Genomic DNA, 144,179 nt, shown 5'->3' on the forward strand with positions numbered 1-144,179 from the left:
AAAGGAAAAGAAATAGTGTTGATGAAATAAAATATAATCCCCATACCATTCAAAGACAACCATGTTAACATTTTAATTTATTTCCTTCAAGTTTTATCTCTAAATATATATGTTTATACATTTTTTATTTTAACTTTTTTTTTTAAGATGGGGTTTCACCATGATGGTCAGGCTGGTCTTGAATTCCTGAGCTCAGGTGATCCACCCACCTCAGCATCCCAAAGTGCTAAGATTACAGGCATGAGCCACTGTGCCTGGCTCTATTTATACATTTTTAGTATTTTACAAAAATTTTTTTTTTGAGACAGAGTCTTGCTCTGTCTCCCAGTCTGGAGTGCAGTGGAATAATCTTGGTTTACCACAACCTCTTCTTCCCGGGTTCAAGTGACTCTCCTGCCTCAGCATCCCAAGTAGCTGGGACTATAGACATGTGCCACCATGCCTGGCTAATTTTATATTTTTAGTAGAGATGGGTTTTGACCATGTTGGTCAGGCTGGTCTTGAATTCCTGACCTCAAGTGATCCATATGCCTCGGCCTCCCAAAGTCCTGAGATTACAGGCGTGAGCCACATGGTGCCTGGCAATATTTTAGAATTTTTTTTTTTAAGATGGGGTTTCACCATTATGGCCATGCTGATCTTGAATTCCTGACCTCAGGTGATCCACCCACCTCGGCCTCCCAAAGTGCTAGGATTATGGGCATGAGCCACCACGCCTGGCCTACAATCACTGTCAAATTATTTCTCCAAAGTGTTACACTTCTGGCCAGGTGTGGTGGCTCACGCCTGTAATCCCAGCACTTTGGGAGGCCAAGGTGGACAGACTGCTTAAGCCTAGGAGTTCAAGACCAGTCTGGCCAACATAATGAAACCCTGTTTCTACAAAAAATACAAGCATTAGCTGGGCACAGTAGAGCACACCTGTAGTCCCAGCTACTCGGGAGACTGAGGCAGGAAAATCACTTGAACCTGGGAGTTGGAGGTTGCAGTGAGCCAAGATTGTGGCACTGCACTCCAACCTGGGTGACAGAGAGACTCCATCTAAAAAAAAAAGTGTTAATCCTTCTTTACATCTCCATGCACAGTGCATGAGACATCCTGTACATTTCATTAAGTATGAAGGGCACAGGCATTCTGGAGGGTGAGAAAAGATGGGAAAGGAAGGAGTTCTGCTTGGCAAAATTGGATGGGAACACCTAGAATCTAAGTTTCTACCTTTAGGGCTGGGTCGCAACTGTAATCCCAGCACTTTGGGAGGCCAAGGCAGATGGAACGCTTGAGGCCAGGAATTCAAGACCAGCCTGGGCAATAGAGCAAGACCCTCATTTGTACAACAGATTTTAAAATTAGCCAGGCATGGTGGTGTGCACCTGTAGTCCCAGCTGCTGAGGAGGCTGATACTCGAGGATCACTTGAACCCTGGTATTCGAGGCCACAGTGAACTATGATGATACCACTGCATTCCAGCCTGTGAAATAGGGTGATAACTTGTCTCAAGTAAGCACAGAAACAAACATCTCTGCCTATTTTGCTGCTAGCTCTCCATTTTCCTTCCTTTTTTTTGAGACAGAGTTTCACTCTGTTGCCCAGGCTGGAGTGCAGTGGCAGGATCTCGGCTCACTGCAGTCTCCATTTGCCAGGTTCAAGCAATTCTCTTGCCTCAGCCTTCAAAGTAGCTGGGATTACAGGTGCACACCACAATGCTGGGCTAAATTTTTGTGTTTATGTCTCAGCAGTAGAGCTACTGGGCTAAAGGAGATACCCATTTTCCAGGGTCTTAAAAACTGCTCTAAACTGAGTGTGGTGCTCACGCTTGTAATCCCACCATTTTGCCTAATTCTTGTATTTTTAGTAGAGACAGGGTTTCACCATGCCAGCCAGGCTGGTCTCGAACTCCTGACCTCGTGATCCACCTGCCTCAGCCTCCCAAAGTGCTGAGATTACAGGCGTGAGCTACCGTGCCTGGCCAAAGTTGTAAGTGTCTTTTCCAAGGTTATTTAACTGGTCAGTGGTACAGCTGAGCTTAGAACCAGGCAATCCAATTCCCTTTGCCCGATTTTGCATGATCAAACTCTCCTTTACAGGTAGAAAAATTAAGGCCTGGAAAAGTGATATGACTTGCCCAAAGTCAGGGAAAGAGCCCAGCCCAGATCACTGGATTCTTTGCACCATGTTCCATTACCTGGTTGCAGGATGCTGATCTAGGGAATTGACACCTTAGGAGCTTCAAAACACAGTCACAGAAAATCTTCCTGTAGTCCTTTTGGGTTACAGCAAGATTCAGAACCTCTCAGAACCATGGCCTCAGCAGTGCATCTCCCCTCCATACCTGAGTGCGGCCTGTCCATCTTCCTGCCCCCCCCATCTGTCTTAAAGGAAATAGCCGTTAAGCACTCACATGCCCAGACAGGGAGGAAGTCAAGCAACCCCAGTGCATGTGCAGCCATGGCCAGTCCACGGTGAAGACCAGAAGCATTGAGAGCAACAGAAAGGATGTGAGAGAAGGGAAGGAAAGTACCTGAAGAAGGAGAGAATACTGGAAAAGGCCGCAAAAAAAAGCTGTGGAGAGGGAGACGATGCCCCGAAAAAGGGAACTGGGAATTGCCTGGTCTCCAAAGGTGAAAGAGCACCAAATGCCCTGGGCTGAGCTCCCACTTTAGTTTTCTTTCTTTATTTATTTTTTGAGATGCAGTCTCGCCCTGTTGCCCAGGTTGGAAGTGAGTGGCATGATCTCGGCTCATTGTAACCTCTGTCTCCTGAGTTCAAGGGATTCTCTTGCCCCAGCCTTCCGAGTAGCTGGGATTACAGGCATGCACCACCATGCCTGGCTAATTTTTGTATTTTAAGCAGAGATGGATTTTCACCATGTTGGCCAGGCTGGTCTCCAACTCCTGACCCCACCTGCCTTGGCCTCCCATAGTGCTGGGATTACAGGCATGAGCCACTGGGCCCGGCTGCTACTTAAAAGCATTGTAGGGTGTCTGGACTAGAAGTTCTAGCTAGTGCATTTTACATATGAGGTCTCTGAGGCACAGCAAGGAAGGCTCTTCTCAGGCCACAGAGCTGGCAAGCCTGGGATTCTGCCATTGCCAGTGAGGTCTCATTCAGTTACGTTGGCCCATCATCTTTTGGCTGAAGGGCTGAGCTCCAGGAGGTGAGGATCTCGATCTGTTCTTTTTACTAGGAGGGCTGAGATGTGCTCCTTGCTGATGTGGACCCAGATGCTGCTATGCCAAGAATGGAGAGGAAATTCATAGGATGGATAATTCCAGGAAGGCCAGATAATAGGTATTCATTTATCTGTCCATTCATCCATCCATCCATCAATCCATTCATCCATCCATTCATTCCAGGAAGGCCAGGATAGTAGGTATCCATCCATCCATCTGTTCATCCATCCATTCATTCCAAGAAGGCCAGGACAGTAGGTATCCTTCCATCCATCCATCCATTCATCCATCCATCCATCCATCCATCCATCCATCCATTCATCCATCCATCCATCTGTCCATCCATCTGTACATTCATCTGACTCATGGATATCCATCATCCATGTTAACACTCACCACTGATCACAGGGGCAAGCTGGTTAAGACTGTGAGTTCTGAAACCAACTCTGAGTTAGAACACTGGCTTCACCACATACAACCCATGTGACTTTAAGTAAATTACCTAGCCTCTCTGTGACTTAGTTTCCTCATCTGAAAGTGCAGATAACAATATTGTATTTATCTCATAGAGTTCTTGTAAGCATTAAATGAGTTAATCCATGTAAAGTACTTAGAACAGGCTGGGCCCAGTGGCTCTCGACTGTAATCCCAGCACTTTGGGAGGCTGAGGCTGGTGGATCACTTGAGGTCATGTGTTCAAGACCAGCTTGGCCAACAGGGTGAAACCCTGTCTCTACTAAAAAAAAATACAAAAATTAGCTGCACCTGGTGACATACGCCTATAATCTTAGCTATTTGGGAAGTTGAGATAGGAGAATAACTTGAACCCAGGAAGTGGAGGTTGTAGTGAGCTGAGACCATCACATCATTGCACTGAGATTGCGCTACTGCACTCCAGCCTAGACAACAGAGTGAGAGTTCATCTCAAATTATAAATAAATAAATAACGTACATACTACTGGTTTATTTTTCAATTTAATTTAATTTAATTTTCTATGAGACAGAGTCTCACTCTGTTGCCCAAGCTGGAGTGCAGTGACAAAATCTCAGCTCACTGCAGCCTCCACCTCCTGGGTTCAAGTGATTTTTGTGCCTCAGCCTCCTGAGTAGCTAGGATTACAGATGCCTGCCACCATGCCCGGCTAATTTTTGTATATTTAGTAGAGGGTTTTGCCATATTGGCCAAGCTGATCTGTAATTCCTAACCTCAGATGATCTACCCAGCTTAGCCTCCCAAAGTGCTTGGATTACAGGCATGAGCCACCACGTTTGGCCATAAAGTGCTTAGATTTGGTTTATATATCACTTTTTTTTTTTAACAGGGTCTCACTCTGTAGCTCAGGCTGGAGTGCAGCGGCACGATCTCAGTTCATGGCAACCTCCACCTCCTGGGCTCAAGCAATCCCCCCTTCAGCCTCCTGAATAATTGAGACTATTGGCGTACTCCACCATGCCTGGCCAATTTTTGTATTTTTTAGTAGAGAGGGGGTTTTACCATGTTACCCAAGCTGGTCTCCAAATCCTGACCTCAAGAAATCCACCTGCCTTGGCCTCCCAAACTGTTGAGATTACAAGTATGAGCCACTGCACCCAGCCACGTCACTTATTATTATTATTCAAAGAATGTGCTACATGAAATAGTGAGGTTTGAATAAGGTACCCTGGAATACAGAAGCAAGTGCAAACAGCTTGGTGTGAGGCCCAAGTCAGGGAAAGTTCAGGTCCTTGTTCCTTGATTGGCTGTTTTCAGGGGTCTTTGGAGTCCAGACATGAGAGAAGAAAAAATGCTCCCACCACCCACCAGCTATATAACATAAGGGATCCAGCCTGATGTCCCTTTAGAATCCATGCATTTCTCTAGCTGCTGGAGATGTTGGTTGCTGACAGCTCACAGCTGAGTCCCTCTGTGGTTTGGCCACATTGAAGGGAGTCATCACTCCAAGGTCATGGCCCCTTCCCAGTGCAGCACATATGCTTGGACTGGTCAGCACAGATGTAAATACTCAGCCTCCTCATCTCAACACAGAACCACTCTGATGGGTCATCTCAGCTTCAGAACTCCCGACGGGGCTGGCTGAGGCCTCTGCTGAGACTGGATTACAGCACCACCCTTCCCTCTGCCCAATCCAGCTTCCTTCCTTTTCTTTAGTGGGTGTTGCTGCCACAAGCACCTCCTGAGGATATAGCATCACTTCAAGGCTGTTTATTGTGTGTGCGTGTGAGGGACCTCATATGTAAACCATACCAGCTAGAATTTCTAGTACAGACACCTTATAATTTTTTAAACTCCCAACAAACCAAAAGAACAGATGCAGGCCGGGCGCGGTGGCTCAAGCCTGTAATTCCAGCACTTTGGGAGGCCGAGGCGGGTGGATCACGAGGTCAAGATATCAAGACCATTCTGGTCAACATGGTGAAACCCCGTCTCTACTAAAGATACAAAAAATTAGCTGGCATGGTGGCACGTGCCTGTAATCCCAGCTACTCAGGAGGCTGAGGCAGGAGAATTGCCTGAACCCAGGAGGCAGAGGTTGCAGTGAGTCAAGATCGCGCCATTGCACTCCAGCCTGGGTAACAAGAGCGAAACTCCGTCTCACAAAAAAAAAAAAAAAGAACAGATGCTATTATTACTCTCATTTGCAGATTGAAAGATGAGAGGATTTGCCCAAAGACTTGGCTGGTATTTGGCAGAATGAGGATTCAAACCCAATAGTCAAGAGCAGAGTCCATACACTTGACCTAGCTATTCTGCCTAATGAGGTTCTTTTCTTTTGAGACAGAGTCTCGCTCCGTCACACAGGTGGGAGTGCAGTGGCATGATCTTGGCTCACTGAAAATTCCACCTCCTGAGTTCAAATGATCCTTCTGCCTTAGCCTCCTGAGTAGCTGGGATTACAGGCATGCGTCGCCATGCCTGGCTAATTTTTGTATTTTTAGTGGGAGAGGTTCACCATGTTAGCCAGGCTGGTCTCAAACTCCTACCTCAAGTGATCCAGCTGCCTCAGTCTCCCAAAGTGCTGGAATTACCAGGCATGAGCCACCGCACCTGGCCCTAATGGGGTTCTGACAAAATCCAGGAATTCAATGCAGGGTGGTGGACCTGTGAGTGTGTGAGTGAGGGAGGTGTGTACTTGTGGAGCCACACATATGCACACATGTACTCATGTGTTCACTGTGAGTCTGACAGCATGGGTTCATGCATGTGTTAACCAGTGCTCTGGTGACATAATGATTGCTGAGCATGGATGGATGGATGTTCCCATGGAGTCCCCTCTCCAGGCCCCCATAGGACGCATCTCCTTGGTTTCTCCACCTTTCCCTTGTTACACAGGAGGCACGAGTGACCAGGAGGGGCCAGGATTTGAATTCCAAAGCCCAGCTGCCACTTCCTTATTCCCACCATGTCTCCCAAGAGTAGTTAGGGTCTGGACTTTTTTTTTTTTTTTTTTGAGACAGAGTCTTGCTCTGTAGCCCTGGCTGGAGTGCAGTGGTGTGATCTCAGCTCACTGCAACCTCTGCCTTTTGGGTTCAAGTGATTCTCCTGCCTCAGCCTCCTGAGTGTCTGGGATTACAGACATGCACCACCATGCCCAGCTAATTTTTTTTTTTTGTATTTTTAGTAGAGATGGGGTTTCACCATGTTACTCAGGCTTGTGTCAAACTCCTGACCTCGTGATCCCCCCTTCTTGGCCTCCCAAAATGCTGGGATTACAGGTGTGAGCCACCAGGCCCTGCCCAGGGTCTGGACTCTTAAAACAGCAAGCTGGGCCAGGCGCGGTGGCCCATGCCTGTAATCCCAGCACTTTGGCAGGCAAAGGTTGGCAGACCCCTTAAGGTCAGGAGTCCTCTGCTCCCCTCCTCTCTCCTGTTTCTCTTTCTTTCTTTCTTTTTCTTTCTGTCTTTCCTTCCTTCCTTCCTTCTTTCCTTCTTTTTTTTTTTTTACAGAGTTTTGTTCTTGTCACCCACACTGGAGTGCAGTGGCACAATCTCGGCTCACTGCAACCTCTGTCTCCCAGGTTCAAGTAATTCTCCTGCCTCAGCCTCCCAGGTAGCTTGGATTACAGGTGCCTGCCACCATGCCCAGTTAATTTTTGTTTTGAAGGTTCACTCTTGTTTCCCAGCCTGGAGTGCAATGGCACAATCTTGGCTCACTGCAACCTCCACCTCCCAGGTTGAAGCAATTCTCCTGTGAGCTCTGTTCTGGGCAGATACTTGCCACTTACATGTCTTTTATTTTATTAAAACAAAGCTAATAATTAGAAATTACTCTTCAGTATATACTGTTATTTTAATCAAGTAGCTGGGACTACAGGCGCATGCCACCATGCCCAGCTAATTTTTGTATTTTTAGTAGACATGGGGTTTCACTATGTACTATGTTGGCCAACCTGGTCTTGAACTACTGACCTTGTGATCTGCCCACCTCAGCCTCCCAAAGTGCTGGGATTACAGGTGTGAGCCACCACATCAGCAAATTTTTGTATATTTAATAGAGATGGATTTTCACCATGTTGGCCAGGCTGGTCTCAAACTCCTGGGCACAAGTGATCCTCCTGCCTCAGCCTCCCAAAGTTCTGGAATTACAGGTGTACACCACTGCACCATTTGTGGTGGTGTACACCAGTCTGTGCCCATTTTATAGACAGGAAGACTGAGCTCAGCAGTATGAAGCAACTTGTCCCAGGTCACAGAGGAAGTAAGTAACAAAACCGGATTTCAAATGCTGGTCTGCCTCCATTTCCAGTGCTCCCTCTGCTACCCCCAGCTGCCTTGCTGTTTGGCCTGGAAGCTTTAGGGTTGTGACAACTTGTCCTGTGAGCTCTGTTCTGTGCAGATATTTGCTGCCTACATGTCTTTCTCTCTGTTACCTGCTCACAAGAGAATGTGTAGGGATTTGCATGTGGTCAGATTTTGTAGAAAAAAAATAGATATTTCCGCATAGAAAGAAACACCGGTGAGACAGTTGAGACAGTTGAGCAGGGAGTTCTTGGAGAAAAATAGGAGGTTCAAAAGGAAATTAATGCTTCTGTCTGAAACTGTAAACAGATAGTTACTGGCTCTGACACCACCAGCACGTAGACAAAAGGCAGACAGAAACAGAGCACCACAAGGAAGCTGGGCACAGACCATGCCCAGGGTGGAAATTAAATGTTTTCCTGAAAGCAGAAAGGAGAACCATAGTTACAGCCAAGCCATGACACTAAGTCTGTGACTCCATGACTGTGTAAGTTCAGTGAGGAGAGGCCCTTAATTTGTACCTAGGCATTGTTGTGAATCTTAAGGCCTTCCTCGACATTCTCTCTTGACCTAAGTCTGTAAAAACAAAAGCAATAATTAGAAATGACTCTTCATCATATACTGTTATTTTAACCAAAGAGAGATAGACACACACACACACACACACACACACACACACACACACACACACACTACAGATACATCTATCTATCTCTAGATATCAGACTATATATATATATATGGACAGAGAGAGAGAGATGTATGGCTGGGCACAGTGGCTCACATCTGTACTTTGGGAGGCCAAGGTGGGAGGATCACTTGAAGCCAGGTGTTGAAGATCAGCCTGGGCAAGGCTGATAGCAAGACCCCTTCTCTACAAAGCACAACAAATACACACACACACACATATATATATTTTGGACAGAGTCTCACTCTGTCACCCAGGCTGGAGTGCAGTGGCATGATTTCGGCTCATTGCAGCCTCTGCCTCCCAGGATCAAGTGATGCCTCCTGAATAGCTGGGACTAAATATGCCACTGTGCCCAGCTAATTTTTGTATTCTTAGAGGAGACAGGGTTTCACCATGTTGGCCAAGCTGGTCTCAAACTGCTGACCTTATGATCTCCTTGCCTAGGCCTCCCAAAGTGCTGAGATTATAGGCGTGAGTCATTGTACCTGGCATACACACACACACACACACACATATATATATATATATATATATATAGAGAGAGAGAGAGAGAGAAGGCTGGGCATGGTGGTTCATGCCTGTAATCCCAGCACACTGGGAGAGCAAGGCAGGTAAATCACCTGAGGTCAGGAGTTTGAGACCAGCCTGACCAGTATGGTGAAACCCTGTCTCTATTAAAAATACAAAAATTGCCGGGCGCGGTGGCTCACGCCTGTAATCCCAGCACTTTGGGAGGTCAAGGCAGGTGGATCACGAGGTCAAGAGTTCGAGACTATCCTGGTCAACATGGTGAAACCCCATCTCCACTAAAAATACAAAAAATTAGCTGGGCATGGTGGTGCGTGCCTGTAGTCCCAGCTGCCTCAGGAGGCTGAGGCAGGAGAATTGCCTGAACCCAGAAGGCGGAGGTTGTGGTGATCCAAGATTGCACCATTGCACTCCAGCCTGGGTAACAAGAGCGAAACTCTGTCTCAAAAAAAAAATACAAAAATTAGCCAGGCATGGTGTTGTGCACCTGTAGCCTCAGCTACTCAGGAGGCTGAGGCAGGAGAAATGCTTGAACCAAGGAGGTGGAAGCTGCAGTGAGCCAAGATTGAGCCACTGCACTCTGGCCTGGGTGACAGAACGAGACTCCTTCTCAAAAAATAAAATAATGTAAAATAAATAAATATATATATGGAGAGAGAGAGAGAGAGAGGGCACACATTGGCACACTGGCACATTGTTGACAAGTTTCCTCAGCATTCTTGGTTGTAAATGACAGAAAACTCAACTCACTGATGCAAACAAAGCAAATAATCATAATAATTATTATTTACTGACTTACAACTGAATCAAGGAGGTCAAAGATTCCATTTCATGTCTTTACCATGTCTTGGCTCTGCTTTCTTCTGTGGCTTCAATCTCAGACAGACACTCTCCTCCCCAGGGTGACAAGAAGGCTCTCAGAAGCTCCACCCATGCTTTTTCTTATTGGTTAAAAAAGACTGCCTCTCTCCAGCAAAAATCTTAAGTCTCCCACTGATTGGCTCTCATTGGATCACATGCCTGTTCTTCCACTAATCCTTGTGGCCAGGCTAGATCCCAGGCCCAACCCTGGAGCCAAAGGTGGGTGGAGTAAGCTGCATCCCAGATACAGGAACTGACACTGGGGGAGGGGGAGTTCCCCAGCCAAAACTGGGGTGCTGTTTCAAGAAGACACATGTTCACCATCTGGTAGTTGCTGCCTCTCTGTTAAGCAAGCTTAATGAGAGGCTGTCATCAGGAATAATAATAACCAATAACGGTAATGACGGCAACACTTACTGAGCACTCGCTATGTGCCAAGCATTGCTCTATGCCTTATATATGCTATCATATTCATTCCACACAACAACCCATGTTTCTTTTTCTTTTCTGAGATGGAGTTTTTGCTCTTGCTGCCCAGGGTGGAGTGTAGTGGCATGATCTCAGCTCACCACAAACTCCGCCTTCTGGGTTCAAGTGATTCTCCTCCTTTAGCCTCCTGAGTAGCAGGGACTACAGGCACATGTCACCACGCCCAGCTAATTTTTGTATTTTTAGTAGAGACAGGGTTTCACTATGTTGGCCAGGCTTGTCTCAAACTTTTGATCTCGTGATCCACCTGCCTCAAACTCCTGAGCTCAGGCAACTGCCCACCTCGGCCTCCCAAAGTGCTGGGATTAAAGGTGTGCAACTCTGCCTGGCCATGTTTATTTCTTATCCTCATCTCACTTCATCAATGGACAAATTGACAGAGACATTAAGGAACTGGCCCAAGTTTACACAGAAAATAAGGAGTGGAGTCAGGACATTCTTTCCAGATTCCGTGCTTTAGTTTTTCCAGGAACTACACTTAGAGCTGATCTATTTCTCAGAATTGCTGGCTTTGTGCCAATGAGGAAGCCCTGAGCCTTCTAAAGGACCACCTTTCGAGGTTAACCAGTGTGGGATGACAGATATCATCTGGACACTCATGAGGGTTTGTCCTGAAGCAGCACCTGGACACTGAGAGGTGTGATAACAAGGCAAGTCTGATCCAAGGATCATTGTGGACTCTGGAGCTGAGGTTCCTCGGTAGCCCTGCTTGCCTCCCCACAGGAATGGAGGAGAAAGAGTGCAATGCAGAGAGAAGTGCCAGAACTGAGCCCCACCTGCTGCTAACCAGTTGTTATCTGTCTTGAAAAAACTCCTTTAAAATATTTGTTGCTGGGCGTGGCTCACGCCTGTAATCCCAGCAGTTTGGGAGGCTGAGGTGGGCCGATTGCCTGAGGTTGGGAATTCGAGACCAGCCTGACCAACATGGAGAAACCCTATCTCTACTAAAAATACAAAATAATTCTTGCTTGTCACCCAGCTGGTGCTCCTGAGGTTAGTTCTCTCCTTTCCATATTGTCCTCCTTCTCCATCCCCCAGCCTTAGCAGGAGTAGGGCAAGAAAGAAAGGAAAGCACCTTTTATTTTTTCCTAGAGGGCCTGATGGGATATCCTCCCCTCCTCCTCCTCCTCTGCCCAGCATCTATAATAGCACAAAAGGAGCATCAAACCTCTCATCGTGTTCCTGGGTTTGAGTCCCAGATCAGCCATCCTCTTCCTAGGCTTGTGACCTTGGATAAGTCCCTGTCACCCTCCGCAGCTAAAGAACATACCTCCCTCCCTGAGTCTGATGAAAACACCCTCAGTAAACATGCGTGGCACATGGTTTGTTTATTTTCTGGATCTGAAATGGTGAAACGGACAGAGCTGGGTAGTTCATGCTGCCTTGGGCAGGGCTTTGGTCAGCAGAGGGGCTGGCTTCACTCCACTTCCCATCTCCTGAATAATTCATGACAAACAAAATGACTGGGCCAGACCTGGGTCCTCCCTCCTCCTGTGTGAAGGCAGAAAAATTTCTAATTACAGATCAGCTGGCCAGGCTCCCCAGGGCCCCTGGGCGCTGCACACAGGGGGCATTTATGGGAAGAGATCATGGAGGGGAGGGGTTCCATTCCAGCCACTTTCCAGAAAAAACTCAACTCCTTTTGAAATTGTAGCCTTGGCCTGCTAAGGCCCAGGGAGGGACTGGGGAAAGAAGCTTAGAAGAGGAAGAGAAAACCCTGCCAAGGGGTCAGAGAGAAGTGCCCAGAAAAAACTGTCAGGTCAAGGAGGAGCTCTGGGGAAGTCCTGATGAGAGGAATACACAGGCCATCAGGGAAGAGGTTTGCTCAAGTCCCGTGGAAAGCACGACAAAGCTAGGCTTCAAAAGGAAGATGTCCTATGAAAATACTGACAGAAGGGATAAGATCTAAAGTTCTACAGTACAGTAGAGAGACTAGAGTTAATTATTTGTTTTAGAGTTCAAAACTGCTTGGCCAGGTGCGCTGGCTCACGCCTGTAATCCCAGCACTTTGGGAGGCTGAGGTGGGCAGATCACCTGAGGTCAGGAGTTTGAAAACAGCCTGGCCAACATGGTGAAAATCCCCATCTCTACTAAAAAAACAATACAAAAATTAGCCAAGTGTGGCGGCATGCGCCTGTAATCCCAGCTACCTGGGAGTCTGAGGCAGGAGAATCGAATGAACCCAGGAGGTGGAAGTTGCAGTGAGCTGAGATCACGCCACTGCACTCCGGCCTGGGCCACAGAGCGAGATTCTATCTCAAAGAATAAGAAGTAGAAGAAGAACAAGAACAAGAGGAGGAAGAAGAAAAAAGAGGAGGAGGAGAGGATGAAGAAGAGAAAGAGGAAGAAGAGGAGGTGGAAGAAGAAATGATTGCTGGAGGAAACTGGGATGCCCCCACATGAAGGAGGGGTGAAGGTCTGGGTTGATGGATGCCCCAGTTATCCTGATTTGATCATTACACATTGCATGTATGTATCAAAATACCACATGTGCCCCCAAAATATGTACAATCATCATGTATCACTTTAAAAAAGAAAAGGAAGATGTCTTGACTCAAAAACCAGTCACTCAGTTACACTACAATTTCCTCATTTATCTATAAAATGGAGAGATGCCCAACACCTACCTTACAGCATTACTGTGGAGTTATATGAGTTAATATATGTACAGTGCTTAGAATACTGCCTCATACATAAACTAAAAAATACATTAGTAGTTGTAGAGTTTTTTTTTATATTATGCTCCCTCCATAGAGGGATCAGTAAAGGGTGAAGGTGACAAGAAGAGAAGATTCAGGGAGGTTGTTAGAGAGGGGAATATTGATTGTGAGGTAGTTTAGTGTAGTGATTATGGTAAGGAGCCCATACATAATACCATGATAAATAAGAAAAGAGGCCAGGTTGGCCAGCGTGGTAGCTCACGCCTGTAATCCCAGCACTTTGGGAGGCTTACGCAGGTGGATCATGAGGTCAAGAGATGGAGACCATCCTGGCCAATATGGTGAAACCCCGTATCTACTAAAATACAAAAATTAACTGGGCATGGTGGCAGGCACCTGTAATCCCAGCTACTTGGGAGATTGAGGCCAGAGAATCGCTTGAATCTGGGAGGCAGAGGTTGCAGTTAGCTGAGATTGAGATTTACATTCAAAAGAAAAAAATAAAGAGGACAGGTGTGTCTTCTCACTTCTCAGAGAGCTCCTGGCCCATCAGAGCTGAGAAGCCCATGAGGGATCACTAATGCATGCTGGGGAAACTGAGGCTGGGAGAGGAGGGACTTTCTCTACGTCACCTTGCAGGTGAGTAGCTGAAGCAGAATGTGAACTCGGGTGTTTGGGCTCCTGGATTCTGCTCTTTCACTGGTGCTTGCACCTGCTTAGCCTCAAATGTGGCTTTGAGACCCAATTTCCAGGTGGGGTCATGATGCCAAGGTCACCTTTTTTTCTGCCCCTGAGCACCAGGCCATCTGATTATTTTTAAAAATAGTTTCATAAAATAAATGATTCACACTGTTTGTGAAACAATCAATTCATACCAAAATACAAAGAAACAGCCTGTAATGGACATGCTGAAGCAATGCCACTAGCTTAGGAGAAAATATTCTGCTAATCATCCCTGGCTGGTTGTTCTTCACACCCTAGTTCATTACCCATCTCTTCTTATTTAGCTCGGCACCAGGGAGGCTGCCCTGTGTGCAGTATGTCAGGGACTCTTGTAACAGGTGGCTTCTCTTGGGTTCAGCCAATGGGAGGTGTTGCCAGGAGACTAGAAGATAAGAGAAGGTCAGGGTATTTCTTCCTGCTTTTTTCTGGATTCAACTTCATGTTTGCAGGTGCAGGCTTATGCAAGGGGCAGGTAGTCATGGTCAGGGGAGGCGATGACAGAGATAGCATCTCCTTCACTCCTCATCTCCTCCCCAATGTGCCACCCTCCCTCCCCTTCCCCTGCATTAGCTTTTGCAGAAGACTCTTCAGGTCGTGGCATTGTCTATTTCTTTGTTCTTCATAGGTGTCCCCAGCCACACTGCAAATGCCATGAAGGTAGGCTGGAGTCTATCTTGATCACATGTGTACTCCAAGTTCCTAGAACAGCACCTCTATGTACTAAATAAATGTGTTAAGGATGTTGGGACAAATGAAGAGCTCCCAACCTGGAGGAGGATGTTGGAGGATACTGGAGGAGTACCCTTTTTATGAAATGTGCTGGAACAACGGAATAGTCATCTACAAATAAAATAAAACAAAAACACTTTGACACTTACTTTGCTGCACATACAGAAATTAACTCAACATTATAAATCTAACAAACCACCAAACTGCTCAAAGCAACCATAAGAAGAAATCTTAACGACCCTGGATTTGGCAAAGATTTCTTACATGGGTCACTGAAAGTTTGAACTGTAAAAGAAAAAAAATTAAATAAATTGGACATCACAAAAATGTAAAACTTTTGCTCTTCAAAAGACACAAAAAGGCAAGCCAAGACTTGGGAAAAAATACTACTCATGAAACACACATTTAACAAAGGACATTTACCTATAAACAAAAACTGCCCTACATCCCCAGCTGCACATGGGAAATAGTTCTAAACAGATGCTTCAGTGATGGAGATATACATATGGCAAATGGCAATTACTGAGCTTTTTACTCTTGATGCTAGTTTATGAAACTAGACTGCTCTCCTAATACTGCTGAAAATAACAGCTAAATAAAAAGAAAACAGCTGTTTTTCCCCAAAGCCACAAAAAAGAGATATTATTCTGCTCCAAAATATTATACTGCAACACAATATATATATATATAGTGGTGGGAATATAGATTTGTGTAGCCATTATGAAGAGAATATGGAGGTTCTAAATAAATTTTAAAATAAGTCAGGTGAGTTGGTTCATGCCTATAATTCTAACACTTTGGGAGGCCGAGGTGGGAAGATTGCTTGAGCCTGGGAGTTCAAGACCAGCCTGGGCAACATAATGAGACTCCATCTCTATATTTTAAAAAATATATTAAAAACAAAACTACCTTATGCCCCAGTAATCCCTCTTTTAGGCATATATCTAAAGGATATATAACCACCATGCTATAAATATATCTGTGCTACCATGTGTATTACAGCACTACTCACAGTAGCCAAGATATGGAAACAACCTGAGTGTCTTGTCAACAGAGAAACAAGGGATAAATAGAATATTATTCAGTATTTATAAAAAGAGACATCCTGCCACTTGCCACAACATGGAGGGACATGGAGCACATGTTGCTAAGTGAAGTAACCCAGACACAGAAAGACAAATACTCCATCATAAGACAAATGCTCCATCATTTCACTTGTAGGTAGAATCGAGAGAGAGAGTCAAATATACAGAGATGGAGAATAAAACAGGAGCTAACATGAACATGGGGGAGGTAGAGATGGAGACATGTATGTTAGAAGTTATACAGTAGCAGATACATAGGATAAAAAACTCCAGAGATCTGATGTTCATGAGAACTATAATTAATAAAACTATATTTGGGATTCCTGCAAAATAAGTAGATTTTAGCTGCTCTTGCCACAAAAACAAATAAAAATGGGTAACTATGAGATGACAGATATGTTAACTTATTTCACTATAGTAACCATTTTACTATCCATATGTATTTCATGACATTGTGTTATAGACCTTAAATATACACAATAAAATCTATTTTTTAAAATAAAAATACTATTTTTAAAAGGAATCTTGTAAGACACCTGAACTTCAGAACTTGCTACTCTGTCCTGTGATAGCAGGCTTTAACACTCTAAAAAGTTTGTAACTTGTTGGTTTTCTTGTTAAATAACTTTTTGCTCATTTAAATGTATATTATTATATCTTTCTACCTTCTATAAGACATGAATATATGTGAGGTTTTTCAGGAGAGTTTATTTTATTTTAAACTTACTTTTGTAATATAAAAAGAGAATTACTGGTACTGCCCTCTTTCTTCACATGCTTGAAGGTTTAAAACAAATCTGCGACTGTTAAATTATTTAAACAAGAGTTTAAGAATCTGTTTCTTCTGAATAAATGCCCTATGTCTTAATAGTGAATTGCACTGTTAGATCTTACAAAAATGAATGTGAAAGGGATGTTCTGCAAGATGGAAGAAAATCTCAAATTTAGATCTTTGTAATTTTTATGGTTAATTTTCTATTACAGAATAACAATAACACTGCAGCACCCTAAAACATATATGAGGGAAAAATCATTCACAATGATTATAGCCTGACATTAACAGTATTTGCATTTTTGTGTTTCCCAAGCCTGTATTTTCCTGTGGATGTTAAACCATGGCTCTAGCTATAATCCTTATGTATATGAGTATTTCTATGCATATTTCATAAGGGTCTAATCTTAGTGTGCAAACAATTTTCTATCTTTTCTACTGTACTACCTAATATATATATATACACGCACACATATATAGATAAAATTGTGTAGGCTCACTAATATCATTTAGTGACTAAATAATTTTCTACCTTGTGATGTCATACACATATACACACATATAATGCCATGTGATCACTCAAAACATTTAGTGAATGAAATTTAATGACATATATAGTTATTGCAAATATCCCTTGACTGCTACTATTAGGTTGCCTTCCATTGTTCATCATGATGAATTATGCTGAAATTATCTTTATGTACCTAAAACTTTTTTCATAATTTGAATTGATTTCCTAGAAAAACTCTAACAAATAGATTTACTCTATCATAGGTTGCAAGCATTTTATGATCCTTGATAAATTATGCTTTTCCAGATGATAATAATTTACATAAATACAAATGATGTCTAAGAGATTGCATCTTGACACAATTGGCACCACAACTAATTTTCCCAGTGCTAATGGTGTGTACAAAAAAATGCCAACTGGTTTTAATTTGCATTAATTTATAAGAAGGATAATTATACATTTACTTAATAATTTGTTCCTCAATTTTATATAAAATTTCAAATGACTTCATTTTGGAGCTCAGATATATATGTATTTTTATATAGTTATATACAAATGATACACATATAATTTGCCTATAGGGTTTTAAAAATCAAATTGTAAGGATTGTTGATATTAGAGAGATATTTAATTTTGCTAAGTTTGCCACAAGTATTGTACCAAATTATTTTATTACCTTTTTAAAATACAAGTTTAACATTTTTATATTCTTTTTTTTTTCTCCTGCCTCAGCCTCCTGAGTAGCTGGGATTACAGGCACGCACCACCATGCCCAGCTAACTTTTTGTATTTTTAGTAGAGACGGGGTTTCACCATATTGACCAAGATAGTCTCGATCTCTTGACCTCGTGATCCACCCGCCTTGGCCTCCCAAAGTCCTGGGATTACAGGCTTGAGCCCCCATGCCCGGACTTATTTTTACATTCTTAAATCTAACTCGGGGTATTGTATATGCGTTATTTATTTTATGGATCCTAAGCCTGAAAAACTCATTTCGCTATATATTTTGGATAAATGTTTGATGTTAGTCTTTTTAAAAAAATGTTTTATATTTTTAAAATGTGACACAGGTAACCATAAAGTATATATAAGTATGCACAATTTAATAATTATAAGGTGAACACCTCTGTAACCACCAACTAATTCAATAAATCTAACATTTCCAGCATTCTAGAAGCTTTTTGCATGTGGCTGTCTGATCACAATCCTTCTTTCCCCTCCTGGAGGTTCCCAGAAACAAACCTGACTGGTGAAAATTATTTTCTTGCTTTAAAAAAAATGATTTCACTACTTAGGACTTAAATATTCAACTGTAACCGATTTAATTTTGTCCATGTTTACCCAAAATATTGTACCATACTATATGCATTATTTTGTGTTATGTTTCCTTTGCTCACCATTATGTGGTTAAGATTCAACCATGAATTGCATTTAGCTGTAAGTTCATTTCCTTCACTACGGACAACTCATTTGGCATTTCCATGAACAAGTGCTATTATGAACAACTTTATACGTGTATTTTAGTGCAAATGTGCAAGATTTGCTCCAGAAAAGTACTTGGGAGTAGAACTGCTGGGTGCAGTCTACTCATGTCTTAAACTTTTATATAACCAAACTTTTTTCCAATATGTATATACTAATTCATTCCCACCAGCAATACATGAGAATTACCTTGCTCTACACTTCTCACCACTTAATATTGTGAGCACTTTACTTTTCTTGGTATGGTAGTTTTGAAACAGTAAGTCAGTGTGATTTCAATTTGGAGTTTTCTGATAATTAATGAAGTTGACCATATACTCGTTTTTTAGCCATTTATATTTCCTCATTTGTGAAGTGTATGTGCAATTCTTCTGCAAATATTTTCAATGGAGAGATATGGTTTGCTCATTGATTTAGAGAAATGTTATATTCATCTAGACACTAGTAGCTTTTCTGTATAATTTAAAATAATAAATCAAGTCACAATTTAAATAAATTTGAACCTTTTGTGTTCTTTTAAAAACTTATTTTCTACACTGATATCATGGAAGAAGTTTCCATTATTGTGACCCTAAGTGCTTTCAGGTTTTATTTTCTCATATTTAGGCTTATAATTTACCTGAAATTGCTTTTAAGTACAGTATGACATAGTAGTCCAATTTCATTTTGTTATTTATGAATAACTTCTATTTTTAGTTTTCTGTTATTTCCTGTTTGGAATTGGAACCTACATGCTTTGTTTCTATTCCTTTAGTAGTTGCACAAAACCTGCCATTTTTTCTTTTTGTTCACTTGCAAATCAGACCTTCCAGCCAAGATCATCTTTTTTCCTTTTTGTCTTTTCTCCTCAAACTACTTTTACCACAAGACCACTTTCTACTGAAAATACCTTCAGATTACATGTAATGAGGGTTTCTGAGCATTTCTTTTTCTAAACTTTATTTTGCCTTTATCCTTAAAAGATACTTTCAGCAGGAGTAAAGCTCTAGCTTGGTAGTTACTTTATTTACACATCATTAAGTACATCAAACAACTATCTTCTGGCTTCCATGATGGCTCTCGATAAGAGAGCTTGTAGTTCGTCATTCACTTGAATGTAATCTGCTCATTCTGTTTACTTGCTTTAAGTTGGTATATGTGCTTGGCATGCTGCAGTTTCTATGGCTTGGCTGGTGTGGATTCATTCTTCTTCAATTTACCCTACTTGTGATTCACTGAAATTCCTGAATCTCAAGATAAGTATCTTTTATCAATTCTTGTAAACTTTGAGATATTATCTCACCAAGTATTAATTATGCTTCAGCCTTTCTAGGAATTCTGATTAGATATATTTTAAATCTCCTCAATCTATCCTTCATTTCTCTTTCATATTTCTTGATTTTTTTTTTGTCAATTGGTGTTATGTCCTGAATATTTTCTTCTCTATTTTTCAGTTTACTAATTCTCTCTTCAGATGTATCTAATCTTCCATGTGTGGGGTGGTGTGGTGGTGTATAATTCAATTGATTCACTTGTTTACTTGTTTCAAAAATTCTATTTGGCTTTCAAACCTGCTGGATTGTTTTAAATATTTTTAACATATGAATGTTTGTAAGTTGATACCAAAGAAACTACATTTGCTAAAAGAGTGCTTGAGCTGGGTGCGGTGGCTCAAGCCTCTAAACCCAGCACTTTGGGAGGCCAAGGTGGGCTGATCGCAAGGTCAAGAGATTGAGACCATCTTGGCCAACATGATGAAACCCCATCTCTACTAAAAAAACAAAAATATTAGCTGGGCATGGTGGCACACGCCTGTGGTCCCACCTACCCAGGAGGCTGAGGCAGAATTGCTTGAACCCAGGAGGCAGAGGTTGCAGTGAGCTGAGATCACACCACTGCACTCCAGCCTGGCACCTGGCAACAGAGCAAGACTATCTCAAAAAAAAAAAAAGAGAAAAAAGTTTGAAGCTGTCCAGAGCCATTTTCCTGATGAACAAGGAAACGGCATCATTATTTTATAGCTGTAGGATTCTCTTCTTCCTGTCTCCCTCTCCTTCCTTTTCTTCTCCTGTGCTCCCCAGTGTGGTTACCCACTTCTCTGTGACCCAGCCCTAAGTCTAAAGCCCAAGTGCCCCAAGCAATGGCTGTGCAGACATCAACTTTGAAAGAGTGCTCTGAACTCAGTGTGGAGCTGCAGGGAGAAGATATGGAGAAGAGTTGTATGTGGACCACATCAGGAAGGCAGGTTGGCTAAACGTTTATCTGAAAAGCTTTCATTTGTGCAGAGCCCACCTGCTATTTGGTGCCAGCAATAGACAAAACTGACTCACTGTGATTCATGTGACTATCCTGGCAAACTGCAACCAACTGAAGGTCACCTAAGCACCCATGCCATGTGTGCATAATGGCCGCCATCAAGATGCTCTAAAGGGCTGCACCTGGCAGGCACTTCAACAGCTCAGTGTGCCAGAGACATGCTGAGGTGTCTCTTTCTGTCCTAGCCCTTCTCATGTCCACCTGCCTAGAGGCCCATTGAGAGCCCGAGCTCTGCTGAAAAGGTGAGGCCCTCCTATACTACGTTACATAACACAAATGTCTCACCACAGAATCTTTCATCTTCTTGGGGAGAGGATCAGCAGCTGACTCTTCCAGATTTTGATGTAAAAACTTAGGAAACAGTCTGCATTGAATGAAGGACCTGAAAGTGGAAAAACACATAGGTTTTACTTTATCAATGACGTCCCTGGGGCAGTGTTTTTGGTAAATAACTTCAACTTAGATCTCACAACCACACATGACAAAAGCAAGCGCTCTCTTCATTTAAAATCTAAAAAGAGGTACTTGTTCAAGTGATCATAATTCTAAATTTCACCCTAATGAGAGCAGTCAAGTACCTCAGCAGCAGCATCACCCTCTACTGTCAGCAGTGGGACAAAGGAACGGTCCTCCATCTCTGACAGCCCACTAGAGCTTCATCTTCACAAACAATTAGCAGCAGAAAGTGAACACTGAAGTAATACAACTGACACTAAAAAGTGTGAGAACCATTTAACTTTTCTTTTTTCCATTTTTTCATGCCTTTGATACTGCCGCATATAATAGCCTAAAATTATGCTGTCTCTGGTCCTCCAAGAGTATGGTTATCTTAAATCAAAATCTTTCATAAATTTAAACACATTACATAAGATGCTACTGTCAGTATTGGAAACTCACTCTGGCATCACTTGAAAGATTTCCAGTGCCAGAGTACATGTGACCAAAGGCTTAAAAGATATGATGAAAGAGAAGATTGTAATGTATACATTCACGTTACTAAGGGTCACATTAAATACATTTTAACACTTTGGTGCAAATCTCACTTTAAATCCAGAGGGCATTGGCCAGACTGTGAACCAACACCACCACAACAAAACAATAGCACAAAAACCTTTCCTTTCAGAGGTGCTGGTTTAGTCTCCACAGGTAACTGCCTCAATGCAGGGATGCAGTTTAATGGATCTAGAGAAAGTATTGTTGAGGTGGTAGCTTCTCACCCAACTCACCCAAGGGAAAGTCACAACAGGGCTTGGGTGCTATTGGCCATCTGTTCCTGCCACTATGCATTTTACTCCAAAATCAAAGGAGCAAAGCCAAAATGTTTGCTGGATATTCACTTTTAACTGTTACTAATTTCTGGCTGGTCCTGTATTTCTCCTGCCCTCCTCTGGTGAATGACCAGCTAGTTTAATAATGAGAGTCAAATTACAATGGGCAGTGATTTGCCATCTCCCCACCTCAGTCATGGTAAAACGCTGTGGGAACCACGCTCCCTGCTCAGTGATGACAGAGCACAGGCATAGATCACTCACATGAACACAGATGGGTCACTGCTCTGCCAGCTCAGATGGTAGGAAACAGTGACCAAGAGGCCATAGAAGGCTGAGAACAGCACCAGGATGTGTTACATGCTCCATGGATCCTAAAGAAAATATGTCAGTTAGCCAAGTCACTCCACAGTTACGTGAATAGCAGGATCTCTATCAAACATTAGAAACATCTCCACAGTCCAGCTGGATGGATATGTTAATTCCTGTGATCATTCCTGCCCGTGGACATATAAGCATCTAGTGGGCACACAAAAACCTCACCTGTTGGTTTATGAACATTGATTTTGATAAGGGATTGGGGTAGGGGGAGTTTTGACTAATTATAAATACTTATAAGAATAAAACTGAATCTTTCCTGAAATTAAGCTTAGGATTTTTTATAGAATGTAATATTAAACATGTGTCACTCTTCTGAATTCAATGTAACAGTTATAATAATTATTTTTCTCAATGTTTATTAATTGATAGTCTAAATGGCATAAGTGTAAAAGTGGCATAAGAGATTAAACAGACTAGAGTTGGGACTCAAGATGGTGCTGTGAGAACAACCCAGGATTGAGGCTCTCACTGGATGCGCAAAGTAGGTGAGTCAGGGACGCATTTCCAGACGGACCTTTGTTGCCCATAGAACAGGGAAATTCCCAGATATAAAACAAACGCGGGACGCCAGCCAGAGATCTTGACTGGTGTAGCCAGCAGCCAGTGCAACCACGGCCTGCGCTGGAGCACACAGGCGCTCCACAGAGGTCTGCACAAAAGCGCACTGTTCCGGGTGCCCTGTTGAACTGGCAACCTGAGACCTGAGAGGGCTGAACTTGAGACTGAACGGGACTTGAACAGTGAGCCAGCCCAGGACAAAGCATTAGGGGGTAGCACAGTGTGACAAACAAAACGGGATTCCAAACGCTCGCTGCTAGGAGGTTACCTTAAGGCGCAGCTCCGTGCGGGAGGGGCGTCCGCCATTACCAAGGCAATCAGCCCCTACTGAGGTACACGCCCATTGCTGACGCAGCCTGCTGTTGCTGAGGCAACCCGGTACAACAGAGAGACTCCGCCGCAGGGCGGAGCCCACGGCTGCAGGGCGGAGCCCACGGCTGCAGAGTGGAGACCGCAGAAACAGGGTAAACCTCACACCAGCAGGGCGGAGCCCCGGCAGGACAGGACTGCCTCCTAGCTGGACAGGACAACCCGGCAGACACTCAAAGATAAAGCACCAACCCCTTCAGAAAGAGCAGCTGAGAAAAAAAGGGCTTTTTTTTTAGTTCTGTTGCCGCAGAACTAAACATAGCAGCCTAACAGCCCTGAATGAACACCAGAGCTCACAGCTCAGCACTTGAGCTACTATAAAGTACGGACTGTCTCTTCAAGCAGCTCCCTGACCCCTCTATATCCAAAAGACTGACATTTGGCAGACATCATTCTGGGACAAAGATAGCAGAAAAAGAAACTGGTAGCATCCCAACTGTTCCGCAGCTGCTATAGGTGCACCCCAGACAAGCAGGGCCTGGAGTGGACCTCTGCAGTCGTACAGCAAAGGGGCTAGACTGGTAGAAGGAAAACCAAGTAACAGAAATACTTCATCATCAACAATCTGGGGGTCCACCCAGAGACTCAATCGAAAAGTCAGCAACTACAAAGACGACAGGTGGATAAATCCACAAAGATGGGAAGAAACCAGCGCAAAAAGGAGGAAAACACCCAAAACCAGAACACCTCGCCTCCTAGAAAGGAACAAAACTCCTCACCAGCAAGGGAACAAAGCTGGATGGAGAATGACTGTGACGAAATGACAGAATTAGACTTCAGAAGGTGGATAGTGAGAAACTTTTGTGAGCTAAAAGAACATGTTTCAAATCAATGCAAAGAAACTAAGAACCTTGAAACAAGATTCGAGGAAATGATAACAAGAATGGATAACTTAGAGAGGAATATGAATGAATTAAAGGAGATGAAAAACACAATACGAGAACTTCACGAAGCATGCACAAGTTTCAATAGCCGAATTGACCAAGCAGAAGAAAGAATTTCAGAAGTCGAAGATCAACTCAATGAAATAAAACAAGAAACCAAGATCAGAGAAAAAAGCACAAAAAGGAATGAACAAAGTCTCCAAGAAATGTGGGACTATGTGAAGAGACCTAACCTACGTTTGATAGGAGTACCAGAATGTGACGAAGAGAATGAATCCAAGTTGGAAAATACTCTTCAGGACATTATCCAGGAAAATTTCCCCCACCTAGCAAGACTGGCCAACACTCAACTGCAGGAAATACAGAGAACACCACAAAGATATTCCGCAAGAAGAGCAACCCCAAGGCACATAATCGTCTGATTCAACAAGGTTGAAATGAAGGAGAAAATACTAAGGGAAGCCAGAGAGAAAGGTCGGGTCACCCACAAAGGGAAGCCCATCAGACTCACAGCAGATCTCTTGGCAGAAACTCTGCAAGACAGAAGAGAGTGGGGGCCAATATTCAACATCCTTAAAGAAAAGAACTTTCAACCCAGAATTTCATATCCAGCCAAACTGAGCTTCAGAAGTGAAGGAAAAATAAATTCCTTTGGGAACAAGCAAGTACTCAGAGATTTTGTCACCACCAGGCCTGCTTTACAAGAGCTCCTGAAAGAGGCACTACACATAGAAAGGAACAACCAGTACCAGCCATTCCAAAATCACACTAATTGCTAAAGAGCATCAACATAATGAAGAATCTACAACAACTAACAGGCAAAACAGCCAGCTAGCATCAAAATGGCAGTATCAAATTCACACATAACAATACTAACCCTAAATGTAAATGGACTAAATGCACCAATCAAAAGACACAGACTGGTAAATTAAATAAAATCCAAAACCCATCAGTGTGCTGTATCCAGGAAACCCATCTCGCATGCAAGGATACACAAAGGCTCAAAATAAAGGGATGGAGGAAGATTTACCAAGCAAATGGAGAGCAAAAAAAAGCAGGAGTTGCAATTCTCATCTCTGATAAAATAGACTTTAAAGCAACAAAGATCAAAAGAGACAAAGAAGGCCATTACATAATGGTAAAAGGATCGATACAACAAGAAGAGCTAATGATCCTAAACATATATGGACCCTACACAGGAGCACCCAGATACATAAGGCAAGTTCTTAATGACTTACAAAGAGACTTAGACTCCCACACAATAATAGTGGGAGACTTTAACACTCCACTGTCAATATTAGACAGATCAACCAGACAGAAAATCAACAAGGATATCCAGGGCTTGAACTCAGACCTGGAGCAAGCAAACCTGATAGAGATTTACAGAACTCTTCACCCCAAATCCATAGAATATACATTCTTCTCAGCACCACATCACACCTAATCTAAAATTGACCACATAATTGGAAGTAAAGCACTGCTCAGCAAATGCAAAACAACTGAAATCATAACAGCCTCTCAGACCATAGTGCAATCAAGTTAGAACTCAGAATTCAGAAACCGACCCAAAACCACACAGCTTCATGGAAACTGAACAACTGGCTCTTGAATGTTGACTGGATAAACAACGAAATGAAGGCAGAAATAAAGAAGTTCTTCAAAACCAACGAGAACGAAGACACAACATGCCAGAATCTCTGGGACACCTTAAAAGCAGTCTCTAGAGGAAAGTATATAGCAATAAGTGCCCATATGAGAAGAATGGAGAGATCCAAAATTGACACCCTATCGTCAAAATTGAAAGAGCTAGAGGAGCAAGATAAAAAAAACTCAAAACCAAGCATAAGACAAGAAATAACTAAGATCAGAGCTGAACTGAAGGAGATTGAGACACGAAAAACCCTCTAAAAAATCAATAAATCCAAGAGCTGGTTTTTTGAAAAGATCAACAAAATAGACAGACCAGTAGCTACATTGATTAAAAAGAAAAGAGAGAACAACCAAATAGATGCAATAAAAAATGATAAAGGGGAAATCACCACAGATTCCACAGAAATTCAAACCATCATCAGAGAATATTACAAACAACTCTACGCACATAAGCTAGCAAACCTGGAAGAAATGGATAAATTCCTGGACTCCTGTGTCCTCCCAAACCTAAACCAGGAGGAAGCTGAACCTGTGAATAGACCAATAACAAGGTCAGAAGTCGAGGCAGCAATTAAGAGCCTACCACACAAAAAAAGCCCAGGTCCAGACGGGTTCACAGCCGAATTCTACCAGACACACAAAGAGGAGCTGGTACCATTCCTTCTGAAACTATTCCAAATAATCCAAAAAGAAGAAATCCTTCCCAAATCATTCTATGAGACCAATATCATCCTGATACCAAAACCCGGCAGAGACCCAACAAGAAAAGAAAACTTCAGGCCAATATCCATGATGAACATAGATGCGAAAATCTTCAATAAAATATTGGCAAGCCGATTGCAACAGCAAATCAAGAAACTTATCTATCATGATCAAGTAGGATTCATACCGGGGATGCAAGGCTGGTTCAACATACGCAAATCTATAAACGTAATTCACCACATAAACAGAACCATAAACAAAAACCACATGATTATCTCAATTGATGCAGAGAAGGCATTTGACAAAATTCAACAGCCCTTTATGCTAAAAACCCTCAATAAACTAGGTATTGATGGAACATATCTCAAAGTAATAAAAGCTATTTATGACAAACCAACAGCCAATATCATACTGAATGGGCAAAAACTGGAAGCATTCCCTTTGAAATCCGGCACTAGACAAGGATGCCCTCTTTCACCACTCGTATTCAATATACTACTAGAAGTTCTAGCCATAGCAATCAGGCAAGAAAAAGAAATAAAGGGTATTCAAATAGGAAAGGAGGAAGCCAAATTGTCTCTATTTGCAGACGACATGATAGTATACCTAGAAGACCCCATCGCCTCAGCCCAAAAACTCCTGAAGCTGATAAGCAACTTCAGCAAAGTCTCAGGATATAAAATCAATGTGCAAAAATCACAAGCCTTCCTCTACACCAATAACAGACTTAAAGAAAGCCAAATCAAGAACGAACTGCCATTCACAATTGCTACAAAAAGAATAAAATGCCTTGGAATACAACTCACAAGGAACGTAAGGGACCTCTTCAAGGAAAACTACAAACCACTGCTCAACGAAGTCAGAGAGGACACAAACAGATGGAGAAACATTTCATGTTCATGGTTAGGAAGAATTAATACCGTGAAAATGGCTATACTGCCCAAAGTAATTTACAGAATCAATGCTATACCCATCAAGCTACCATCGACTTTCTTCACAGAACTGGAGAAAACCACCACGAACTTCATATGGAACCAAAAGAGAGCCCGCATAGCCAAGTCAATTCTAAGCAAAAAGAACACAGCGGGGGGCATCACACTACCGGATTTCAAACTATACTACAAGGCTACAGTAATCAAAACAGCATGGTACTGATACCAAAACACAGATATAGACCAGTGGAACAGAACAGAGGCAACAGAGGCAACACAACATATCTACAACCACACAATCTTTGATAAACCTGTCAAAAACAAGCAATGGGGAAAGGATTCCCTGTTCAACAAATTGTGTTGGGAAAACTGGCTAGCCATGTGCAGAAAGCAGAAACTGGACCCCTTCCTGACACCTTACACTAAAATTAACTCCAAATGGATTAAAGACTTAAACATAAGACCCGGCACAATAAAAACCCTAGAAGGAAATCTAGGCAAAACTATCCAAGACATAGGAGTAGGCAAGGACTTCATGAACAAAACCCCAAAAGCATTGGCAACAATAGCCAAAATAGACAAATGGGACCTAATGAAACTCCACAGCTTCTGCACGACAAAAGAAACAGTCAATAGAGTGAATCAGCAACCAACAGAATGGGAAAAAATTTTTGCAGTTTACCCATCTGACAAAGGGCTGATATCCAGAATTTACAAAGAACTCAAACGGATTTACAGGAAAAAAACAAACAAGCCCATTCAAAAGTGGGCAAAGGATATGAACAGACACTTTACGAAAGAAGACATATATGAGGCCAACAATCTTATGAAAAAATGCTCATCGTCACTGGTCATTAGAGAGATGGAAATCAAAACCACATTGAGATACCATCTCATGCCAGTTAGAATGGCGATCATTAAAAAATCTGGAGACAATAGATGCTGGAGAGGATGTGGAGAAAAAGGAACACTTTTACACTGTTGGTGGGAGTGTAAATTAGTTCAACCATTGTGGAAGACAGTGTGGCGATTCCTCAAGGCCTTAGACATAGAAACTCCATTGGACCCAGCAATCCCATTACTGGGTATATATCCAAAAGGCTATAAGTCGTTCTACTATAAGGACACATGTACACGAATGTTCATTGCAGCACTGTTTACAATAGCAAAGACTTGGAATCAACCCAAATGCCCATTGATGATAGACTGGATTGGAAAAATGTGGCACATATACACCATGGAATATTATGCAGCAATCAGAAATGATGAGTTTGTGTCATTTGTAGGGACATGGATGAATCTGGAGAACATCATCCTCAGCAAACTGACACAAGAACAGAAAACGAAACACTGGATATTCTCACTCATAAGTGGGTGATGAAAAATGAGAATGCATGGACACAGAGAGAAGAGTACTAAACACTGGGGTCTATTGGGGGGAAAAGGGGAGGGCCAGTGGGAGGGGGAGGTGGGGAGGGATAGCCTGGGGAGAAATGCCAAATGTGGGTGAAGGGGAGAAAGAAAGCAAAACACACTGCCATGTGTGTACCTATGCAACTGTTTTGCATGTTCTGCACATGTACCCCCAAACCTAAAATGCAATAAAAAATTAAAAAAAAAAAGATTAAACAGACTAATAAACTAAAAACTTGATAAAGATTAAAGATAGCTGAAAGATTTCCAGTGCAAGAGTACACTGCTACTAAAGACTCACGATATGATTAAATCAAAGATTGTAATGTATACATTCATGTTATTAAGGAATACACTAAATACATTTTAACACTTTGGTACAAATCTCACTTTAAATGGCATAAGCAAAGAAAGAGCAAAGTTATTTGAAATGAAAAGAGAAAGGCACTTCAGGTTTAATTTGATAGAAGCACAGATGTCAGTTATCAACACATGGTACTCAGCCTGGTGGAGCAGAACTTGAAAAATACATGTTACCAGCCCAAGTAGTGTGGTGGCCTGGGACTCCAGGTCTCCTTCTATACACACCTGCTGCTCCCACTAAAACAAACATGTCTCTCACATACCAAGAAGAAAACATCTACATATTAACCGTCTCAATCACCATCAACAGAATCACTCATCCCTTCTGAAAGCTAAATTTAGTCAAGAAATTAAATATTTTCTCAAGATTTTTTTTAAGATGGGTTGTCAATTGTGCTCACATGATGTTCAAATGAACGAGCCAAGTGTACTTAGCAGTTATCCTCTGTAACTGCTAAGATAGGCTGGAAAGCAAATATACCCTGGATAGAGCAGGTAATTGTATTTTTGAATGCTTCATTTTCTTACAAATTAAAATGTATTTCTTTTACCCTCCCCATTGTACAAGTCTTAACGCCTGAAAGCAGTACCTGGAATGCAAATTGCAGGGAGCTGACTCTCGCAGAGACTGCTGAGCTGCATGGTTATAAGGTCAGGAAGTAAGACTCACTGTCTCCAGACGCATCTCCACACAGATTCCCCACACCAAGACGTCCCGCGTACCTGTCAGATCAGCTTCCCCAGAGGTCAGGTGCATTGCCTTTTCCAGTGCCCTAAGGTACCATGGCTGCATTCATTATTTTTTAGATTCTGTGCAGATGTCTTCCTCACCAATTTTGTTAAAAAACTTAAACCCAGTGATGAAGCATCCTCCATGGACCTTTTCTTCCTTTGGAGTTTTCATCAGCAACACCTTCCCTTCCAGTATCCAAGGAAGAGGTGTACTTCCTCCTTCCTGAGCCAAACCCTCCCCTCAGATCACGATGTCCTACTCTTTTTCATTGGTCCCCTCTGCCCAGCCGTTAAAAATACTTAAGTTGCTGACATCTTTTTTATTTTGAGATGGAGTCACTATCACCCAGGTTGGAGTGCAGTGAACACGATCTCGCCTCACTGCAACAACCTCCACTCACTTCAACCTCCACCTCCCAGGTTCAAGTGATTCTCCTACCACAGCCTCCCGAGTGCCCAGGATTACAGGTGTGCACAACCACAACCAGCTAATTTTTTTGTTGTCACCATGTTGGTCAGGGTGGTCTCAACTCCTGACCTCAGGTGATCTGCTCCCCTTGGCTTTTCAAAGTGCTGGGATTATAGGCATGAGTCACCATACCCGGCCAGTTGCTCACATCTTTAACAAATAAAGTCAGTCCTCCTTCCCCTTGTTCCAGTTGCCCTCGAAAGCTACTGTACTATCCTAGTCTGTTTGGGCTGATATAACAGAATACCATAGACTGGGTGGCTTATAAACCACAGAAATTTATTTCTCACATTTGTGAAGGCTGAAAGCCCAAGGTCAGGGTGGAGGAAGGAGAAGGTTTGTTGTCTGGGGAAGCCCTGATTCCTACATGGTGCCTGTTTGCTGTGTTCTCAGGTGGTAGAAGATGTAACAGAGCACTCCAGGGCCTCTTTTACCAGGCATGAATCCGATTAATGAGGACTCCTCCCTCAATAGCTGCAATCACCTCACAAAGTCCTCACCTCTGATACCATTACATTGGGGATTAGGATTCAACATGAACTTTGAGGCAGACATTCAGTCTATAGCATATGCTATCCCTCTTTTTTCTTTTTCTTTTTCTTTTCTTTTTTTTTGAGACGGAGTTTCCCTGTTGTTACCCAGGCTGAAGTGCAATGGCATGATCTCCGCTCACTGCAACCTCCACCTTCTGGGTTCAAGCAATTTTGCTGCCTCAGCCTCCTGAGTAGCTGAGACTACAGGCACGTGCCACCATGCCCAGCTAATTTTTTGTATTTTTAGTAGAGACAGGGTTTCACCATGTTGACCAGGATGGTCTCAATCTCTTGACCTCATGATCCACCCGCCTTGGCCTCCCAAAGTGCTGGGATTATAGGCACGAACCACCGTGCCCCGCCCCCTTTTTTCTTTAAGTGCCATCGAGCCTTTCAAAGGTCTGGGCTCCACATTTCACTTCTGGTCATCGGTGAGTAACTCAGTAGTCTCTGTTATACCGGGTAACTTTAATGACTGGAGGTCCTACCGCAAGCTGTGTGACTTTGCCCTCCCAAAGTGCTAGGATTACAGGCATGAGACACTGTGCCCAGCCTTAGTATTATTATTAAGACAGAGTTTAGCTCTTATTGCCCAGGCTGGAGTGCAATAGTGCAATCTTGGCCCACGGCAACTTTCACCTCCCAGGTTCAAGTGATTCTCAAATGATTCAATCCTCCCAAGTAGCTGGGACTACAGGCATGCACCACCATGCCCAGATAATTTTTTTGCATTTTAGTAGAGATGGGGCTTTACCATGTTGGTCAGGCTGGCCTCAAACTCCTGACCTTAGGTGATCTACCTGCCTTGGCCTCTGAAAGTGCTGGGATTACCCAATACCCACAGTGTTGGGCAGTGTGTAAAGACAGCTGGAGCCAGAATATTCGTGAGTCGATTATTGTTGAAGCTGGGTGTCAGTCAGTACATAGGATTCATTATGCATTCTCTAGCTGTTATAGACAGAAATTCCCATAATAACATATTTTAAAAGAAATCAGCCAGGCAAAGTGGCTCATGCCTATAATTCCTGCACTTTGGGAGATGAAAGTGGAAGGATGGCCTGGGGCCAGGAGTTTGAGACCAGCCTGGGCAATACAGGAAGACCCTGTCTCTACAAAAAATTCAAAAAATTAGCCAGGTGTGGTGGTGCACACCTGTAGTCCCAGCTACTTTGGAGGCTAAAGTGGGAGGACCATTTGAGCCCAGGAGTTTGAGGCTGCAGTGAGCTATGACTGTGCCATTGCACTCTTGCCTGGGTGACAAAAAGAGACCCTGTCTCTAAAAAATAATTTTTAAAAGATATTTAATTAACTAATTTACATATCTGAAGATGGAGTTTCACTCTGTCATCCAGGCTGTAATGCAGTGGCATCATCTCGGCTCACTACATCTCCCAGGTTCAAGCAATTCTCCTACCTGAGCCTCCTAAATAGCTGGGATTACAGGTGTGGACCACCACACCCAACTAATTTTTGCATTTTTATTAAGAGACATGATTACACCATGTTGGCCAGGCTGGTCTCAAAATCCTGAACTCAAGTGCTCCACCTGCCTCAGCCTCCCAAAGTGTGAGATTCCAGGCGTGAGCCACCATGACAACCTTTTATATAAATTTTCTTTTTTAAAAGGGCTCTGGTTGGGTCAGTTGACAGGCCCCAGGTCCCTTGAGTCTCATTTACTTCCATTGCATGGCAGCAGCTTCTGTCCCTTCCCTGTTCCCCAGGAACAGGAGCCAGCACACCTCTCCTTCCCTGTCCAGGTCCTCCGCCCACCTTGCCTCCCCCCAAGGCCACTCTCCTGGCAAGCCCACCCCAGTGCCTGGGATCTAGGGGAGGAGAGGCAGGTGGGTGTGGTCTTGCCTGCAGTGTAGAGATGATGCCAGTGGCCACCTGAAGCACAGCACTCATGGTGTCTGACACTTCAAACAAAGCTTTCCTGTCCTCCTGGGAGGAACATGGCAGAAGATGTTCCTCTTGGCACCCAGGGTCCCCACAGCCACCCCCCACACTGAGGCATCCCTGCTGCCTTCCATGGGAAGAATACTCAGTACCCAAAGGAAGGGCCGAGAGCTCCAAAAGCAGCCACAGATGGGGCTGAGTGCACAGGATTGGTGTAGGTACGGCAATCTTGAGGGTCCCTGCCTGGGTATGCCAGAACCCCGAGAACTGGCACATGGTGTGTAGGCAGGCAGGCCTCCCACAGCCACTGTCCCCAGCCTCACAACTGTAGGTCTTTGTTGCACGTGCTGGCAAGTTCCTTGAGGGTCATCAGGAGCACGGAATGTTGCAAGAAGAGAGGCATGGGGTTGGACCAGGAATTCTGCCCCTGCTGTGGATCTCACATCCTACCTTCCTTTCTCCCTGCCATGCTCACCTGCCCAATCACACACCCTTGCTTTGCTCCAGATCAGCTCCAAGCTGTCGGGGTTTTTCTTCTGGGGCATCAGGCTGCTTCTGGTGCTGTGGACAAAGATGCAGGCACTGAAAAGGCTAGGCCCTTGTCTGGTCCAGCAGCTCACTGGCCAGGTCTGGCAGAGGGCAGGGAGGAAGGAAGCCATGCCTAAGGGGCGTGGAGAATGCAGAGGCTGGGAGGGGCAGGTGGAAGTGGCAGTTCAGGGCTTACCTGTAGGCATCTGAGAGCTACACGAAGCTGAATTCCTTGGTGCCACAGAGGATGAGGTCCCTGGCCATCCTGCTGAGATGGGTCATGCAGAATGAAGCCTAGAACAGGAACTCAGCTGAGAGAAAGAAAAGATTCCCAGTCACTAAGCCTCTCTGGTACTCACCCAGCCTGACCATGAAACCCTTTCTCTACTAAAAATACAAAAATATTACCTGGGTGTGGTGGCACGCACCTGTAATCCCAGCTACTTGGGAGGCTGAGCCAGGAGAATTAGTGGAACCCAGGAGGTGAAGGTTGCAGTGAGCTGAGATCGTGCCATTGCACTCAAGTCTGGCAACAGAGCAAAACAAAACAAAAAATAAGATAAACCAGCTTTACTGAGGTATTGTTCACATAAAATCTACCCATTTATTTATTTTTATTTTATTTTAATTTTTGAGATAACGTTTCACTCTTGTTGCCCAGGCTAAAGTGTACTGGTGTGATCTCAGCTCACTGCAGCCTTGGACTCCTGGGTTCAAGCGATTCTCCTGCCTCAGCTCTCCAAGTAGCTACAGGTGCTCACCATCACACCTGGTTAAATTTTGTATTCTTAGTAGAAATGGGGTTTCACCAAGTTGGCCAGTGCTGGGATTACAGGCGTGAGCCACCGTGCCCTGCCCAATGTACTCATTTAAAGTTTACACTTTAGTGTACAATCAGTCTGACCATACAGGAGTAGGAGAAGACTGGAGAGAAGCTGGGCTGCGGGACAGAAGTGAGGCACAGGGCAGGGGACTGGCTCCCCAACACTCACCCATGAAGTCACGCTCACTGGTGGCATCCATGCTGTTAAGAGTGATGGCACCAAAGTTGAGTTCTGGGGGTTGGGAGGAAGCAGGGCTGGGCTGGAGAACAGGGAGTGTGGCCTCCTCTCCCCTAAGCTGGTTGCCTGGCCCCCTCCCCCTTGAAAAAGGATCAGGGAAGAGGATTAGGGTGGGTGGGGTGGGAGCTTGGGGGAGGCATCTTTTCCAGTCTCAGGAGGGAGGTAGGAGCCCTGAGTCTCTCAGTACCAGGTGCCCGTGCCATGGGTGACCCTTGGCCTAGATAAGCTCAGTGCCCATAGGCAATGAATGATGGTTTCACCAGGGGCCACAGGCTCCTGCCCTCTGGTGTGTCTGCATCTCCTGGTGAGTGCTGAGGGTGACTCTCCCTAGGGAGGAGGGACAGGGTATCTCACCTGCTCAGAGCAGCTCTCTGTCTATACCCAGGCGATTGCCCAAAATGGCCCTGCTTCAGGGACAGGGATTCATGGTGACCAGGGCTCCTGGCAGGCAACCCTGACAGACAGACAGACACACACACACACACACACACACACACACACACACACACACAGAATGAAGTCCTAGTTGCCAGGGCAACCACCTGGAGCTCAACCTCTTCCCTGGCCCAGTCACCTTGGGTCCACAACACTTGTCCCCTCATGTCTCCTGAACACTTATCCCCAGGCAGCAAGTAACCTTGGGTGCAGAACCCTTTTCTCCTGACACATGTCCCCATATGTCAGCCTGAGGGCAGTGGGCTGGACTCACTAGGAGCCTGAGGAGGCCAGCCCTGCTCAGACACATTCACTGGCTTGGATGTCCCCACCTTAGCAAGACCTGGGCTCCATGCAGGGACCCCTCTGAGCAGATAACCTGATTTTCTAACCCTTTCTGCCCTTCCCAGCTCCTGTGTGAATCCCTAGGCTATGCAGCAGCCACCCTCACCAGGCCCTTAGGGCACTGGAGTTTTACCCACCTCCCCAGGGGCAGGACAGCAATCAGCTTTTGCACCTCCAGCAGCCACTCAGAGTCTAGGGTCAGCACCGTGCACCGTTGTGGAAAGCCAGGGGCAGGAGAGTCAGGGAAGCCAGGGTCCTCCCATCCAGTACAGCCCCAGCAACTCACCCAGCTCACCTCAGAATCCAGTGGCTCCAGTGATGGGGCTGGGCCCTCTGCAGGTGGGTGTACCCTGGGAAGAGGATGTCATGTTCCCTGTGGGAGAGGAGGAGCAGGGACTCAGGTGGAGGCCAGGTCAAGGCCTGCCAGTGACACTGGGACACTGCAGGCCTGGGTCACCCCGGGAAGAAGTGTTGCCCTACAGCACTGCACCTGAATGAGGGATCCAGGGATCTCTCAGGGACAAATTGCTCTCAAAGGAAAAAGAGGATGAAATGGGGCCATGTGAACCATGGACTGGGCCTGACCTGTGGGGCTCCTGGGGTGAGGCTTTGACAGGAACACCCAAAGCCTGAGCCTCTGTCACTCAGCATCTCCCAGCGGGGGCTAGAAAAGGGGAGGAGGCCCATGTTGGGAATGACTTGGGTATGATTTGGGAGGTTTCATTCGAGGACCCCAGAAAAAGCTGGGGCTCATAAAGGGCTGCTTGGAGCAGGTGGGATACCTGCCCCTCATTCAAGTTACTAATTTTTCATACTTTTAATAGAAACAGGGGTTCATTATGTTGGCCAGGCTGGTCTCAAGCTCCTGACCTCAGATGATCCACCCACCTTGGCCTCCCAAAGTGCTGGGATTACAGGCATGAGCCGCTTCGTCCAGCCTGTTGTTGTTTTAAATAAACCAACTTTGCTGAGATATCACTCACACTTTAGTGCACACCCATCACCGATTTTAGAGCATTTTCATCACCCCCTAAGGAAATTCTGTACTCAAGGCCAGGTACGGTGGCTCAAGCCTGTAATTCCAGCACTTCGGGAGGCCAAGATGGTAGGATCACTTGAGGCTGGGAGTTCAACCAGACCGTGCCACATAGTGAAAACCCGTTACTACAAAAAAACGTAGAAACTTTGCAGGGTGTGGTGCTCACCTGCGGTCTTACCTACTCAGAAAGCTGAGGTGGGAAGATCATTTGAGTCTAGGAGTTTGAGGCTGCAGTGAACTATTACTGAGCCACTGCACTCCAGCCTAGGTGACAGAGCAAGAGCTCATCTCTAAAGACAATTAAACAGAGAAAATTTGGCCAGGTGTGGTTGCTCACGCCTGTAATGCCAGCAGTTTGGGAGGTCAACATGGGTGGACCACAAGATCAGGAGATTGAGAACATCCTGGCCACATTGTAATACCCTGTCTCTACTAAAAAATACCAAAATTAGCTGGGTGTGGCACATACCTGTAGTTCCAGCTACTGCAGAGACTGAGGCAGGAGAATTTCTTGAATCTGGGAGGCAGTAGTTCCAGCTACTGTGGAGATTGAGGCAGAAGAATTCTTGAATTTGGGAGGCAGAGGTTGCACTGAGCCGAGTGCCACTGCACTTCAGCCTGGGTGACAAAAGCAAAACTCTGTCTAAAAAAAAAAAAAGTTAAAAATTTTAAAATTAGGCTGGGCACAGTGGCTTATGCCTATAATCCCAGCACTGTGGCAGGCTGAGGTGGGTAGATCAACTGAGCTCAGGAGTTCAAGAGATCAGCCTGGCCAACATGGTAAAATCCATCTCTACTGAAAAAAAATACAAAAATTAGCTGCATGTGGTGGCACACACCTGTAATGCCAGCTACTTGGGAGGCTGAGGTAGGAGAATCACTACCTCAGACACTCCCTGTTCTTCCTAGCAGCCTTGCCCCACCTCCATGGTCACAATTTGCGTGCCCTTATTTCCCTCCAAGTCTGAGAAACAGGGGTCACAGGGAGTTGACCAAGTGGAGGTGTCTCTGACAACACGTAGAGACTCCTCAGTAGGAAAGGAAGGGAGGGAGGAAAGGAAGAAGGAGGGCTGGAAGGAGAATGGGAAGTGTAAGTGCAAAGGGAATGGAGGAAGAAAGAAAGAGGAAGAGAAAGAAAGAAAAAAAAGAAAAAGAAAAAGGAAGAAAGGAAGGAAAGAGAAAGAAAGAAGAGAAGTGGGAAAGGAAGGGAGGGAGGAAGGAAAAAGGAAGGAGGGAAGGAAAGAAAGAAGGAAGAAAGGAGAAGGGGAAGTGGAAGGGGAAGGGAAGGGAGGAAGAAAAAAAGAAAGAGAAAGGAACGAATGAAGAAAGGAAAAAGAAAATAAGGAAAGAAAGAGAGGAGAGAAGTAGTGGAAGGGAGGCACGGAAGGAAGGGAGGGAGGGAGAGAGGGAGGGAGGGGTGTGTCACTAAGGTCAGGTGGAAAAGGTTGGGGCTGGGCTGGGAGGCAGGAGGTGGAAGTAAGCAAGGAAGGAGAGGAGTGGAAGCAGGGAGACACTTGAGGAAAGGCAAGAAGAGGATCGAGCAGCAGGAAGGTGCCAGGGTCTGGGCTGGGAGACAGGTGATGCCCTGTGGAGCCCCCATGTTGGGGCTGCTCTGAGGAGCCAGGGTGTGGCTGCAAGTGAGTAGTAGACGGTGACTGTGTGGCCACCCTCTAGTACTGAGGAGAAAGGGGTTGACAAGACTGGTGGTGGGAAGAGTCACTGGGGGTGGGGGAGCCCAGAGAGAGGGGCCCAAGTCCCAGAGAGCAGCTGCTCTCTCCCTCTGGTCTCTCATACTCTTTTCTGCACAGCTATTCTGGGACATTCCATGACTGGGGGAGTTCATGACTCTCCTCACCACAGCTCCTCATACCCAGCCCCCTTAGCGGACTGAGACCCTCACTACAAGCCTGGCCCAAGTGCCCAGAGTCACTCCCTCCTCCCCTTCTTTCTCCCTGCCCTGCAGTCAGGGGCTCATGGCAGTCCGGGATCCCCCAGTACATGCTGGCACTTGCCTTATTTTGAGACAGAGTTTCACTCTTGTTGACCAGGCTGGAGTTTGGAGGCAAAATCTCGGCTCATTGCAACCTCTGCCTTCTAGGTTCAAGCATTCAAGCAACTCTCCTGCTTCAGCCTCCTGAGTAGCTGGGATTACAGGTACCCACCACCACACCCAGCTAATTTTTGTACTCTTTGTAGAGACAGGGTTTCACCATGTTGGTCAGACTGGTCTCGAACTCTTGACCTCATGATCCTGCTGCCTCAGCCTCTCAAAGTGCTGAAACAACAGGTGTGAACCACCAAGCCCAGATAATTTTTTATATTTTTTTAGTAGAGCCAGGGTTTCACCATGCTGGACAGGTTGGTCTTGAACTCCTGACTTCAGATGATCCACCTCCCAAAGTGCTGAGATTACAGGTGTGAGCCACTGCACCCAGCTTTTGTTTTTGTTTTTCCTGAGATACAGTCTCACTCTGTTGCCCAGGCTGGCATGTGGGGTATGATCCTGGCTCACTACACCCTCCACCTCCTGGGTTCAAGCAATTGTCTTGGCTCAGCCTCCCTAGTAGCTGGGATTACAGGTTCACAGCACCATGTCCAGCTAATTTTTGTATTTCTAGTTTCACCACGTTGGCCAGGCTGGTCTCCAACTCCTGACCTCAGGTGATCCTCCTACCGTGGCCTCCCCAAGCGCTGGGATTACAGGCATAGGCCACTGTTCCTGGCCATACTTGGTGGTCTTTAATGAACACCCTCTGGGTGAGTGAGTGCCCACTGGGAGCTGCCAGGCCCACCCCGTGTCTGTGGGGACTGCCCATCCCCCACCACCTGCTGAGTTAGCTGAGCTTGTGTTCTTTCCCTTTTCTCCAGCTCTCTAGGGACTTCATGAAGCCCCCGTTCCCTACCCACCAGCCTGGGGCACAAGAATCCACTCTCCACAGTGTCCCTCACCTCTGGGACTTATGTATTGGTTTCGTGGTTTTCAAATGTCAGCAATTAATTTCCAGCTGATCACTGTTGCGACGACAGTGCATGTCCTTCTGGAAAAAACATGTCTCCATCAACACCTTGGTGCTGAAGGACCTGAGGGGCCCACTCTAAAGATCCATTAATTGCCAGAGAAGGAGTTTCCCATAATTAGAAAATCATATTCCTTAAAATTCCCCAAGTGCCTTTTCACTGAACAGCCCAAACCCATAGTCGTTTTACGCTTTGCAGAAAATTACAACATGAGGCTCTCCCAGATCCACATCACCCACACACTGAGGGAGCAGGTCCAGGACATTTTCAATAGGAAATACAGTGAGCAGTGGAACACCCCCGGGGGAGGGACACGCAGACACTGTGGACAGAGAAGTGGGAGGCTTCCCACTTCCAGCCGAAACTATTCACTCCCTTACACATATTTCTTGAGGATTTACTAAATGCCAGGCATGTCTCAGGCACTGGGGATACTGAGGTGAATGAAACAGGAACTGTACTCATGAGCCTTGCACCTGGGCAACATGGCAAAACCCCGTCTCAACCAAAAATACAAATATATTAGCCAGGTGCGGTGGTGCACTCCTGTGGTCCCAGATACTCAGGAGGGTGAGGCAGGAGAATTGCTTGAGCCTGGGAAGTAGAGGTTGCAGTGAACTGAGATCACACCATTGCACTCCAGCCTGAGCAACAGAAGTGAAACTGTATCCAAAAAAAAAAAAAAAGCCTGGGCTTGGTAGCTCACACCTACAATCCCAGCACTTTTGGAGGCTGAGGTGGGCAGATCATGAGATCAGGAGTTCAAGACCAGCCTGGCCAACTTAATGAAACTCCCTCTTTACTAAAAATACAAAAAATTAGCTGAGTGTCGTGGTGGCCACCTGTAATCCCAGCTACTCAGGAGGCTGAGGCAGGAAAATCGCTTGAACCTGGTAGGCAGAGGTTGCAGTGAGTTGAGATCGCCCTACTTCATTTTAGCCTGGGCAACAGAGTGAAACTGTCTTAAAAAAAAAAAAAAAGAGGAGCACAGGACATGGTAGCATGTTGGTGTGGCTTTTTCTTTCTTTTTTCTTTTCAGACAGTCTCTCTGTCACCCATGCTCGAGTGCAGTGGTGTGATCATGGTTCACTATAGCATCAAACTCCTGGGCTCAAGCAATCCTCAGCCTCCCAAGTGGCTGGAACCACAGGCATGCACCACCATGCCCAACTTTTTAAAAGAAATTCTTAGGAGAGACAGAGTCTTGCTATGTCCCCCAGGCTGAACTCAAAGTCTTAGACTCAAGTGGTCCTCCCACCTTGGCCTCCCAAAATGCTGGGATTACAGGCATGAGCCACCCTGCTGGCCTACTTTTTTATTTTCTGATCAAATAGCTCAGATTGTAATGCCTATATGTTTCCACGGTGCTACAACACTTTCACATGCCGTTCACTCTTCTGCATGGATGTCTTTACATCACATGCGTGAAATCCCATGTACACAGGCCCCACACTGCCTCTCACTGCTAACCAGTAGGACCCTGCCTCTCACCCACCGGGGAAGCCTTGGGCATCAGGTACCCGGTCCAAGTGCCCTACAAGTGATAAGAGTAACCCCTGCCCCATAAGCATCGAGGGGCTGCTCCCAGAAATCCTGTTCTGAAAGCCCTGCACCTTCGAGCTATCGCTCCAGCCTGATCCCCTAACACCCCGGCCGCCCTCCTACCACTCCAGCCCGCTCCCCTACCGCTCGGGCCACCCTCCTACCGCTCCAGCTCGCTCCCCTTCGACTGCGGCCACCCTCCTACCACTCCGGCCAGCCGCCTTCCTACCGCTCCAGCCCGCTCCGCTACAACTCCAAACGCCCTTCTAGTGCTCTGACCCCCTCCTACCACTCCAGCCCTCTCCCCTACCGCTCTGGCCACCCTCCTACCACTCCAGCCCGCTCTCCTACCGCTCCGGCTGCACTCCTACTGCTCCAGCCAACTCCCCTACCACTCCAGCTCACTCCCCTATGACTCTGGCGACCCTCCGACCGCTCCAGCTCACTCCCCTACGACTCTGGTGACCCTCCTACTGCTCCAGCTCACTCCCCTACGACACCAGCCACCCTCCTACCACTCCGGCCACCCTCCTACTCCTCTAGGCTGCTCCCCTACCGCTCCTGCCGCACTCCTACTGCTCCAGCCAGCTCCCCTACCGCTCCAGCCGCACTCCTACCCCTCCAGCCCACTCCCCTACCCCTCCGGCCGCCCTCCTACCGCTGCAGACCGCTCCCCTACCATTCTGGCCGCCCTCCTACAGCTCTAGCCCGCTCCCCTACGACTCCGGCAGCCCTCCTACTACTCCAGCCCGCTCCCCTACCGCTCGGGCCGCCCTCCTACCGCTCCAGCCCGCTCCCCTACCGCTCCGGCCGCCCTCCTACTGCTGCAGCCCACTCCCCTACTGCTCCGGCCTCCCTCCTACCGCTGCAGCCCACTCCCCTACCGCTCCGGCTGCCCTCCTACCACTCCAGCCGCTGCAGTTTCCATCACCACCACCCATTGCAGCGAGGCCAGCCACGGTACCGCAGGCTGCAGCCTCCAGCGAGCAGTAGGTGGCTCCGCCACCCCTTCTCCTGGTTCTCTAAGCCGGGAACACAGTGGCTCCGCAAGAAGATATGCATGCCTTATATACTGAGGTTTTTGCCCATGGTTCCTGGACTACATGTTCTGATTGGATGAGAGGAAACCTTTAGGCCTACTCTGATTGCGTTTTATTTTCATGCTCTGATTGGTTGTCCTCAGACTTGTTTTCATCCAATGAGACTGTGTAGTTCAGGAACCTCTGTGCATTAACCTCAGTATATAAATGGCTCTGTTGGGCAGGCACTCCATTCCAGGCTTTTCTGTGTCCATCGGCTGTGCTCCTCGGTGCTGGGCTTAGAGGAGTAGAAGACGGGAGAGCCAGCTGCTGCCTGCTGGAAGCTGGAGTCTGCAGTACTGCGGTTCGCCTTGCTGCAGCTCACCTCACTGTGGTTGGCGGTAGCCACGGAGTCATGCCCCTGGAGCGGTAGGAGGGGAAACAAGTTTGGGGCAAGGTGGGAGGGCTAAGGAGGGTGGTTATTGCCAAAGGGACAAAGAGGATGGCGAACAGGATAAGGTGTTGAAAAAAGACGGTGAGGAAAAGATGGTGGGAAAACTATTTTGGGGTAGATGGAAGGGAAAAATAGAGTGGCAAGTGAGAGGAGGAATGAGAGGATGGTGAGGGGAGAAGCAGGGGGCGAGGAAGAGGGAGAGAAGCTTTTGTGAAAAGATGGTGGGGAAACGTTTTTGGGTAGATGGAAGGGGAAAATGGAGTGGCAAGTGAGAGGAGGAATGAGAGGATGGTGAGGGGGGAAGCAGGGGGCGAGGAAGAGGGAGAGAAGGTCTGAAAAAATACGGGAGGAAAGAAGACGGTGGGTAAAAAGATTTTGGGCAGATGCAGAAGGGAAGAGGGGGACAAGTGGGAGAAGGAAAGGTGATGCAAAGAGGGAGGGGGAAGAGAAAGTGGGCAAGCAGGAGGGAGAGAAGGTTTTGCGAAAAGAAGGGGAGAAAATGTTTTAGGTGGATGAAGAGGGAAAAGAGGGTGGTGAGTGAGAAGGAGAAAAGGTTTTGCGAATAGGCAATGGGCAGGAAAGAAAGACGGTGCAGAAAGAAAAGACAGTGGATAAAGTGGATAGATGGAGGGGGAAGAGGGTGGCGAGTGGGAAGAGAAAAGAGGGGGTGGCCAGAGGGAGTGCAGAAAGAGGGATGGGAAAAAGTAGATGGGAAAAATAGCATAGAGGGCAAAAGACATGGCAAGCAGGATAAGGGGAAGAAGAGGGTGCATGGGAAGTGGGGAAGGCTTTGCAAAAAAGATGGTGAGGAAATGTTTTGGGATAGGTGGAGAAGGGAAAGAGGGTGGCAAGAAGGAAAGGAGAAAAAGACGATGGGGCAGTTTTGGGAAGATGAAGGGGGAAAGAGGGTGCTGAGCAGGAGTGGTGAGAAGGCTTTGGTAAAAGATGAGGGAAATGTTTTTGTGTAGATAGAGGAGCAAATGGGATGAGAGTGAGGCAGGGAAGAGGGTAGGAAAGAAAGGAAGAAAGCACAGTGGGGGAAAACGGTGTAGAAAAGTTTTGGGGTAGATGGGTGGGGAAAACTGTAGTGAGCAAGAGAGTAGAGAAGTCTTTGTGAAATGACAGTGGGGAAAAATGTGGAAAAAGTTTTGGGGTAGATGGAGAAAGAAAAAGGCTGGTGAGAGGGAGGGGCCAAAGGCTGTTGGGAAAAGAAGATGGAAAAATAATGCTGGGGGACAAAGGGTTTGGGTAGATCTTTTTCTGATTTTTAAATAAGGTTATTTGCATTTTTTGCTTTGGAAAAGTTTGAATTCTTTATATGTTTTCTGTATTAGCCGCTTGCCTGATGGCATAGTTTGCAAATTCTTCCGTATTCTGAATTTTCTTCATTCCGATTGCTTCCTCCACTTTGCAGAAGCTTCTATGTTTAATGCAATTGCATTTGATGCTTTTTGCTTTTGTTGCTTGTGCTTTTGATGTGTATTTGAAAATCCCTTGTCCTAACCAATTTCATGAGGGATTTATACTGTTTTCTTCTCTAGTAGTTTCATAGTCGCAGGTCCTACATTTAAATCTTTGTTTTGAGTAGATTTTTGTATTTGGTAAGATAACGGTCTAGATTTATTCTTGACGGTTTATTATGTATGTGTTGTGTTTTCCTAGCACAGTTTATTGAAGACTGTCTGCTCCAAGGGTGTGTTTTTGGTGCCTTTGCTAAAAATGAGTTGACTGTAAATGCATGAATTTATTTCTGAGTTCTCTATTCTGTTTCATTTGTATATGTCTGTCATTCCGCTATGTCTGTGTGTCTCTGTCTGTCCCTTGCCACTTTTATGGCCAGTACCATGCTGTTTTTGTTACTAAAGATTTATAATACATTTTAAAATCAGGTATTGTGATGTTTTCAGCTTTTTTCTTTTTGTTCGTGATTCTTTTATCTATCTGAGATATTTTGCATTTCTGTGTGAATTTTAGGATTTTTTTTCTGTTTCCATGAAGAATGTCTTATGTAATTTCACATGGATTGCATTGATTCTGCAGATCACATTGGGTGATAGATATTTTAATGTATTGTTCTAGTGCTTGGACATGGGCGATCTTTCCATTTACACGTGTCTGTTTTGATATCTTGTCTCTTTTATAATTTTCATTGCGGGATCTTCCAACTTTTTTGTTATGTTTAGGTTTTTTTTTGGGTGGTAGAAGTAATGAAACAGCTTTCTTGAATTATGAAGGAATGTTGAATTTTATTTTTTTTCAGCATTACTGAAATGATATATTTTTTCTTGATTTACTGAATGTGATGTGGCACATTTACTTATTTGGGTTTATTGAATTACCCTCATATTTCTCAGATGAATCCCGCTAAATCATGGCAGATGATCTGCTTATTGTCTTGTCAAATGCAGTTTTCAAATAGTTGGTTGAGGATTTTTTGCATCTGTGTTTATCAGGGATATTTGCCTGTGGTTTGCTTTTTTGTGTTGTGTTTTGGTCTGGTTTTTGTACCAGGGCTGGCCTCATAGGACAAGTTTGGAAGTGTTCCTTCCTCTTTATTTTTGGGGGAATATTTTGAGTATATTTGGTATTAGCTCTTTTAAAAACATTTCATTGAATTCAGTAGTAAAACCCTGATTCTTGTGCTTTTCTTTAATGGGAGACTTTTTATTACTACTTTAATTGCATTACCCATAATTGGTCTGTTGTATGTTTCTTATTTTTCTATCATTCTCTCCACACCAGCCAAGGGAAGCAGCGGAGGCCCCAGCAAGTGGCCACACTAGCTGCTGCCCTTCTCTCTGGCCACTGACACATCTGGTTTATCTCACTATCCCCAGGTGTCATGTGGGGGGCAGAGTGTAGCCTTCCCTGACCTAGGAATGCACCAACACAGGGCTCCAGGGTGAACCCAGAGTTGGGGCTGCAGCTAGAACTTCAGGGAAGGAGAGGACCCTGACCTCTTACTTCCTGGTTCCAGTGGTGAGGTTCCAGGAGTGTGGCCAGAGTGGGCCCACTCAATGTTGTGTAATAACAGGACAGAGAAGACAGCAGCCTTCAACACTTCACATGAAAATGTGGCATAAGAACCACTGATCAATCCAGTCTTGGCCAGAAAGGCATTGCCATTGTTGAGAGAGCCACTGTCTGAATGCCTGTAGTTATGTATGTATGAAATATATACATATATATAATGCTGTTTGGCTTACGGTGTCTAAAATATTTACCATCTAACGTGTCATAAGAAATGTTTGCCTCTCCCAGTGCTACCTGCTTATGGTTGTGCATGACCCTGTAAAGATTTAACCACTTTTAATAACAATAAACAATATTACCTACCATTTACTAAGGCTCAGAAATGTTTAGTAACTTGCCTAAAGTCACACAGCTAGTAAGTGGCATAGTGGGATCTTGCAGTGACAGTTTGGAGGGAGAGGAGAATAAGTGATAGACTTGATTACTGCCATGCAGATGCAGGTGGCCCCCTGGACTTCAGCTTCTCCAGGTCCGTGCATAACTCCAAAACTGCCAGGCAGCTCTGTGACCCCAATATCTCCTCATGAGGTTGCTCTGGGATGGCTGCCAAAGCTTCTTTTTAATAAAAATCCTCATGAGAACACTGCGACCAGAGCTTCTATGTTTCTGGCATTTTCCTTCCCATGGGGCCGCCCAGCCTCAGACCTTCTTTTGTAACTTGGCTAACTCCTTTCTGGTTTCCTCCTAGACTTTACCTTGTGGGTTCACAGGGGAGACTACTGTTGCTAAACCCTGCTGAGCGTCATTTCTGGTGGGCAGAGTTGACAAGCCACCTGCTTCTTCACTACTCCTGACTCATCTCTGCAGAGCAGACACACCTCACTTTTTGGGCATCACTGAAGAATGTTCTGGTAAGTACGTTTTTCAGGAATCAAAGCTTACTGCTCAGAACACTCAACTTTAGACATTTGAAATTATTTTGCACATTAAATCTTTTTTTTTGTAAAAGATGGAGTTTTACTCTTACTGCCAAGGCTGGAGTGCAGTGGCACAATCTCAGCTCACTGCAAACTCTGCCTCCTGGCTTCAGGCAATTTTCTTGTGCTAGCCTCCTGAGTAGCTGGGATTACAGGTGCCTGCCACCACACCCAGCTAAGTTTTACATTTTCCGTAAAGACAGAGTTTCACCATGTTGGTCAGGCTGGTCTTGAACTCCTGAGCTCAGATGATCCACCTGCCTCAGCTTCCCAAATTGCTGGGTCTGTACTATGGCCAGGTCCAAGACAGGACCCAACCAAGTCTAGGGTGACAGCCAGGGCAGGGTCAAACCTAGGGTGTGGCCTAGACAGAGACAAGGCAGGCAGAGCAGGGCCAGGGTGATGCCAAGGCAAGGGAAAGGACAGAGAATGGCCAGGGCAGTGCCAGAACAAGGGTAAGGACAGTGCAGCTTCATGGCATGGCAAGAGTCCAGGGAAGTGGTCAGGGCCATAGCAGCACCGGCAACAGGGCTGGGTCTAGGACAGTGACAGCCAGGGTCAGGGCCAGAGTAGTGCAAGACCAGGGTAATTCCAGGCATTTCAGGGTCAGGACAGGGTCAGGACCAGGACAGAACCAGGTAAGGCCTTAAGCAGGGAAAGGCCAGGGACGGGTCTAGGTTAGGGTCAGGTCAGGGCCATAACAGAGGGGCAAGGCTAGGGAAGGACCTGAGCAGGATAAGGGCCAGGGTCAGGGCCAGGAATTATTTTGCACATTAAATCTTTTTTTTTTTTGTAAAAGAAAGAGTCTTACTCTTACTGCCAAGGCTGGAGTGCAGTGGCACAATCTCAGCTCACTGCAACTTCTGCCTCCCGGCTTCAAGCAATTTTCTTGTGCTAGCCTCCTGAGTAGCTGGGATTACAGGTGCCTGCCACCACACCCAGCTAAGTTTTACATTTTCAGTAAAGACAGAGTTTTTGACAGGGCTGTGACAGAGCAGGGTCATGGTGGATCAGGAACAGAGCTGGTTCATAGACAAAACAGGACCAATGTCAAGGTAGAGTCAGGCTAGTGCCAGCTCGTACCAGGGCTGAGAAAGGGTCAAGGCATATCGAGGGCAGGACCAGGACCAGGGAAGAGCCAGGAAAGTGTAGGATAGGGCATTGGCATAACTGGGCTGTTGCAGGGCCATTTCAGTGCCAAGACAGGGCAGAACAGGGCAGGATGATGGTAGAGCCAGGACAGGGACAATCCAAGGCCGAACCAGGTCAATTCAGCACCTGGATACCTCCAAGTCCTGTTCATGACAGGGCAAAACCAGGGTAATACCAGGCCAAAGTATAGGACCAGGGTCAGGTCCAGAGCAGGGCCTAGTAAAGGCTAGGTTAAGGGACAATGGCAGGGTCTGGGGGCTGAGGACAGAGACAGGACATGTCAGGGAAGGGCGGTTTAAGACAAGGGCTATACTAGGACAAACCAGGCCTAGGGCCTTGGCAGAGTCATGACAGGTCCTTGGAAGGGCCAGGGACCAGGGAAGGGTCAAGGTCAGCATAAGGGCAGTGATAGGGTCAGGGATATGGCAATGATGGGGCAGAACCATGGCGGGGCAGGTCCAGAGCCAGTCCATAGAGAGGGTAGAGAATAGCCAAGGCAGGGTTAGGGCAGGTATAGGGAGGGACCAGGGCCAGGACATAACCAGGGAAGGGTAAGCCAGGGAAATTACATGACTAGGCTAATGCAGGGCCAGGTCAGTCCTGGAAGAGAGCAGAGCAGGCAAGGCCATGGTGGGGACAGGGAAAGGATGGGCCATGGCAAGGACGGGACCCATCAGGCACATGAAATGTCCAAGTCCAGGTCACGGTCACAACAGGACCAGGACTATGACCTCTGACAGCCTGGGGTCATGTCAGGACCAAGGTCAGGACAAAAATCAGGGTCAGATGAAGGCATGGCCAGCCCAGTTCCAGGGAAGAGGCAGTGCATGCTGGGGCTGGGCCAGTGTAGCACAGGGCCAAAGAAAGGCCAGAGTAGGACAGGGACAAGTCAGGGTCAGGACTATGTCAGGACTGGTGGCAGGGTCAGAGCCATGGTAGGACCAGAGACAGGGCCAGAGCAGATCCTGGACATGGATAGGGTTGGGCAGGGCAGGACCAGAGTAGTGCAGTGCCCAGTCAGAGTTGGGTCAGGGCAGGATAGGGCCCGGGCAGAGCAGTAGTAAGGTAGCACAGGGTATTGCCAAAAGCAGGGAATGGTCATAGCAGGGGCAGGCCTAGGAACAGGGCCAGGGCAAGCACTGGGCCAGGGTATGGTGGGGCAAATACAGGCCCAGGTTAGAGGATGACAGAGTAGAGCCAAGGCAAGGCCAGGGAGAAGGCACACTCAGGGACAGGGTCAGGCCAATGCAGAGAGGGCCGATGAAGGGTCAGTGTAGGGTGAGGGCAAGACCAGGACATGGTGGGACAAGGAAGAGCAAGGGAAGGGCCAGGGTCCAGACCAGGGCAGGCTTAGGATCTGGATAAGGACAGAGTAGCACCATTGCAGGGAAGGGCAAGACAGGGCTAGAGCCTGACCATAGAGAGGGCAGGGGAAAAGCCACATCAGGGTCAGGGCAAATCCAGGAAGGGGCTAGGGCAGGCCAGAACCAGGGTACAACCAGTGTAGGGCAAGACTGGGTAATGGCATGACTGGGCTATGGCAGTGCCAGGAAAGGGCAGAACAGGCAGGACCTTGGTGAGTCAAGGGCAAAAACAAGACAAGGCAGGATCAGGATAAATCAAGTCCTGGACATGTCCAAGACCAGGTCAGGACCAGAAGGGGACCAGGACCATAACCATTGGAAGGCCAGGGGCCATGGCAGGACCAGAGTCAGGACGAGGGACAGGGTCAAGGCCAGTGCATGTCCAGGAAAGGGACAGGATAGCACATGGCCAATATAGGGCCAGAGTGGGGCCAGATTAGGGTAGGGCACTGCAGGGCCAGAGTCCAGGGCAGGGGCAGTGCCAGGCTGAATGCCAAAGCCACCTTCATAGCTGCTCCCAGAAAGAATCAGGGCTAGGATGTGGCAGAGCCATTGCAGCAGTGGGCCAAGGAAAGACCAGGTCAGGTAGAGCCAGTGCTGGGCAGGGATGAAAGCATTGCCAGGGACAGAATCAGGGCAAGGCAAGAGGAAGGGCCGGACAAGAACCAACTCCTTGTCAGCACTATGGCTGAATGAGTGGTAGGGTAAAGACCATTGCCTGGTGTGGATAGGACCAGGACCAGGTCAGAATCTTCCTATTGGCAGGGCAGGGCAACGAAAGTGGCAGTGCCCAGTCAGGACTGTGCGAGGGCAGGGCCAGAGCCAGGGAAAGGTCAGGACCAGTTCAGAACAGGGCAGGAATAGGGTAGTGCAGAGTGATAGTGAATCCTAGTGATAGGGCTGAGTCAGGGTTACATCAAAGACAAGATCAAGGAAGGAAGAAGGAGATTCAGGGCCAGGACACAACTAGGGTAGGGTTAGGAGGGCAGTGGTAGTGCTAGGCTATGGCAGGGCCAGATCAGTGCTGTGACAGAGCAGAATCAGGCCAGGCTAGCACAGAACAAAGGCAGGCCTGGTACAATGAAGGGACAGGTTCCCGACCATGCTCATAGGAGCTCCAGGGATGGGCCAGGCTTGGGACCAGCACCAGGAACGGGCAATTTCAGGAACAAGGAAAAGAAACAGCAGGACCAGGGTCAGGACCAGTGGTCAGGGCTGGGACCACATCTGGTTTAGGGACCAAGTAAGGGCCAAAGCAGGGCTGGGCAAAGAGGTGAGACAAGGACCATGGTGAAATCAGGGCCAGGGTAGGACTAAGACAACACAGGGCCAGGACAAGGGCCGGAGCAAGGGTAGGGCCACAGAGAAGGCAGGACCAGGGAAAGTCCAGAGCAGGGGCAGGGCTAGGGCAGAATGAGGACCAGGACAAAGCAAAGGAAGGGACAGCATAGGCCAAGGCTAGGATAGAGCCAGGGCAGAGCTAGGATAGCTTAGGGCATGGCCAAAAGTAGGGCAGAGCCAAGCAAGGGCAAGAGTAGGAACAGGGCCAGGACAAGCACTGGGCCAGGGTATTGTGTAGCCAGTATAGGGTCAGGGTCAGACCAGGACAGGACTAGGGCTATGCCAAGTCAGAGAGGGCCAGTGCAGGATCAGTGCAAGGTTAGGGAAAGGCCAGGGTGTGCAAAGGCACAGAAGAGAAAGGGAAGATCCAGACAGGGCTGGGGAAAGGGAAGGTAGGGTCAAGACCTGGATGAAGGACAGGGGGCCAGAGGTATGGCAGGGTCAGGCCCCCAGCTAAATAAGGGCAGAACCATGACAGGGCAGGACCAGAGACAGGTCATAGATGGGAGAGGGCAAAGCCTAGGCAGGGTCAGTGCACATCCAGGGAGTCGTTATGTGTCTGGGCAGGGCAGAGGCATAACCAGTGCAGTGTAAAACAAGGTAATGCCATACCTGGGCCATGGAAGTTCCAGGAAAGGGCAGTATATGCAGGGCCTTGATAGACTAGGGCAGAGACAGGTCCAGGAATGGCTGGGACAAATCAGGCTCAAGACATGTCCACGTCCAGGTCAGGGCCAGAACAGGACCAGGCCAGTGACCACTGGCAGGCTGGGTGCCATGACAGGACCAGAGTCAGCAGGAGCAGCAGGGCTAGAATCAAACCATGGCAAGCACAAGTACAGGGAAGGTACAGGGTATCACATGGCCAAGACAAGGATAGGGTAGGGCCAGGGAAGTGGGTAGAGCAATGCCTAGTCAGGACTGGATGAGGGCAAACTGGGGCTGGGTCATGGTTAGGGAATAAACAAGGGCAGGGTCACAGCTAGGGACATGACGGGGCCAGGAGAGGTCCAGACATGGGGAAAAACCAGAGCAATGCTGGGGACATGGCAGGATCAGACCTTGAGAAAAGGTAAGGTTAGACAAGCTCAGGGCCGAGGCAAGCCAGGGCTAAGGTAGCACAGAAGCAAAGCAAGGCAGACAGTATAGGGTGAGGACAGTGTCAGGGTATGGCAGGGCAGCGACAGAGATACCCAGGGCTGGTACATGGACAGCAGGGCCCACAGCAAGGCAGTGTCAGGGAGGGGCTAAGACAGGGGCAAGGCCAGGTCACAATTACAACCAGGGTAGTGTAAGACCAGGGCTGGATATGGTCAGTGTAGGGAGGGCCATGTCAGGCTAGGATAAGCTAAGGGCAATGTCAGCGTTGAGGCAAGACTAGGATAGCACAGGACCAAGGTAGCGTCAGAGAAGGGCAGGGCCCAGGCAGAACCAGGAAATGGCAGGGCCAGCATAGCAGAGAGACAAGGAAAGGCTAGGGCAGGTAGTGGCCAGGGCAGGGCCAGAAGCAAAGTAAGAATGACAGGCATGAATGAATGAAAGGGCAGGACCAGGCCAAGTCAGAGTCAGGGCTATGGCAGGGTGAGGACCATGGGCAAGTCAGGGCCCAAACAGTATTAGGGTTAGAGCAGCACCCTGGCATGGGAATTGTAGGGCAGGGCACTGGGGAGTACAGTGCCCAGTTGGCTGGGCTGGGGCAGGACCTGGGTGGGTCATGGTCAGGGAAAAACCAGGGACAGGGTCACAGCCAGAGACATGATAGGACCAAGGCTAGGGCCAAAAGCAGTGCAGAATCAAGGCCAAGACAGGAACGTGGCAGTACCAGGGCTTGGCACAGGATAAGGTCAGGATGAACTGGGGACCAGGTCAGGGCAGAGCTAGGGTAGTGCAGAGCCAAGAGAAGGCAAAATCAGTATAAAGCAAAGACAGTGCCCAGGGATGGCAGGGCAGGGACAGGGAATACCAGGGTTGGGAAATGGACAGGAGAGGACCCACAACAAGTCAGGGCCAGAAAGGGGCCATGACAAGGGCAAGGGCAGAGAATGACCAAGGAAAAGGCAGGGCCATGGAAAGGTGAAGGCAACGGGTGGGGAGGGCCAGGGAAAAGGCCATGGCTGAGGCAGGACTAGGATAGCACAAGGCAGAGGCAGGTCCTGGGAATGGCAGAGCAAGACATCGCCAGGTTTGAACCACGGTATGGCAGGGCCAGATCAAAGTCAGGTCTATGGCATAAACAGAGCAGGGTCAGCTCCGTACTGTAGCCAGGGAAGGTCCAGGGACAATGCAGGGATAAAGAGGGGTCGGGGTGATTTGTATTATGCTATAGCCCCCTAATTTTAGTAATACTGCAGCAAGTACTATTGAGCCAGCAATAGGGGCTTCTACATGGCCTTTGGGAAGCCATGGGTGAAGTCTGTATAGACGTATTTTGAATATAGAAGCCATCATATATGACAACAATGTGGTATTATTAATTCAAGAAGATAATTTTTGGGTTATATTTGTTGTTTAGTATATTTAGTGATGAGATGTTTTGGGTATAAAGGAGTGTAATAAGTAAGAGGAGGGATCCCCCTAGTGTATGAAATAAGAAATACGAGCTTGCACTAAGGCGTTCTGGCTGATACCCTCAGCAGGTAGTGATGATTAGAGTGGGGATTAATGTAGCTTCAAATAGAATATAAAATATAATTAGGTCTGTGGCTGTGAATGCTATAATTAGAAAAATCTGTAGAAGAATTAGTGTGGAAATACAGAGCTATTTGGGAAAGAATCAGTGGCTACGTGATGTTGAGTAGCTAGAATTATAAGGGGTAGTAATCAGCTGTTAAAATTAGAAGAGGGGATGTTAATGGGTCTGAAAGGAAAGGTAGTGAGAGGCTGCGTGGGTTGTTGTTGGGTTGGCAAAAGTGTAATAGTGCAAAGAGGCTAATAAATAAGCTATGGGTGGCTGTGTTGATTCAGATTGTTATTTTTTAAGAGTCATGTTACTGGTAGTAGTATGATATCCCAAATTTTGGGGATAATATTTTTTATATTTTTTAAATTATTTTTTAGGGTGTACAGAATATAACTTTTTTTATTGTTCCATTATACAATTTTACCTTTCTTTGGAATCTCCAATTGTCATAGTGGCAGAAAATTAGTCATGGTCATTTCTCGGTAAATTCAGGCATTTTACATTTAAGCTTAGTTAATTAAGAATTGTTCTTTTTTCTTAGTCTGGCTCCTAGGCTTGGAGATATACTTTATATCTCAGTCTCAGGGAGAGGTGTCTGCTCCCCAGACCTCCAGGTGGAAGTGTGTCACTGCCACTTCTGCACCTGCATCCCCAAACTTTATCTGGAGAATTCAATAATAGGCTCTCATACTTCTTTACATCTAACCCCTAAGTAGGATACAGGGATATTCCTTCTTGGAGACCATGACTGCTTTTATCATTACTTCCGCCCCATTTCACCTCTTCCCTCAACTCAGCTTTATCTTGTCTGGGGTTGGGAAGAGTGTAAAGAAAACTGATCGAGCCAATATACTATTTGTTCAATTTTTGGATCTTATGTCTGAGTTGAGAACTCTTGTCTTAAAACTCAAGAATTTTGCATATTTCTTCACTGATTCCACTGTGACAGCTTCCTTAAACAATGGATATCTTGCATCTATTCCCCCAAATGGTAATTGGAGGAGGAATCCAGAGAAAAGGGAGTGTGGGATGGGGAAACCATAATTGGTGAAACCTCACATATTATCCCAGCTATATAAGAGATAGAGGATGTGAGAAAGATAAACCAAATATTAGCAGAGTTCACACCCAGGGCATAAGACGAAGAGAAGAAGGAAAAAGATTTTGGTTTTACATCTTTCCACATTGCTTAATTTGTTTTTACAATAAACATGTATTTTTTTGGAAATGAGTTTAATTAGTCTAAAGTTTAGCGAAATGGTGAAATGGCTGGGTGAAATGGCTCACATCTGTAATCTCAGCACTTTGGAAGGCTAAGGCTGAAGGATTGCTTGAGCCCAGGAGTTTGCGACCAGCCTGCATAACATAGTGAGATCCCACCTCTACAATACATTTAACAATTAGCCAGGCGTGGTGGTGTGCACCTGTAGTTTAAGTTCTGCACATGGCTTAGGTTGTATGTGTTGGAAATTGTGACTAGTAGGGCTACGCCTATTGCAGCTTCACATACAGCAAATACTAGAAGGACAATAGGTATTAGGAACTCAAACTCAGTAGTTTGAGTTCTTTGTTTTGTGTATTAACCCCTTTCCTGAGGCATAGTTTGCAGATACTTCCATATTCTGGATTGTTTCCGCATTCTTCTGATTGCTTCCTCTACTTCACAGAAGTTTCTAATTTGAATGTAATTGTATTCGGTTCTTTTTGCTTTTGTTGCTTGTGCTTTTGATGTCTATTTGAAAATCCCTTGTCCTAACGAATTTCATGAAGCACTTAAGCTGTTTTCTTCTCTAGTAGTTTCATAGTTTCAGGTCCTACATTTAAATCTTTATTTTGAGTAGGTTTTTGTATTTGGTAAGATAACGTTCTAGATTTATTCTTGTACATGTGGGTGTTGTGTTTTCCTAGCAGTTTATTGAAGAGATTGTCTTTTCCAAAGGTGTGTTCTTTGTGCCTTTGTTAAAAATGAGTTTCCTGTAAAGGCATTAATTTATTTCTGAGTTCTCTATTCTGTTTCATCTGTGTATGTCTGTCTGTCATTCTTCTATGTCTGTCTGTCTCTCTCTGTCTCTCACTTGCACCTTTTTTGGCCAGTATTATGCTGTATTTGTTACTATAGATTTGTAATATATTTTGAAATCACGTATGTTGATGCTTCTAGCTTTTTTCTTTATATTCATGATTCTTTTGTCTATCTGAAGTATTTTGGATGTCTGTAAATTTTAGGTTGCTTTTTTTCTATTTCTATGAAGAATATCTTGTAATTTCATGTGGATTGCATTGATTCTGTAGATCTCACTGGTAATGCACATTTTAACATTCTTCATAGTGCTTGGACATGGGATATATTTCCATTTACATGTGCCTGCTTTAATACTTTCATCTGATTTATAGTTTTTCTTGTGGGATCTTCCAACTCTCTGGTTATCCCTAGGTATCTTTTGTTGGTGGCAGCAGTAATAAAATAGCTTTTTTGAATTTTTATTATGAAGGAATGTTGAATTTTATGTTTTTCAGCATCTACTGAAATGATTATATGGTTTTTTTCTTGATTTGTTGAATGTGATGTGGCATATTTATATATCTGTGTTTAGTGAATCATTCTCCTATTTCTCAGATGAATCCCACTTCATCATGGCAGATGATCCTTTTGTTGTCTTGTCAAATGCAGTTTTCATGTATTTTCTTGAGGATTTTTTATATCTGTGTTCATCAGGTTTATTTGCCTTTTTCTTTTTTGTGTCTTGTTTTGGTCTGATTTTTGTACCAGAATAGTGCTGGCCTCATAAAACAAGTTTGGACATATTCCTTCCTCTTCATTTTTGGGGAAATATTTTGAATAAAATTGGTATTAGCACTTTTAAAAATGTTTCATTGAATTCATCAGTAAAACCATGATTCTTGTGTTTTTCTTTGACAGGAGACTTTTCATTACTACGTAAATTGCATTACCCATAACTGGTCTGTTCAGGTTTCTTATCTTTCTATCATTCTATCCACACCAGCCCAGGGATGCAGGGGAGTCCCCAGCGAGTGGCCACACTAGCTGTTGCCTTTCTCTCTGGCCACTGACGCATTTGGTTCATTTTGGCATCCCCAGGTGTTCTAAGTGGGGGGCACAGTGTAACCCACACTGGTCTGGGAGTGCACAAACACGGCTCCTGGGTGAGCCCAGAGCTGGGGCTGTAGCTAGAACTTCAGGGCAAGAGAGACCCCTGGCCTCTCACTTCCTGATCCTGGTCCTGAGGTTTCAGGAGTGGGGCCAGAGTGGGCTCACTCAGTGTTGTGTAATGACAGTACAGAGAAGGCAGCAGCCTTTGACACTTCACATGAAAATGTCACATGAGAAGGACCACTGATCAATCCAGTCTTGGCAAGAAAGTCATTGCCATTGGCGAAAGAGCCCGTGTCTGAGTACTTGTAGCTGTGTATGTATGAACTATATACATGTATATTTGTAATGCTTGTTGGCTTACAGTGTCTAAATATTTATCATCTAATGCATCAGAAGAAATGTTTGCCTTTCCCAGTGCTAACTGATAATGGCCATGTGTGACCCTATAAAAATGTAGCCATTTTTGATAACAATAAACAATAATATTAGCTGCCATTTACTGAGGCTCAGAAACATTAAGTAACTTGCCTAAGGTCACACAGCTAGTAAGTGACAGAGCAGAATCTTACAGTGACAGTTTGGAGGGAAGAGGAGAATAAGTGATGGACTTGATTCCAGCCATGCAGACGCAGGTGGCACCCTGGACTTCCGCTTCTCCAGGGCCGGGCTTAACTCCAGAACTGCCAGGCAGCTGTGTCACCCCATCTCTCATGAGCTTGCTCTGGGATGGCTGCCAAAGCTACTTTTTAATTACAATCCACTTGAGAACACTGGTCAGAAGCTTCTGTCTCCCTGGCATTTTCCATCCTGTGGGGCCTCCCAACCTTAGGAGTTCCTCTGTAACATGGCTAACTCCCCTCTTGTTTCCTCCTAGACTTTACCTTGTGAGTTCAGAGGGGAGACTGCTGTTGCTAAGCCCTGCTGAGCATAATTTCTGGTGTGGCAGAGTTGACAAGCCGCCTGCTTCTTGACTACTTCTGACTCATCTCTGCAGAGCAGACACACTTCACTTTTTGGACATCACTGAAGAATGTTCTGGTAAGTAAATTTTTCAGGATTCAAAGCTTACTGCTCAGAACACTCAGCTTTAGCAACCTGGAACTATTTTGCCCATTAAAATCTGGGCTCACTGCAACCTCCGCCTCCCAGGTTCAAGCAGTTTTCTTGTGCTAGCCTCCTGAGTAGCTGGGATTACAGGTGCCTACCACCACGCCAAGCTACATTTTATATTTTCAGTAAAGATAGAGTTTCACAGCATTGATCAGGCTGGTCATGAATTTGTGACCTCAAGTGATCCATCTGCATCGGCATCCCAAAGTGCTGGGTCTGTGCTGTGGTCAGGTCCATGACAGGACCCAGCCAACTCTTGAGTGATGGCCAGGGTAAGGTCAAACCTAGGGTAGGGCCAAGGCAGAGGCAGGACTAGGATGGTACCAAGACCAAGGAAAGGACAGGGAATGGCCAGAGTAGGGACAGGACAGGGGCAAGGATAGGGCAGGTTCATGGCATGGCCAGGGTCTGGGGACAGGGTCAGGGCCATAGCATCACCAGCAACTGGGCTGCGGCTAGGGCAGTAACAGTGCCAGAGTCAGGCCCAGAACAGTGCAAGGCCAGGGTAATGCCAGGCACTTCAGGGTCAGACAGGATCAGGACCAGGGAAGAACCAGGGAAAGGCCTCAAGCAGGGCAGGACCAGGACCAGGATCTAGGTTATTGCCAAGGCAGGGCCATAACAGAGGGGCAAGTCCAAGGAAAGGCCAGAGTAGGTTAAGGATCAGGACCAGGGTGGGGGAAGGGCCAGGACTGTCACAAGGCAAGATTGTGGCAGGGCATGGCCAGAGCTGGTTCATAGAAAATGCAGGGACAATGCTATAAGGTAGGGCCAGGGCTGAGGAAAGGACAGTGAAAATCAAGGGTGGGACCAGGGCCAGGGCACAGGTAAGGCAGGGTAGGTCAGGGCATTGGTACGACTGGGAGGTTGCAGTGTCATTTCACTGCCAAGACAGGGCAGAGCAGGGAAAGACGATGGTAGGGCCAAAGTAAGGACAAGCCAAGGCTGGGCCAGGTCAATTCAGGGACAGGATACCTCCAAGTCCAGTTCAGGACCATGGCAGATTCAGGGCTATTGCAAGGCAAAGTGTAGGACCAGGTCTGGGCTAGGGCCAGGTCCCATGCAGGGCCTAGTCAAAGCTAGGTTAAGGGTCAAGGTAGGGCCAGGTCAGGGTCTAAGCCAGAGTAGGCCAAGGGCAGGGCTAGGGCAGGGTGAAGACACAGCCAGGGCACAGCAGGGAAGGGTGGTTCAAGACAAGGGCTATACCAATACAGAGCAGGACCAGGTCCTTGGTGTGGACCAGGGAAGGGTCAGGGTCAGGCCTGGATAAGAGCAGGGTTATGGTCAGGGATATGGCAGGAACAGGGCAGGACCATGGTAGGGCAGATACGGAGCCAGTCCATACAGAGTAGAGAAAAAGTCAAGGTAGGGTGAGGATAGATCCAGCAGGGACAAGGTCCAGGGCACAACCATGGTAGGATAGGCCAGGGTAGTGACACTACTGGATCATGGCATGGCTAGGTCAGTCTTGGGAGAGAGCAGAACAGGCAAGGATGTGGTGGAGACAGGGCAGGGAAGGGCCAAGGCAAGGATGGGACAAATCAGGCTCATGACATGTCCAAGTACAGGTCACAGCAAGAACAGGACAAGGATCATGAGCACTGGCAAGCCTGGGGTCATGTCAGGACCAACGTCAGGACAAAAGGCAGGGTCATAGTGAAGGCATGGCCAGCCCAGGTCCAGGGAAGGTGTAGGGCCTGCTAGGGCCAGTGTAGTACAGGGACAAGGAACGGGCAGGGCAGATAGGAGTCAGAGCAGGGGCAGGGACAGGGAAGGCCAAGGGTAAGGAAAAGGCCAAAGAAGTGCCAGAGATAAGCAAGCCAGGGAGGGTTGAAGGCAAGAACGGCTAGTTCAGAACCTGAGTCAGAGGAGGCCAAAGGCAGGGCCAGGACTGAGCAAGACCAGAGTAGGGAGGGACACATCAAGCCAGGGTAGGGCTAGGGCAAGGTTAGGGACAAGTTAGGACTAAAATAGCACAGGACCAAGACAGAGCTAGTGCCAGGGCAGAACCAGAGAATGACAGGGCCAGGTCAGGGTCAATTCAATGGCATGGGCAGTGTCAGCACATTGCTATGGGCAGGGAAGGTAAATGCAGAGCCAAGGAGGGGCCAGGGTCAAAGCAGACATAGGGTGTGTCCAGTGCCAAGGCACAGCAATTGTAGGGCAAGTACATTGCCAGGGCCAGTTTAGGGACAGGTCAAGTTTGGGTGAGGGACAGGGCCAGATCAGGTCATGACCAGTTAGGGTCCAGGGCAAGGGCAGAACCAGGACCAGGAGAAACCAAATGTAGGGCCAGGGTAGGGTATGGCTAGGGCAGAGTAGGACTAAGGGAGCACAGGGCCTGGCCAAAAGCAGGGTAGGACCATAGTAGGGGAAGGATGAGGATCAGGGCAAGGGCAAACACTGGACCAGGGTATGTTGTGGCCAGTACAGGGCCAGGATAGAGGATGACAGGAGGATGGCTGGAGGAATGGGTAAGATCAGGACCATGGCCAAGTGAGGGCCATGACAGAACCAGAGCTGGGTTAACACCCTCGTATTGGCAATGCAGGGCAAGGAAAATGGCAGTGCCCAGTCAGGACTGTGCTAGGGCAGGACCAGAACTGTGGCAGGGCCAGAGCAAGGGCAGGAAGAGGGTTGGGTCATGGCCAGGAAAAATTCAGGGGCAGGGTAAGAGCCAGGGACATGAAAGGACCAAGATGAGGGCCAGGACTGAGCAGAAACAGGGCAGGACCAGGGCTTAGGGCAGGGCAGGATCAGGACCAGTACAAGCTAGGGCAGGGATAGGGTAGTGCAGAGCAAAGGCAGGATAGGGCCAGTGTAGAGCAAGAATGCAGCAAGAGGATGTCAGAATGTGGTCACAGAAGGCCATGCTGAGGACATGGACCAGGCAGGGCCCACAACAAGGCAGGGCCAGAAAGGAGCCAGGACAAGGGCAAGGCCACTGAAGGACCAAGGAAAAGGCAGCGCCACAGAGGAGCCAAGGCAAGGACAGAGCCATGTGAGAACCAGAGTCAGGACCAGTCAAGGCAAAGGAAAGGGAGAGCCACAGCAGGCCAGAGTAGGGCCAGGGCAAGGTCAAAGCTAAGGCAGGACTAGGATAGCACAGGGTTAAGGTAGGGCCAGTGAAGAGCAAAGCTGCTCCATCGCCAGGGCATGGTCAGGTCCATGGCCTGAACAAGGCAGGGTCAGTGCCATACCATAACCAGAACAAGATAGACCAGGACCAAGTCAGCCATAAGACAGATCCAGTGACAAGGCATGGCTGCATCAAGGACAGGACCAGTCCAAGTCCAGGTCCAGGGAAGGTGCAGAGCAAGGAGAGAGCCAGTGCAGAACCAGGAAAAGACAAAGGCAGGTCCAGGACCAGTGTATGGTTAAGGGTAGGACCAGAGCAAAGCAGGAACAAGGTAGCACACGGCCTGGCCAAATGCAGGGGAGGGCCATTGCAGGGGAGGACTAGAAGTAGGGCCAGGGAAAACACTGGGCTCTGGACATGGCATGGCCAGGGAAGAGGAGGGCAGTGCAGGGCCAGACTATACCATGGACAGAGTAGGCCTTGGGTCATCATCCCAGAGCAGGATGAGGGCAAGTCTGATAAGAAGGCAGGGCAAGAGCCAAGACAGAGCCAGGGAAGAGCAGGACAATTTCAGGGTAAGGGCAAGGTCAGAGCTTGCAGGGGCAGGGTCATGCAGATCAGGACCAGGATAAGGGTAGGGCCAGGACCAGGTCCAGGGCCAGCTCAGGGCAAGGCAGGGAAGTACCAGAACCAGACCATGGGGCAGGGAAAGTCCCAAGGCAGGACCAGGTAGTACCAGGGCTGAATGACAGCTCTGAGTGCAAGGGCTGAGGAAGGATCAGGGAAGGTCCATAGCTGAGTAAGGGTCAGATCAAAGACATGAACAGGGAGGGGTCAGGATCAGGACAGGTCCAGGGCACAACCAGGGAAGGGATAGGCAGGGCAATGGGAGGACCAGACCATGGCAAGGCCAAGTCACCACCGGGACAGGGCAGGACAAGACCAGAGTTGCACAGGATAAAGGTAGGGCAAGTCCATTGCAGGGCTGGGGTCCAGACCAGAACCAGAGAAGTGCTGCGGCAGGGCCAGTGCTGGGACCAGGACTAGGAAAAAGGGCAATGTCAGGAACAAGGCAAAGAAAGATCCTCAGGGCCAGAGTCTGGGACATGGCAGGACCAGCAACAGGGGTAGGTCCAGACAGTGATAGGGCCAGAGTCAGGGCGAGGATCAGAAGAGCGTGTACTGGGTTAGGGCTCAGGCAAATCAGGGCCAGGGCCAGGCCAGTGTCATGATAAGGCCTTAAGCAGGTCAGGACCAGGACAGAGTTAGTGCCATGGCCAGGTCTAGGACAAGACTGGGGCAGGACCATGATAGGGTTGGGACCATGGCAGGACCAGGGATAGGAGCATGAGCCAGTGGCCAAGGTCAGGGCTGGGGCCAGGTCAGAGTGGCAAGACCAGAACCAGGGTAGAACTAGGATTGTGCAAGGTCAGACCCAGGCCAGAAGCAATGTATGGTCAGGGTCTAAGACACTGTGGCCATGTCTAGGCTGGGGCCAAGGCCACAGCAAATGCAGAGCCAAGGAGAAAGCAGAAACATGGAGGGTCAAGAGGAGGGCAAGATCAAGGCAGAACCAGAACCAGCAAGAAGCAAAAGCAGGGAGAGGGCAGTGCAAGACCTGGTTACGGGCAGTTCCATAACAGGGCAGGGCTAGGATAGTACAAGGCATAGCAAAAAGCAGGGCAGGGGTCATAGCTGGGGTACAACTAGGAACAGGGCCAGGGTATTCTGAGGCCATTACAGGGCCATAACAGAGGATGACAGTGCAAGGTCAGGGTAAGGAAGAAGGTAGGACCAGAGCCAAGGCTGTGCCAAGGCAGAGAGTGCCAGTACAGGGTCATTTCAGGGTGAGGGCAAGACCAGGGAATGAAAGGGCAGGGAAGGTCCAAGACAGACCTGTGGTCCAGGGTCAGGGCCTGCAAAAGGAAAGGGCTAGGGCCAGGGATATGACAAGACCACCAAATCAGGGCAGGGCAAAAGTTTTGACAGGGTCAGGGCAGGTCCAGAAAAGGCTAAAGGCAGGGCTAGAGCTGGTCAAGACTAACGTAAGGTCACAGCAAGGATGGCCAAGGCCAGAGCACAAACCATGTAGAGTAAGATAGGGTAATGGCATGACTGGTTCATGGCAGAAACAAAGCAGAGGGCCAAGAAAAGGCCACTGCAGGAAAGGACCAGGGAAACGTCAGGGCCATGGCAGTACCAGGGCCAGAAGGACAAGACCCAGAGCCACAACAGATCCAGGGCCAAGAGAAGTTCAGGAACATGGAAAAACAAGTGGCAGGATGAGCGTCCTGGGCAAGTCAGGGCCAGGGTACTGGGTAATGCAGTGCCCAGTCATGGGTCAGCCAGGGCAGAACCAGGACTGGGGTCAGGCTGGAGCCTGGACAGGACCTGAGCTGGGTCATGGTTAGGGAGAAATGAGAGGCAGGGTCACAGCCAGTGTTATGACAGGTCCAAGACCAGGACCAGGACAAAGTCAGAATCAGGGAAAAACGAGGGTCAGGACAGGGAAAATGCAGGACCAGGACTTGGCACAGGTTGTGGTCAGGACCAGCACAAAGCCAGGGCAGGAAAGGGCAGATACAGGTTGTACAAAACCAAGACAGGGTAGGACCAGTGCCAGAGCAGGACTAGAAAAGGGCCAGGCTACAACAGGACAGGCACATGCAAGCCCAGAGTCGTGATATGGACAGAGCAGGGCTCCCAAAAAGACAGTGTCAGAAAGGGGCCAGGACAAGTGCAAGGCAAGAGAAGGGTCAGGGGCCAAGGCAAGAGGAGGGCTAGGTCAGATCCAGAGCCTGCACAGGCTAAAGGCAGGGCTAGAGCTGGGCAAGACTAACATAAGGTCACAGCAAGGTCAGTGCCAAGACAGGACTGGGATACATAGGGCTAAGGCAGACCAGGGAAGGGTAGAGCCAGGGCAGAACCAGGGCAGGGTAGGTTCAAATCTATGGAATGGACAGTGCGTGGCCAGCACCATGTCATAGCCAGGGCAGGTCCAAGGACAATGCTGGGCCAAGAAGCACCAGGGCCAAGCAATCATAGGATGGGTCCAGTGCCAAGGCACAGCCAGTGGGGGCCAGGGCATTGCCAGGGCCACCGTTGGCCAGGCCAAGCTTGGGTTGGTGATAGAGCCAGACAGAGGGCAGTGCCAGCAAGTTTCCAAGGTAAGGGCAGGCCCAGAACAGGACCAGGACTAGGCAAAGGTAGAGCCAGGACAGGACACAGCCAGTGTAGGGCCAGGCCAGAGCAGGACTAAGGTAGTACAGGGCATGGCTAAAAGCAGGGGAGGGCCATAGCAGTGGCAGGAATAGGAAAAGGGTTAGGGTAAGCAGAGGGCACAGTGTGTGGCAGGGACAGGGCTGAGGAGGTCAGGACCAGGACTAGGTCATGGACAGATTAGTCCTGGGGTCAGCCCTGGGCAAGACCAGGAAAAGTTCAAGGAGAAGGCAGGGCAAGGGCCAAGGCAGAGCCAGAGTAGAACAGGACCAGTGTAAGACCAATGCAGGGTGAAGGTGAGGCCAGAGCACCGAAGGGGTCAGGGCCATGGTGGGTCAGGGCCTGTACAAGGTTAGGGCCAAGCCCCAGAATATTGCAGGACCATGGCCAGGGCAGAACCAGAGCCAGGCCACAGAGAGGGCAGAGCAAGTACCAAGGCAGGGCCAGGTAGTGCCAGGACTGAGTGACAGTGAATCCTAAGTGCTAGGGCTGAGGCAGGGTCAGGGAATGTGCTGGGCTGAGTCAGGTTTGATCCAATACAGTGCTTGGGCCTGCCCAGGGAGGATTCAGGGACAGGATAGGGTTGGGGAGGGCAATGGGAGGACCAGGACAAGGCAGGGCCAGGTTAGCATTGGCACACGGCAGAGGCAGTCCAGGATAGCACAGAGCAAAGGCAGGACAAAGGTAGGGCAGGTCCAATGCAGGACCTGGGTCCAGACCAGTGCCAGAGAAATGCAGGGGCAGGGACAAGGCTGGGACCAGGACCAAGGAAGAGCAATGTCAGGACCAAGGCAAAGCCAGAACAGGGTAAGGGTCATGGCAGAACCAGCAACAGGGCTAGTGACAGGGCCATGTATGGGGTTAGGGCCAGGACCGTGTACCAGGGCAGGGTGTGCACAAACAGAAAATGATTTCTTCTTCTATAATAGGGGATGTGGCATTTTGGAGTCCTGGCTGGGCTGGGTGGGCCATTAAGATATATAGAGTTTGTTCTGTAATTTAACTTTGACAAATTTATGTAATTATTTTACTAGTATCTTCTTGAAAGAGTTGTAGGGTTTATGGGATTGGCTTGAAACCAGTTTCTGGAGATTTGAATCCCTTTTTCGTTTAAGATTTTACATAGGCTGATTCTCTTTGCATGTGTAATAAAAATGGAGACAGCTATAAAGTCATTCTAAGTTATTTAATTGTTCAATGGGAAAAACTTTCATTTTGAGAAAGAGGCTTCTCAGACTATGAAGTCTGTTAATACCTCTGCAGTTAATGAGATGAATGAGCCTGCAGATGAAATAATATCTCATGCAGTGATGCATCGGGGTAGTTGGAGTATCATCCAGGTATTCCAGATAGGCTGAGAAAATGTTGTGGGAAGAAAGTTAAGTTTACACCTACAAATATAATGGTGAAGTGATTTTTAGCATAGGTTTGGTTAAGTGTTTAGCCTGAAAATAGAGGGAGCCAGTGGATTAAGCCTGCTATCATGGCAAACACTGTCCCTATTGATAGGACATAGTGGAAATGGGCTAATATATAATGTGTGTCATGTAAAATAATGTCTAATGATGAATTGGCTGATACAATTCCTGTTAAGCTATGTACTGTGGAGAGAAACATAAAGTCTAGAGCTCAGAGTGTTGCTGGAGATCATTTAATGTTGCCACCGTGTGATGTGGCCAATCAGCTAAAGACTTTTACTCCGGTAGGGATAATGATACTTACAGTGGTGGAGGAAAAGTATGCTCGTGTATCTGTATCTATTCCTACTGTGAATATGTGGTGATCCCATATGATAAAGCCTAGGAAACCAACTGATATTATGGCTCATATTCTACCTATACCCAGATGGTTCTTTTTTGCTGGTATAGTATGTTACAATAAAAGAAATCATTCCAAAATCTGGTAGGATATGGATTTAGACTTCGGGGTGCCCAAAGAATCAAAATAAATGTTGGTATAGAATCTCCACTAGCAGGATCAAAGAAAGGTATTATTAAGGTTACAGTCAGTAATATAGTAATATCAGTGGTTGGAACAGGGAGAGAAAGAAGTAGAGTAACTGCTGTAATAAGGATGGATCAGACAAAAAGGGGTGTTTGGTATTGGGTTATGGCTGGAGGTTTTATATTAATAATTATGGTAATAAAATTTATGGTTCCTAGGATAGAACAAATACCTGCTAGGTGGAGTGAGAAGATAGTTAAATCTACAGAGGCTCCTGCGTGTGCCAGGCTTCCTGCTGGGGGAGGATAGATTGTTCAGCCGGTTCCAGCACCAGCTTCTAGTATTGAGGACACAAGTAGGAGTAGAAGGGATGTGGGGAGAAGTCAGAAGCTTGTTATTTATTTGAAGGAATGCTATATCAGGGCACCGATTACTAGAGGGAAAAGTCAGTTGCCGAAGCCTCCGATCATGATTGGTAGTACTATGAAGAAAATTATAATAAGTGTGTGAGTGGTGACAGTAACATTACAGATATGGTGGTCTCCTAGTAGGATTGCTGGCTGGCCTAATGCTGATGGAATTAGGAGGCTTAGGGCTGTGCCTGCTATTCCTGCTCGTGCACTAAATAATAGATGTAATGTTCTGATACCTTTATGATTAGTTGAAAATAATCAGCAGTTGATGAACATAGGTAGAAAAAGGTAAAATGGCTGAGGAAGCATTAGACTGTAAATCTAAAGACAGGGGAATAGGCCTCTTTTTACCAGTCCGGAGGAGATACTATCATATTGAATTGCAAATTCAAAGTAGCAGCTTCAATGCTTCTGGGACTTCTCCTGCCTTTTTTTCTTATGGCAGGAGAAGTAGATTGAAGCCGGTTGATAAGTTATTTAGATGTTAACTAAATTTTTGTGCGTTAAAGTCCCATCCATCTAGGAAGGGCTTGTTTAATGAAAGTAGTTGATTTGCATTCAAGTGATGCAGAGTAAAGTTTTGCAGTCCATAAAATTGATACAGAAATTAAGTATAATTTACTTCCTGAGGGCTTTGAAGGCTCTTAGTTGTGATTAATATTGACAGGGTTATATGTAGAAAGAGAGTGAAAAAAATAATCAGTGGAGGAAGGAACAGTATGGGTTTTATGTTTTCAAATTGTCATTCTATTTTTATGTTGTTGGATGTAGAAAATATTGTTATTGAAATAGAGTAAATTAGGCATATGTAAAAGTATAGATTCAGTAGAGTTATTATCGCTATAGTAATGGAATAATTGGGTTATTGTTTTTGTTAACTCTTGTTAGATTGCTCTTTTAGGAGAGACTCCTATTAATGGTGGTATGCCTCTTAGGGATAATAGAATTAGTGCAATCATAGGTATTAATCACGTTAGTTTATTTCGGGTGTGGGATAGTGATAGCGTTTTAGTATTCAAGTTTAAGTTAAGTATTATGGATATAGAAGTTGTTAGAATATAGTACATAAGTAAGTTTAGGATGGTGATGTTTGGGTCATAGGTTAATACTGCTATTACTCATCCTATGTGGGTAATCGAAGCATAGGCTAGGATTTTACATAGTTGTGTTTGATTAAGTCCTCCTCAGCTGCCAATTATAATGGTTAAAAGTGAAATTAATAGGAGGTTATTTGTGTTGATTGATGGAAAGATTTGAAGTTAAATGAGATGGGAGGTAGTTTTTGCCATGTGAGGAGAAGTATGGCAGGTATTGGGGGGTTTCTCGGCTTACCTCTGGGAGTCAAAAGTGAAAGGGGGGGCTATTCCTTGTTTTATTGCCAGAGCTATTATTATGGGTGAAAGGTGGTTAATGTGAGGAGTAATTGTTCATTGTCCGGAGGGCATGTTGTTAGAAAGAATAGCTATTTTAAGAATTATGATGTGCTTGCTTGTGTTAGGAAGTTTTGGTGGCTGCTTCTGTGGAGTGGTGGCTTATGTTTTTTATTAGGATTGACATGATGGCTGATAAATTTATTTCTGAACCTGCACAGATGAGGAATCAGTGTGAGCATAATTGTGTAATGAAAGTTCCTGTAAAGATAGCAAGGGAGATGGTGAGTTGAGCTAGTGGGTTAATTAGTACAGGAAGGATTAAACCAACATTTTTGGGGTATGGGCCCAATAAGCTTGTTTAGCTGACCTTACTTTAGTGCATAATACATAGCACAGAAAGTTTTGAATTCTCAGGTGTGGGTTCAATTTCTATAGCCTTAAAAAAAAGGATTTAAAACTCTATAATTTACTCTATCAAAGTAACCCTTTTTTTCTGGACACATTTCTTGTGTTTGGGGTGGGATGCTGGACATTAGAATAGGTATTGAGATATGCATAGTGCTAGTGTAAGTGATAAAAAATTTTTTCATAATAAATGTATTAGCTGGTCATAGGAGAACTGAGGATTCATTTAAATTCATAAAAATAGGGTGGTTAAGAGAAGGGTTTGGTGATTAAATTTATTGTGTAAAGTTCTGGTGAAATTATGGTGTGGGGTGCTCCTAGAAAGATAGTGTAGTTAAGGCATTTATTATAATATTTATGTATTCCACTATAAAGGAGAGTGAATGAACCTGAAGCATATTCAGTGTTGAAACCTGAGACGAGTTCTGATTCTCCTTCTGTTAGGACGAAAGGAGCTGGGTTGGTTTCTGCTAATGTGGAGATAAATCATATTATGGCTAGGAGTCAGGGTGGTAGAAGTCAGAAATGTTCTTGTGTTGTAATGAGTGTATATAAAATGTAGGACTGATAATGGAATGATGGCTAGGGTGACTTCATGTGAAATTGTCTGGGTTACAGTCTGTAATGCACCAATTGGTGCACAGTTTGAATTGGGTGCTCATCCGGATCATAGAATGGAATAAATGGCCAGGCTTGATGTGGCTAATATAAATAGAAGGCTGAAGTTGAAATTGATTGGGATCTGGTATGGGGAGAAGAGCTCGTAGGAGGTCAGTGGAAAGGGCTAAGGTAGGAGCGGTTATGTAAAGGGTTATAGTGGATGTGGAGGGTCATAAGGATTCTTTTATGAAAAGTTTTATTGGCGAATGGTTGAAGTATTGCGTAGGGACCTATGATGTTGGGCCCTTTACATAGTTGTATACAGCCTAGAATTTTTTGTTTGATGAGTGTTAGAAATGCCGATTAGGGCAGGAATGCTTAGTAGGAGGAGGTTCATCATGAACTTGCTGTTAAGAAGAAGAATTGAACCTCTGATTATGAAGCTTTGAGTCTTATGTGGGTACTGGGCTCTGCCATCTTAACGAGCCCTGTTCTTAGGCAGGGAAAATTGTGAAATTGAGATAATATCTGTTGGGTTATGGCGCTTTGTGAAGTAAGCTCTGTTTCTCATTCATTCGTACTGGGAGAAATACTGAATATATAAAAACCGACCTGGGTGTCTCTGGTCTGAACTCAGATCATGTGGTACTTAAATCATTTGAAAAATGAACCTTTAATAGTGGCTGCACCATTGGGATATCTTGATCTAACATTGAGATGGTCAACCCCATTGTCGATATGAACTCTAGAATAGGATTTTTCGCCTATCCATAGTGTAACTTGGTCCATTGACCAAGTTATTGGGCCAATGTGTGTTAATTTAGTTAGACTAGCGTGGTCTTAGTTTATATTGTTTGGAGGTTACTGTACACCAAGGTCACCCCAACCAAAATTTTTAATGCATGGATGATTAGTTAATGCCTGTATGTTTTTTGAGTGTTGTTTGTATTAGGAAATTGAATGTCCATAGGATCTTCTCATCTTATTTGGTCGTATCTGACTCTTCATGGATGGATCAGTTTCACTGATGAAAAGTAAGAGACAGTTAGACCCTTGTGTGGCCATTCATACAAGTCCCTATTTGGGGAACAAGTGATTATGCCACCTTCACACAGTCAGGGTACCACAGCCATTGAGCATGTGTCACTGGGCAGGCAGTGCCTCTAATACTGGTAATGCTTGAGGTAATGTATTTGGTAAACAGGTGGGGGTAAGGTTTGCCGAGTTCCTTTTACTTTTTTAAATCTTTCTTAAGGACATGCCTGAGTTGGGTTAACAGTTTAATACAGTGTTTAGAATATAAATTATTATAATTGGGCTGTTATTTCAGTCTGTTATAAACTTATGCAGGAGAGAATGCTTTTGTTACTTATGCTAACATTGTTGCTTCTACTAATAGATTAGTGCAGTGTGATGTTAGGGGTTCCGTAAAGTGAGTAGAATTGAAATACTTAAATATTGAGCTTGAACACTTTGTTAATTGGTGGCTGCTTTTAGGTCAACTATGGTAATGAAGTTTTTTACTCTCTTTGAAAGGTTATTTCCTAGGGAGAGAAGAGCTGTCCCTCTTTAACAGTTAAACTTAACCATTAGTCAACCTCCTATAACTGGTCCAGATATACCAAGAGGCAATATTCCTGTGCTTGAATCATCCCAGTGCCATGAGCCAGGCAACTAGGGATGACCCCTATAGCCCAACGCCTACTAAAATTGTTCAGGCTAGCCAATCCCAATCTTGCCCTGCCTGTCCTTTCCTATAGAACCCCCAGTAAAGGCAGTGGCCTAAATGTTCTTGCTCTTGTTTTCTGCCTCCTGACCACCTTAGTGTCTTTCCCATGAGGCCCTGTGTGGTATGCTGTGCATCCTGTTTCTTCAGCAACTCTGAATATTAAAAATCTCTTAATGGCATCAGACTCTCCATGTTATCCCTCAGTCACCTTTGTAAATTAAGACTTGGGCACAATGCATTGGAGATTTAACCACTATTTGATTAATTAGAAAAGGACTATCCAAAACATGAGTATTCCTATGTTTCCCTTTAAAAATTGCATTTAATATAGTTAGTTGTTGCTTTAGGAATAACTGTATCTATGTTTAATGAAAAATGAAACAATCTATATGTACTAATGAAAAGCTTAATGGAACTTAATCTGTATGTTCTAATTGTAAAGTTTGTGACTCTTATTCAGAAGTAGACAAAGATAATTTGGAGGATTTTTCCTCTCTTAGGTGTGTCTGAAATTTACTTTTTTTTAAGGAAAAGCTGGAAGTAGAATAATCAGCCAGCTGATTATAAGAGCTAGTAAGCATTGCTTCACACAGAATATTTTTTTTCATTTATTTGTCACTTTAGGGTTTTTCCCCCACTAATGTTTTATAGATTTTAATGTGCAGAAGTTTTAACTCCTTGGTTAAATTTGTTCCTTAGTATTTTATATTTGGATGCAATTGTAAATGGGATTTTAAAAAAAATTTCCTTTGTGGATAGCTCATTGTGTATATAGAAACACAACCCATTTTTGTATGTTGATTTTGTATCTTGTAACCTTACTTAATTTGTTTATTAGTTTTAGTAGATTTTGATGGAGTTGTTGGGGTTTTCTCTATATAAGAGTATGTTATCTGCAAACGGATAATTGTACTTTTTTGTTTCTGATTTGCATGCCTCATATGTCTTTCTATGGCCTACTTGCTCTGGCTTCTGGGTATAATGCTGAGAACTGATGTGAGTTGGCTTCCTTGTTTCATTCCTGATCTTTGGGGAAAAATTTTCAACTTTTTAACATTGAGTATGTTAGTCTATAAACTTACAGTCTATAGCCTTCATTGTGTTGAGATGCATTCCTTCTGTGTTTCATCTGTGGAGAGATTTTTTTAAAATTATGAGGATGTTGAATTACATGAAATGCTTTTTCTGTACTATTAAGATAGTTATATTTTTATCCCACATTCTGTTAATTTGACATATCAAATTGTACATATTGAACTATATTTGTACCTCAGAGATAAAGCCCACTTGATCACAATATATAATTGTTTTAACATGCTGTTGAATTAGGTTTGCTAGTATTTTGTTGTGGATTTTTGCATCTTTGTTTACCAGGAATCTTGGCCTGTAATTTTCTTTTCTTGTAGTGTACTTGTCTGCCTTTGGTAGCAGGGTAATGCTGACCTTATAAAATTAGTTTGTAAATGTTCCCTATCATTCAATTTCTTTTCAAAGCTTGTGAGAAAGATTAACAATTATTCTATTGTAAATGTTCATTAGAGTTTGCCAGCGTATCCATCAGGTCCTGGGCTTTTTCTTCATTAGGAGTTTTTGATTACTAATTTCATCTCCTTACTCTTTATTTGTCTCTTCTTAGTTTCATTTTTTTTCATGGTATAATATTGTTGGATGTATGTTTCTGGGAATTTATCCATTTCTTTTAGATTATCCAATTTGTGCATAATTGTTCATAGTCTCTTATGATTCTTTGTTTTTTTTTACCAGTTATAATGTCTTCTCTTACATTTATAATTATACTTGAGAGTCATCTCTCCTTTTATTCTGTCATATAACTAAAGATTTGTCAGTGTTATCTTTCCAAAATCAAATCTTAGTTTTGTTGATCTTTCTATTGTCATTCTAGACTCTATTTCATTTTTTTCTGCTCCATTCTTTATTATTTTCTTATTTCTGCTGACTTTGTATTTAGTTGCTCTTTTCTAGTTATTTGAGGTATAATATTAGATTGTTCATTTGAAATATTTCTTTTTTTAAATGTAGGCACTTGTCGCTATAAACTTCTGTTTTAGAACTGCTTTTACTGCATCTCATAAGGGTCATATGTCGTTTTTCCATTTTCACTTGTGTCAAGATACTTTTTCATTTTCTTTTTTATTCCTTCTCTTACTCAGTATGTTGTTTAATATCTATGTATTTGTAAATTTCAGATTTTTCTCCTGTTATTTATTTCTAATTTAATACCATTGTGAGTGGAAAGGATGTTTAATATTATTTCAGTCTTAAATTTGTTAAGGCTTATTTTTTAGTCTAACATAGGATCTATGCTAGAAATTGTTTTATGTTCATTTTAAAAGAGTATATATTCTGTTGCAGTTCATTGAAATGTTAGGTTTATATTTGATAGGTTCATTTGGTCTATAGTGTTGTTTAAGTCGGCTGGGTCCTTATGGTTTTCTATCTGGATGACCTGTATATTGTTGAAAGTGAGATGTGGAAACCCTCTACCATTACTGTATTGCTGTCTGTCTCCCTTCAAATCTGGTAATATTTGCCTCATGTACTTAGGTGCTTCAATTTTGGCTGCATATACATTATAATAGTTATATCCACTTGATGAATTGAAACCTTTGTAATTATATAATGACCTCTCTTGTGACAATTTTTGACCTAAAGTCTATTTTTTTGTTTCTTGTTGTTTTTAATTGTACTTTAGGTTCTGGGGTACATGTGCAGATCATGCAGGATTGTTGTGTAGGTACACACATGGCAATGTGGTTTGCTGCCTCCATCCCCCCATCACCCACATATGGCATTTCTCCCCATGTTATCTCTCCCCGACCTCTCTAACACCCTGCTGTCCTTCCTTGGCCTCCCCCTAACAGACCCCAGTGTGTGATGCTCCTCTCCCTGTGTCCATGTGTTCTCATTGTTTAACACCTGCCTATGAGTGAGAATATGCAGTGTGTGATTTTCTGTTCTTCTGTCAGTTTGCTGAGAACGATGGTTTCCAAATTCATCCATGTTCCTACAAAGGAAATGAACTCATAATTTTTTATGGATGCATAGTATTCCATGGTGTACATGTGCCACATTTTCCTTGTCCAGTCTATCATAGATGGGCATTTGGGTTGGTTCCAATTCTTTGCTATTGTAAACAGTGCCACTATTAACATACGTGTGCATGTGTCTTTATAATAGAATGATTTATAATCCTTTGGGTATATACCCAGTAGTGGGATTGCTGGGTCAAATGGAATTTCTATTTCTAGGTCCTTCAGGAATCTCCACACTGTTTTCCACAGTGGCTGAACTAGTTTACACTGTCACCAACAGTATAAAAGTGTTCCTATTTCTCCATATCCTCTCCAACATCTGTTGTCTCCAGATTTTTTAATGATCACCATTCTAACTGGCATGAGGTGGTATCTTAGTATGGTTTTGATTTGCATTTCTCTAATAATCAGTGATGATGAACATTTTTAAATATGTTTCTTGGCCTCATATTATGTCTTTTGAAAAATGTCTGTTCATATCCTTCTCCTACTTTTGGATGGGTTTGTTTTTTTTCTTGTAAATCTGTTTTAGTTCTTTATAGATTCTGGATATTAGCTCTTTGTCAGATGGGTAGATTGCAAAAAAAATTTCCCATTCTGTTGGTTGTGGGTTCACTCTAATAATCATTTCTTTTGCTGTACAGAAACTCTGGACTTTGATTAGGTCCCATTTGTCTATTTTGGCTTTTGTTGCCAATGCTTTTGATGTTTTGGTCATGAAGTCCTTGCCTATGCCTATGTTCTAAGTGGTTTTGCCTAGGTTTTCTTTTTTATGGTGTTAGGTCTTATGTTTAAGTCTTTAATCCATCTGGAGTTGATTTTAGTGTAAGGTGTTAGGAAGGGGTCCGGTTTCTGTTTTCTGCAAACTGCTAGGCAGTTTTTCCAACACCATTTATTAAACAGGGAATCCTTTCCCCATTGCATGTTTTTGTCAGATTGTTAAAGAACAGATGGTTGTAGATGTGTGATGTTGCCTCCAAGACCTCTGTTCTGTAGTTATGTTTGATATGTGTGTAGACACCTATGCTCTTCTTCGGTTATGTCTTTAATGGAAAATCTTATTCCATACTTTCATATTTAGCCTATATGTTTCCTTATAGCTAATGTGAGTTTCTTGTAGGGAGCATAGAGTTAGATCTTTTTAAACATTTATTAAGACTGCAGTGTTTTCTCTTTTCCCAGACACAGTAAGTTTGGACTCACGGGGTTTCACTGTGCTAACCAGGATGAACTTGGTCTCCTAGCCTCATGATATGCCCATCTCAGCCTCCCAATGTGCTAGGATTAGAGGCCTGAGCGACCTCACCAGCCAAGAAGTAATTACTATTACACTAAGGTCTGAAAATATCTCAATTTTAGACACTTTTAATTAACAGCTTGACATGGCACTGAATTTTAGACTTATTACCGTTTTCTCCCCGAAGTTTGAAGGTATGACATCTAACTTCCAGTACTGCTGTGAAAAGTCTGGGCACACGACTATGTTTACCAATCTTTGTAATTTGATTTTTTTTTAGTTTTGCATCCTTCAAAAAAAGCTCTCTGTCTCTGGTATTCTGAAATGTCCTCACGATGTTCTTCGATGTGGATCTAATTTCAACCATTGGCCTAGGTAGTAAGTGAACTGTTTCAAACTGGAAACTTATGCCTTGGCACATTTTCTTGAGTTAATTATCTCATGTATATCCTCTCATTTTCCATTTTCTCTTTCTTAAACTTCTATTGTTTGAATAATAAGAGTTATCATACTCTTTGATTTGACCTGAAGTTTTCTCATCTTATTTCCTAATTTCTTTCACTTAATCGTTTCACCTTGCTTCCCTAGAAAATTTCTCAACTTTATATTATAATCCTTTTATTTATATATCAAAAACTGTTGAGCAATTTTTATATATCAGGCACTGTAAAATATTTGTTTTCCATAAAAGACAATTCATTGCATATATCTACTATATTTGGTTTTGGTTTTCTCTATCTTTCCATTAATTTGATTTTTATTTTTTCTTCTTGCATCTGTGCCCACTTGCTAGGCCCATACTCATTCTCAGTTTTCTTCCACTGATGCATTGAATAATTTATGACTCTGTTACTTCAGCACTACTTGTCCTCTCCTATTACCCTCCTCTTTCAACATGCTCTGGGTTTCCCATCAGGTGGTACCCCACTTCATTCTTTGAGACTTCTCTCCTAATTTTCACTGGGTCTGAATCAGAACTTCGTCAGTAATTTTTCAGCCCTCAACCTTCACTTTCCTTATGGTTAATTTCACACTGAAGTTCATTATTGTTACCTTTTATGTATGGTTGCCATCAAGAGGCATGCTTTTCTTTGTTATTTACAAAAGCCAGTAATTAGCAACCATTTAACTTATATGTTTTGAAGGAAAGAAACAATTTTACACCATAATTTTTCTGATATTTGGTAAATCAAGGAGACTTTTTAGAGCCCTTCCAATTCTTAAGGTGATTCTTAGCCTTGAGATTTCTGCTATAGATTTCTACCCACTGGCTCATGGATCTGATCATTTGAGTTCTGTGATTTAAGCATCGCTTTCTAATCTGGCCACTTCTGCAGAGTCAGAAACTGGCATCAAATAACACATATCCTTCCAGATTCATGCAAGTTTTTCATTATGTAAATTTTTACAACTTCCTCTGTAGGAGCAAATTATTGCACACTAGATTTTATTTTCTACCTATTTAAATATGTTTCAAATTATTCATTTATATTCATTCATTCATGTATTCCAATTTATTCAGTAGGGGTGTGTGTGTGTGTGTGTGTGTGTGTGTGATGTTAAATGACTGAAAAGTAATGCATACAGAGTTTAGCCTTAAAATGTTGTTTTATATCTATTATATATCTGAAATGAGCTGTACAGGCAGTTTTAGGAAAGGACTACATAGCTCAAAGAAGGGAGTAGTAGGGCATGATTGCTGTCTCATTTTAATGTCTCTCTGGGCCTAGTAATTAAAAGCACTTTACATTCTTCAGATAAGTGTTTTTTTTTTCTTTTCTCAGAGTTCATTTAAGAGAAGGCTACAATTGTTGAGACTGCTTTTCTATAAGACTTGTTAAATGTGGGAGGAGAGGACTACTGTTTCTTTGTAATATAATTTTATCAACTATTGGTTCTTTTAAACAGTGTGATGATAAGCAACCTTAATAAATATAAAGGTAATGTAACTGAAATATAAGGAATATTATAACATGTATAAAGGAAAGGATATAATTGTTGTTTTTTATTATAAATTCCTAATATAAAAATCTGAAATCCATAGTGCTCTGAAATCTGAAACTTTTTGAGCATCAATATGACACCACGTGTAAGAAATTCCACTTGTGAGTACTTAACACAAACTTTGTTTCATGCATAAAATTACTTAAAATAATTTGTAGAATTAACTTCAGGCTATATGTATAAGGTATACATAAAGCATAACAGAATTTTACATTTAGTTTGGGGTGACATTCCCAAGATAGCTCATGTATATGTAAATATTCCCAAATTTGAAAAAATCAGAAATCCAAAACACTTCTTGGCCCAAGCATTTTGGATAAAAATAGTCAACCTGTCAGTTGAAAATAAAATATTTTTCTTTGATAGTTCTACATGCCACAAATTTTTCTGACTCCAAAGAAGCCCATGTCACTCTTGCTTCAGAGATGTGTGATTTGAAGCTTAGTGAAAACCTGCATCCCACTTTTTCTGGATTGTTTTCTAGGTATAATGCAGATAACTTGTAAAATAACGTTCTAGGGTGTAATATATAAATCCTGCCTAAGCAAAAGCAAAAGGCGCAGGAAATAACAATAGGTATAACTTCTAACTGGCTTACTCATGCTTCTCCCCAAGGGAAAAGCCAAAAATGTGCCTCCGAGGTGGATGGCTGGTTAGTCAATTATGGGTAAGTCTTTGTGCAAGACAAGAGCAACCTAAGACAGGCACAGCTGTAGGGAGGTGACCAAAAGCTAAATTCATACAAAAAGTCAGTCTGCTTCTATGAAGGAATCGAGCAGCACTAGAAGCAGATATACCAGCAGCGTAATTGACAGGCAAGTACGTTGCGGGGAGGCCAGCAAAGGCTAAATTCATACTGGAGCAGATGCACCAGCAGTGTAATTGACAGGTAAGCAAGTGGCCTGTATGCCTCCCAGGTGGATGGCTGGTTAGCCAATGATGGGTAAGACTCTGAAAGATGAGAGCAACCTAAGACAGGCACAGCCGTGGGGAGGCCCGCTGGCAAAGGCTAAATTCGTACTGGGAGCAGATGTACCAGCAGCATAATTGACAGGCAGGCAAGTAAGTTGCCTCCGTGCCCCCCAGGTGGATGGCTGGTATTCAATGATGGGTAAGACTCTCTGAAAGATGAGAGCAACCTAAGACAGGCAAAACCACTGGGAGGCCAGCAAAGGTTAAATTCATACTGGGAGCAGATGCACCAGCAGCGTACTTGACAGGCAGACAAGTAAGTTGCCTGTGTGCTCCCCAGGTGGATGGCTGGTTAGCCAATGACGGGTAAGACTCTCTGAAAGATGAGAGAAACCTAAGACAGGCACAGCCATGGAGAGGCCAGCAAAGGCTAAATTCATACTGGGAGCAGATGCACCAGCAGCGTACTTGACAGGCAGGCAAGTAAGTTCGCTGTGTGCCCCCCAGGTGGATGGCTGGTTAGCCAATGACGGGTAAGACTCTGAAAGATGAGAGCAACCTAAGACAGGCACAGCCGTGGGGAGGCCAGCAAAGGCTAAATTCATTCTGGGAACAGATGCACTAGCAGCGTACTTGACAGGCAGGCAAGTAAGTTGCCTGTGTGCCCCCCAGGTGGTTTGGCTGGTTAGCCAATGACGGGTAAGACTCTCTGAAAGATGAGAGCGACCTAAGACAGGCACAGCCACGGGGAGGCCAGCAAAGGCTAAATTCATTCTGGGAGCAGATGCACCAGCAGCATACTTGACAGACAAATAAGTTGCCTGTGTGACCCCCAGGTGGATGGCTGGTTAGCCAATGATGGGTAAGACTCTTTGAGGGATGAGAGCAACCTAAGGCACAGCCACGGGGAGGCCAGCAAAGGCTAACTTCAAACCTGAGGCAGATGCACCAGCAGCGTACTTGACAGGCAGGCAAGCAAGTTGCCTGTATGCCCCCCAGGTGGATGGCTGGTTAGCCAATGATGGGTAAGACTCTCTGAGGGATGAGAGCAACCTAAGACAGGCACAGCCGTGGGGAGGCCAGCAAAGGCTAAATTCATACCTGGAGCAGATGTACCAGCAGCATACTTGACAGGCAGGCAAGTAAGTTGCCTGTGTGCTCCCCAGGTGGATGGCTGGTTAGCCAATGACGGGTGAGACTCTCTGAAAGATGAAAGCAATCTAAGACAGGCACAGCCACGGGGAGGCCAGCAAAGTCTAAAGTCAGCAAAAGCCAGTCCGCTCCCATGAAGTAACCAAGCAGCACTAGGAGCAGATGTATCAGCAATGTAATTGGCAGGCAGGCAAATAAGTTGCCTGTGTGCCCCCCACCCCAGCGGATGACTGGTTAGCCAATGACAGGTAAGACTCTCTGAAAGAGGAGAGCAACCTAAGACAGGCACAGCTGTGGTGAGGCCAGCAAAGGCTAAAGTCATATCAAAAGCCAGTCTGCTCCTAGGAAGTACAGGAGCAGCGCTAGGAGCAAATACACACGCAAGGTAATTCCCAGGCAAGGATGTTGCCTGTGAGGAGACTTGGACTCTGCATTCTGTGCATAAAAAAGATGTAAAAGCTTTCTGATAATAGTATCTAGATTTTAAAGGGAAGCTTCTAAAGGGGCAAAATGTGGAAGGAAACAAAAATGAAATGCAATAGTAGATAGTTTAAATAGTATGTATATAAGTGGTAGTTAAATAAAAGTACAAGTAAAGCAGAATGGGAACCCCTCTCTTTACATAGATAAGCGCACTGGAGCACATCTTTAGGTCTGCAACCAGCACATTTCTGCATTTTCTGATCTTCTGATCTCCCTGGATCACCTCCCCCCACCTTTTTACCCCTTACCTCAACTGCAAGTTTATAGAGTCAAATGACCAGGAAGCTGAATTTTGTAAAACCTGATTGTCATCTGAAACTGACTTCCTGCCTCAATTTCCAGCCTCAAACAGCATATAAGCTGGACTGCCTCCTTTGTTAGGCTTCCCGACTATTTTAGGTGTGAGCTGCTGCCATCCTGGGTGCATCTGTAATAAAGTTCTCTTCTGTCTCAAAAGGAAAGAAAAAGACTGGTTAACTTTCATATACTGAACACATTTAGATTCAACAGTTTTCATTTTGTCATATTAGTTTTATCTATGTCTGCCTCTAGCCATCTTTTCGACTGAACCATTTAAAAATAACTTGCAGTTGCAATAAAATTTTATTTTTAAACACTTCAGGATGTATATTCTAAGAATGTCAACTTAGGTTTTGAAAGAAATCAAGACCAAATGTGTTTCACTTAGTGATATAGGTAGGCTGTATTAGATCCCTCCTACCATATAATACCTTCCATGTTCTTATTTGATATTTATTGCTTAGAACATTCCAACATATAAACTAGATTCATGCAAATAAAAACACTCTGAGTATTAGAGGTCTACTGAGGTTTTATGGATAGGAAGAGAGCTTAGAAAGAGGATGAATGAAAACAGAACAGTGGAGCAGCGATTGTATTTGCATAGGGGAAATTTAATGATTGGATCAAGTGGTCCTTAGTATGTCTTAACATAACTGATCATAGGGCCTTGGAAATTGGGAAGTAGGCCAAGGTTATGTTCTGAGATGGACTTTATGAACCACTTCCTTTGTTTCTTAAAGCATCCACATCTGCCACTGAAAAACAGTATTTCGCATTGTATATACATAACATGATGGTGCTATTATTTTACTAATAACCTAGTAAACACAGACATAAAATTATGAGATCATGGTAGATATGGGATTTGGGTGAGCATACGAAGTATATGTCCAAGTAGAAGGGATTTCAAAATCGCTCTTACTGGGTTACGATTGTGTTGTTAAAGTGCTTTGCAACTTGAAAGAGCTATTGAGAATAAAGTTTGTTATGAGAGCTCACTGCAGCTCATGGTTGTTAATGTGACAGTGGAGAACATGGCCTTTTTGGAATGGGCTTCCAGGGACCAATGTATGATGTATATGTTTGAAATAGGGGAAAAATCCAAAAAGTATTTAGAGTTGCAGGACAGACTTTTAGTTTTAATATTTTTAGTGTATTCAAGTTTGGAATTTGTTTTATGTTTGTTAGAGATGGGTTCTCATTCTATTGCCCAGGCTGGAGCGCAGTGGTGTAGTCATAGCTCACTACATCCTTGAACTGCTGGGCTCAAGCAATCCTCTCACCTCAGCCTCTTGAGTAGCTGGGACTACATGCATGAGCCACTGCACCTGGCTAATTAAAAATTCATTATAGTGACAGGTCTCACTGGATTACCCAGGCTGGTCTCAAAATCTTGTGCTCAAACAATTCTCCCACCTTGGCTTCCAGCGTGGCTGGGATGAGAGGCATGGGCCAGACACCTGGCTGTCTTTTATTTGCTGTTCATTCTATATAGTCTAGGTGTTTGGGGAATAAAAATGTGAATCATCTTAACCTTACAGTTCAGGACTTGGACTCTGTGATGGATTGAATAGTGTCTCCCACCCACCCCCAAAAAACATTCCTATGTCCACCACACTAAGAATATCAGAATGTGACTTTATTTGGAAAGAGGGTCCTTATAGATATAACTAGTTAGGTTAAGATTGTCATACCAGATTAGGATGGGCTCTTACAGGAAGAGAAGAGGACCCACAGATTCATGGAGGTATAGAGAGAATGCCACGTGAAGACATTGGCAGGGATTGGAGTGATGTGCCTATAAGCCAAGAAACACCAAGGATTAGTGGCAACCACTGGATATATATAGAAAGAGATATGGAACAGAGTCCCCCTCAGAACCTCCAGAGGAAACAAACCTGCTAGAACTTTGATTTTGGGATTTTTAGGCTCTAGAATTTTGAGAGAATAAATTTTTATTGTTTTAAGTTACCTATTTTGTGATATACATATTTTTTATTTTTAACAGAATTTTAAAAAATTTATGGGGTACATGTGAAATTTTATTACATGTATGTAATGTATAAGTCATTCAAGGATATTTAGGGTGTCCATCACTCGAGGACAATACATTTTTGTTAACTGTAGTCGCCCTATTCTGCTATCAAGCATTAAATTTATTCCTTCCTTTTAATTATGTTTGTACACCTTAACCCACTTCTCATCTTCCCCCTTTCTCTCATGTACCTGTCCCAATATCTGTTATCTCTTTCCACTCTCTACTGCACCCCACGTGATGAAATGTTTTAGTTCCGACTTGTGAGAACCTGTGATACTTGTATTTTTTCTTTTTTTCTTGAGACGGAGTCTTGCTCTGTTGCCAGGCTAGAGCACAGTGGCTCAGTCTTGGCTTACTGCAGCCTCTCCCTCCTGGGTTCAAGCAATTCTTTCACCTTAGCCTCCTGAGTAGCTGGGACTACAGGTGCGTGCCAAACGCCCAGCTAATTTTTGTATTTTTAGTAGAGATGGTGCTTCACCATGTTGGCCAAGACGGTCTCAATCTCTTGACCTCGTGATCCAACCGCCTTGGCCTCTCAAAGTGCTGGGATTACAGGCACAAGCCACTGCGCCTGGCCAATACTTGTATTTTTGTGCCTAGCTTATTTTGCTTAAGATAACATCTTCACTTCCACTCATGTTGCTCTAAATGACAAGATCTTGTTATTTTTTATGGTTGAATAGTATTTCATTGTGTATATACGCAACTTTTTATTCACTTATTGGTGGACACTTAGGTTGATTCTGTTATCTTTGCTACTTTGAATAGTGCTGTAGTAAACATGTGAGTATAGATTTTTATTTGATATAAATTTTCTTTGGGTTACTCAGTGGCATTGCTAGATCAAATGGTAATTCTATTTTTAGATTTTTGAGAAATGTTTATACTGCTTTCCTTGGATTTGTTTATGTTAATTCTGTATCCTGCTACTTTACTAAATTTGTTTGTCAAATCTAAAAGTTTTTTTCTGGATTCTTTAGGTTTTTGTAGGTATAAGATGTCATTATCAATTTGACCTCTTTTCCAATTTGGAGGCTTTTTTTTTTCTCTTGCCTGTTTGCTCTGGCTGAGACTTCCATTACTATGTGGAATAGATGGTGAAAGAGGGCATCTTTGTCTCATTCCAGTTCTTGGAGAGAAGGCTTTCAACATTTCCCCATTCAGTATTATGTTAGTTGTGGGTTTGTCATATGTGGCCCTTATTATTTTGAGAAATGTTCCTTTTGTACCTAATATGTTGAGAGTTTTTATCATGAAGCTATGTTGGATTTTTTCGTATGCTTTTTCTGCATTTATTGAGATGATTATATGGCTTTTGTCATTTATTCTTTTTATGTGGTGTATTCTGTTTATTGATTTGCATATCTTGAACCATCCTTGCATTCCTGTTTTACATCTCACTTTATTATGGTAATTTTTGCTGTGCTGATGTGGTTTGCTAGTTTTTGCTGAGGAGTTTTGCATCTATGATTATTAGGGATATTCCCCTGTAGTTTTATTATTTTTTGTGTCTTTATCTGGTTTTGGTATCAGAGTGATGCTAGCCTTGTAGAATGAGTTAATAATTCCCTCACATTCAATTTTTTATTATACTTTCAGGTAAATTGGTACAAGTTTTATGTCCATTTGGTAGAATTTAGCTGTGAACCCATGAGGTCCTAGGTTGTTCTATGTTGGGAAAATTTTATTACTGATTCAGTCTTGATCCACGTCATTGCTCCCTTCAGGTTTCTATTTCTTCCTGATTCAATCTTTGTAGGTTTTATATGTACAAGAATATATCTTTTTTCTTTAATTTCTCCAGTTTGTTAGCATATAGTTGTTTGCAATAGTCTCTGATAATCTTTTGTATATGTATGGTATTAGTTGTAATGTCTTCTTTTTTATTTCTGATTTTGTTTATTTGGGTATTTCTTTTTTGTGGATAGTCTAGTTTATCATTTTTGTTTATCAGATTGTTTGATCAACTTTATTGATCTTTTTGAAGATCTGAATTTTTGTTTTGTTGGTTCTTTATAATGCCTTTCTAGTCTCTGATTCCTTTGGTTCTGCTCTAATCTTTGTTTTTCTTTTCTTCTTCTAATTCTGGGTTTTGGTTCTTGCTTTTTTTTTGAGGTGCAGTGATAGATTGTTAATTTATATCTTTCTACTTTTTTGATGTAGTCACTTATTGCTATAAACTTCTCTCTTGGCACTACTATTTCTGTTACCCATTGGTTTTGGTATGTTATGTTTCCATTTCCATTTAAGTAATTTTTTGATTTATTGTAATCTCTCTGTTGAACCAGTGGTTGTTGAGGAGCCTGTTGTTTAGTTTTCATATATTTGTCTAGTTTCCAAAGTTCCTTCAATTATTGATTTCTAGCTTTATTTCACTGTGGTCTGAGAAGTTTTTGACATGATTTTGATTTTTAAAACATTTGAGAATTATTTTGTGGCTTAACATATGGTCTATACTGGTGAATATTCCATGTGCTGATGAAAGAATGTATATTTTGCAGTTTTTAGATAGAATGCTCTATAAAAGAAATTTGGTCCATTTGGGATAAAGTCCAGTTTAAATCCTGTTTCTGTTTATTATATATATGTAGATGATAAGTCTAATGCTGTGAGTGGGGTGTTAAAGTTCCCCACCATTATTTTATTTTATTTATTTAGAGCTGGCAATATTCGCTTCATAAATCTGTGTACTTCAGTGTGGGATATATATATATATATAATATCTTCTTTCTGGTTTCATTCCTTCATTATTACATAATGAGTTTGTCTTTTTAATAACAATCTTTGTCTTTTTATTAACAATCCCATTATTGGATATATACCCAAAGGATTATAAATTGTTCTATTATAAAGGCACATACACATGTATGTTCACAATAGCAAAGATCTGGAACCAACCCAAATGTTCATCAAGTATAGAATGGATGAAGAAAATATCACATATATACACCACAGAGTACTATGCAGCCATGTGAAAGGATGAGTTTATTTCCTTTGCCGGAACATGGATGAATGTGGAAACCATCATTCTCAGCAAACTGACACAAGAACAGGAAATGAAACATCTCATGTTCTCACTCTTAAGTGGTTGTTGAGCAATGAGAACACATGGATACAGGGAGGGGAACATCACACACTGGGGTCTGTTGGGGGTGGAGGGATAGGGGAGGGATAATATTGGGAGAATACCTAATGTAGGTGACAGGTGGATAGAGGCAGCAAACCACCATGACATGGTATACTTTGTAACAATCCTGCAAGATCTGCACATGTACCCCAGAACTTAAATTATAATAATTATAATTTTAAAAACCTGATATTGTCTGTTGTGGAATGTCTCAGACCAGTTGATTTTTACTTTTTGTCTAGATTCACAAATGTTTATGGTGGGAAGATTATTCCCATATCCAATTATCTGTCCTAGCCAAGACCAGAAGTCCTATCCATTGGTTTATGCACTTGCAATGTTTTTGGTGACCAGAATACTTTCAGCATCATAGAATGCGAAATGTCTGTGCTTCACCTTAGTTCCTGGGTTCATTTTCTTCCTTGTCCCAGTTCTCTATAGTTTCTGAGAACGTTATGGAGATATATTGTAATTAAATTGTGTAAAAGACAGTGCTTATTCATTGGGGCTCTTTTTGAATAGCTGTTGATGTTGTTTGCATTAGTATATGATAATCCATTTTAGCACATATTTCTCTAAGTCACAACGTTTGGTTAATCAGATAGCATTTTTGGATTACTTAGAGCAAAGGCAGAAAAGAAACAAATACGTTGATGATAGAGTCAGCCAATGCTAAATCTAAAATTTGGGTCATTTTCATGATCATCAATCACTGGTTACATTTTTTTTCCACTTGCAGGTCATTTGGGGGTTTTCAAGTAGACAATATGTATTCACTAGTTGTTTTAGAGTTACACACAGCTTTAAGTTATGCATAACAGTGCATCCAGCAAAATGACTACACAGCTGGAGGGTTCACTGGGAGTAGCAGCTGTGTGAGGATCCTCAAAAGATGAGTGTGGACTGGAGGAGTTCCCTCCTGCTTTTGTAGCCAGAAGGCTCACTACTAGCATCTTGAAAACACAAAGAAGAGGTTATAGTTTATTGTTCATTTTCCCCCATAGGGAAGCCATGTATGTTTATGCCCTAAAGATTGCACATTTGAAAGAAAAAGCCACTTTCACTGTGGAATTAACCAAATTGACTATCTTCACAGTTTGAATTCACTGGAAAACTGTTAATTTCCACTTCACATTGTGATTTAAAGTCTCAGCCAAAGGATTCTAAAAGCCTGAATTTCCAGGTTTTCTCATCTGTAATACAAATAGCAGTTAAAGACATAATATCATTTTATGCTTCTCTCAAAGGGCACATAGCAAAACTGGCTAGCACTACTGCAACATTTTAATTTACTAGTGCTTACCACAATTTGCAATGTTTACAGTTCGTTTAGCAAGCTGGTTCTTAATTGCAAGCACTGCTAAAGTAACAATTGAATAAAATGTACTTTCCTGAGTGTGTGTGTGTGTGTGTGTGTGTGTGTGTGTGTGTGAATACATAAACTATGACTAAGAAAGATGTGGGCTTATAAAGAAATAAAAATGGTTAGTGTCTTCTACTAGATCAATTTTGAAAACAGACATTAAAAACTGTTTTCTAAACCGAAGACTTAGAACTAAATTCAATCATTAGGACAAGTATTTCATCATTTATTTTTTCTTTAGTGTAATTCCTAATTTCTATGCTTGTTTATATTAAAGAAAGCTCAGTGAGTGAAATCTACGAATACAAGTAAACTCTCAACAAACTTCTATTTATTATCAGGTGGCATATCTCAAAGATAGAGATAACTCCTATATAAAAATAATTTTGACCAAAAAAAAAAAACCTAGAAAACTCTGCTCTTGTTCATGCTTCACCTTAGTAAACACCATTATACCCTATGTAAAGTTAGATGATGTGAGGGAGAATAATGTTTGGAGGGTGAAGACGTGAAGGAGATGCTAGGAAAAGTGACGTGAAGGGAATGTTCAACAAGAGGGTACACACTCTTGATAGGAAAGCACCTTAGGTTCTAATTTGTTGAAATGAACACAAAGATGTTAGCTCTCTTTCAAAAACATTGATTCTTCCCCTAACACGTATTTTATTATTAACATTATGAATCTTTAGCAAATTAGTAATGTTTAACTTTTGGTATTCTTGAAGAGAACATTTTAACTCAAGGCAATAAAACCAAACTAACAAAATAACACCCTATTCCTTCCAAGAAGAGATCAATCTTCTAAGTAGGTGGTTTTGATTACAGGTAGCAGAAATTTGAAAAGTGATGCATCTCATAAAGAGGAATTTCCCCACATTAAGGCAACACTGTGGTGCTTTTAAAAAAGGACACAAAAAAAAGAAGGACGAGTTTTTCCTTAGAATCGAATGTTATATTCACAGTTCTTGGCACTTCACAGAGCATTCATAGTATGAATGAGGGAGATTGACCCAGTGATAAGGAGTAAGGCTGTGAAATCTTAATGATACCTTGCAGCTTTATTTAGAGTAAATATGTAATAAGTCATAAAGCAATGGAAGTGGTCTAAAACAAGAAGTGTATTGCATAGCTGGGAACAGTAATAGAGTCTGTCACTGTTTTCAAAGACCCTTTATGTTCCTTGGAGTTGTTAAAGTGTAATCTTTTTCTTAAGATAATTGAAATATTTACTTTTCCACAAAGCCTTTCTTGATTTCTCCAATCAGGGGTTCATTGCTCACATCATTCATATTCCTACAACATGTCATTACTTTCTGATGACACATGTAGCAATGTGCTATAATTAGATTCAATATTATGCTGTTAACTGTCTAACATACATAACTGGAGGGAAAAGCACGCGAGTTTTCCATGTTTGCCAATTTCCATGGTGTAAGTAATCTAACATGGCTGCTTTCAAGCAACCACTCTGATAAAATATAGAACTGGAAAGAGATGTGCAGTAGGAAGTAAAATAGTATTTTTCTTAGTATTATAAACATGACTGCCTGCTGAGTTAAGGACACAAGGCTAAAATTAATAAGATAACAAATATGGTTGGATCTTTCCAAGTGAAAAAATTTCCGTATTAACAATTGGGAATCTGTTGTATATTGGCTTCTATAATGTTACACATTTTGTTTTGCCCTGACACCATGTGAAATAGCACTATATATTGTAGCACCTAGTGAATTGCCTTGCTCAAACTAGCTGTTCTGTCACTATTTCTTGAGTTAAATGACTAAATTGGAACTGGGTTTTTATAAATAGCTTTTATTTATAGTAAATAATCTTATATTAAGAATCTTATAATGAAGAGCAAACTTACCATAGCTTAAATAAAATTCCAGTTTGACACATTTTAGTCTTGCATACTTCCAAACAAAACAGGTTATAAGGTTGGTTTCAAAACTTAACCATGGTTTTTTGATTCTGAGTAACACAGAGTAAGCACACTTCATCCTTATCTATCATTGAAGGCAGCTATTAATTTTCTAGAGAATGTACTGAGCAGCTGTCTAAGGTCTATGAAAAAGAGTAGTCAAATTGGAGAAAATCAGAATTTGGAGTCAACCACACTAGTGGTGAGTTTACCATGCTGTGTTATCCCTTCTAGTAACTCCCTGGCCTGGACCCAGCACATCCTGAAACTTGGAAGTGGGTGTTAGCATGAATAGAGAAAGCTCCAGAAGACCCTCTGGTGGCTGACATCCATAATCCTAGCATTCTGGGAGGCTGGGGCAAGCAGATCATGAGGTCAGGAGATGGAGACCTTACTGGCCAGCATAGTAAAACCCCGTCTCTACTAAAATATAAAAAATTAGCCTGGCATGGTGGTGCACACATCTAATTCCAGGTACTCAGGAGGCTGATGCAGGAGAATTGCTTGAACCGGAAAGGCGGAGGTTGCAGTGAGCCAAGATCACACCACTGCACTCCAGCCTAATTACAGAACAAGACTCTGCCTCAAAACAACAACAACAACAACAAGAAACCCTTTGTTTCTGACTTGTGGGGTAGGAGTGTCCTATAAGTAACAGCATCACAGCAAGGGACACAGTTTATTGCTCTGAGGAAGGATAACCTTTATCTCTAGCCATAGGAGCTATAGTTTCCAGGGGATAGGCAAATCCCTGTTTCATTTTTATGTCTCTGCCCTCCTGCTGCTTGGCCTTGGATGAAGCTGCAGTAATAGAAAGTGTACAATCGAGAAGGATCATGAAATCTTCCATTTTCTGGACAGAAAATACTGGGGATATCAATGGAGAGAAAGAAATTTAGGAAAACAACAGACGAAGTTGCTTATAAACTCTTGTCCTCACTCCTGAGTGTTGTATTCATGAAGCTGACCCTAAATATTATACTAAGAACTCTGAAAACAGAAATAAGACATAGACCATCACCAAAATCTCAGGCCAGCCACTAGGTGTAGAAAACATAGAAAGATATAAATAGCATTTCAGACTTTGAAAATGGAACTAACACTAAAACCACAACCCTCAAAAGGCTAAGCAGAACTTCGGGCCTGAGTTCACCACGTTGATTGCCTGCTAAACTAGATATCAACATTTCTCATAGGTTTTAACCAAGACTCAGACAATCATAACATAATATTTAAAATGTTTAGGACACAATTCAGGATTTCTTCACATAGAAAGAAGCAGGAAAATATTTAATGTCATGGGAGAAAATAATCAGCATGTACCAAAACCCAGATGACACAGAAATCAGAATTACCTCACACAGACTTTAAAACCACTATTATAAAAATGATACAACAGAAAAGGCAAACAATCTTTTTGAAATGAATAGGATGATAGAAATTCTCAACAAAGTCATAGATAAAAAGAATAACAAAATATATTTTACCACTAAAAATTAAAATATGGGAATTAGAAAAACCTCATTATTATTGAAAAGGTTCAATAGCAGAATAGAGAAGACAAAGTAGATGATAAATGAACATGAAGATAGAGAATTAGAAATTATTCATTTCAAACAGTATAGAGAAAATTAATTGGAAAAACAATTGACCTAATCCCAAGGACTTGTGGGACAGTACCAAAAGTTTTAACATTCATACTATTGGTGCACTAGAGGGAGAAGCAAAAGAGTGTGGTGAGAAAAAATATTTGAGAAATATAATGACCAAAAGCATCTCAAGTTTGGTAAAACAAAAATCAATACTTCACCACACTCAGTAACTAATAATGAATAGCTTTAATATAGTCAATAACTCCCAAAAAGTATAAATGTAAATAAACCCAAGATCAGACTCATCATAATCAAATAGCTGAAAACCAAACACAAAAGTTTGTGAAATTAGAGAAATGTACTACTTGGAGCAGAATGGTGATTTGAATGATTGCGAAAATCTCATCTGAAGCCATGGTGTCTAGGGGAAGTGTAAATGCTGACAAGAAAAGAACCAACTCCCTAGAATTTTATATTCTTTAAGAATTAAGATCAAATAAGTATATATAAAGTGGAGGAAAACTAAGATCATTCATTATCTGAAGACCTGCTCAAAAATAATTGTGAATGGAAATTTTCACAAAAATGGAAAATTTGATCAGAAGCTCAAAACAACTTGAAAAAGTCAAGAAACAGAAATGATAAATATGTGAATAAATATAAGACTATACCTCTCCTCTTCAGTTTTAAAATATTTTTTTCAGTTGAAAGAGAAATAAAAACATTTTTTAAAAGGTTCTCAATGTGGGTATAATATATAAGTCAGTATAACATAGGCTGTGCATGGTGGCTCATGCCTGTAAATAATCTCAGCACTTTGAAAGACCGAGGCAGGTGGATCACTTGAGGTCAAGAGTTTGAAACCAGCTTAACCAACATAGCTAAACCTCCCGTCTACAAAAAATACTATATATATGTTGGCTGGGCATGGTGGCACATGCCTGTAGTCCCAGATATTCAGGAGGCTGAGGCAGGGAAATTACTTGAACCCAGGAAGCAGAGGCTGCAGTGAGCCAAGATTGTGCCACTGTACTCCAGCCTGTGTGACACAGTGGGACTCAATCTCAAAAAAAGAAAAAAGTCAATATAACATAAAGAGAGGATGGTAAAGGGACATTGAAGCTGGTAACGTTTCTTACAGTCTACTTGCAGTAATTAAAAGTTAATTCTAAGTAAATTTAAAAGTTCAGTGTCTATAGTATAACACCTAGAACAATGACAGAAAAAAGATAAGTATATATGTTCTCCAGAAACAATAAATATACGAAAATGGGATACTAGAGGGAAAGAGAGAGAAGATCAAATAGTACAAAAGAAATAGGGAAATAGGAAAGAGGGAAAAGAAAAACAAGAAACACATAGAAAAGAAAGTTAAACCTATATTTGCACATATAATCACATTCTATGTAAATTGTCTGCATGCATACTTAAATGACAGAGACTGTCAGAATAGATTTTAAAAAGTGGCCCAACTGTGGTGGTTAATTTTATATGTTACATTGAGTGGACCATAGGATGCACAGATATTCTGAGTGCTTCTGAATGAGATTAACATTTGGATTGGTAGACTCAGTAAATTGCCCCCAATGTAGGTGGGTCTCATCTAATCAGTTGGGGTATTGACTAGAACCAAAAGGCTGACTCTCCTTTGATCCTCTGAGTAAGAAGAAACTACTCTTGCCTGACTGCCTTTGAAATGAGACCCTTTTTTCCTGTCTTCAAACTGACACTGAACCATTGGCTCTTTCTGGCTCTAGAGCTTGCCAACTTTTTCTCTTTTTCTTTTTCTTGAGTCTTGTACTGTCTCCCACGCTGGAGCGCAATGGCGTGATCTCAGCTCACTGTAACCTCCACCTTCTGTGTTTAAGCAATTCTCCTGCCTCAGCCTCCAGAGTAGCTGGGATTACAGGTGCCTGCCATCATGCCCAGCTAATTTTTTGTACTTTTAGTAGAGATGGGTTTTCACTGTGTTGGCCAGGCTGATCTCAAACACCTGACCTCATGATCTGCCCACCTCAACCTCCCAAAGTCCTGGGATTTTATGCATGAGCCACCACACCTGGCTGAGCTTGTTAACCTTTTCATTGGAACTACACCATCGTTTCTTCTTGTTCTTAGGCATCAAGAGTTGGACTGGAACTACACCATTAGTATATTGGTCAGCTCAAGCTACTATAACAAAGCACCACAGACTCTGTGGCTTAATCATCTGTGTGGCAGATGATTATTTGTGATACATATAAAGAAAAAATTTAAAAAATTATAAATTCTGAAATTCAACCCCATAACTGAGGGATTTATATAATCTATAGACTATATATTATAAACAAATACATGCTGACTTGAAAACCTTGAAATCTATATCAAAATATACTACAACAAAGGAGTTGTACATTCAAATACTTACAAAAACAAAGGAAGGTTACCCTATTAACGGAGGAACTGAGGTGGGTACAGTCACAAACTGAAGAATACATGCCTTCTGTAATCGGTCAACCTCTGCACAGCAGACCAAACAGTGATAGAAACTCAGGTGACACCAAATTTGATTTTTAAAGACAAGCCTGAAAATCCAGATTTTTGCACCAATCTTCTAAATTTTAAATGTTGATTCAACTTGTAGAGGCAAACAAACAAATCTGTGCACTACATTAGAATAGAGCCCTTGTGGTTTTATATTTGCTATGAATGTGGTACTAACTCGTTGTGTATAATCCAAGTAAAATATTTTTTTCTAGTAAAATGTGTTTTACCAAAAAATCAGGCTCTCATAGAATCAAAATTGCTGAAAAGACTCATATGCCTGCTTCAATAATATTTCCAACATTTATTCACTTTAAATCTATTTGTATATAATTTCCCCAGATTGCTAACCAAATAGATAATTAGTTCATAGAACTGCTAAAACTAAATCATTTAAAGAATACTATCTGTATTATTACTGACTTTATGGATTTCAGTTTTTGAAAGTGACATCCTGTTATGCTAAAGCTCTATAAATTCAAAAGACATATTGAGATAGCTCTTTATACAACTTCAACTGAAAAATAAAGTTTTGGATTTGCTACTGTTCTAATTGAGAAAGCCCAACTTGTAATGAACATTTTTTTGACAGATAATCACCTGCATGGTGACAAAGGGACTTGAAATCATGAGAAGATCACCCTCTACTTATTGAAAGATTGCCCATAAGCAAATTTCTAAATACTCTCTGAATGGCAGTGAATGATTAACGGCGGGAAGAAAATGGTTTTATTTTGAAAGCTGAGATATTGCCAATATTTTTCTTTCACTTCCCAGTCACAGATGTAGAGAAAGACAGAAAAGTCAGGATAATATTACTGAAAAGAAGAACTTGGAAGAAAGTAGCACCTATCAAATGCCAATTTTTTTTTAGATTTACATTTTTGAGATATGGAAATTTATGTATTGCATTATCTATTCTGGAGTTCTAAATCAAGAGTGTATTCGAAGCTTGAGGGCTTTTTTTTGCTTTTATTTTTTAAAATTTTTTGGGTATTTTTGTAGGAACCACATGCCACTGTGCCCAACTTCAAGAAAACATTTTTAAACACATTCAGGCCTTACTAGATCTATTATATCAAAATCTTTAGTAGAAAGCCTATAATTTTAGATCTTTGACAAAATTTTCTCAGGTCACTGTAATGTGCAATTCTGAAAATTAGTGCAGCAGACAATCACTGCAGCTTCATCTCTCACCCACATGGCTAATTCTTTTTATCAGTTGGAGATGTGGCCAAAAATAGAAAAGAGTACAATTCCAGTTAATTTTATTAAAACTTCACTTAATTTTTTGGGGTATGGGCAGGACAGGGACAAGAAAACTCAAAATGCAACTTGATTTTGCTGTTTATAAGCTCCTTATCATCCACCTTCTCACCAAGAAATTTTAGATTTGAGAGACTTTAGACTCTTATCTAAGCAGCTGTTTCTGCCAGGATAGGTAATAAGTCTGTTAATAATTTGTTCCTCATTCTGCAGAAGTGTTTCTTACTTTGTCACCACATATTCACTGCCAGTCTGATTTCCTCACAGTCCTCCTAATATTAACCTCTAGGCAAGTTTCAACTCACGCTTTTTCAAACCAAAAATTATTAGACCCAAAGCTAAAGAGTACCTTGTCTGAACTCAAAAACTGGAAGAACAACAAACTAAAAAAAACTCTTCTTGGCATTTTTTCTCATTACCTAATTTTCAGGTGATCTGCATAATTCTGATTGCTCTCCTTTTCCCTATCCATTTTTCCCTCCTACACCTTGCCACCAAGAGATGATACATCAGTTTTTTAGAAAATCAGCAGCAGCAGCAGCAGCAGCAGCAGCAGCAGCAGCAGCAGCAGCAGCAAGATGTTCCTTTATAGTACATTGCTTTAGTTTTCTTTGAGTTTTAAGATAAAGCTTATTTCAAGGCCATATTTTCTTTCCTGTGTTGTTTTACACTAATTAGGAAAAAATATAATAATCCTACCTAGAAAAAAATTGAAAAGGTTTTACCTTTAACAAATTCACAAATATTTTCCAAAGTGCATTTTTAAAAGCTGTGCCCTTTAATGCTTCTTTTAAAGTATCAATATTTAAAATAAAATCTTAGACAAGTTATTTCTAAATAATTTGCATGTGCATTCAGGGAATGCTTCGGCTTCCAAATATGAAAAATTGACCCTCACCTATGTTAACATTAAAACAAATTTTTTGAAAAGAAAGTTGACTGATCTCTACCTTGTCCAATGCTTCAATATTTGCATCATGGGAAAGCAGTTTTTTTTTCCAGTGATGTACTGTCATTATACACTGCATAAGGAAGAGCAGTGTTGCTGTACATATTCTTAAGATTTGGATTGGCACTATGTTTCAGCAGAATAATGGCACAAGTCTCTTCCTGGGAATGCACAGCCTGTCAACATTAGATCAAAAAATAGATTGTAAATTATAAGAATTCAAAATACACTTTCCACAGGTTTCACCAATTAGTTATATTTAAATAAGATAAGTTTATTTTAATTCTGTATATTCAAATCAAATCAATGTCATACCCAAAGAGTTGGCTACTATATACCTGTATCAAAGGCATTCTTTTTAATCTGTCCCAGATGTCAATCTGGCATTTTCTGTTCAGCAGGAGAGTGACCACTTCCACATGGCAAAGGGCGCAGGCCAAATGTAGAGCAGTTCTATGAGAATAAGAGGACTTTTTAGGAAACTGTACTGCAATGTTTCAAAACAAACAAGCATTCATGTAATTGTAAACATTCAATAGCATGTTTTTCCTTTGCCTTCAAAATAAATACTTTTTTTAAGAAAGCGCAATACTTATTGGCTCTTATTGCTCACTACCTTGATGAACTCAGCAACCTATTTGAATAGAAAGAGCTCAGTCTTTGGATTCAGTTCAACTAGGGCTTGAGTCCTACTTTAAACTCTGTCACTTACCAGCTATTGATTAGCCTTTCTGTGCTTCAAATTCCTCATTAATAAAAATGACAATATATGTCTCATATGACACAATCGTAATGCTTAAATGAGAAACTACATAAAGTATTCAGAATTGTTCCGACGATGACAATTCAATAATTATTAGATTTTTGTCTTTTGAGACAAAGTCTCCCTCTTTTGACCAGACTGGAGGGCAATGGTGCAAGCATAACTCACTGTAGCCTGGAACTCCTGGTCTGAAGTGATTCTTGATCCCCAGCCTGCTAAGTAGCTGGGACTACAGATGTGCACCAGCATACCCAGATATCCACTTATAAATTTTTGTAGTGTAAAATCTCACTTTGTTGCCCAGGCTGGCATCAAACTCCTGGCATCAAGTGATTCTCCCGCCTCAGCCTCCCAAATTCAGGGATTACAGGTGTGAGTCACTGCACCCAGCCAGATATTACAATTATCACTATTACTACTACTAAAAACATTTTAATTAAGTCAAGTGATACAATTACATCACTTTGCAGGATGACTTAAGAGTAGGTCACATTTTAACACCTCCAACATTGGAATGCCACTTATAATTCATAATTTATTATAATTATAATTGGTAGCATTTTAAAAATCAGTTTATTGATATATAAAATAATGGGCATCACACAATCCATGAGACCTTACTTTAAGTAGAATGTGGTATACTCAGCAGGTTTAGGGCAGTTTCAGGTGTATAATCAGCACTTAAATACATTTTACTTCTTAAAGGTACTATGAGGAAAGAACAGTGAACTAACAGCAACACATTTTATAAACAAATGATTTGATTTTCAAAAAACTTGAAACCAAAGGAAACTCATGATTCAAGTGAATGTGGCTCATGTTATTCAATACTTACATTTAAAGAATATATGCAAATAAGACTTTCTAATGATTAATCCTAGTATTTAAGACTGATAAGCTTTTGAAATGGCAGTCAAGGGTTATCTTCTACTCTTTTGTAACCTCAGAAATTCTTTCATTTGAAAGGTGGGAGATAGTTACAATGAGATTAAGTCCTAATATTCCCATTTTAATTCTCTCAGCTAGTGCAGGCAGGGCAGGTAATCATGAAGTTCTTAAAGATAGAAGGGTCCTGAGAAATAGTCAAATATGTTGCATACAGGTACTCAAGTTATGTTTTATGAGTAAATGAAATAAAAGAATGGATAAATACAGTTGAGCTCAGTATTTTAAAATAAACTCCTATAGAGCAATATTTTGGTAATAGTAATTATTTATATTTGTTATTTTTAAAGAATGCAAGTTAAGTGAAATGATTAATCTATCACTTTGCATGAATTGAATGAATCTACATATAAGAAAAACATAAGTACATAATAAAACAAAATGAAACATGTACATAATAAAATCTGGAAACATAAAAACATTCCCTTTTTACTTCTGAAGAGGCTAGAAGTTTAAAGAAGATAACACACATAATAATGATAAAAATAGAAAGTGAGAAATTATCTTTGTGCAAGGTGCATATTTCTCTCTTTCTAGGGATCATTTCATTAATAATAAACTTTTACTAGAAGTTTTCCACATGCTCACTGCAGCAATCACAGATAAGAAAAGGGAAAAAACTTTAAAATACAAATGCTCAGAAATTACAAATGCTTAAAATACAAAATGCTCAGAAATTATACATTTTATCATATTTTGTACATATCTTTTGACAAAACAAGACCATGGTATGTTTCTGTGTTTGTATTGTCAAGCAAAATTTTTTTCCTTGCTGCCTACAAGAAAATACATCTTCACACATCAACGTACTTCTGTATCTATTGTCACCTTCAATGGTTAAATATTATTTCATCCTATGGATGCAACTGAAATTTATTTATAGGATTCATTCTATGGGTTCCTTTTAAAATAAGTTCTGTGAAAAATAAAGTGCATGTATCTTTGTTTCCTAAGGGTATTTTGGTGTAATGGAGTTGATGGGTAAAGGGCACACACATTTTTTAAATGTAGTACTTACCACCAAATTATCTATTTGAAAAGTCACCAGTAACTCGAACTTTAAGCAGCAGTATAAAAGATCCTCACAAATATTGTGGTTAGAAAACAGTTTCAATCCTCTTTTAAATTCTCATACCAGAAATGCAAAGGATGTTTTCCTATGTAGATAAGTAACTTGTAGATCTGCAAAAAAGTACTTTCCCCACTTTTAGAGTTTTTTGTGATTTATCTTGAAAGAATTCCTTGTAAAATGAAGATGTAGTTTTCATATAATGTGTGTATATATACATATAACTTTTCATCTAATGTGTATATAAAACATATTATATATAACATATTACATCTGTAATATATTTAGAGTTTTTGATGATTTATTTTGAAAGAATTCCCTGTATAATGAAGATGTAGTTTTCATATAATGTGTGTATATATACATATAACTTTTCATCTAATGTGTATATAAAACATTATATATAACATATTACATCTGTAATATGTGTTATACATATCAGTAATATATATATCATATGATACATAATAAATAATGTAGGCCAGGCATGGTGGCTCACTCCTGTAATCACTTTGGGAGGCTGAGGCAGGCAGATTACTTGAGGCGAGAAGTTCAAGACCAGCCTGGCCAACATGGTGAAACTCTGTCTCTATCAAAAATACATAAATTAGCTGGACGTGCCAGCACTTGCCTGTAATTTCAACTATTTGGGAGGGTGAGGTAGGAGAACTGCTTGAACTTAGGAGGTGGAGGTTGCAGTGAGCCAAGATAGTGCCATTGCACTCCAGCCTGGACAAAGAAGCAAAACTCTGTCTCAAAAAGAAAAAAAGGAAAATAATAACTTCCCTGCAAAATAAAAACATACTTTCATCTGAATATATATATATATATATAGATATGTACATATAGTAAATATTTTTAAGTATGTTATCTTTTGTTAATTATTTTCTGAAACAGAAATGTTTTTCAGAAAAAATGCATATAAAACAGTTTTATCTGAGACACTTAATTTTTAATATATACATACATTTTTAACTGTTTAATATACATACATACAATATGGTAAATATTTTTCAAGTATATTGCCTTTTATTTTGTTAATTATTTTCTGAAAACAAAAATGTGTTTTAGAAAAAAAATGGATGTAAAACAGACAGTTTTATCTAAGACACTTTTAATTTTTATTTTGCTAAATGAACCTTCAGAATGCCTGCTTGTGAGGTCATTCTTAGGAAGGTCTTCATCAACATAAAATGTACCTGTAAAATAACCATTTGTGTTTTCTTCTGATACTTTTCTGATTTGTCTATGTAAAAATTTAATTTTTGCCTCTGTAGAAACTGGATAAGATGGGTGTCAGAAGTGAAATACATTATAATGTTTTTTCTATTTTTTTCTAATAATTTTGTTTGAACCATATTATTGTATTACCTCTTCAAAAAATAATTAAAAATTTTTTTTAACCTGTAGTCCATTAGGAACTCATGTTTGTGACTTAAAATTTCATTAGTTTTCTTCAAACAGCAGTCATTTTTCATTAATAATTCATCCTTTCCTATTCATAACTTTTAACATTATCAATCTTTACATATATCTTACATAATTTTAGTGTTTCTGAATTTCCTGTTCTGTTCCATGAATTTATCTATCTTTTGAGCTGTTAGTAAACAACTAATTGTAGAAATTAATAGCACATTTTGATATCTAGAGGAGCAAATTTTTTTTACTTCATTATGAAAATTTTTAAAATAATTGTAAGAGACAGCAGGTGTCATGAAAAAATGTTAAAACCTTGATGTTTTCATTTGGTTTATGTAAAATTGGTAAACACTGTAAGAGCTCACATTTTGAGAAAAATGTGTCTTCCCATGCAAGAATACAGAACCCACCTCCCACTTCAAAGTTTTCCTATAAGGACCTTCAGTAAACCTATTTACACAGGTGTGAATGGACATAAAGTAGACAGTTCTCTCTGAGAACTTTTCACTTACAGCAAATGACTCATGGTATTTTTTGGTAGGGGAATGAGTTCCCTCATTAGGCACCTTCAATAATATATATAACACCATGTTTCTAACGTGTACATTAATAACAGCACCATATATGCTTAACTTTGTATGAAACAGTACAAAAAGAAGGGAATCCTTCCTAACTCATTTTATGAGACCAGCATCATCCTGATACCAAAACCAGGCAGAGACACAACTAAAAAAGAAAACTTCAGGCCAGTATTCATGATGAACATCAATGCAAAAATCTTCAATAAAATACTGGCAAACAGATTGCAACAGCACATCAGGAAGCTTATCCATCACAATCAAGTAGGCATCATCCTGGAGATGCAAGGCTGGTTCAACATACACAAATCCATAAATGTAATCTATTACATAAACAAAACCAAAGCAAAAACCACATGATTATCTCAATTGATGCAGAGAAGGCCTTCGATAAAATATAACAGCCCTTCATGCTAAAAACTCTCAATAAACTAGGTATTGTTGGAACATATAAAATGATAAAAGCTATATATGACAGACCTACAGACAATATTATGCTAAATGGGTAAAAGCTGGAAGAATTCCCTTTGATATCCAGGCACTAGACAAGGATGCCCTCTCACCACTTTTATTCAATATACTATTGGAAGTTCTAGCCAGAGCAGTCAGGCAAGAATAAGAAATAAGTGGTATTCAATTAGGAAAGGAGGAAGTCAAACTGTCTCTATCAGCAGATGACATGATTATGTATCTAGAAGACCCCATCATCCCAGCCCAAAATCTTCTCAAACTGATAAGCAACTTCAGCAAAGTCTCAGGATACAAAATCAATGTGCAGAAATCACAAGCATATATACCAATAACAGAGAGCCAAATAAAGAACGAACTCCCATTCATGATTGCTGCAAAGAGAATAAAATACCTAGGAATACAACTAACAAAGGATTTAAAGGACCTCTTCAAGGAGAACTACAAACCACTGCTCAATATAATAAGAGAGGACACAAACAGATGGAAAAGCATTCCATGTTCATGGTTAAGAAGAAATAATATTGTGAAAATGGCCATACTGCCCAAAGTAATCTATAGATTCAATGCTATCCCCATCAAGCTACCAATGACCTTCACAGAACTGTAAAAAAACACTTTAAACTTTATATGGAATCACAAGAGAGCCCGCATAGCCAAGATAATCCTAAGCAAAAAGAACAAAGCTGGAGGCATCACACTGCTGGACTTCAAACTATACTACAAGGCTACTGTAATCAAAACAGCATGGTACTGATACCAAAACAGAGACATAGACCAATGGAACAGAACAGAGGCCCCAGAAGAAACACCACACATCTACAACCATAAGTTCTTTGACAAACCTGACAAAAACAAGCAATGGGGAAATGACTCCATATTGAATAAATGATGTTGGGAAAACTGGCTAGCAATAGGCAGAAAGCAGAAACTGGACACCTACCTGTCACCTTACACTAAAATTAACTCCAGATGGATGAAATATTTAAACATAAAACCTGACCCCATAAAAACACTAGAAGAAAACATAGGCAAAACCATCCAGGACATAGGCATAGGCAAGGACTTCATGACTAAAACACCAAAAGCAATGGCAATAAAAGCCAAGATAGACAAATGGGATCGAATTAAAATTCAGAGCTTCTGTACAGCAAAAGAAATTATCATTAGAGCGAACTGGCAACCAACAGAATGGGAAAAAATTTTGCAATCTACTCATCTGACAAATAATATCCAGAATCTACAAAGAACTAAAACAGATACACAAGAAAAAAACAACCCCATTCAAAAGTGGGCAAAGGATATGAACAGACACTTTTCAAAAGAAGGCATATATGACGCCAACAAACATATGAAAAAAATGCTCATCATCACTGGTCATTAGAGAAATGCAAATCAAAACCACACTGAGATATCATCTCATGCCAGTTAGAATGGCAATCATTAAAAAATCTGGAGACATGCTGGAGAGGTTTTGGAGAAATAGTAACACTCCTACACAGTTGGTGGTAGTGTAAATTAGTTTAACCATTGTGGAAGACAGTATGATTTCTCAAGGATCTAGAAATAGAAATACCATTTGACCCAGCATTCCCATTACTGGTTATATACCCAAAGAACTATAAATCATTCTACTATAAAGACACATGCACACGTATGTTCATTGCAGCCCTGTGTACAACAGCAAAGACCTGGAACCAACCCAAATGCCCATCAATGATAGACTGGAAAAAGAAAATGTGGTATATATACACTATGGAATACTATGCAGCCATAAAAAAAGATGAGTTCCTGTCCTTTGTAGGGACTTGGATGAATCTGGAAACCATCATTCTCAGCAAACTGACATAAGAACAGAAAGCCAAACACCACATGTTCTCACTCATAGATGGATGTTGAACAACGAGAACATGTGGACTCAGGGAGAGGAGCATCACACACTTGGGGCAGTTGGAGGGGGTAGGGGAGAGACAGTGGGGGGTGGAGAGGGAGAGGGGTGGGGAGGGACAACATGGAGAGAAATGCCAAATATAGAATGCACCTAAAGTAAAATAAATAAATGTTTAAAAAAAGAACATGCAAATTAAAATAACAATGAGATGTCACTACACACATAGCAGAATGGCCAAAATCCAGAACACTGACAACAACAAATGGTGGTGAGGTTGTGGAGCAATAGGAACTCTCATTTGTTGTTGATGGCAATGCAAAATTTTACAGCCACTTTGGAGGACAGTTTGGTGGTTTCTTACAAAATCAAACATAAACATACCCTTACCATATAATTCAACAATCACTCTCCTTGGTGGTAACCCAGAGGAGGTGAAAACTTATATCCACACAAAAATCTACACAGGGATTTTTATAGCAGCTCCATTCATACTTACAAGAACTTGGAAGCAACCAAGATGTTTCTCACTAGGTCGATAGATAAATTGTGGTACATCTAGACAATGGAATAGTATTCAGAACTGAAAAGAAGTGAGTTATGTCATGAAAAGACATGAAGGAAACTTAAATGCTTATTTCTAAGTGGAAGAAGCCAATCTGAAAGGGCTATATATCGTACAATTCCAACTATATGACATTCCACACCCATAGGATGTACAACACCAAGAATTAGCCTCAGTGTACACTATAAGCTTCAGAGGATAATGATGTGTCAATGTAGGTTTATCATTATTAACAAATGTACCACTCTGCTGCTGAATGTCAATGTTAGCGGGAGGGCTATACATGTGTGGGGGAAGGGGATATATGACATTGCTCTGTGCTTTTCTCTCAATTTTGTTATAAACCTAAAACCGCTTTAAAAAATAACAAGTATTAAAGTTTGCAGACCCCTGTTTTGGAGCTAACTGATAATTTGGACAAATATTTTTTTTTCTCTCTGGGTATGTCTGTTTTGATATTTACATAAAAAGAAAGAGCTGAACTAGATAATCTGTAAGGCCCCATCTGTGCCTCACATGCTGTGACTCTCTGCCACTACTCTTGGCAGGACAATGCACTATTGGTGGATTTTAAATGTTAAGGAAAATTTCAGACCTATACAAATGTAGAGAGAAAAGTATAACAAGCCCTCATGTACTCGTCACCCAACTTCAACAAATACAAACTCATGGCCAATCTCGTTTCATTCATACCCTCCTAGTTCCTGAGCGCTACCACCTACCACCACTCCACTAGATTTTGAAAAAGCAAATCCCAGACATTGTCATATCATTCATAAGCATAGTATACAGCTCTAAGAGATAAGGGCTCTTTTTAAAACATACAAATCTCTTTAAAACTTCTTTTTGAAATAAAAACCATTTTATCTATTTTATAGTATATGATTAAATGCTTTTTAGTATAAACACAATATTGTCCTTCACTAGTAAATCTGTCCTTCTCTATGGTGGGCATGGAAATAGGAAATTCCAGTACATTTTATCACCCGAGAAAAAAAACCCTTACACATTAGCAGATACTTCCAAATCCTCACAATCCTTTAGTCAAATTTCTGCCTCTATAGATTTGCCTGTTTTGAGCATTTTATCTAAATGGAGTCATACAATGTGTGCCTTTTTTAGTCTATCTTCTTTCACTTATGATACTGTTTTCAAGATTCATCAATAGCAGAGCAGGTATTGGTACTTCATTCCTTATTCTAGCTGAATAATATTCCACTGTATAGGTAGACTACATTTTGTTTATTCATTCTTCAGTTAATCAACATTTGATTGTTTCCTCTACTTTTTAGCTATTATTAATGCTATTGTGAAGACTCATGTATCACTTCTTGTGATGGCACATGTTTTCTTTTCTCTTAGGTATATACCTAGGAGTGGAATTACTGGATCATTGGTCATTCTACATTTAACTTTCTGAGGAATTGCTAGACAATTTTCCAGAGTGGCTGCACTATTTTATCCTTCTACCAGCCATGTGTGTGGTTCCAATTTCTCCATTTGTCTTTTTGATTATACCTATTCTGATGGGTTGGGTGTGAGTATCTCTTTGTTTTTTTGATTTGCATTTCCCTTATGACTAATGATGCTGAACATCTTTTCATGTCCTATTAATTTTTAATATAAATATTTTTGGAAAAATGTCTTCTCAAGTCCTTTTCCCATTTTTAAATTGGGTTATTTGTCTCTTTATTGTTGTATCTATGAGTTTTTAAAATATATTTTGGATACTCAACCCTGGCAGATACATGATTTGAAAATATTTTCTCCTTTTCTGTGGATTATCTTTCTGCTTTTGTGATACTGTCCTTTGACGCATAAAAGTTTTAAATGTTGATAAAGTCCAATTTGTATTTTTTAAAAAATCACTCAAATTTTCTACCTACTTTTCCAGCCAGTGAATTATGAGGGATGGAAAGCAGGTGAGGCTCCGTTTGTCTCCGAGAGTGCCCAGTGCCCTCCAAGGCCTGGTCCCAGGGGCTGTGGGGCTGCAGGGAAGCCGGGCTTGCGGACCCCCTCCCACCCAGGGCTGAGCCCCCAGTACCTGCGCTACTTGTCAAGGGCGTCCATGTCTCCATTCCTGCGCACCAGGCAGCGCTCCACCTCTGCAGCATCGCTCTTGACAGCCGTCCTGTGGATCTTCCACAGGTCCATGTCCCGGATTCAGTATCCAGAGCCCGTGTAGATGTGGTCAATGGAGTACTCGACCATCTGGACCCTGCGGCTCCCTAAGCCAAAGAACTTCATGGTGGTGACTTCTCTGACCCCCAACAACCCGCTCCTGGCCAGGGCAGCTCCAGGTCACCTTGTCACCATCCCTGCACCACAGACCCAGCCCCAAATTCTGGATCCAACCCCCAATTGGTGATCCGATTTCCAGTTCGTGATCCTAAATCTGAGATCCAGTGAAGAATCCTCAATCCAGCTGGGCCCACCACAGCCTTCAGCAGCAACACTGGCAGCCACCGACTTCTCAGACCAAGTGAGCCTCACAAAGCCGTTTGACACACAGCTTCACCGTGGGCGCCATGGGCTACTGGAAGCCACTCCCAGGCAGGCAGCGCATTAAGGCAGATATGCCTGCAGCTCCGGGTGGCGCCATGGGGCTCACAGGTTCTCCTGGGATCGCCATGGTGGACCCAGGATCAAAGTTGCAGGGTCTCAGGCATGCCTCCCACCTGGCCTGAGGAGGAGGGCCTGTCTGGTTGTGCAGCCCTCCTGCTTCTCGTCAGAAAGGAGATCAGGTGTGGGCATGGGCATTCCGCAGCCATCTGAGTGGCTTTGTGATGTGGTGGGCACTGGGCGCTGAACAGGGGCTGGCATGGGGCTGAGGCTGGTTCCTGCTCTCCTTCAGCTGTGCAGCAGATGGCCTGGATGAGCCGCCAGGGGACGCTGGGCTCTGGTGTCCAGGCTTGGGGGCTCAGGCAGGCTCAGAGGTCGCCAACTCTGCCACCAAGTGCCTTTTTCTGGAGACAACTGCAGCTGAGCCCATGGTGCAGGCCAATAGGGCAGGTCTGAGATGGCCAGAGGGTCTGCAAGTGCACCACCCTTCCGCCCTAGGAGCTACTCTGCTTCGGCCTGAGCCCAGAGCATGGGGATGTGGGCACTGGGCACCCTGCAGCCACACGATGGAGCTGAGCACTAGTCCCCGCCCTCCTGCAACTGTGGAGAGACCTCCCGAGGGACACTTTGAGGCAGTCTCAGACCCTGGGTCCCCTGATGCTGGCTGGGTATGGCAGGCAGAACTGGGGTTGCCATCACTTCTGCAGTGCCATGTGCAGGTGGCAGAGGGTGGCAGTACAGGACCCAGACCTGAGTGAGCCCTGAAAGTCGCCGAATATCCCCCTTCCACCTCGGATCTGCTCCTCTTTGGCAGCTCCCTGAGTGTTGGGCCGAGGGTCTAGGCACTGTGCGGCCACTGGAACAGGGCTGAGTGCCACTTTCCATCCTCCTGCAGCTGCGTCTTCACTGCCTCCATTAGGCCCATGGTGGCATCTGGCCCCTGGTTCTGTGCTGCTGGCGGCCTCGTGCATGTCCAGGGTTGCCACGGCTGCTGAAGTGCACCATCTGCAAGGGGGCAGCTGCAGCTGAGCCCATGGTGTCAGCTGGCAGGGCAGGTCCCAGAAGACCCGAGGGCTGTCCAGCAGACCACCCTCCCGCTCTAGGGCCCCTCTTCCTTGGCCGATGCACAGAGTGACGGGGTGCGGACGCTGGGTGCTGTGCAGTCACTGGATCCTGGAGGCAGACTGGTTTGTTCCTGCTTTCCTGCAGCAGCAGTGCCAACTGCCTGTGTGAGGAGCTGTGGAGGCTTCTGGCCCTGGGATTCTCACTGTGGTGGAGTGGGTGGGCAGTGTCGGGGTTTGTCACTGCGGCTGCCACGTCTCCAAGTGCAGGCAGCAACTGTAGCCCAGCCCATGGCAGAGGCTGGCCCCAGACGGCCTGATAGTCGCCCAGTGCACTGCCTAGAGTCCTTGGTCCCACCCAGAGCATGGGGTCGAGGCTCTGGGCGCTCTGCATCCTCGGGGTTGGGGCTGAGCGCCTGTTCCCACCCAACTACAGCTGTGGAGCTGACCACCTGAATTAGGTGCCTGGTTGCATCTGGCCCTGGGGGCTGCACTCCTGGTGGCTCAGGCAGGCTCCGGGTTGCCACTTCTCTGGTCCTGCGCCATTTGCAGGTTGAGCCCCCAGCACAGGCTGGCAGGGCTGGTTTCAGACTGATTGCTGAGTGCCCTGCTCTCCCTTCCTAGGGTCCCCTCCTCTTTGACTGATGTCCAGGGCATGGGGTGCGGGTGCTGGGTACCCTGCAGCCACCAGGATGGGGCTGAGTGCCAGTTCCCACCCTCCTTCTGCCGCGGGGCCTGATTTAGGCTCTGCAGTGGGGTCTGGCCCTTGGGTGAAGGCGGGCAGGATCAGGGGTTGCCGCAGCTGCTGCCACATGCCATCTATAGGTGACAGGTGCAGCAGAATGAAAGGCGGAGGCTGCAGGGCTGGTCTGAGACAGCCTGAGGGTAGTCCAATGCACCTTCCCCCACCCTAAGGTCCCTGCTTTCTTGGCCCAAGCACAGAGCATGGGTTGTGTGCTCTGGGCTTACTGTAGCCACCAGTATAAAGCTGAGCACCAGTTTCCACCCATTTTTAGCTGCGGGGCGGACGACCTAAAGTGCCATGGCAACATCTGCCCTTGGGTTTCCTGCTGCTGGTGGAGGAGGACAGGGCCAGAGGTTGCTGCTGTTACTGACTCGTATCATTTCCAGGTGTCAACTGTGGCTGAGCCCATGGTAGATGCTGGCGGGGCTGCTCCTTGAGGGCCTGAGGGTCTCTGAGTGTACTGCCCTCTCACCCTAGGGTTTACTTTTCCTTTGCCCTGGCCCAGAGCACAAGTTTGTGGGCACTGAGCACTGTGCAGCTACAGTGTTGTGACTGAGCACCTCCTTCCCTCCCACACCTGCAGGCTGACCATGGCAGTGTCGGGTCCTGGGTTCCATGCTACTGGGGCCAGTGTCCAGGGTTGCCACTGCTGCTGCCCCATGCTATGTGCAGGCCGTTGGGCAGCTGATCCCAGAGCAGAGGCTGTAAGGGCTGGTCCCAGACAGCCTGAAGGTTACCTAGTGCACCAGCCAAAGGGCCCATTCTTTCTTGGCCCATGCCCAGAGTGACGGTGGCAGGCTCTGCACTACCCACATGGGGAGATGGGCCGGGGGGAGTGCTCCCTTACCTGCTCCACACAAAGCCCAGGTTGTCAGGAGTCAGCTCTCGATCCACCATGCCACAGTCTCATGCCTGGACAACCCAGAGCACAGGGGCCCACTCATTCCTGGCTCCATATCTTGTGCCACGCAGGCACAGAGCCCCGGAGCCTCAGCAGCTTCATCTGTGACTGGACTAGGCTGCCCTCCTCATCTTGACCGTCTGCCCAAGTGGGCACAGCATCCAGCATAGCTTCCCAGACAGCTCCAGGGTGCTTCCTCCCTGGCCCCTTCTGGCTCCCAGTCCCAACAGCAAACCACCCCCACCACAGGCAGTGTCTGCAGCCCATGGGGCACTTACTTTTCCAGGGGTGGAGAACACCTGGCCAGTGCCTGAGGCCTTTACCCATGCCACATCACCAGGGAGATGACTGACAGCTGGGAGGCTTCCCTCATGTTGACTGACAGGTTCTGGTTTATTTTCAGTGGATCAGAATTCAGGCACCTCTCAATCATTAACTCCCCTGGTTTAAACACAGAGACACAAACACAGGCAGCCCTGTGCCTACCTCACACAAGAATGAGAACAGCTGCTGGCTGGCTTCTGCAGGTCCAAGAACTGCATCTGGAAAGGGGCCATCACCACCCCACCAGGTTCTCTGGACCCTCAGCTGGTGCACAGTAGGCTCTGCAGAAAGAAGCTTGCAGAGCACATGGCACTCGACTCCCTTGCTGCCATCCCGGCCTCCACAGCTGTCCTGGAACTCCAAGGGGCTTGTGACCATCAGGCTGTGTTTCCTTAGTTGGGACTATGCACCAAACCCTGTGCTGGGTCTCATGCCCTGGGCCCTCCTGGTCTGGGAGCTCAGAGTGCAGACTGAGGTGGGGTAGGAGTTGAGAGGGCATGGATGGGCCTGGGAAGCTTGCTGGACATGTCTGGAAAGGTGGCAACTGTTACCTAGACCAGGATGCAAGGGAGGTAACATTAGCCAAGTATTTGCCTTCTGCCAGGAGTGTGATGACAGCAGCTCCAGGGCACCTCCACTCCTGTCCTTGGGGGGGACTGTGTTCCCTGGAAATCCCTAATCCTGTGGTTTATTATGGCTCCATGAGGGGGAACTCCAAGTGTGTTAGCTCACGTCCTGCAGGGAGCCAGCACTGGGGTCTCTGTCCTCCCAACCAAGGGAAACCTCCCTAATTTGACGGCCCTGCATAAGCCTTGGAAGGACCCAGCTGCAGACTGCGGGGTGGCCCAGGTTGTGGAGCCTTATAGTCAGTGTAACCCCAGCTTGGTCTTCCTTCTGTAAGGTGAGGCGGGGCTGCATGGACAACTGCAGTGAATCTAAATGGTAGTCACCTTTCTGAAAATGGCAAAGCTGCCACTGCCACTTGCAAAATCCTCGGTTCTCTTGATTTGCCCCCCGGGACCCTCTCCTCAGACCTGCAGCCCTGGATTCCTGGGTGGGGCTAAGTCATTGTGTCTTTCTCTCTGCTTGCTCTGCAAAGGGACAGTGAAAGAGGATGCTGGGAAAGGGAGAACAGGTGCACAGGCCCTGGAACAGTGACAAACAGTGTGGGTAGGTAAGACCAGTGTGGCCGAACATTGAGGCTAAGAGGCCAGTGGGAGAGGCCACAGGATCCAGGCTGCTCTTATGTCGGGGTCTTTGGGGAGAGTTGGGTTGCATTCTAATTGCTCTGGGAAGGCTTTGGGGGAGCTGGAAGCAGCTGAGAGACAGGAATGAATTTAGAGGATCCTTCCGATGTGGGTGGAGAAAGGATTTTCATGGGTGCATGAAGAAAAAAGCCACCCAGGAGACTGCCAATGTTTGGAAGCCAGGAGGGTCGCACACACCAAGTGACGGTGCTGGCAACAGAGAGGCTGTCACTTCTATTATGATGCTGTTTGGAAATCAGAGCTATGCTTCTGTAGAGAAAAACATGCTGTAAAGCAAAGCCCCTTTTCTTATTTATCCATTAGGAAATGAAGGTGGCAGTCCTCTGGAGAAGAAGATTGTGCAATGCGAGTCTCATTTCCTCTTTGACAGGCACTAACGTTTCAGAGATGTGTTTTGGGGGAAATTAACACCCAGAATGGATTGGCATGAAACAATGGGGTCAGTCTAGCCCTGAACTCCTAGGGGTGCTGGTGAAAGTGTAGCTCAGTGCTGCTTCCTCAGGTATCTGGCATCCCACTCTCCTCTAGGAGACATAGTTATCAGACCTTAGTTTGTGAATGGTTGTGAGTACATCAGTGTCACTCTTAATATAGGATTGTGCACGTTCGCAAGTGTGCACGCATGCCCTCTGAGGACATTGCCCTCTTCACCTCTCAGACACCCCAGTGGGTAGCAGATGTGGGTTCATGAATTGTCACGTTTCTGGTGTGAAGTTCCTTCAGTCTAAGAGCTTATGTTTTGTAAAATGAATTTGTCTGCCTTTTCTCTTTTGCAAATTCAGTCAAGTGCTCAACTGCCTCTCAGAGAACAACCACAAATAGCACAACATGAAGCTAAGTTGTCTAGTGAAGTTTCAACTGCTGTACATTTCAGAGAAGGGGATGTCCCTTGGCTATAGTAGTCATGGAGGCTTCCTGGAGGAGGAGGATTATATAAGGTTTAACTCAGATCAGGTCAGGATGGTGTGAGTGACTAAACTCACTCTGAACACAGCCACCCATGGCTCTTTACAAAAACTCTCTCTGGAACTAGTGATAACTTCAGCCCAATGCTCCCATAGGGGAAGGTTCTTGTTTTGCCTGCACAGCACAGAGCTCTCTGGCTAGATTACTAGACCCAAGCTTCTTTCAGGTATGTTAGAAACAGCAAGAGAAGCTGGCTGTTTCTTTTAACTAGCTGCATCTATCTGTTTAGAGGGTGGGGCATTTTCATCCTCCTTTCTCCAGGCCTCCTTGGAAGCCTTCTCCAAAAGCAAAGCATTAAATTTGCAGAAATTTAATTCTGGAAGGACAGTGGTTTCCAGGAGAGAGGTCTGTTCCAAGAACAAGGGCTAGAGGCTAGGGTGCAGAACATCTTAAACTAAGTTCTCAGTTGTATTTCCACTTTTTCCCATAAATCAGGGTTTAGGATACCCTGCTGCATTTTCTTCACCCCCTATCAGGAATTCCTGAAGTCTATGCTCATGGACAATGGGAAGTTTAGGAGGCAGAGAGGTGCCAGAAAGCCTCACCCAGACTGCCCAGGACCACCCCTGCAGCCCTCATTCCCCAGGCTTACTCAGCCCAGCCAGCCAGCAAACATGAGAATGACCTGCAGCTGTTCTTTCTGTAGGCCAAGTTCAAGGATTTCAACTGCAGCTCTAGGGGATGAGGGTAAGTCTCTGCAATCTTGCTCCTAGGCATCTTTAAAATAAGATCTGGGATGAACCTATCACTTGTGAATTAGGTAGGGAAGTTTTATGAAGTTGAGGGTAAAGCCTGGAGGGTGAACTGCTGGTCTGTTTCTAGAACTGGGGGTGGTGCCTAGCAGCACACTTGTAAGAAGACACAGCCAGGCATGGTATGTGGGTGTGTGTGTGTGTGTGTGTGTGTGTACACTGACATCCTGGAGCATATGCACATTTCCTTTCATGTCAGATAAACCTTACAGATTACAAAGGACTTTGACATTCTTTCTCTGGAGCCCTCAATGGGAGACAGGGCAAGCACTATTAAGCCCCGTTACAAATGGGGTAACATTGACTAGCCTTAAAAAAATAAACAAATGGGTGGGAGTGGTGGCTCATGCCTATAATACCAGCACTTTGGGAGGTGAGGTGGGCAGATCACAGGTCAGAAGATGGAGACAATTCTGGCCAACATGGTGAAACACCCTCTCTACTAAAAATACAAAAGTTAGCTGGGTGTGGTGGCACCCCATGCCTGTAATCCCAGCTACTCAGGTTGCTGAGGAAGGAGAGTTGCTTCAACCCAGGAGGCAGAGATTGCACCACTGCACTCCAGTCTGGCAACAGAATGACACTTTATCTCAAAAAAAAAAAATCAAAAATAAAAAAAATTAAACAAATGGGGCAGCTGAAGCCCCATTCAGTGACTTGCTCAGGGTCACATGAAGATGATTGGCAGTGTCCCAGCCTGGGTGCAATCCTCTGTTCCAGGCTGCTGCTTCTCCCGGGCACAGCTGGGCTTGTGCAGGGGACATTTCTCTCTCTTTTTTTTAAGGTTTCCTGAGTACCTGCAGTCACACAGATATCACTCAGGTGTGGTGAGGAGAAAATGGGTTTTCAGGCTGTGTCAGTCAAAACAAAATACCACAGACTGTATGGCTTAAAATCATGTTTATTTCTCACGGTTCTGGAGGTTTAGGGATCTAACATGAAGGTGGCAGCTGAATATGTCCCTGGTGAGGTCTCTTGTCCTGGTTTGCAGAGTGCTGCCTTCTCTCTGTGTCCTCTCCTGGTCAGGAGAGAAAAAGGGAGAGAGGGAGAGGGAGGGAGAGAGAAAGAGGGAGAGAGAGATAGCAGGACCTTTGTTAACTAAACCCAACATGAGGACCCCAGCCTGACGACCTCTTCTAACCCTAATTGCCTACAAAAGGCTCATCTTCAAATACCATCACACTGGGGATTAGGGCCTCAACAGAGAAATCAGGGGAGGACATAAACTAAACATGCCATCTCACCACTGCTGAGGCCACATGCTGCTGTCACAAAGACAATGGAATGTTCTTCCTACAACTGGATCTGTGTTCCCTAGAAGACGGGGAAAGAAAGGAAGATAAAGCTGCAAGCACTGAAGAATTAACAAGAGAATAAGGTTGCCAGATTTAGCAAATAAAAATATAAAACAGCAGCCAGGTACAGTGGCTCACACCTGTAATCTCAGCACGTTTGGAGGCCAAGCGGGGAGCATATCACTGGAGTTCTGGAGTTTGAGACAAGCCTAACTAGCATAGTGTAACCCTGTCTCTACTAAAAATACAAAAATTAGCCAGGCACAGTGGCAAACGCCCACTAGTTCCACTAGTAGTCCCAGCTACTTAGGAGGCTAAGGCAAGAGAATTGCTTGAACCCAGGAGGCAGAAGTTACAGGGGGCCAAAATCATGCCACTGTACTCCAGCCTGGCCAACAACAGTTACAGTCTGTCTAAAAAAAAAAAAAAAATGTATATATATATATATATACACACACACACACACACACAAGTCTCAAAAAATATATACTTTTATATACATGTATATATGTGTATATACACACACACACACACACACATATATATATAATGCCTACTTAATTTTGAATCTCAGATAAACAATGAATAATTTTCTAGTTTAAATATGTTCCATTTTTGGGGGGATATACTTAAACTAAAAAATTATTTCTTGTTTATCTGAAACTCAGATTAACTGGCATTTCTGTATTTTTTCTGGCAACCCTGAAAGAGAAGGACCAAAAATTCTTGAGGGAAGCCAACGGATTCCAAGAGAAACTGCTGCTGGATTTCTGGATGGATGCTCTTTTCATACATTTAACTTTTTAAAATTTACTTTCTTCCTTTTTTATTTTCTTTTTGCTTTCTTTCTTTTCTTTTTTCCTTTTTCTCCCTTTTTGCTTTCTCTCTCTTTATTTTTTTTCTTTTTTTTTTTTTAACTTTTCACTAGCTTTAAAAAATTGTGGTAAAATATACATAACCTGAAATTGACCATCCAAACCATTTGGAAGCATACAGTTCAGTGGCATTAGGCACATTCACACTTTTGTGCAGTGGTCCCCACCATCCATCCCCAGGACTTCTCCATCATTGCAACCTGAAACCCCGTTCATTAAACACTAGCTACCCACCTCGTGTCTTGCTTCCCCAGTGCTGGGAGCCACTATCTGAGTCTATGAATTTGCCTATTCCAGGCACTTCACATGAGTTATCCTAAGATACCCGTCCTTTTGCACCTGGATTCTCTGTTTATTACTTATTTTATTTTATTTATTTATTTAATTTATTTTGAGACAGAGTCTCTGTCACCCAGGCTGGAGTGCAATGGCTCAATCTTGGCTCCCTGCAACCTCCACCTCCCAGGTTCAAGCAAGTATCCTGTCTCAACCTCCTAAGTAGCTAGAATTACAGGTGTGTGACACCATGCCCAGCTAATTTTCTATTTTTAGTAGAGATGGGGTTTCATCATGTTGGCCAGGCTGATCAGAAACTCCTGACTTCAGGTGATCTGCTCACCTCTCAACATGCTTTCCACAGCTGGGCAATAAGGCATCTTTGCTTTTTATTTATTGATGGGGTGTTTTTTTTTAGATGGAGTTTTGCTCTTGTTGAGTCTCCCTCTGTCACCCAAGCTGGAGTGCAATGGCACTATCTCAGCTCACTGTAACCTCTGCCTCCCAGGTTTAAGCGAGTCTCTTGCCTCAGCCTCCCAGGTAGCTGGGATTACAGGCATGTGCCACCACCCCCAGCTAATTTTTATATTTTTAGTTGAGATGCAGTTTCACTATGTTGGTCAGGCTGGTCTCTAACTCCTGATTTCAAGTGGTCCACACACCTGGGCCTCCCAAAGTGCTTGGATTACAGGTGTGAGCCAGCATGCCCAACAATAAAGTGTCTTTAGAGCAAGAGTTATCCTCTTCCCCATCCTAACCAGAAATAACACCTGCTTACCTTTTTGTTTTCAATTGGGTGTTCTTTCTTTGCAAGCAATGCAGATTAGGGAAAGAACTCTGTTTACAGGTGACAATTTCATTGTCAAAAATGACATAAGACTGGACACAGTGGCTCAGGCCAGTAATCCAGCACTTTGGGTGGCCGAAGAGGAAGGATTGCTTGAGGCCAGGAGTTTAAGACCAGCCTGGTCAATACAGTGAGACCCTATCTCTACAAAAAATAAGGGATTAAAAAAATTCGATGGCCATGGTGGCATTACTAGAAAAGGGTCCCAATCCGGATCTCAAGAGACAGTTCTTAGATATTGTGCAAGAAAGAATCCGGGGGAGCCCACAGTGCAAAGCAAAAGCAAGTTCATTTAGAAAAGTAAAGTGGTAGCTGGGCATGGTGGCTCACACCTGTAATCCTAGCACTTTGGGGGGCCGAGGCAGGTGGATCACTTGAAGTCAGGAGTTTGACACCAGCGTGGCCAACATGGCAAAACTCTGTCTTTACTAAAAATACAAAAAATTAGCCAGGTGTGGTGGTGCACACCTGCAGTTCCAGCTACTCAGAAGGCTGAGGCAGGAGAATTGCTTGAACCTGGGAGACAGAGGTTGCTGTGAGCAAGGATCGCACCATTGCACTCCAGCCTGGGCAACAGAGTAAAAAAAAAAGTAGTGAAGAAATAGCTACTCCATAGACAAAGTAGGGTGTTCCTGAAAGCGGAGGAATGGGCCACCCTGGGTACCATGCTTGTTTCTATATAGAATAACCAAAAAATTCATGGGAGATGTGCTCTGCTCCAGGGTTTGTGATAAAGGATTAAATTTCTTAATTACCATATTTTGCAAGAACTGATATTTCTATTTTAAAGCAAAATTAAGAACGCTCCTGTTCTTAAGATACTGGGATTTTAGGACATTCCTAAGTCTGGGTCTGTTTAATAGATGTTATCAATCGGTTCCCTTAACCATAAACATCCAGAGACTAAGAATACCTAACTTCCTGGGAATGCAGCCCAGCAAGGCCCAGCCTCATTTCCCTAGCCCTCACTCAACATGAAATCACTCGGGTTCAAATCCCTCTGACAGTGGCACCCACCTGTAGTCCCAGCTACTCATGGGGCTGAGACGGGAAGATCCCTTGAGTCTGGGAGGTTGAGGCTGCAGTGAGCTCTGGTCATGCCACTGTACTCGAGCTTGGATATCAGAGTGAGACTGTCTTAAAAAAAAAAAAAGAAACAAAAGGGATGTTGTGTTACCTTATTTTACAGATGGGAAACAGGCCCAGTAAAGTAAAGGAACTGTTCAAAGATACACAGCTAAAAACGGCAGAGGTGGGGCTTAAATTTACGCACTGCCCAGTTTCAAAACTTGTTCACTATGCCATAACTGCCCTTATTTTTTCAGGTTCTCCTCCAATGTCTTGCTTTTTGTTCTCTCTCTCTTTCTCCCCCTCTGTCTTTCTCTCTCTCTCTCTCCCCCCTCTGTCTCTCCCTCTCTTCCCCAACTCTCTCTTTCTCTGTCTCTCTTTCTGTCTCTGGCTTTATGTTACTCCATCTTTCTCATCCATCTTTCTCATTTATTTTTCCAACAAGCCTCCTGACTTGGGTCTCTGTGTCTGTCTCAAACAATCTATTTTTATTAAACATAAAATCTTTTTCTGATAAAATTAGCCATGCATGTTCAGTGGATAAAGCTTTAAAAATACACAAAAGCATAAAAGAAAAAAATCACCTATAACTTCACCATCCTCTTCTCATCCCTCAGCCCAATTCTGGAACAATTCATCCCAACACATAGGGATTTCCACGTGTTTTATTTGTGCATATGTTTTCTGACTACCAAAGTAACACTTGCTCCTCGTAAAAGATTTCATCAATACAGAAAGGTACAACTTGGAGAGTTAAAGTAAGTCTTGTATTTCACCTCCTGGAGGTAAATATTTTTTAAGAATTTGTTACTGTTCCTCCTTTTGTTTTTCTTTCTGTGAGCAATTTCACCCAAATTCGAATGATGCTGTATACAGTTTGGTAGCCAGCTTTTTATGTCTTACCATTGTCTCTCATTTGCATTCTCCCACATCTTTAATTTTGAGATTAAAGTGTCACTCTGTCACACATACTTGAGTGCAGTGATAGGATCTTGGATCACTGCAACCTCTGCCTCCCAGGCCCAAGCGATCCTCCCTAGTGTATCAGTTAGGGCTTAGCAAGAAACAAATGGCCCCATCAATTTAGGATAATTTGAGATGGGGTTGATACCAGAAGCCTTTATAAGGCAATTGGAAAATGACAAGAGCTAGTGCAAGCTTCTGGTGCCAGCATGAGTGAGGTGCCTCATCCACAGGCCTGAAGGAAGGGGAGAGAGTTGAGGGTGTGCATGTGGTCACCTGACTTGGGGAAGAGTCACTTAGATTCGTGGAGGAAACAGGCAAATTGTAGTGTCCCCCCCATAGGGAGGAGCCCTAGGAATCAAACACCCTGACCTCCTCTCCCCTCTACCTGGGGCCCAGAGCAGGGTGGAGAAGGGACAGTAGATAAGGAGGGACAAATGGAAGACATCCACCACTGCCACACCACTATAAAATTTTCCATTCCAGCAGGATCGTTTGGTAACCAACCCCTGATTGCTAGGGTGGCAGATTTTTTATTCTGTCAACAGCACCTTTTGCAGAGCAGAGGTCACTTTTTATTTTTGTTTTTTTGACATGGTCTTACTCTGTAACCCAAGACACTCATTGCAACCTTCATCTCTCCAGTTCAAGCCATCCTCCCACCTCAGCCTCCCAAGTAGCTGGATGACAGCAACCTGTCATAGGCATGTGCCACCATGCCTTGCTAATTTTCTTTTTTTCCCCAGACAGGCGGTCTCACTTTGTTACCCAGGCTGGTATGTTTCCATTTCAACATTCTTGAAATGAAAAAAGTTATAGAAATAGATAGCAGATTAGTGGTTGCCAGAGTTTAAGGAAGGGAGAGGAGTGAATGTGGCTGTTGAAAGGGCAACACAAGGGATCTTCTGGTACGGTGGAGTGTTTTCTTTCTTCTCTGTATCAGTGTGATCTGGCTAGGCTTTGTGCCCCCAGTGAAATCTTATCTTGAATTGTAATCCCCAGGTATTGAGAGACAGACCTGGTGGGAAGTGATTGGACTGGACTGTGGCAGCAATTGCTCCATGCTATTCTCGTGATAGTGAGTTCTCACAAGATATGATGCTTTTTTAAATATTTGGAAGTTTCTCTGTCTTCTTTTGCTATCTCTCTCTCCTGCTGCCATGTAAGTGGTGACTGCTTTCTTTTCTGTCATGATTGTAAATTTCCTGAGGCCTCCCCAACCATGCAGAACTGCGAGTCAATTAAACTTCTTTCCTTTATAAATTACCAAGTCTCAGGTAGCATCTTTATAGCAGTGTGAAAACGGCCTAATACATGTCAATATTCTGGATGTGATATAGTACCATAGTTTTTGCAAGATGTTATCATTAGGGGAAACTGGGTGAAGGGCACCCAGTGTTTGTTTGTCTCCCTCTCTCCATCCATTCCTCCCTTCCCGTCCTGTCCTTCCTTCCTTTCTTCCCTTCCTTTCCTTTCCTTTTCCTTCCTTCCTTCCTTCCTTCCTTCCTTCCTTCCTTCCTTCCTTCCTTCCTTCCTTCCTTCTCTTCTTTCTTTCTTTTTTTTTCACATTTCATTTTTTTGTTGATTTCCACCTGATTACTTCAGAAAGTAATTACTTAAGATGCTTAAGATGGGGGGTGATTTCAGCATTGCCCACCTTCCCCTATGACAAAAGACCTCTGAGCAGGTACAGTAATACACAGTCACATCTTGGGGACCTCTCTGCAGGGGAACTGCAGGGCCCCAGCCTTGTGCTGGTTAAAATAATGAAGCGACATCCACTTACCTAAGCCAGAGTGGGCCAAGCTACTTCCTCACAGATTGTAAAACAGGCTTTAGGTTTCTCTCCTCTTAGATGAGAGGCCAAGGGTCTTCCCTATCAGCCTGCTTTTCTAGTGGCTCACAGACCATCACCACCTGGCTGACCTGGAAGGGTTTAGCCACAGTGGATCATGTGGTGACCAGGGCAGCACGAGGCTGGGGCCCTGCAGTTCACCTGCAGAGAGATCCCCAAGATGTGACTGTGTCTTACCGTACATGCTCAGAGGTTTTTATATGAGATATATATATATATCATACATATACATATATATTATATATATATATATGATCATCATGAAGTAGTATATAACCTTTTGGGATAGGCTTTTTTCACTCAGCATAATTCTCTGGATATTCATCCAAGTTGTTGCATATGTCAATAGTTAATTCCTATTTGATGGTATATATTTGCCAGAATTTGTGTAACCATGCACCTTTGAAGGTAGAACTGGGCTGTCTAGTTTTGGCTATTACAAATAAAGTTGCTACAAACATTTGCAAAGCAAATAACTGTTATTGCACGGACACAAGTTTCCATTTTTCTGGAGTAAATATCCAGGCATACCTTTCTGGGCTGACTAGGAGTTGCATCTTTCATTTTACAGGAAACTGCCGAACTGTATTTCAGAATGGCTGCTCCACTTTACCATTCCCACCAGGAATGTATGAGTGATCCAGTTCCTAGATCACGTTTGAGTTATACTCACAAATATGTTCTCCAAAGCTTTTTGTTATTTCTTAAATTCCTAAAGTAAGTGTTTGCAACAGACTAGTGGTCTCAAGCAATGGGTCATAAGTCACCTTTCTATTGGGACAGCATTAAATTGAATTGTTTGTAGCACATAACTCAAGCTCAATAATCTGCATTGTGGCTCTCAGAGCTGAATCACTGTTGTCAATAATTTGCATCTGGAACTTTCCTCCAGCCAATCCATGGTAGTCTATTCTTCCTGCCATTACTAATTTTCCTTCTAGTTCTTCAGTCTTTGGAGACACATAATTTTGTTTCAGACTCATGGTATCTATCAGTTAGACACTTTTGGTGGTAAATAACCAAAAACTCAACTCATGCTGGCTTGAACAATGGAGAATTTATGAGCTTACAAAACTGAGAAATCTAGGGTTAGTGGTGGGGCTTCAGGTTAAGTTTGATCTAGCAGCTTAAGACATCAGTAACCTCTTAGTTTTTTTTTTTTTTTTTTTTTTTTAAGATGGACTATCTCTCTGTCATGCAGGCTGGAGTGCAGTGGCATGATCTTGGCTCACTGCAACCTCTGCCTCTCAGGTTCAAGTGATTCTTCTGCCTCAGCCTCTCAAGTACCTGGGAATACATGCAAGCACAACCATGCCTGGCTAATTTTTGTATTTTGTATTTCTGGTAGAGGTGGGGTTTCACCATGTTTCCCAGGCTGGTTTTGAACTCCTAACCTCAGGTGATCTGCCTGCCTCGGCCTCCCAAAGTGCTGGAAAGAAAACAAAGAAATAGAAAGAAAACAGAAGAATGTTGTGTTGAAAGGTCAAGATATCATGCCAAATGCTGCCACGACATTAAGTAAGATAAGGATCATCTGATTTTGTGACAGTGGAAACCAGGGATTTTAGCAAGTGAGAGCTCTTTCAGAGGATAGACGGGACAGGGTGTTTGTTGATGGTGCTAATGGAGGTTGCAAGGGATACTTAGACATGTGCCTGTGACATGGAAGAGAGTAACTAAAGAGGGTGAGGGTGAGAGAGGACTTGTTTTATAAGACAGGGTTTCACCATGTTGGTCAGGCTGGTCTTGAACTTCTGACCTCAGGTGATCCACCCGCCTTGGCCTCCAAAGTGCTTGGATTACAGGCATGAGCCACCACGCCTGGCCAGGACTTTTTTTTAAATGGAAGAATCCTGAGCATATTTACAAAGGATGCCTGATAGGATAAGGTTCCTGAAAGGCCTGAGTGACTGAGCCCTGAGCACCAGTGGAGGGCTGGTTCCAGCTTGGTAGCACCTGCAGGCCAGCACTTTTAAAGTTACAGAGCATTTTCTCTGAGTATTTCAAAATATTCCTTTTACCTTGTTTAGTAAATGTTATGTTAGATCAAAGGCAAATTAACCTAAAGTTCTGTCAGAATTATCATGAATATAGAATTCATAAAGATAAAATTCCTGTAGTTTTACTATTTCTATAAAAGTAATACATTTTTTTAAAGGTTTTATTACCTAAAATTCTTTGTTGCTTTTGAGATGTCAGTATCTCTGCTAATGGGGCTCAAGATGGATGTAGCCACAAAATCTGCAGTTGTTGAAAGAAGCAAAATGGATTTGTTGAAATTTCTTTTTCTTTCTCTTTCTCTTTCTCTCTTCTCCTCTCTCCTCTAGTCTCCTCTCCTGTCCTCTCCTCTTCCTCCTCCTTCTCTTCTCCTCCTCCCCTCCCCTCACTCTCCCCATCCCCTTCCCTCCCCCTTCTCCCCCTTTTTTTCCCTCACCCCTCCCATTCTCTCTCCCTTCCCCCTCCCCTCCCCTTCCCTCCCCTCTTTTTCCCCTCTCCCCCTCCCCTCCTTCTTCCCTCTCCCTCCCCTCCCCCTCCTATCCCCTTCTCATCCCCTCCTGCTCCTATTCTTTCTTCTCCCCTCTCAACCCTTTCCTTCCCTCTCCCCTCCTCCCCTTCTCTCCCCTCCTCTTCTCTCTCCCCTTTCCCTCCCCTTTCTCCCCTCCCCTTCCCTCTCCCTTTCCCCTCCCATCCCCTATCTCTCCTCTCCCCTCCCCCTCCCCTCCCATTCCCTCCTCCTCTCCTCCCCTCTCCTTTCCCCTTTCCTCCCCTCCCCTCCTCTTTCCTTCCCTCCCCTCTTTCTCTCCTCTCCCCTTTTCCTCTCCTTGCCTTCTCTCCCCCTCTTCTCCTTCTCCCATCCCCTCCCCATTCCTTCTTCTCACCCACTTCCCTCTCCCATCCTCATCCCTTCCTTCTCCTTTCCCCCTCCCATTTCTTCCTCCTTTCCTCCTCTTACCCCCATTCCCTCTCCCCTCCTCCTCCCCTTCTCTCCCCCTCCCCTTCCCTCTCCCCTTTCTCTCTCCTCCCCCTCCCCTCCCCCTCCCATTTCTTCTTCCCTTTTCTTACCCCTCCCTTTTCCTCTCACCTCCTCTCCCCTCTCCCCTTCCCTCACCCCTCTCCCTTCCCCTCTCCCTTCCCCCTTCCCTTCCCCTCCCACTCCCCCTCACCCCCTTTCCTCCTCTCTGCTGCCCAGGTGGTAGTATGGTGGCACAATCTCCACTCACTGCAATCTTCACCTCCTGGATTCAAGGGATTTTTCTGCCTCAGCCTCCCAAGTAGCTATGTACCACCAGTCCTGGCTAATTTTTATATTTTTAGTAGAGACTAATACTATATTTTTAGTTTCACCATGTTGGACAGGCTGATCTTGAACTCCTGACCTCAAGTGATCTACCCTCCTCATCCTCCCAAGGTGTTGGAATAACAGGCATGAGCCACAGATCCCAGCCAGAATCTGCATTTTAATAAGATCCCCAGGTGGTATGTGTGCCTATGAATGTTTGAGAAGCCCAGGTCTAAGGCAGGACAAACACCACCTGAGGGGAATCCAGGCATTGCCTGTTTCTGTACAGCTGGGGAGATGAGAATGGTTTTTACATTTTGTAATGGTTGGAAAAAAAGAAAAACAAGATTTCTTGACGTTAAAATTATATGAAATTAGTATTTCAGTGTCAATAAATAGTTTGATTGGAACACAGCTACAATATTTACATATTGTCTATGGCTGCTTTGTCTCAAAAAAATTGTTGAGTTGTCATGACAGAAATCATGTGGCCCAAGAAGCCTAAAATATTTATGATTTGTCCCTTCAGAAAACATTCACCAGCTTCTGATCTAAAGTGCATTGGAGGTGCATTCTTCATGGGTTTCCAAGGAACTTGTACACCAAGTTAGCTGATTGTAACAATGTGTGGTTTGATGATCTTTATCATATTAAAGTTGAATCAATAAAGCAAAATCAGTATTTAAACATAGGAATTATATATTCCAGCTTCAAACTTGAGAAAATGCCACTTTGACTTTGTTTTTTTTTTTTTGAGATGGAGTCTCGCTCTGTTCAGGCTGGAGTGCAGTGGCACGATCTTGGCTCACTGCAACCTCCGCCACCCAGGTTCAAGCAATTCTTCTGCCTCAGCCTTCTGAGTAGCTGGGACTACAGGTGCCTGCCACCATGCCCAGCTAATTTTTGTACATTTAATAGCGACGGGGTTTTACCATGTTGGCTTGGATGGTCTTGATCTCTTGACCTCGTGATCCAACTGCCTTGGCCTCCCAACCCTGACTTTTCTTTTCTCTTTCTCTTTTTTTCTTTTTCTGAGACAAGAGTCTCACTTTCTCACCCAGGCTGGAGTGCAATGGCATAATCTCAGCTCATGCAACCTCCGCCTCCTGGGTTCAAGTGATTCTCCTGCCTCAGCCTCCTGAGTAGCCGGGATTACAGGCATGTGCCACCACGCCCAGCTAATTTTTTGTATTTTTAGTAGAGACTGGGTTTCACCATGTTGGCCAGGCTGGTCTTGAACTCCTGACCTCAGGTGAGGCATCTGCCTCAGCCTCCCAAGTGCTAAAATTACAGGCGTGAGCCACCATGCCCAGCCCAACTTTGTTTTCTAAATGAGATACTGAAGAACTAAAGAGTTTCTTAGTTTACTTTTTGTTTTCTAAAAAATGAAATTATGGGGAAAACAATAAACTTATCAGATAAAAATTAGTAATACTGGTTATCTCTGGGGAGGGAAACTAAGAGGGGTGGAGCAAGGCATAAATGAGACCTGATTATATTTCCTTTTGTGCCTTTCAGAATTGGATCCGGGATCCAAACTTACGGGATAAGTTTGCTTTCATTTTCCCCACAATTTCATGTTTTAGGAAATAAAAAATAAACTAAAAATTAGGAAATAAAAGGTAAACTTACAGGATAAGTTTGTTATTTTCCCCATAATTTCATTATTTAGGAAATAAAAGGTTTAATTGTTACAACTCAAAATGTTTTCTCTTATGCTGTTGTTAGATAGTTTGAATTAAGCCTTCTCTCTCCTCAACACGCATGATGGTTGTCATCTTGCTCTGAGAATCTGAATGTCCACAATCCTTGCTCATCTAGGTGGGAACCTGCTTGTGCTGGTGGATCAGCATGCTGCCCGTGAGCATGTACGCCTGAAGCAGCTTATCAATGGTAAGGATCTTTGCAAGCAGAAGGAAATTGAGACTCCCAGCAGAATCGGTACACCTCAAAAAGCTTTTCTAACTGTGACTGTTGTGAGGAAACACGCTTTGTACTGTATGTTCAAAAATTAAGCTACAGTCTTCTAGTTTGGCCTGTGTTATAACTGAAAGAATGTAGTAGTTTACTAATTTAAAAATGTGGGTCTTATTTATGTGGTCAGAGGCATATTTGCCACACATTTGTGATCAACCCAGAGGTGCCGAGGACAGGCTGCTTACTCTGACGTCCAGCACAAAGATCTGCCCCCCTATATGTCCAGTGATCTTGGCATGCCTTCCCATATCCCTTCAGGCAGAGACCACTGGCAGCTCAAAAGGCCCAGTATAGTTTTGATTTTAAATTTTAGTAGGCTTTTAAATATATGGTATAATCAAATAAATTCAATTCTGAAAGGCACAAAAGGGAATAATAATAAAGTCTCCTTTCTACCCTTCTTCCATCCCTCCTTGCTTCTCTTCCCCAGAGACAACCAACATCACTGGCTTTTAAATCTAGGTTTCCAAAGCCATATATGCTTTTTAATTTTTTTTCCTACCCATTTTCTTCATCATGAGACTGTGTTTGCCAAGTTGCAAAATACCAGGAAAGTCTTTACTCCTGTGGCCTGTGAGTAATGTCAAAGAGTTGGGTAAGGACGTCATGAGGTGCTTCATGGACTAGAAAGCCAATGATATTACTATTATTTTCACTTTTCCTTATAGAATGGTGGCCTAAAAGTTGGGAAAGATATAGTAAAAACAGTGTTAGAAAAACTTACTTCTACAGGCCCTGCACCATTTGAGAATAATACTAATTCTCTCCAGAGACTGGGAGACCCTGCTCAAGGAAAGGAAAGCCTTCTGGAGCCATGAGATTGTGTGGTAAACTCACATATGTCTCTGGTAATCCACATTATTCAACTCTGTCATCAAAATCACATTTATTAACTACAGGAACGTGGCATTGTTGATCTGAACATAAGACGCAAGTCTTATATTTCTTATTTCAGAGAATGCTACCAAAATTGGTTAATAGGCTGAATATTAGCTTGACTTTAAAAATGGAAATCCAAAGTCTAAAACTGAACATTAAACATTCTGGTATGCACTAGAATGATTATATCAAGGCTGTGCTGTATTTTTATCTGAATCTAGAAGACTTCCCTTTCTACTCTTAACCCATTCATCTTTCTGCCAATAGATTCCTATGAGAAGCAACAGGCACAGGGATCTGGTTGGAAGAAATTACTGTCTTATACTCTAATTCCTCCACCAGAGATAACAGTGACAGAGGAAAAAAGGAAACTTATATGGTTCGTACCACCATAAGAATGTGATGTTGATGGTATCAGCTCTCACAATAATTCTGTGAGGAATAAGCATAACTATTGTTTTGTTTTTCAGATGAGACCAAGAGAGGTTACAAGATTTGTCTAAGGTCATAGCAGTTATTAAGTGGTGGAGCTTAATAACTGCTCAAAGGCTGGTTATCTAACTCCACAGGCTGGGTTTTTTTTTCCTTTTTTAAAATATGTTTTTTTTCTGCATCTGATTATCCATTAAAATAATAATTAAATAATTATTTTAGACAAGGTCTTGCTCTGTTGTCCAGGCTGGAGTGCAGCAGTGTGACCTCCACCTTCCAGGCTCAAGCAGTCCTCCCACTTTAGCCTCCCAAGTAGCTAGAACTACAGGTGGGCACCACCATGATGGGCTAATTTTTGTAATTTTTTATATAGAGATGGTGTTTCACCATGTTGTCCAGGCTGGTCTCGAACTTGTAGACTCAAGCAGTCCACCTTCTTTGGCCTCCCAAAGTGCTGGGATTACAGGCATGAGCCACTTCACCCAGCCTCTTCTTTCCACTGTGTCCCAGCTGGTGAGTATAGGATAGAGTTTCCCTGATAATTTTTTCCAGCAGTTGGCTTAGAACACTCTTCTCATTTCTTGGAATAGTCTGTGTTTATGCCGTGCTTTGTGAAAGCAAAGTTTTTGCAGTAATTGCTCCCATTCTGCTTTACCTTGGTGCATTCTAGACTCTTAGTTTACATTATCATAATCATAATGGGAAGAAAGCAAAATGCTGAGATGCAAGGAAGGGGCAAATCATATAGTGAGTCACAAGATGAAACATTTTGCCTCTTCTGAGAAGCACAAGTTATTGAAAATGAAAAAGAGAAGTTTCTCCCAATGTATTTCAAGTTTGGGAATATGATACTGCCAGTAAATCTTGTTTCCCTGTGACATAATTTATATTAGAGGCAGATCTATTTACTTATATTCCATTAATCAGGACTTCTCAGTTCCTTGGTTGCTAATTACCTCCCTGCTTTAATGCTGATCCAAATCACTCTCAGACCTTTCTTTGTGCCAGACTCTCTTGAGTGCTGGCAGTCAGAAGTTAGCAGTTCCTCGATGAAGAAAACACACTTAGAAACAAGATTTAGACACAAATTGGTCCTCGATGGAAAAGAGAAAAACAATAAAGGTTACTATAATCCAAAAAGGGAGTTTGATAATAAAAAATCCCAAACACACATAAGTGTGAGAAAAACAATACAATTTTTAAGCCCAGTGGTAGCTTTTGAAAAGCTATCAAGTAGTATTTAGAACCAGTACTGAAATGTGAATGAAGTAGCACTTTTTTTTTTTACATTTGAGGTTATCTCTTTAGGTGTTACCACAAAAATCTGGAAGATCTGGGACTTGAATCACACTAGTGATTCTCTGGTTTTTGTGGGAAAAGTATCACTCTGTTTTGTGGAAAGAGAAGACAATGAACTTCAGAGAGAAAGATCTACTGTGACCAAGAGTATGGTGGAGGTAAGACACAGCTGCAGGTGTTAACGAAATTGCTCAGTGACAGTAACCTTGTATTTTGTCTGTAGATTCTCTGAATTCATCTTTTCTTCAACAAGCATTCATGGTATTTACCTGCTGGGTGCCCAGAGCTAGAAATTCAGAGATGAATTAGCTCAAAATAAGGAAGAAAGGCATTTAAAGAATTATAGTCAGTGAACTTTGGCTAGTAGAGGTATGTGTTTTACTTTCTTCCCAGTACAATTATGGTAATGAAAACTAAGAGTCTAGAATGCACCCAGGTAGTTTTTCAGAAGTGTTACAAAAACATAGAATGACTCCCATGCCTGGGGAGGTGGAGTCAATGAAACTGTCACAGAAAAGCTGTTTTCTTAAGACAAGTTTTTACTTTTGAAAGACAAGGTCTCACTCTGTTGCCCAAGCTAGAGTGCAGTGGTGCAGTCATAGAACACTGTAGCCTTGATCTCCTGGGCACAAGCAATCTTCCCACCTCAGCATCCCAAGTAACTCAGACTACAGGCACACACCACCATGCCTGGCTAATTTTTCCTTTATTTTTTTTTTGTAGAGATGGGGTCTTGCTGTGTTGCCTGGGCTGAACTTCTGGTCTCAAGGAATCCCTCTGTGTTGGCTTCCCAAAGCCCTGGCATAACAGGCATGAGCCACTGCGCACAGCAAGAAAAGTCTTTTAGAACAGTGGGAAACTGCCAAGCACAGAAGAGGGGAGAAGGGCATTTTTCAGAGACTTGAAGCAGATCCTAAACTATCAACAGATATGGCTCAAATTAAAATCCACAGTTGACCCTTGGACAACTGGGGTTTTAACTGCACATGTACACTTATATGCAGATTTTCTTCCAGCTCTGCCACTCCTAAGACAGTAAGACCAACCCTTCCTCTTTCTCCTTCTTAGCCTATTCAATGTGAAAATGACGACAATAAAGATCTTTATGATGATTCATTTCTTTTTTTTTTTTAAGATGGGGTTTCGCCATGTTGGTCAGGCTGGTCTTGAACTCCCGACCTCAGGTGATCCACCCGCCTTGGCCTCCAAAGTGCTTGGATTACAGGTGTGAGCCACCATGCCTGGCCCTATGATGGTTCATTTCTACTTAATGAACAATAAATATATTTTCTTTTCCTTATGATTTTTTTTAACATTTTCTTCCTTCCTTCCTTCCTTCCTTTTTTTTCTTCCTTCTTTCCTTCCTTTCTTTCTCTTTTCTTTCTTTCTTTCTTTTTCTTGATGCCCAGGCTGGAGTGCAGTGGTGCAATCTTGACTCACTGCAACCTCCACCTCCCCAGTTCAAGTGATTCTCCTGCCTCAGCCTCCCAAGTAGCTGGGATTACAGGTGCACACCACCACACCCTGCTAATTTTTGTATTTTTAGTAGATACATGGTCTCCCCATGTTGGCCAAGCTAGTTTTGAACTCCTGACCTCAAATGATCCACCTGTTTTGGCCTCCTAAAGTTCTGGGATTATAGGTATGAGCCACTATGCCTGGCCAATGTTTCTCTAGCTTACTTTATTGTAAGAACACACTGTATAATATGTACAACACAAAAAATATGTGTTGATTAATTGTTAATGTTATTGGTAAGGTTTCTGGTCAATGGTAGGCTATTGGTAGTTAAGACTTGAGGAAATCAGTCCAGGTGCACTGGCTCATGCCTGTAATCTCAGCATTTTTGGAGGCTGAGGCAGGCAGATCATTTGAGGTCAGGAGCTCGAGACCAGCCTTGCTAACATGGTGAGAATCCTGTCTCTACTAAAAATACAAAAAATTAGCTGGGCATAATGTTGTGTGCCTGTAAACCCAGCTACTCGGGAGGCTGAGGCATGAAAATTGCTACAACCTCTGGAGGCAGAGGTTGTAGTGATCCAAGATCGTGCCACTGCACTCCTGCCTGAGCGACAGAGTAAGATCCATCTCAAAAAAAAAAAAAAAAGATTTGGGGAAATCAGAAGTTATACTTGGATCTTTGACTGGATGGGGGTTAGCTAGATGGGTTGTCAGGGTCAAATCATAAAGGAATTTAGCTTATTCTGCTAAGTATTTTGCATTTCATCTTTTAGGCAGCCAATTAAGAATTTTAAGCAGGAGAGTAAGATACATGTTAGATTTCATTCCAAATATGATTACTTTACATATTTTGGGGTAAAGGTTTGAAAACTACTGCTGAAATGTGGCATTGGAGGTGTTAGAAGCAAAAATAATTTCTGTTATTTTACTCACAGACTGTTACCTTGAAAATGAAAAATGAGAACACATGGACACAGGGAGGGGAGTACTAAACACTGGGGTCTATTGGGGGGAAAAGGGGAGGGCCAGTGGGGGGGAGCTGGGGAGGGATAGCCTGGGGAGAAATGCCAAATGTGGGTGAAGGGGAGAAAGGAAGCAAAACACACTGCCATGTGTGTACCTATGCAACTGTCTTGCATGTTCTGCACATGTACCCCAAAACCTAAAATGCAATAAAAAATTAAAAAAAAAATTATGTCTCCCATCCAAGTACTAACCATACCAAACCCTGCTTAGCTTCCAAGACCAGATGAGATTAGGTGTGCTCAGGGTGGTATGATGTAGACCCTTTGAGATTATGTCTACAAAGCTGAAGCCACTTGTTAACCATACTTCACAAATTAGAAATTACATTGTAACTAGTCAACAAAATATTTTCACAAAGCATCAGCTACACTCAGTCTCTCTAATGCTGTCCCCAACTTCCAGTCCTACTTATCTCTGAAAGGCTACACACCAGCATACAATTAGAAGGAGCTGGTGTTACCTCAGAAATCACCACTCCACCTAGTATATACTTCAGATTCATCAGACACATTAGGCAAGGAACCACAAAAGACCATGAGACAACCCAACAATCAAAGAGAAAGGAAAGAAAAACACACTCATCCCAGCTACTTCTACTAAGTTAAAAACCTTCAGAAAGAGCCACAAGTGTTTGCCTGATCCATATAAGACTATGAACTACAGGAGGGCAGTGCTGGGACCCACTCATCTGTATCCCCAGAGTTTAGCATAGGGGTGACATTCAGTAAAAATTGGATGGGGTCAGGCATGATGGCTCACCCCTGTAATGTCAGCATTTTTGAAGACTGAGGTGGGATGATTTTGAGACCATCCTGGGCAATAAAGCAAGACTACAACGTTTATGATTCGCAATGTATTTTTATAAACAGCTTTTCTGTTCATTCTTGTGATAGTCTTGTGACTGACATGAAAGTAAACAGTATCATTGTGAGTGGCAGTATGTTTAAGACACAGAGGAAGGAATCATTGACTCTAATGGGGAAGGCATCTTTCAAGTGTTAACCTACAAATTGAGTTTTGAAGTTGTAATAGATTGCTTTTAGGTAGGCCTAAAAAAATTAAAAGTGTACCAGGCATTGTGGCACATATCTGTAGTCCCAGAATCCTGATCCTAATAGTCATGTAGGAACCATCCAACCCAGTTTTACGTAACTAACCAAATATAACTTAAAATAATTTTTGACTAGGAGTTTTATGACAAATGAATTTATTATGAATGATCAAAGCCACAGTTGTTAATGAGAAGATTTCACATATATATATATGATATGCTCTAAAAGATTACTTAAGGATATTCAGTGGGTTATGCTTTCAAGCTCCAGGTTCTTTTGCACAGATGAAACCCACAACCGGTGGAGCAGGGAGCAGCTATTATCCTCTGATAGGTCCCATGGTATCGTTTGTTTCAATTGTCAGCAAGTGAGATGCCCATGCCTGACTTCAGAGCCCTCCTTACTAATTCTTGGCCTTGTTTTCTTGCTTTTTGTGTTTTAAGTATTATATTTTATCACATTTTGAAACATTTTACTCTCTTGGGTATGTATTTCATACATAGTTCTTGGGATATAGTTGGTGCTTCCATAAACATTTTTGAATGAAGGAATAAATGCGTAATCATACTTGTGCTGTCAAAAAACTTCTTAAATGCTAGTCTCTCGGAGGACAAGAACTACAACTTGGTAAAGCAGTGCAATGTGTACAAAAAATTTCTACAGCAACATTTATGATTTACAATGTATTTTTATGAACAGCATTTCTTCTCATTCTTGTGATAGTCTTGTGACTGACATGAAAGTAAACAGTATCATTGTGAGTGGCAGTATGTTTAAGACACAGAGGAAGGAATCATTGACTCTATCAGGGAAGGCATCGTGCAAACGTTGACATCAAAATTGAGTTTTGAAGGCATAACAGATTGCTTCTAGGTAGGCCTGGGGAGGACATTTCAAACAGAAGGCCTAGCATGTTCAAAGGCAGATCAGGCATTATTATTCCCTTTTATTAAAGGCCAAATACCCAGTTAGTGAGTGATAGGTAGACCTTGAATCTGCCGTTGATTTTTAAGTCCTGTGTTATTTCACTACATTATCCCTCTGGTTAATCTAGTATTAGCTGATCAGTTGGTATATCCTGAAAAACAGTAACTGTAAAACAGCTACAAGCTTCCTGAGAAATAACCCTTTGGGTCACTACAGTAAAATCTGTAAAGAAGGAAATTCAAAGATAAGTAATAAGAAAATAAATCTAGAAAACAATAGGAAATAAGAACCCAACATCAGAGGCAGGTGGAGGACAGCAAACACCTAATAGATGCCCTGAATAAACATAGTAACAACAGCAATCCTGACAATAAGTAACTTTGAGTGTCTGACTTTGGAACATGCCCCATGAAAACAGAACAAGTATAATTCCACTAAAAGGAAAATATTTTATTTTTAAAAAGCCATACCAAGTTAATAACTATTTTTTAAAAATCATTATTAAAAATACATTAAAATGTCCTCACATCCCACAGTAAGCATTATTTATGCCATAAAAATGTGAACATATTTTTATAATTTTTCTTAAGTTTTTCGCATCTGACTAGTTTATTTCAAAAATGATGATCTATTATCCAGCAATCATGGTACCTGCTTCAAAATTCTTGTACATAAGGAAACTGAACCTACAAATGGTTTTCAATTATAAAATGTCTGTAAATGTTAACTATTAATCAAACTTATATAATGTTACATTTTAAGGCTACTAGGTATTTTTTTAATTAATATTACCATGATTTTTCATATTCAGGGGCCAGTAAATTGTATCTTTCACATCTGCTGAAAAAGCCATAAATCCCTGGCATTATAATATCTGTATATCTACATTGGCCAGTGTATAAAAGGGACCTACTTAAAAATTTACATGTGTACATATAATGTGCAGATTTACAGTAATGAATCTAAGTTACAGGGGCAGATGTACTATTCTACTTTTTAAATATTAATAGTTGATTACAATATTTTACCTTATTTTAGTGTCCAATTTCTAACCTTAAGAAGAATAGCATCCAGGCATACTATGGCAGTTCTTTCCCCACGGTTTAGAACATTTTCAAATGCAGAACTGATCTTTTGTCATTTACATACAACCCTACTTAGAGATGAGACCTGCTGTAGTGCTGCTTTCCTGCACAAGCCGTGGGGAATTAAACAGTGTTAAAAGTGCACACTGTAAAAATACCAGATGAGTTGAAACTAAGTGAAATAAAACAAAACAAGAAAGGCAACCATTTTTTCCCAAAAACTGTGTGATGCGGTTTGGATGTCTGCCCCTCTGAAAGTCATGCTGAAATGTGACTCCCCAGTGTTGGAGGTGGGGCCTGGTGGCAGGTGTTTGAATCATGGGGGTGGTTTCCTCATGAATGGTTTAACACCATCCCCTTGGTGACAAGTGAGTTTTGACTCAGTTCACAGGGGATGTGGTTATTTGAGAGTATGGGACCAGGAGTGGTGGCTGACACCTGTAATCCCAGTATTTTGGGAGTCGAAAGCAGGCAGATCACCTGCAGTTAGGAGTTTGAGACCAGCCTGGCCAAAATGGTGATACCCTGTATCCACTAAGAATACAAAAATTAGCCAGTCGTGGTGGTGGGCACCTGTAATCCCAGCTACTTGGGAGGCTGAGGCAAAATCCCTTGAACCCAGGAGTCGGAGGTTGCAGTGATCTGAGATCAGCCCCTCCAGTTTGGATGACAGAGCAAGCCTTTGTCTCAAAAAGAAAAAGAAAGAGTCTGAGACTTTTTTCCTTTGCTCTCTTTCCTGCTCCCTCTCCTTCCATGTGACATGCCTGCTCCCCCTCTGCCTTTTGCCATGATTGTGAGCTTCCAGAGGCCCTTACCAGAAACAGGATGCTGGAGCCATGCTTGTACAGATTGCAAAATCTTGAACCAACCAAATCTCTTTTCTTTATACATTGCCCACTCTCACATGTTTCTTTATAGCTACTGAAGAACGACCTAATACACTACGTCAATAATCGTGCCATCCAGGCTTTCCCAAAAGCTTTCTATCAGAAGCATATAGTAGGAGACTTTAATAAGAAGAAGGGAAATTAATTTAACCATAAATGAGATTAAGTTCCACCTCATCCACACATCTAAGCAGATTTTGTGAAGAAAGAGCTTTTGTGGGGAAAACACCTTATTCAAAGCAGGAAGACATTTCAGTTTGAATACTTTAAAATACTGTTCTAAGTTTAACCTGAAAAGCCAATTATCCCAGAAAATCCTTGTGAAGGCAGGCATCAAAAGCAAGCTATCAACCTTTTCTCGTCTTCTTATCAGTTATTTCTTTTTTGTTTCTGACCAAGAAATGAAGAGATAATGGGAATCGTGGCTTGTCTGGATATGTCTTTCCATCGGGCTTGTATCGAAGTCCTGTAAGATCACACAGGACTACAGAGTAAGCATCAACAATGACAGTGGCTAGAAGCTCACTTAACAGACCTTCATTCATTCACCTATTTATTGCACGTTGATAGTGAGAATGTGGTCTGTTCTTATTGCTTATGATACAGAGACATCTCTGCCCCAAAGAACCTCAAAATCAGGCATAAAGCTAAGAATAAATTATTTATACATTTGAATCAATATCTTAACAAAGAAAGTGAGAAATATAAAGTAGAAGCATATATACTAAATAGAATGGTGCAACAGAGAAGTGATTAATAACATTTGAAGAGAATCAAGAAACGATTGCTGGAAAAGGTAATATTGCTTCTGGGCATTTAAAGATGAGTAGGAGTTTACCAGATTAGAAAAGATCATTCCAGGCAAAAAGAAGGGTGTGTGCAAAGGCACAAGATTGGAAACGTAACTAGTGTATTTAGGGAACTTACATGTAGCTTGGGATTCCGAGAGCTGGGAATACATGTGTCTACTGAACACTTGAAATGTGTGTAGTATCAAGTGTTAACATGATAATATTCTGGGTAACCTGCTGTTGTTTGGAGGTATTTCTTTTGCTTGGTTAGTTGGTTTTTCCTGTCTTCATGGGGCCAGTAGAACATTTTAAATGACATATGTGACTTGAATTATATTTGCATTGGACAATGCTATCCTAGAGTGTAGAAAATAGAACTAATTATGAGAGAGAAGGCTGGATCAACAGGCAGGGGCCTATTATGAAGAGCCTCTTGTGACAATAATCAAAGAGTAGTCATGGGAGGTAGTGTGGTAGGGACATTGCAGGTGTGGGAAAATCTTGCAAAATTCCTAGGAAGGCAAGAAGGAGAGGATTGAGGCAAGACACCAGAGCTAATCACAGCTTAGGTGCATAGATCTGCAGGATGAGAAGAGGAAGAATGGTTGGATGGAGTGATCACAGCCCAGAGCACAGCACACATAGTTTTACGGTGGCTTGCAAAACAAGCTCTCATCCTGCAATTATTAGGACTTTGTATTTCCCAAAGGAGGCAGGAAATAGTGCCTGGCTGTACTCTAGATACTGGAACTGGGTTACGCTTGTTCTCGTAACTTGGCCATGTGACTTTACTTAATGAACGCTCTTCCTATCATTGAATACCCAACTGGTATTCCCCAACTGGGGAACAGACCTCATCTTGGCAGGCAACTGGTCGTGCATACTCTCCAGGAACAAGCAGAAAATTACAGGAAGTAATGTTTTCACAGCAGCAGATGGCACTCTTTTCTATGCTTCAGTACTAAAAGTTTCAATGAAAGAAACTGTCTTTTGTAGAGAATCAAAAATGTAAAAGACCAGAGCACTTAAATTCAGGAGAGTGAGGGATGCTTGGATCTAAAGTCTAATCTACAGAGAAATGTTCATGCCGAGTTCTAGAAATTTATTCTAAGGAAATGATTTGAGAGAAGGAGGGCATGGAAAACATATGTACAATAATGGACATTGAGCATCATTTATAAAATCAAAAGCAATGTAAATACTCGTAGATAGAATATAGTGATTTTTTTGTCCATGTTGTTAATGTAATATATTTCAACCACTAAAATGATAGCAATTTAAAAAATGCTTTTTGGCTAAAATACAGTAAAAATGGTATTTGCATAAAACAACCTTTGATCTGTAAATATATAAAAAGTATATGTATTATACATGTATATATATATACACACATATGAATATTAGACTGACACTTTTTGTACAAAAATGAACATAGTTGTTTAAGGGTGCTGGGATCATTAATGCTGTTTTTTTCACATTTCAAGTAGTATTTAAGTAATTTTCTAAATATGACAGGATAGCTGCTCCTCCTAAGAGAGACTTACCCAGAAAGCACCTGGGTAATCTGTGCTTTAGGCAATTTTGAAATAGGGAAAGAAAGCGAAAATAGTGGAAGACTCACCAAAGCTCTAGCCGGTGGTCAGGCATTGGGAAAATTTACCAAGCACAGTCTCTAGAGCTGGATTTCTCTAGAGTTGCTGTTGGACCTGATGCAGCATTTCTTACCTTCCTTGAGGATGCTCTTAAGAACTGGCTACTCAACAATGAGGATCTGTTTTTAGAATTCCAGAGCTTGCAACCAAAAAGTACATGAGGTTGTAATGATGGATAGTTGTTGGAATAACCATTGTTCTCACTGGCCCTGGAAAGGGATCTGTAGCTCTGTGATGGGGAGAAAGACAGGTTGCTGTTTGCTTTCCAGGGAGAAAGACAGGTGCTCTTTGCTTTCTACGGTAGTAGAGTGGCTCACAAGGAAGCACCACAGCCAAGGAAGTGTGTGGCACAGTCTCCAAACATCACTGAGGCATCACACAAAATTCATTCTGCCTCAAGGGAGGCAAGACAAGGTTGGATGTGCAATGCGTAACTACCATCCACTGACCCTCCATTGTTAAGCAATCTTTGTGTTAGGCGCTTTATGCTTGTTACGCGCCTCACCTTCAGAGCAACCCTAGACAGGTTTTACAGCCCCACTTGGCCAAGGAGGAAACTGAGACCCAGAGAGATTATTATATCCAAGTTTTCTTAATGAAAATTACTGAGTTGAAATGAAACTCAGTCATCTGATGCTGTGCTCTTTTCACAACACTACTTGAATGCAAATGATCCCTCTCCTAAAACCTGGCATACAGCAGCTCCTGGAGAAGCTTCTCCTTAACTCTAGACTCTCAGGGGATAAAGTAATGAGAGCACAACAGAATATTGGGCTTCAAGTTACTCAGAACTCCCTCAAGAAAACTTCCTTGTTTTACAAATGTGGAAAATGAAGCCCAAGGGGGTAAGATTTTATTTTAAAACAATATTTATACAGTACTCTTATGGGCTGAATTATGCCTCTCCAAAATTCATATGTTGAACCTCTATTCTCTAGCACATCAGAATATGACTGTATTTGCAGTAAGAGGCACATTTGGTAAGTTTTTATAAAACAAAAGGGTTGTATAATTTCATTCTTTCTAAATGAGATTCTTTCTTCTTCTGAGGTTAAGCTAAGCAAAATGTCTTTAGGGCAGAATCATAGAATGTTAGAGACTACTTTTTGAGATTATCTCACCTCTTCTCATTGTCTAGCTGGATATTCAGGCACAAAGAGAAAGACTTTTTTGTGCCTGTTGTACCAAGATATGTTGCTTGCTTTCATGAAATTTAGAGAATCAGAAATCAACAATTGGCACCACTTAGCGTCAGTACTGCTCTTATGCATGTAACTATAAACAGAATGCAGAATACTCTTAATGCTTTCTTTGCTTAAAAAAGAAATATTGCAAGCAAATTGTTATTCTTACGTCACATCAAAAATCCTTTTTCTGTTCCTGTTGTATAAAGAGCACAAGAATTTTCAAAATCTTGACAGGACCCTCAACATTTAATCATTCTAACAAATGTTTTAAGTTTCTATTGAGAACTCTTCTCAATTATGTCCAGTAGGTGGCATTATTTTAACACACCAAGCAAGAGAACCATGAAAAGGCTAAATATTTCCGATACGTATCAGAAACTCTCAAATGCTGGTCTCCAGACTAGCAGTATCACCATTACCTTGGAACTTGCTCAAACTGCAGATTCTTAGGCCACACGTCAGACCAATTGAATCATAATCTCTAGGGATGGGGCCCAAAAATCGCGTTGTAATCAGAGAACCACTGAGTATTCATAAAAAATCAAGTTTGCATGAAAATCAGACAATACTTTTTCACGCTGAGGCAACATGATAATATACATTGCAAATATTATTTCCTAATGAATGCAATGCTCTTTGTTCAGAGTCGACAGCATGGGCAAACCTCAATCATCAATATCATTTCTGTTGGGCTTATTAATCACTTACAATGGGCCTAGTATTTCACCAGTATCAACCCATTTACTCTTTATAACAACCTAGCATGGCCAGTGCTTTTATCTCTCTTTTTATAGATGAAGAAACAGAGGCTTCGATGTCCCAAGTCTGCCTCCTATTACACAGCAAGTAAATGAGAAGACAGTACTCAGTATCAGTGAGGTCTTGACACCAATGCCCATGTTTTTTTTCTTTATGCCCTTGTAGGGTTGTCAGATTTAGCAAATACAAATACAGAACATCCAGTTAAATTTGAGTTTCAGATAAACAACAGTTTTTTTTAGCATATGTCCCATGCAGTATTTGAGATGTACCTACACTGAAATGTATTTGTTACTTATCTGAATAGATTTGATTAATTTTATCTGGCAACCCTGTCCATGCATTGTTTCTATCTGCATTCCAATCAGTTGAAGACAAAGGAACTTGGAAATCATCTGTCTTAAGGGTTATTAGGAATACATTTGAGAAGCTGCATTTTAACATCAGTCCCAAGTTATTTGTATACACATTACAGTTCAAGAAGCAATGGCCTTCAAAGGCTTCCAGTCCAGAATGACTGTGGTCTCAAGCTAGGGACCAAATTCAAAGCCCCCTCCAGACCTGAGAGTCTATGAATCTATGAGGGAAGTTAGCGTGAGGTAGGATAGCAGTTTACTACTTTTCTGCACTTACTTAAAATCCTGATACAAATCTGTATGAGGTGATGGAAAAATATTTTTAAATCAATCAATATGTTATTTATAGAATTATAATATTTGATTAAGTTTCTGAGGATAGGAATGAAGTTGAGCGGGATTTTACAATTCTTCTGTAAAGCACCACAAGAAATCTCTTTAATATCGGATTTCAGATCTCTTCTTCAAGTCACAAACACAATATTTACACCAGAAACAATGCTACTAATTTAATAAGGATACTTTTCTTTAGTCTATGAAATACTAGGCCCATCGTAAGTGATTAATAAGGCTGACAGAAATGATACTGAAGATTGAGGTTTGTCCATGCCATCCACTCTGAACAAAGAGCCTTGCATTCATTAGGAAATAACATCAAGTATGAGACGCAGAGAGAGTAAAATGGTTTCCCAAGTGCTGTATGTACTAATTCATTCCCAGCTTATTGAATCCCTGGAGGAGGTGAAAGGTGAAGGTGTGTTAGATAAACACACAATTCATGTGGGATGTTATGACACCCCTTTATGCAAAACTTTAAATAAATGGTCTGTTCCAGGAACCTGCTTCAAGTTGCTAAGACAAGAATGATAGCCAACAGTTTCTCATGCTGTGCCTACAAAAATCATTACAGCTGCAATAAACATATGGTCAGCTCATTTAGCAGACACATATTAATTTCCTACTATGTGCCAGGCTTTAAAGAATGAGCTTATATGTGAGAGAAAAGGGACACAGAAATACCAGTGTGCGCCGTGATCCAGTAGACTAGGAGTGATGGACAGTACTATCCAAGACAGGACCTCGAAATGGAGATGACTGTGTGTGTGCGTGTGTGTGTGTACGCATGTGTGTGCACGTGTGTGCATGTGCATGTGTGTGCATGTGTGCACCTGCTCATGTTTGTTTCGGGGGGTGAAGAGTGGTTGGATTAAACATCAGGAAGGCAGGCTGGGGGATCTGATTAGAAAACCTCTGCAGTCTCCAGTCTTGTACTTACTATCATTGCCTTGCCTCTAGCTGCAATTAAATAAAAGTACTTTATTTCCATCTGTCTTGTTTTAAGTAACTGGAAAGTCTTTCTGCTTTAATACATATGCATTTTCCATATTTTTTCCTCTCTGACATTAATTTGCACATGGCTTAGAAAAAGGTACATAACTATTAACCATGGTAATTAAAAAGTTGGGGACTTTCAAATCATTAATAATATATAAATCCACCTCTTCCATATTTGGCCCACAGAGTAAACATTATGAAAAGAGTTTTAGTGACTTATTTGGTCTTAAACCCCAAGGTTCTATTTTTCATAAATCCCTATAAACAGTCTACATTTTGGACACTGAGCATGTAAATGTATGTTTCATTTTTTCCCCAGAATCCACAGGGTTATTAAGATGTGTACTTATTTCCCAAACAATAATCCAAGGTCAAGCACTTGAATAAGAACAACTCAGGGCTTTCCTCTTTCATTTGCTCAGTAGAAAGAACCTAAAGGCAGGGATGAGTCAGCATGTGTCTCCAGCTAGCAGGAACAGGAGGCAGCTCTGGTTTATGCTAAGTCATAGGGGATTTTTGCAGTCATTTTGTGCTGTACTGCCCAGGCTTTTCAGCATCAGCGGAAGCTTTTGTGTTTTACCCACTGTATGATAAAATCCACGACTGTCCTAAGAAACCTGAGAACAAATCACCCATCTGTGTATCCTTCCCACACAAGGCTGTTAACCTCAGTAGCAAGTACCCTGTTCTGGGCTGATAACTTAACATTTTGTGTTTTTGTCCTTACAAATTTACGTAAAAATATGTGTGATTATCTCAATTTGATGGCAAAAAAGAAAGCCCAAGGTCGATCAGCTAACCAATGGCAAGGGGAATCTAACAGATCTGTCAAAAGCCAAAGTCAGTTTTATATTCACTAAGAGGTACTACTTTCTTACTCCGTGTAATATATGGTAAAAACAAATGGAAAAAAGCAGACTTAGAAAGAAAAGCCGGTAACTGGCAAATGGGCAATATTCAGTTTGAGCGTGGAGCAGGGTGGAGCTCAGAGCAAAGTCGGCCAGCCAGGCCTATGGATTATGTAAATATCAAATGTGTTTAAACCAGTGTTTTTACCAGTATGTGTAGATACTGATATTTACCAGTATGCATAGCAAACAGCCTTGGAAAGTAGATACAGAGTCTAGTATACCTCTGTATGACAGAGAGAGGGAAGGTTTGTTCCCTGACCAGGATACTATGGATAACTTCTTCCCCAGGGACAGAGATTCAGCATGTTTTCTAGCATCCCTCTTGAGTGGTTTTCTCAGTTCAGAGTCTCTCAGCTATAACACAAATCACAGTATGTACAGGAAACTGGATGGTAAGGGGAGCTGACGCCAGCACGAAGCTCATGCTGCCTGCTGTCCCATTAGCAATCAACTGAGTAAATCCATTTGGGTTCATTGTCTCCTTACCAACCAAACTTGTGGATTCTGGAGAGCTGATCTAAAACCTTCCTGGTGCTGCTTAGGGACTGCTTGACAGCCTAATCTACTTCTGTGCCCCACCCCTTCTCCACACTTCTCTGTTTTATTCTGACCTTGGGCTTCCTTGCCTCTGGCTTCCTGCTTAGGACTGGCATAACAGGAGGTGTTGGGCCAGATGGGAAAATGGGAGGAGTGAGAGGTCGGGGTATTTATTCTTCCAGCTCCTTCTCTCCCTCTGTGGCAATAGTTCCTATTCGTAGTCTCTCTTTCACAGCCAGACTCTGGTAAAAACAGTGCTCTTGGAAAAATATTATGTCACTCTTGCTGGACCTTGGGTACATCACTATCACCTATTAAAAACTTTCATTCTGCCTAAATCTCTCAGCTTTCACAAAGCTATCTACAGTAAACTATTTTGGATGTGCCACCTTGTTTTTCAAAATAAGGCAGTCTTTTATGTGTATGAGACAGGTTATACACATATACATACAAGACTGCTTTGAAAACCTTAAATTATCTCCTGTCCTTGTCTTACTGAGTCATTGCAGCCACCTTGGGTCTCCATAAGGCAAAGATACTTGTCTTAATTTATGGTACTCAGGATGGCTTTGGCTGGACTGTGTTACAAACGCATTTTCACCTGCTCCTGGCCATGTTGTTTTGATGCCTATAGCAGTCCTGTGGGTTGGCATGTTAGTGGCCATGCTAAAGATATCCTCTTACTCGGTCTGCATCTCACTGCACCTCTTCTCACAGACAGTTATGGTTCCCATTGTGCAAATAATACACTTTAAGTCTTTGTACAGTTATGTAAGTGTATAGAAAATTAAATAAGGACCACAGCATAAAAACATTCTACATAATCTTAGGTCATTTAAGGACACTTCAAGTAAACTCAGAATCATAGTTTGTAGTTGAAAGAGATCATCGTACAGTTCATTTGATTCTTGGAAAATTAAAATTGCATGAATTCCTTTTAGTCCCAGTCAAAACCATCACATTTTTCCTTTCTTTGATATTATTCCTACAATGCACCAGAAGAAGTTACAAGAAGAGTTCTAAAATTCCAAACTGATAGAAATTTATAATATCCCAGTAGAACATATGAAGAGAAACTTACTAAGTGTTCTGTTTCCTTTTGTGACAATGACGATGAGTGAGTAGGCTGTGATGCTCGTACAGGCCTCAAAGGATGGGCAGGTGTGGGTCACGAGGGAGAGTGTGGAAGGGGGACTCAAGCAGAGCAGGCAACCTATGCAAAGGCCTGAAGGGAGAAAGAAACTGATGTATCCAGGGAGCTATAAGCCGGTCAGAGTTATAGGAGCATAAACTAGAATTGAGGGAAAACAAACGAGAGAAAAGGTGAATGCCACCGTTTAAAATTATCTGCTTCCAGCTACAGAGCCAGTTTTTCTCAATATAAATGCCTGCCAGCGCTGGGCTGGAAAACAGCCAAGATCAAAACACCCAGGTTCTCAACTGACCAATCATGATGAACTCTTCGAGAGCCCTATTTCCATTAACAGTTCTTCAGCACTGGCTGTGTGTCTCATCCTAAGTAATTTTGATTCAAATTAAGTGGTCATTAGGAACCAAGGTCAATGCATCTGTTGAACAGTTCCCGTCGCCAGTGTGTCTCCCAAGAGTTGGTTTTTGATTCTCTTCCATGAAGTCTAAATCCAAAAAGCATCTAGATCCATGCAGTTCAAGATAAAGGCAGGGCTCTACATTGATAAATGTGAGTTTGGACAAGGAATTGTTTGTGGATAATTAGCCTTACCACAATCTACATCAGTAACTCCTGAAACCTCATCTAAATAGCCATACAAATATAAGTAAAAGCAGATTGCTTGTTATTTTGATACAACTTCCAGGCAGGTTGCCCATCACTTAGCACCTCCCCACAACCGCAGTGTCTTCTCTAAGCTTCTCTATACAGAAGTGTGACCTGCGTAGAATTTCTGTATAATATTTTTAAGGGGAGGAGTTTTGAGAAAGAGAAAAGTTATCTCAGAAATTACAATAAAGGTAGGAATGAATAAAAACATATTTTGTTTCTGCTAGCAAATAATTTATATTGTAACTAAATATCTACTTATTTTAAAAAGCATTTAGTAAGAGACAGTTAGACAAGACCCTTTGGTTTAATGCTCTGCTGCTGCTATCCTGAAATTCTTAATGATCTTTAAACAAAGGGTCCCACAGTTTCATCTTGTGTTGGCTCCACAGAGTATGTCTCTGCTCTTGCCTGTTACATGGGAACTCTGATGGGCAGGCATCGCGTGCATAATTGGTCAAGCAAAACAAATGAAAAAGAAAGACTTAATCCAGGCTTTGAATAAACTTTAGGAAGCAGATAATTTAGGCAAGGGGAGGGAGGAGTCTTAAAATTCTGAATTAATATTCTTGCCAGGAAAACAGGAAAAAAAAATGTAACAGTAATAAATTAAAATTAAAGGCTAAAATTAATCTCCCAAAATGGTTTCAAAAATTAAATTACTTTGCTTTGGCTCTGTCTGTTTTCTTTGACTTAAATAGCTGGTATATTCACTTAAATCTACACTGTTGCTTCAGCTTCCAGAGAGGATTTAGTATTGTACACAGACCATGAAATAAGTTCATAATTGTCAGAGAATTCCACAAGGTGTCAGCCTCAAGCTAAACTGATAAATCCAACACCGGGAGATAGTTTTAATTTTAAGAAATGAAGATTTCACGTTTCCATTTTGAATTCTGTGGCTGGGGCCTATAGTCACGTAGCAGTTGTGATTTGTTGGGTCCCAATTATATGCCAGGCACTTTACATACATGACTTCTAATCTTTAAAATAACCCTGTGCTATAGTGTGAATGTTTATGCTCCCCAAAAGTTCATAGATTGAAATCCTAAGCCCAGTGTGATGTTTTTAGGAGGTGGGGCCTTTGGGAGGAGATTAAGTCATGGGGCAGAGACCTTATGAATGGAATTAGTGCCCCTAGCAAAAAAGGCACAGGGGAGCTTGTGTGCCCCTTCCACCTCATGAGGACACAGCTAGAAGGCACCATCTATGAGGAAGCAGGCCATCACCGGACACTGAATCTTCATGCACCTCGATCTTGGACCTCTCGGTCTCCAGAACTGTGAGGAGCAACTTTTGTTGCTTATGAATCACTGGGTGGTTTAGTACAGCATTTCTCACAGTATTCTGTTAGAGCTGCCCAAGCGGACTGAGATATGTGTGTTGATTTTAATCCCCATTTTACAAATGAAATAATAATGTTAATGAGTATTAAGTCAATTTCCCAAGGCATACAGCTAATAAGTGCCAGAATCAATATTCAAAGACAAAACTATTTGAACCCAAATCCTGCGCAATTTCTGCCACATTGCCTCAAGGCCTCAAACAAACAAAATAATAAAAACAGTTCAAGAATGGATATAAAACAAACTGTGGGACTGTCTTCCATCCAGGCTCTATTCTGTAGCAGCTAAAGGTGCTGGAGCGTTACAATGGACCTGATAAGCATCAACCCAGCAGTTCCTGTCTCCTGGGTTTTGGAGCACAACAGGGCCACTCACCAGGGCAACTCCCAGGATACAGAACCCTACAAAAGGGCATTCCAATGCCCATTGGTTTTTATTGTCTTCTATTATTATGATTATCTAGTATTGTGTAAGTTTCAAAGCAATGTTTGGAGTAAATCATAAGTATTAACACTACTGTTACTTTCAGATATTCCTGAGTAGGAAATCACACTGGCAGGAATTTCTGCTCAGGAGCCTCCCCTGTAGCTGTAGTTTGTTGGCCAGACCTACAAACTCAGCCCTTTGCCTTCTGAAGCTCTGGGGCCATTCCTCCCCTTTTTAGAAGGTGATTCAATATTAAGCTTCCTGCTGGTTGTTCTGGGCAACACTATAGCTGAATCTTAGACAAGCCCCCCTCTCTCCCAGGTTCTTGTCATTTGGATTCATTGCCTTGTGCTGAACTTGAATCCCTACCTTGTGAAGATAATAATGAACATGAGGATTAATATCTCTGGCTCTGAGTTTGAGTCCCAGTGCCATCACTTTTAGGATGACCAAACCATCCTGGTTTGTACCAAAAGGTCCAGGATCCCAGGAAATTCCTCAGTCACAGGCAAACTGAGATGGTGAGTCACCCAAAGTTCACTTCCTAACTGTGCAACCTTGAGCAAGTCACCTAACCTCTCAAGGCCTGATGTGTAAAATAGATAAATACTAGTATTTACCTCATTAGATCCTTGTGAAGATTAGATGAGATATGTATACAGTGTTTAGCATAGAATAGGCATGCAGTACATTATAGTTAATAATGTATAATAAGCATGCAATACATTTTAGTTAATAATAACTCTCAACCTGCTAGTACTCACTCAGCCTACCAACCTTCTAGAACTCCGATGACTAGAGGACTGCTTTGTTCTTGCCAATCATTTCCAAGAAAGAGAAGTCCTGCCCAGAGCCTGAGATCCAAAACTGGGGCCCTTCCCACCCTCTATCTACTTTTGCTTTTTCTATTTTTCTTGTTCCTACACTATCAGCTCTCCTATTTAACAAGTCTCTGGGAGCTCTTTGTTTTCAAGCATCAGTAACCATTCTGACAGCTCGCACTCCCAAAAGCCTCAGTGACCATGAGGATGTTCCTCTGAAAAGGCAGAGCCAGTGATCATGGGCCCAGGAGGGAAGGTCTGAGCCTGCTGGTGCCTAAAGTCTGCATGTGGCTGAAAATGTACACCCCGATTCTATTCACGGGTATAATAACATGAATCTAGCCTCAAAGATAATTTTGTTGACTTGTCCAATAATCCTTTTCAATTCAACTGCATCTAATGTCCTGTGTAATTAATGATCTTTCTCCAGCCAGGCATTTAATGGCTGTCATGTTTGACTACACTTTGACTTATATATCTTCATCATCATTATAAACATTGCATTTTAACACTTTATAAAAAATTCTATGCATAATTAGATTCTGTTTTATTTTATAAAATAACATTATTGTTCTCTGCAGCAAGAAAAGAAAACCATGGCTAGAAGTGGTGCCTGCTCTATTTTCTTTTTCCATCTCTATATGCTTGTGTTTATATTCAAACACATTTAAACTATATGTACATATTGCCTCACTTAGGAAAGCTTCGCAACACATTCTGGCTATATGTTATCTACCACTCAGGAAATCTTAACCCAGAGTCTACGACTGAAAATAGTGTG

At 42.9% G+C, this 144,179-nt stretch overlaps 2 long non-coding RNA genes and 1 pseudogene across 4 annotated transcripts; 1 reads left to right on the forward strand and 2 right to left on the reverse strand.

The window, feature by feature from the left end:
* Window positions 1–14,453: 14,453 nt before the first annotated feature.
* On the reverse strand, window positions 14,454–35,095 carry LOC100895179 (uncharacterized). 3 transcript variants are annotated; one of them, XR_013526873.1, is made up of 5 exons: window positions 34,827–35,095; window positions 34,404–34,552; window positions 33,608–33,722; window positions 21,019–21,115; window positions 14,454–14,699 (listed from the first exon to the last, which is right to left on the reverse strand). It is a non-coding gene; the product is annotated as an uncharacterized LOC100895179 (long non-coding RNA). The 3 variants fall into 3 exon arrangements; XR_013526872.1 differs by lacking the exons at window positions 14,454–14,699; window positions 21,019–21,115 and adding exons at window positions 29,816–30,026; window positions 33,359–33,444; XR_013526874.1 differs by lacking the exons at window positions 14,454–14,699; window positions 21,019–21,115 and adding an exon at window positions 29,822–30,026 and having other exon boundaries at window positions 34,827–35,088.
* Window positions 35,096–42,122: 7,027 nt separating this feature from the next.
* Window positions 42,123–56,964, forward strand: LOC103790542 (uncharacterized). Its single transcript, XR_004734360.3, has 3 exons — window positions 42,123–42,299; window positions 46,046–46,208; window positions 56,801–56,964. It is a non-coding gene; the product is annotated as an uncharacterized LOC103790542 (long non-coding RNA).
* Window positions 56,965–93,626: 36,662 nt separating this feature from the next.
* Window positions 93,627–103,663, reverse strand: LOC100392737 (putative ankyrin repeat domain-containing protein 26-like protein; annotated as a pseudogene).
* Between the last annotated feature and the right edge of the window lie 40,516 nt (window positions 103,664–144,179).

Source organism: Callithrix jacchus, chromosome 15 (assembly GCF_049354715.1).
Source record: "Callithrix jacchus isolate 240 chromosome 15, calJac240_pri, whole genome shotgun sequence".
NCBI lineage: Eukaryota > Metazoa > Chordata > Mammalia > Primates > Cebidae > Callithrix > Callithrix jacchus.